General features: G+C 45.0%; 1 protein-coding gene across 1 annotated transcript; it reads left to right on the top strand.

Annotated features, from left to right (window-relative positions):
- The first annotated feature begins 38,524 nt into the window (after positions 1-38,524).
- SCN11A (sodium voltage-gated channel alpha subunit 11) lies at positions 38,525-125,170 on the top strand. The gene is made up of 26 exons (XM_040479827.1): positions 38,525-39,076; positions 42,175-42,293; positions 44,082-44,183; positions 52,375-52,503; positions 53,803-53,906; positions 57,812-57,985; positions 58,918-58,981; positions 64,202-64,343; positions 64,910-65,107; positions 65,942-66,115; positions 69,182-69,311; positions 70,394-70,632; positions 74,502-74,684; positions 77,118-77,486; positions 79,629-80,060; positions 90,766-90,879; positions 91,611-91,725; positions 93,713-93,867; positions 96,806-96,979; positions 102,675-102,776; positions 103,230-103,499; positions 104,184-104,237; positions 106,892-107,029; positions 115,669-115,773; positions 120,718-120,988; positions 123,912-125,170. Exons 1-26 carry the CDS (start codon positions 38,804-38,806, stop codon positions 124,940-124,942), a joined length of 5,361 nt encoding a protein of 1,786 aa, XP_040335761.1. The 5' UTR covers positions 38,525-38,803; the 3' UTR covers positions 124,943-125,170.
- Positions 125,171-144,179: the final 19,009 nt, after the last annotated feature.

Genomic DNA, 144,179 nt, shown 5'->3' with positions numbered 1-144,179 from the left:
GCATTATCAGAGTGTTTGTTATCGGAGTACCCATAATTACCAGTTGGGAAGCAACCTCCCAACATGAGATGTTCACTGACAGACAAATCCCTTAAAGCCAGTCCCCCATCACATCTCCTTGTGGCTTAATGCTGACAATCTACTCCCACCCAACCTTGATGTCAGATGTTTTCATGGTGATTACTACTGTGTCAAACAATTGCAAAGTGAAATTGCCAGTCTCACCAAAGATGTAGGATTTCGCTAAGATAATGGAAGTGTTGGTGGAGGACTGATTCAGTAATTATTACAAAGCCTCCAAGAAATGAGGGTCTGGCAGAGTTTATCTGGTTACAACTGAAAAAAAGAAACTCAACAATGATGATGACATAATGGAGGTTTCAGAGGGGATGAAGAGAAATTCAAACATTAGGAGCAGCCCTGGGGGAAAGTCATGAAGCCCTCGACTATTTGCAAAATTTACTTTCTTTAAAACCTCACTGTGAAGTTCCAGTGAGAAATGATGAATGTTGTATTTTGCTATGTTACAATTTCTTTTTTTCAGAAAAAAAGCATGCCCCAAACAAGTCTGGATTCATTTTTCTGTTCCACGAATTAGTCCATTGCAGTTATAATCAAAATGTGGTTAAATATAAAATAAATTTACTTTCATCATTTTTAGTTCTTTTTGAGATAAATCTCTAATCCGCATTCCCATTTACCCCCTCTATTTGCTATAAAATGTTGCTTTCCATTTAAGTGGATTCACTTAAAGTGACCTTTTGCCAGGACCAATTATCCTCAAAAACCTTTTTTTTTTTTTTTTTTTCTTAAGGAACTCCTTAATTCTACCCTGTGAGAGCCTATAGGGCCCACTAGGCGTGAGAGCATTTTAGATGTGCTCTGTGTTTGGTTAGTGGAAATTGCAGACTCTCTGGGCTTTGTGAGGAATCCAGCTGCTGATATAACTGGCTGTCCATCCTTCCTTTAATGGTGCAGCCACATTTCTTTTCTGTTCTTTTCTTTTCTTTTCTTTTCTTTTCTTTTTTACTTTTCTTTTTTTTTACATTTATTTATTTTTGAGAGGCAGAGACAGAGCAAAATTGGGGGAGGGGCAGAGAGAGAAGGAGACACAGAATCAGAATCAGGCTCCAAGCTCTGAGCTGTCCGCACAGGGCCTGACGTGGGGCTCGAACTCACAAGCCGTGATATCATGACCTGAGCTGAAGTCGGACGCTCAACCAACTGAGCCACCCGGGCACCCCTGGTGCAGCCACATTTCTTAAAAAGTGATACATGTAAATAAAATATTTATCAAGTGAATCAATTCTAAGGGAGGGGGGAAGTCCATACTTAAAAAACAGAGAATCCCCATGTTATACTAGGAGCAAAGAATTCCTCCTTTTTTGGAAGAGAAATGTTTTGAAAATTCTTCCCCTCCCTATCCCTAATTTATAGATATTTAATGTATTTATTTTTTAAACTGTGGGACCAGGGTGAAAGCGGGGAGGTCAGTTATCTGCAATAACCAAAGCAGGAAATGATGGTCACTTAAACCGAGGTAGAGGCAAAGAAAGTGTTCAGAACTGATTCGCTTTGAAGGTAGATCCAACATGTGTTTTGGTACGTTGGATGTGTGATGCAAGAGAAGCAAAGAATGAGTCTAAGTTTCTTGGCTCCTGGAAGGACGGAGTTTCCATCAGCTGATGAGGGAAGACTGTTTCAAGCGTAAGAAAATCTTAGCCGTTTAGCTTTGGATATGCGAAATTTGAGATGTCTGCTAGTCATCCCCGTGGAGATAGTAAATAAGCAGTTGAAAATAGAGTTTAGAGATTAGGAGAGTGGTATAGGCTGGAGATATAAACTGACTGTCACCAGCAGATAGATGATAATTAAAGCCACGTTGATTGAGGAGGTTGCCAGGGGTAGTAAAGAAGACAAGGGGCCCAGGATGGAGTCCCTGGGCACTAACATGTAAAGGTGTTGGGAAAAATAGGAGGACCCGAACTGAAGACTGAGAAGGAGCTGCCAGAGGAGAACCAAGGGAGTATGGTGACCTGGAAACAAAGGGAAGAAAGTATATATAAAAGGAGAGAATGGCCAACTTTATCACGTGTCACTAAATGGCTGAAAGCTAGTCATTGAGTTTAACAACTTGGGATGCAGCGGTGACTTTGGCATGAGAGGTTTTGTCATGGGGATCGAGGCAAAAGCCTGACTGGAATGGGATTCAGAAAAGGCAGGAGGAAAAGAACAGGAGACTGAAAGAAGAGACAACACTTTGGGGAGGTTTAGAGCAAAAGGAAGTAGAGAATTGGGGCAGAAACTGGCAGGGGAAGTGGAGTCAAGAGAAGGTTTTGATTTATTTTTTGGTGTGGGGGAAATATCAGCATGTTTGCAAGCCGGTAGGGATGATTCCTTAAAGTGGGAAACATTTGGGGTACAGAAAAGAGAGGGGAGAAATGATGAAATTGTGGCTCTAAAGTTATAAGAGGGGATAAGACAGGTGTGCAAGTGGAGGGGCTGGCTTTAGATGGGTCGCAGAGAGTCCATCCAAAGTAATAGGGAGTGTGTTGGTTAGCTTTTGTGGCCTAACAAACCACCCCGAAGCTTAATGGATTAGTGGATCAGTGGGGGTGGTTCTTCCTGTCTGGGCTGGCTTGAATGGTCTTTCCTGGGCTTGCTGTGGGTCAGCTGGCGGGTTGGCTAGAAGTTGGGTGATCCAGATCATCATTTGGAACTCAAGCATCGCTCATCTATCTGGCAGTTGGCTGTCAACCGGAGTGTGTCGGTGGTTTTCCACGTGGCCACCACTCTGCTGGGAGGCTCACTTGAACTTGTTGACATGGTAGTCTCAGATTTCCAGGGGAAGGCAGACCCCAGTGTGCAAATATTTCTCAAGCCTCTATTTGCATCGCACTGACGAATGTCCTCCTGGCTAAAGTGATTCAAACGTTAGAGAAATACATTCTATCTCCTGATAGAAGAAGCTGCATAAGTACATTCCAACGGGACATGGATTCAGGGAGGGGAAGAGTTTGTGGCCATTTTTGCAATTGGCGACAGGACAGAAGGCAGTGAATATGAATGCAGATCCCAGTAGGTAAACGGATATAATTGTGGGATTCTGGGGAATTCTCTTCTGAGTGCTTCAGTTTCCTTAAGTTAAGGTCTCAAGTTCGAAGCTCACACCAGGCTGATGTTGATTTATTCATTTACAATGAACAACAAAACTGCTTAGAGAACTAGGTCTTTATGGCACCTTTCTAGAGTCCTTCTTTAGGGGACTGTTTCATGGAAGCCACCCAACCATGAAGCCTGGGATTCCTACAAAAGGGACTAACTGGGTAATTGATGACTGATGTCATGGAACTTAACAGCGAGATGCACCCATCCTTGAAAAGGACAGATTGAAATATCCTGTCTACTAGGCACCCCCCACTCTGGATAATGCTATACGGGTGCCTCTGGACTCTGCTTTTTGAGTATATTTTCTCTGTGGACCAGCCCCTTTATCTACCTACTCTCTACTGCATATGTTATTAATGAGGCTGTGGTGGACTTCTATTCTTGCTGTTGTGGTCCTGGGGCCATTTTGACTTTTCAAATATATGTTATCCCAACCTTTACCTGAGTCTTTACCAGTTTAACTACCAGTGTTCTGAGAGGTATTTCCACTTGGATTTTTCTTTCTTTGAACGTATAGATTTTTTTCAGACCTCTGTTTCTTCTGGATTTACAGTGTCTCCCTGTAATTTTATGAAATGTCATTCAGTGACTAGAAGCTTCTATTGGCCTGGTTTTATGATCAGTGAATAATTTGATTCTTGTAGTGAACTTAATCCTTTTCTTGGTTAGTATAAAAGCATTTGATTGGGAACTAATAATTTTAGAAGGAGGAGAAGGAGCCAAGGTCAGTTTTATGGACTGAATGTTAATGTCCCTATTCCGCCCTGTACGCCCAAATTAGTATATTGAAGCCCTGACCCCCAGTATGATAGTATTAAGAGGTGGGGCCTTTGGGAAGTAATTAGGTTTAGATGAAGTCATGAGGTGAGACCCTCATGATGGGATTAGTGCCCTTATAAGAGGAGACCAGAGCTCATGCTCCATGCTCTCTCTCTTCACCGCGTGAAGACATAGCAAGAAGGTGACCATCTGTAAACCACCATCTGGTGGGCTCTCACCAGGCACTGAATCTCTCAGCACCTTGATCTTGCACTTCCCCATCTCCAGGACTGTGAGAAATATTTGTTGTTCAAGCCACCTAGTTATGGTATTTGTTGAAGCCTGAGATGACCAAGAAAAGCAGCATAACTTTGGGCCACCTAACTTGGCTGAGAAAAGGCGAGACATGATTTTGGCTCAGTGCCTCTAAGTGGCAATGGAGATTGATTTTTGGTAGGGCTCCATTTTTGTGGTTTCTCATAGACTTGATCCTGGATTCTTGAACGAGTAGGACTCCAAGGAGTACCCCCAGTCTGGGGTCTGTTGCCCCTCTCAAGACCCTTTAGAAAGCCTCCTTCTGCTCTCATGGGCACCCCCAAAGAAGTCCAGGTGGATACCCAAACACTTGGGAGTCAGTCACTCCAAACAACCAACCAGCCACAGCTGATCTGTGACAGAGAAGTGCCTTGGAAAAATCGAATTTTCCTTTCCTCCTCTCACTGCAACCCATTCTCTGGGGCTCAGTGGGCCAAGTGCAGCATTAACCACTGCTCCTAAAAATCAGCCAACTCTACCTGTCTTTGAAAATCAAGAAGATGCACTGGATTAGAGTCGGGCCCCATCTGGGCAGTATGATGCTTGGCAAGGCACTTAACCTGTCTGTGCATTGGTTTCCTAATCTCTAAAATAGTGCCATGCCACTCTAATGAGGTTGCTGTAAGAGTCAAGTGAGATTAAACGTGTGAAAGAATATTAGCTTGACAGAATAACTGTAAGGGCATTTTTACTATTTAAAATAAGTAGAAGGTCAGGGTATGAGTCATTTATATAATATGCGCGAGCAGGAGAGAGGTGATGGGGAGTTGACTGTCCATGGCGAAATGAGATCAGCCGAAGGGATGCAGGTTGTCTGTAAACACATAACAGAAGTCAGCAGTTATATTTAGCAAAACTATAGGCCTCGGGGTGAGCGGTGTGTTGTCTATTAACGTTTTGAGGCATAAAAGCACAGCATTCATGAGGGGGAGCTGTATGGATGATTTGGCCGTGACCCATCCTGGATAGATTGAAATCTGGGTCTTTACCCTGAAATTAACTTTGACAGATCAGTTCGTCAGGCCCTCAATGAAACGTCTCACTGATAGAGGACGCACAGAATGGAAAGGATGTGTTGGACTTTGTTCCTGTGCTCCAGGATCGTGGGGAGAATAGAGTTGTGAGACAACTGGGAATTATTTGCAATCTAAACCACAAACTGAAAATTAGACTGCTTTTCAGGGCCCAGCAGGTGACGTAGCTGAGGAAGGACACCAGTTATAAGAGAAAGAAATGCATAGATGCCATATCGATGGCATTTAGACTTAATAAGAAAATATAGGGGGTGGTAAAGACAGAGGCAAACAGCATGGGTCCTGTTGAACGGGCCAGGAACCTCAGCTCAGCTCCCAAGTTGCCCAGCGAGAATGAAGGCCTATGGTTGGCAGGTCTTCTGGTTTGGTCAAAAGAGATAAGAAATCCAAATGTTTATATGGAATTTCTGAATTTTTGTAGGTTCTCAATTAATTAAAAAATTATAAAACATGGGTCTATAGCTCTCTTTGGGATCTTTGCAAACATGTACTGGTGAGTGGAAAGCTGGGGGGGGCTCCTAGAGAAAGGAGTGGTGGGGGTAAGCTTGGCATCCTGGGACCGAAGGATGGGCCCTCTGCATGGCAGGAAGGCGGGTCCCCAGCTCACTCTGGGGAGGACAGGATACAGAGGCTCATGGTCCCTGGCTACTCCCGTAGCCCAAGGACTGGCTCTGGCTTAATCTGTTTTCCCCCTCTTGACATTCCCTTAAAGGAATGGTGGGGGCAGGTGGAGGAGAGTCTTTCCTTTGTTCATTTTTAACCAAACAATATAGAATTGTAAAAGTGACACAAGACAAAAATTTCTCACATTTGGAAAGTACAAAGTAAAAAGTAAGAGCTCCTCTTCCTTCCCCCCTACTCGCTTCCATTTCCACTCTTAAGAGGTAATCACTGATAACATGTTTTTGTGTGTATCGTTCCAGAAATTTGCTAAGCATATAAAGCCATACGCACGCTTCCTTTTTTTCCCAGGAGTCAGAGGAAAGATGTGATTGGCCACTGAATGAAGAGCGCAGCCCCACCTCTGTGCCTTTCACCTGTAGGGTCTCCTCCTTTCCCTGTCCCCTCACCTCTTTGTATTAATGCCTTGAATGGCGGCACCATGTAGTGGTAAAGGACAGATTCCCGAGTCAGACTTTCTGGCTGCACATCCGTGCTACCATTTGCTAACTCTGATTCTAGCTGAGTTACTCAACATTTTCGTGCCATGATTTTCTCATCTGTAAAAGGGGATTAAAAGCAGAATCCACCTCAAAGGGTTGTTACGAGGAGTAAAATATGCTAAAGTGTGTAAAGGGCTTGGGGCAGGATTTGGCACAAAGCAAGTGGTGTGTAAGTGGGCTCCTGGGTGGTTCAGTCGGTTGAGCGTCCCACTTGGGCTCAGGTCATGACCTTACAGTTCACGTGTTCGAGCCCCGCGTCGGGCTCTGTGCTGACGGCTCGGAGCCTGGAGCCTGTTTCCCATTCTGTGTCTCCCTCTCTCTCTGCCCCTCCCCCACCCATACCCTGTCTCTCTCGCTCTCTCAAAAATAAATAAAACATTAAAATGGGTGCATTAAAAAAATAAATACATGTTTACTCTTCTTCTTCTTCTTCTCAAAAGCCTAGCACTTGTTTCCTCCTTACTAGGAAACCTTCTTCAATTAGCCCTAATCCCTGCTCCCCTCCAGTTTACCTCTTTTAGTGCTAATCATGCCATTTAATTTGGCACCCAATTATACTGCCTCGTATTGTCCCACCGTCTGTCATATGTGCATGTGTCCTGCTGACTGTCAAGGCAGGGGCCACGCCTCTTCTTTGTGTCTCTGTAAAGGCACCGCTTGAACAGAGTTGGGGCAGGAACACAGGTGCCTCCATATCTCTGTCCTGCTCTGTCCCCTGTCACAGAGATCAGTGAGCTGCAGCAGGGACCTGGGACCCAGCTGCCCCTCTTGTCCAGGGCTTGGGGTGAGAGGAAAATGGAGGGCTTCTCTTGTTTTGAGCTGCTCTTTATATGCCCCAGAAGGTGCCCTGCCAAAATTTAGAGCAAACAGTTTTAGAAACTCTTCCCTCGCACCAGGGCCCTCAGGGCGGCACTGCTCGGCACTTCTCCTGTCCCCAGGGAGCTTCTGAGATCATCTCAGTAAAACTTTAATGCCTGGAAGTCAATTAGAGCGGAGAATTCTCTTGTAATCAAAAGAGGCAATGCTTTTATTGGAAAGGTGCAAACTAGAGGGGAAGGATGGCAGCTGTGAGAGGCTCTCGAGTTAATGGCTTGGGCTGGGAACGTTGTTTGGACCAAGTCAAGCTGTATCTCCCAGGCCTCAAGGCGAGGGGGGCTGTGGAGTAGGCAGGACGGGGAACAGATGGTAGGTGGCCTCTGTGATCCCCTTAGAGTGAATAGGTTTATGCCTTCACTTTCCGGGACCCTCCCTCACCCCCCACCAGATCCACAAAGTGAAAAATCACACCCCATCTGTCATTTATAGAAGAGGAACTGAAGTGCAGAGACCTTAATACAGCACTGGATGTGAAACTCCAGCTTGTCCACTTCTTTCCAGAAAGCAAACCTGGCTGGAGCGAGGAGTGTGAATGAGGAGCGGGGAAGAAGCCTTGCTTCTCCCAAGCACATCTTCCAAGAGCACCTCCTTGTTGTCTATTAAGAGAACACTGTTAGAAGAAGTCATGTGAAATTTATGACTTAAACCTCAGCGGACAGATGTACGGCCTGTCTACGTCTGTTCTGGTTACCGCGGCATTACAGGTCACCCCAGAACTAATGGTCTCGCAACGACCATTTCATTATATTCACAGGTTGTGTGGCTCAGGGATTCAGACAGGGCAACAGTGAGGATGGTGTCTTCTTTCTGGGGCGTCTGCTGGGAAGACTTACCCACGAGGGTCACTTGACAGCTGGGGCTAGAATCTTCTAAGGGTCCACCTGGGTGGATGTCCAGGGTTGCTTATCAATGGCTGGCAGTTGATGTTGGCTATCATGGGGCTCAGCTGGTGCTATTGAGTAGAGCCCCACGTGTGGCCCCTGTAGCATGGCAGTCTCAAGGTACTTGGTACCCTTACACGGGGGCTGGCTTTCCCCAAAGTGAGCCTCCCAGGAGCACTTGACAGACCTTTTTTGACCTAGCATCACTTCTGACCCATTCTATTGATTGAGGCAGTCATAAGCGTGCTCAGACTCAAAGGAAGGAACACAGATACCCCACCACTCAATAATGCCAAAGAACACACAGCCATCGTTTTTGAAAACCACCATTGTCTTATTCCTTTATGTCGTTGTTGCTTTATTTATTTTTTTTTATGACCCCTCTAATTCCTAATTACTTTAGAAACTGTGGCCGGAGTCAGCAGGTGCTGAAATCCTGCCTTAGCTTTGCCACTTCCTAGTTGTGTGACCTTGGACAATTTACCTAACCCATCCAAATTCCATTTTCTCATTGACAAAATCATTTACCATAAAACAAACAAACTTTTGGATATCGTTTGCCACTTATAAAATATCTTTAAAAGGTAGCTGTCCTAAAAAAGATCTGAAAAGGGTTTTTGGAAAGGATTGGAATGTCCCCAAATTTGTGTATGGTCCTTGTCAGGCAAAAGCTTGGTAACAATGGAGAAATGGGTAGAGGGCCTTGAGAGCAACGGTGGGGAAAATGGAGCGGAGCTGGACAGAGGTGAGAGGCACGTGTGGGATCACCGGAGACAGAAAGAGACTGGAAGGTGATCCGAGAGGGTGAGTGTGGGCTATTGGGCTGCCACTGCTGCCCCAAAGTAGGAAGAACATTGTAAGGAGGAGGGATGGGATGGTCCGGAAACTTTGATGATGGAGACCACAGGATACGTGGAGGCCAGGGAGGGGGGCAGATGCAATTGCTTAGGCTCAGAGAGTACAAGATGGATAATAAGTAGAGGAAGGAAGAATATTTCTCCTTCAGGGTCCTGTGTGGCCCAGCCCAGGGCTGGAGGGGGCACACAGGGAGACTGGCAGGATGAATGTCAATGGCAGGCATCAAAGCTATGGACTCAGGGGAAGGGACAGGTGGGCAGGGCCGGCTTGGTGTGTGTGCAGCCTTGTGCAGCCACACAGAGCCCTGCACTTCGAAGGGCCTTGCACTTGGTTTAATGCTCTGCTGTCACCATTTTGAAATTCTTAATAATGTAGGAACAAGGAACCTCACGGTTCCATTTGCACGGGGCGCTGCAAATGATAAACTTGGTCCTGTAGGCAGGGCAGCTTGACTGTCGCCTTCAGGCTTAATCAGAGGCTCAGCTGCAGAATTTGTGCCTAGATCCCTCATGGGATAGCAAAGCGAACGCATGTGCTTCTGTGGATGGAGGCTGGGGATGGCACAGGGTGGGAAAATGCCCTGCCACTGGCGAGGACGGATGGGTATGAGGCACGGTCCTTTGTTAAGAGAACTCTTCCTTAAGGCCAGTCCTGGGGCAAGACAGGACCTGGGCTCGCCGAGGGAGCCGACCTGGGCGTTCACAGAGCCCGGTCTTTGCATTTTTAAGGGAAGACTCAGTAAATCCGATCAGTTAGCATTTATGGACGTGTCAGTGCCCAGGCTGAGTTTGATAGTGTTCACAAGGTGACCATCTCGGAGCTGAGGTTACAACCCTTCAGATCACAGGGGTGGAGAGCTTCCTCCTTCGTGTGCTGCCTGCTCTTAGGAGCCAACTCTTGGTCTCAGAGTGTCTCAGGGAGATTAATACCTTCCTCAGTATTTGACCCACATTCCTTGGTGAAGTCTTTGAGAAGTTTCGGACACTGGGAGAGATCCTGTCACCTGGATCACCTGTGGCAGAAGGCATAAACTAGGGATATGGGTCCCAGGCATACCTGTGCCGTTAGCCAGACCTGTAAGGTAACAGTGACTCCTGTAAAAGAAGAGAGGGGTGTGTGTTTGTAGGGTGGGGATGCTTGTATCTCAACACTGACCACTAGCCTTAGTCGATTTCTTTTATATCTTCAGCTCCAGGTTTCCTCTTCCTTCAGCAGATACGGTCACCTCCCTGTATGATGATTCATTAACTCTTGTGGGCCCCTCCGTGTGTTCTGAACCCCAAGCAGGAATCCACAAGCCCTATCCACAAATAGGGCTTTGTGTCTCTCTAGCCCAGCTCGCCTCTTAACGGGGAACATCGCGCCCCACTCAAGTCCACTTTTACACGTCTGGAATCACTCCCGTTTTCTCATTTGTACCTCTAAAATCTGCTCTAATCCTATTCTCCAGGTCCCTTTTGCCAGGTGGGCCCCTCAACACCCTGATTGCTCTGTCTGCATTGTGTTCTAGCATCAGTGTGGACGGTGTGGGAGCCAGTCACCAAGATGGCTCCTAGTCATTTTTGTCCCCTGGGATCATGCCCCTCTCACACTGAATAGGGCCAACCTTTGTAACCAACAGGATACTATGGGAATAACAGAGTATGACTGCTGAGGCTAAGTCATAAGGGGTTTTACATCACTTGCCTGGAGTAAGGCAGCTGTCGTGTTGTAAGGACACTAAGGAGATTGGAGAGAGGTCTAGCTAGGTAGTGAGTAACGGAAGTTGCCTACCAATGGCAAGCACAGCCCGCCGGCCAGTGAGTGAGCCACTTGCAAAGCACATCCTCTGACCCCAAAGAGGACTTACAGGGGCTGCAGCCCCAGTCAACAGCTTCCTTGCAGCCTCATGAAAGAGCCTGAGTCAGAAGCACCCAGCTGGCCCCTCCTGAATTCTGTGGCCACTCACAGAAACAGTGAGATAGTGACAGTTTATTGTTACTGTAAGCCACTAAATTTTGTGGTCATTGTTATGGAGCTAGATGACGAATACAATGACAGGCCTCTCTCTCCCATGGTTTCCACCATCCCAGCAGATGGCAACTCCATCTACTCTGTGGTTCAGTCCAAAATCCAAGAGTAAAACTGGATTCTTTTCTTCCCCTCCCACCCCACATCAACACGTTTTTTAAGGCCCCTTTTCCTTAAAACCTTATCACAAGTATGTCCACTCTTCCCCACCTCCACTACCCTGACTTGCACCCAAGCCACAGTCACTTCCTAAAATAGTGTGTGTTTGTGGACTCCTGAAATAGTGTCCTCACTGGCCTTTCTGTTCCTACACTTGTCTTCCATGGGAAGTTCTCAAGACAACCAGCCAGAAATACGTTTGGTTTTTAAATCAGAATAGGTCACTCTGTTCAAGCCCTTTAGGGGCTCTTACCATATCATAAAACCACAACCCCTCACTGCAGCCTAGAGACGCTTCAGGATCCAGCTCCTGCCTAGCTCTCTGCCCTCGACTCCTTCCACTCGCTTGTTCACTTGGCTCTAGCCACACTGACCTCCTTGCTACTCCTTGATGATGTTCCCACCTCAAGGTCTTTGCATTTACTGTTGCCTTCCTAGAATGCTCCTTCCCAACCCCTTGCCTGCCTTGTTCACACACTTTGTTGAAGGATCATCAGAAATTTTGCCTCCTTAGAAAGGCCTTTCTTGACAACTCTATATAAACAGCTCCCTTTCCCCATCTAGTCTCTTTCCCTCACAGGTGAGGTATCGTATTAAAGCCAAGGTTCTTGAGTTGCAAGCAACAGAAACCAACTCTTTCCTATTTAAGCTAAAATAGCAATTATGAGAAGCCAGGGGGAGCAGAATTTGATGGAAGGCAGTGTTGAAGGGCCAGGAAGGAGCAGGCGTTGGGCAGCTCTGAAGTTTCTGAATAGAGCACCTGCCCCAGGGCAGGGGCCGCAGATGAAGAATGAGTAAACCCAACTGGAGAAATGTGGTTAGAGAGAGCTCCTAGTGAAAAGGACCATATGACCAAGGTCATAGAGCAAGACTGCTCCAGGATTCCTCCTTTGGTCTGGTGGTTGAGGTTGGGGAATGGTGACTGCTCTGGAAACCTTCCCAAAGCGATTGGACTAAAAGGAATTAGAAATGTGATGAGCAGGATTTCATTTTACCCCATTCTAGTCCTGGAAACAAACCAGTGAACTGACCTTGACCTGCACCAGAGGACCATTTAGAAAGAGAGTAATGGAAGAACCACACAGACTTGAAGGATTTATAATGTGTAAGCTCATCTCTAAGTAGGTTCGGTTTCTAACTTCCTGGTGGGTGAAACCCAAAACAAGCTAGCTTAAGCAGAAAAAGGTTTTTGCTTTTGTTTTTGTTTTTTTAATAGAGATAGATCATTGTTTTATGAACCCGCAGTTCTCTTATGATGGCCAAAGGACTGGGACCAGAGTTTTTGGCAACCTATAGGGGTTCTTACTGTGCTTCTCGCAGCCTCCTTATGAGGTAGGGACTATTATTAATTTATAGTTGAGGAAAGCCAACGCATAGAGAGGTTGAATAACTTGACTTAGTGTCACATCTTGTCTTGCCTCTAGGATAGGAGGGTCCTCATTCATCCTGGCACAGTGCCTGGGGGTTTCAGAATGTCCTTGTTCTTTACTACTTTCTTTCCCCATTCAAATGAGACTCAAGCTTCTGGCTCAGGGGTAGGCAGGCTGCAGAGGACCCAGTGTCCATTGAAACACCACTTTACAGGGCAGCGTAGTGCCCGCCCTCTGTCCCCAGTGCCTGCTACCTTGGAGTCCTTGAATGGGGGGCCCAACACCCAGCACCCTCTGTCTGAGGCCTGAGTGTTGAGAAATGAGCGGCCTGATCACTCTGGGCGGGGTGATGCAGAGCAAAGAACACCAACTCTCAGGAGTAGAGGGCGGGATCATGGAGACCTTGAACCCAGGAGCCACAAGCCCACCTGCTGCAAGAGCCATCCAGGCACCATAAAGAAAATAAACAGTATGATAGGAGTGTGATGGTGTGGCCGATGGTCTCACTTAAAAAAGCCCAGCTTCTTCTCAGCTCTGGCTTTTTTCTGCTATGTTGGACTGGCGCCCAACATTGTCAGGCTTCCTGATTTGTTTTTCAGAGAAATCAGAAATTTTCTTCTCCTACCTCATGAGATCGTTGTGACAATTAAACGAAATAACTGCATACAAGGTGCTTGGAACGTGCATCTGCCATCTGGAGGGAACCAAGTGTTGGTTGCTATTATTATTACAGCACTTCACAGATGTAGAAGCCAAGGCCCAGAATGAGGCCCCCCAAGCTTACAATGAACAGGTAGATGTTACATGACAGCCCAGGCTCCCGACCCTGGGCCAGGGCCCTCCTTCCTGGCTTCCCCCTCCTGCCGTCACCCCTTTCCTAAGCCATCAACCATCTTTATGATGTAGCACGACACATTTCAGGTAACCGCATAATGCTTTGCTGTTGTAGCTCTCATGCAGTATTTCTGCTGATTGCCTACTCTCACAGGAATCTCCTTCCCTTAGTAAACGAAACCGTTCTTTCGGCTTATTCCAGTAGAACAGTCCATAGGGTTCTTTTATGTCCCTTTAGGTTCACGCAGGAGTAGCAACTTTAAGTAGCTCCCCACCCTGCTTTATTAGCTCTGTGGGGCTGTATTCTATAAACTCAGACTTTTCCATTTAAGTCAGGGGCTCACCTACTGTTTCACCAGGGCCTATTAAACCATTAGGAACAGCGATGCTTAGCGGACCAGGGCGATCTGTGCACTTTGCTGGGAGTAAAGCTCATTTCCTCTTGCTCTGTGGAAAATGCCCTTTATACTCATTAAAAGTTCCAGGAATTCTGCATCCTGGGCCGCTCCAGGTGTGATCCCAACAGACCAGGTATCAGGGCTACTGTTTCCTCCTCAGTTTTTTGGTCCTTCATCACAGCTCTAAATAGGGCCTGGTGTTGACCCCAGTCCCTACGTTTGTCTTATACTCGTTTGCATAGTTCTGAGTCAGTCGTGTCTCACTTTGCACTCTGTGTCAGATTCATCCCACTCATTGGAAAGTCTGAGGTTGAGTGAGGTCACTCCCCATCCCTCGCGTGTTTTGAACTGGAATGTTCCTGTTGTTTGACCTGTAGCTAGCCTCGTCTTTGCCCTAGGATGGCCACTATGGCACTTGAACCTCAAAAGCCTGCCTTAAGTTGGATGGCCTGCTGCCCTTTCCCAAGACCGTGGATAAGGGTGCAGAAAGAGAGACTCGAGACTGATCCCTGAAGACAGCCCCATAGGGCTGGGGCTGGGGTGGGGGGGGAGGCACTGGCTGCCCTTGGTTTTCAGTTCTCCTCAGCAGACAGCTCTGATTCATACTGGAGCCAACTTGACGCCATTTTCCAGGTCTCTTTTTTTCTGAACCACTTCTTGGAAATATAATTAAGGTGCAAGGCGAGACAGTTGCACCCTTGCATTTGTCCCTCAGGTCAGGAAGCGACATCCCTGGGTGCTAAGAATTTGGCTAATAGATGGGAAGCCCAATGCCAGAGAAGGCTTGTAAACCCATGGGTGATTTGAGATTCCGGTTTTTCCGAATGAGGAAGATAAGGAGCCACATCAAATAAACTGTAGCCTTAGAAACGGTGACATGGTAATGACAGACATGTACCCACAGAGAGGGTAGACGAAGGTAGATGGGAGAAAACCAATGTCAAGGTTTATTCAGCTGCAGCCTAGGGAGGGAGGCACGGCGTCTGGCATTCTTGAGTACCTCACTCTGGGTTTTAGGCAGGCCAGTTCCCCACTACATCGAACATCCCAGGCCCTGTGTAGTCTTGGTTATGAAACAAACAAACAAAAATATGTCTACAACTGTCTGGTCCCCTCCGGCTCACTTCCACCCAGTGAGTGAACTTCTGGGTACTAATTTGGCTTCCCTGGAATCCTGATGCTGGGAAGAGGCTGCCCAGGATAGCAGTCACAACTGTTTTATTAATAAATGAAATGCTCCTGATGCAGCAAAGCTCAGGACCAAAATCTGCGTCTGACCTGACTGTACCGTGAGCTCCTCCCTGCTGGACACCAGCACCTACTGGAAACTCGAAAAGCCCCCAGATCTCTCCTGGGCTCGGATGCCCTCGCAGCCCGGTTACAGTTAGAGCAGCCTCTCACGCATTTCTCCTTGTCATCCTGCCTTTCCAGTGGCATTCAGTTTACGATCTGTTGCGGATCCTGGTACGGACTTGGAGAGTCCACGGGTAGGGACGTGCCTGAGTCCCTGCAGGGAGGGCGCGTGGTAGCGGTGACCCCTGACTCCCACTGACTAAGATCGCCGTGCCACGGCTGCGTGTGGTGGTTCTGGGTCTTTTGTTGTGCTGTTCACCCATTAACTTCCCTCCCCGGAAAGATGTTTTAAAAACCACTTTGCCCCTGGAAAGGAGCCCCTTCTTTCTCCCATTCTTCACAGAGGCTGGATGTGAGGTTGGGGCCGCACTGAAGAGGGCCTTAAATGTTTGCTGGGGGGTTTTGAGGACATCTTGGGGACCGAGGGTTTTTCAGCTAAGAGACAGTCTGCTCATCTATGAATTTTTGACTGTGTGGCGAATCGGTTGAAGAAGACAGGGACCGGAGGGGTGTGTTATGATGGTCCAGGTGCCAGAGCATGAGGGCACGCATTAGAGGTCGGCAGTGGAGACGGGGAGATCCAGAAGCTTCAGAGGACCACCCTGCAGGCTTGTCAGGCAAATCCATGCCTCACCGTCCAATCAGAGACACAGAAGCTGAGCAGGGAACAGAAGACTTCCCTGCTACACCCACAAGGAATTGCAGGACTTCACTACTTGCTATCTCCAAAATCCAGGAATCGTTCATTCGTTCAGCGAGTCATTCGTTCAGCAAATACCATTAAGTGCCTGTGCTTGACTCTGGAAATGCAGTGGTGAGCAAAACCAACAGCGTGCATACCCCTGGTGGAATTTACATGAGCCGGTGGGAAAGACCGATGTTAGTGGACAAACGGAAAAGTGTGGTGGATGGGGCGCCTCGGTGGCTCAGTCAGTTTGAGTGTCCGACTTGGGCTCAGGTCGTGATCTCACGGGTAGTGAGGTCGGGCTCTGTGCTCACAGCTCAGAGCCTGGAGCCTGTTTTGGATTCCGTGTCTCCCTGTCTCTCTGCCCCTCCCCTGCTCATGCTTTGTCGGTCTCTGTCTCTCAGAAATAAACAAACATTAAAAAAAAATCTAAAAAGAGAAAAGAAAAGAAGAGTGTTGCTGGCAGAAGTGCTGAGGAGAGACCAGCAGTGCTCTGAGACCTGAGAGTAGGGGGATTCAGTTCACTCAGGGAGGTCTGTGAAGGTTTTCCCAGGGAAATATTTTACACTGGTATCTGGAAGGCCGGAAGGAATTTTTTTCATAGTTTCTTTTAAGTTTATTGAGAGACAGAGAGAGAGAGAGCTTGTGCAAAGTGGGGGAGGGGCAGAGAGAGTGGGAGAGAGAATCCCAAGCAGGTTCAGCCGTGTCAGCACAGAGCCTGAGGCAGGGCTCAATCTCACCAAGCATGAGATCATGGCCTGAGCCGAAATCAAGAGTCGGACGCTCAGCTGATTGCACCACCCAGGTGCCCCAAGGCCTGAAGGAGTTTCAGAGTAAGCTAGAAGAGTGGGGAAGAGTGTTCCGAGTGGGGGAACAGCGTGTGCAAATACCCTGTGGCTTCAGGGGGCATGGCAAGCACTGAGAACAGAAAGCAAACTGTTGTGACCAGAGTGGAAAGGGCAGGGGAAGAATGAAGGGCTTCAAGGCTGGAGGGGCAGGCGAGGCCTAATGGCACCTTCCCGGTATTGTTATTCAGGATTACTTTCTATCTATGGCAAGTGTTGTCAGTTTTTAATGGATAGTAGTAACATTCAGATTTTCTCAGAAGAACATATTTAAGACTAAAATTTGGCTTGATTTAAATAAAAATGGTAAGTTAATAGTTAGGTGGTAAACAGAAATGGCAAACGTTGCAAACGCAGCTCAGAGACCATACTTGTGGAATTGAGGAAACAGACCTGGTTCGAAATTCTGGACCCTCCACCACTAGCTCTGTGACCTTGGCTCTGAGTAGCAGCTTTCTTGTCTGTAAAATAAGCATGGTAATACCCGCTTCACGAGGGTGCTTGTGACGAGTACTGAAATATTGTAGAAGGTTCTAGCGGTGCTTGGCACATCCCAGGTAATCAGAGAATGTTCGTCTCAGGAGAAGAGAATTTTCTGGAAGCATCAAGGATGGTGACATTGGTGGAGAGAGGATGAGGGTTGTTTGACTCTGCAAATATTCCCGTTTGGAGGTGATGCAAATCTGATACAGGATGGTGGCAACAAGAGGAACGTCTGGAGAGAAAGTAATATTTGAGTTACACCTTTAAGAAAATGGCCCATCAGCCTATTAACCAATATGTAGAGAGAAAAAGCATGCATTCCAAGTGGAAATTACAGAGTGATCTAAAGTGCAGGGATAGGAACTCATGGGCATGTTTGGGGGCAATGGAGATGGTCCAGTTTGAGTCACAGCATGCAATGAGTCAAGAAGCGTCAGTGAGGGTAGGGCCACAGTGCACAGCTTTATCTGCAGGGTGGACAGTTGTGAGCAAAGCAAGACAGAGCAAAAAAGAAAATAAAATAACCAACAGTGGTAACAGCTGACATTTGTCGAGTGCTTATGATGTGTCAGGCAATGTTTGAAAGGCTTTTCAAACACTAAGTGTTCCTTCTCCTATCAGCCTCATGCCTCATGTGAGTTTTGTTTCCTATAATTCACAGAGGAGGAAACCGAGGCACAGAGGGCTTAAGTGACGTGTTCAAGGTTGTGCAACTCTTAATTCAGTAGCTAATGCGGGGGTCCTCCACGCCTTCTGAGCAGCTGTGGTCTCAGGAGTGCTTGTGTGCCGGGCGGATGGAGGGGAAGAGGAACAGAAGCCGAGAAGCGATGGCCAGGGAGGAAACTGCACTCCATCTTGGCCAAAAGGCCGAGAAGCGATGGCCAGGGAAGAAACCATAACATTTCAGACAAACTATGAGCGTTGGACTAGCCTGGTGGAAATTCGTTGTGAAGCAGAAACCTACTGTTTCGTTTCGTTTTGTTTGGAGTAATCACTGTGTACTCAGCAACAATAATTTTGTTCATGTCATTTTCTTTTTCCTTTTTTTTTTTTTTTTTAGCAGAAATGCACATGGATCCAAATTCACCATAAGACATCTGATTGAGAGGGTTTGAAGGGAGGCTTTCAGAGGATTTGCTTCTCAACCCTAGTTAGGAACCACTGCTCTCGAATGATCTACACTCTGTGAGCCGTATTGGATATTAAATTATTTCTCCGGCCACTTCTAGTTCTACAGGTAGTGATAAGTCACTACCTTCTGAGGAGGAAGGCTCCTCTGAGTTTGGACAGAGGGACGAGAGAAAACTGACTTGCTCAGAACAAAGACCAGGGAGGATTGGAGACCCTGGCTGCCAGAGGGGTGGGTGGAGGGAGCAGGACTAAGCCAGTGAGGTCACTTGAGGCATGGGACTTTGAGGGGTGACCAAAGAACTGTTCAAACTTTGGTTTGAAAAGGTTTGTATACCTGCAATGTGCAGGCCCTGTCACCATCTCCCAAGACCTTCAGTAATGTCCCCTGCACGCAGAAACGTCTAATGTGGGGTGTGAGTGGATGCTTCGAGTGTGTAAAAAGCGAGAAACAATACTCATAACTATGGAAACTTGGTTTGTCATGGTATGTGTGTTTTGTTGGTTGACTTTCAGTATTTCTGTTTCCTTGTTTTAATCATGTCTCAAAACGAGCCTACACCTGGAGTTTTAATTTTAAATCTAATATTACAACATTGTTTGAAACTGGAGAGCCCTGTTCACTTTTACAGTAATTTCTGATATACCAAGATACATTTCTACTACATTATTGTTTTCTTCTTATACTGCACTGTTTTCTAATTTGTTAAGAAAGAAAATCTCCGTTCTTTTTTCTTTTTAAAAAACTTGTGGTAAGATCCACATGACATAAAATTTACCATCAGCTGTTTTAAGGGTATAGTTCAAGCGTCAAATACATTCGCGTGGTCGTGAGACCAAATCCCGGGAACTCTTCTCACCTTGCAAAACTGAAACTCTCTATCCGTTAAACAACAATCCCCTGTTCTCCCCTCCCTCTAGCCCCTGGCAACTGCCGTTCTACTTTCTGTATGAAGTCACTACTCCAAGTACCTCATGTAGGTGCAATCTTTTTCCGACTGGCTTATTTCTCCTAGCAGAATGCCCAACAATCTCCTCCTTGTTTTCGTCTTCTTCTTTTTATTGTAATTTTTTTGTCAACTTGTTTAGAAGTTATATACTCTGTATCTATTTCTTCTTTTTTTTTTAAGTTTTATTTAAGTACTCTCTAAACCCAACACGAGGCTTGAACCCACAACCCCGAATTGCACGCTCCTCTGACTGAGCCAGCCAGGCGCCCCTCTGTGTCTATTTCTTAGCAAGTTATTTGAACATGCCTTCGCTAAAGTTAATCAACATTTTAATCCTACTGAGTTAGACAATCCAAGGGTCTGAGCATGCTTTGATCCTTCTCCCTGTGATCCAGTATTTTATTTCTAGCCTACCTTTCACCCCTCAAATTAAGCATTATTATTAATGTTACTGTTATTATTATTAATTTTTAAAGTCAGTGTTTGTTTAGCTTTACCCACATATTAACATATTTTTACTTGGGGCGCCTGGGTGGCTCAGTTGCTTGCGTGACCGACTTTGGCTCGGGTCATGGTCTCACGGTCTGTGGGTTCGAGCCCCGCGTCGGGCTCTGTGCTGACAGCTCGGAGCCCGGAGCCTGCTTCAGATTCTGTGTCTCTCTCTTTCTCTCTGCCCCTCCCCTGCTCATGTTCTGTCTCTCTCTGTCTCAGAAATACACATTAAAAAAATGTTTCAAAAACATATTTTTACTCAATATCGTTTCATGTGTCTCAGACTTTCCATCTGGGAAAATTTTTCTTTGGCTTGAGGGATTGTGGCAGAGTTTCCTCCCTAAGGAGAGGAAACGAAGAAACAAACAAACAACTCAAGGCAACCTGGCTATAGGACCTTGTAACATGAGACCACTTGATCAGACTGCATGTTTGTGTGTTACCATATAGGGGAGACAAAGAAATAGAAAATGTATTTAAAAGAGGCTACGTGGCCTGTGGGGCTCAGTTCTTCAGGTAGGAACCCAACTGAGCCTGAGCGGGGCCGGCAGGAATAAAGTTGCTTCCTGGACAGAAAAGTCTTGGTGTCACGACTGTGTGAGAATCCTACTACAGTATATTTTTAGTGAGGATCTTTTGTTGAGAAACTTTTCCTAGTTTTTGTCCAAAATTGTCTATATTTCACTGTTGTTCTCAAAAGATAGTTTTGTCAACATGGAATTTCAGGTTTACTTTTTTTTTTTCCTCTCTCCCATTCCATTGGATGTTTTATTCGGTTCCTTCCCGGATTATTTTTTTGCTGTTGAGTTGTTAACCGTCAATTACATCACCATCCGTTGGTACATGATCTGTCTTTTCTCCATGGAAGCTTTTAGAATCTAGTTACTTTGGAGGTTCTGAAATTTTTTTTTTTTTATTAAAAATTTTTTTCCCTTCTTTGGATTTATTGAGCTTCTTGGACTTAAAGATTGATGTTTTCTAACAGTTCTGGGAATTTCTGCCAACTGTACTTTGAACGTTCTTTTCTTTATTCTATTTTTTTCCTTTTGGAACTTCAATATGAACTTATGTTAGGCTTAATTTATCTTCCATATCTCCTAACCCCTCTTACTAATTTTACATCCTGTGCTCCTCTTTGTTCTAATTTCCTTATATTTATCTTCCAGTTTAAAATTTTTCTCTTTATATGTGTCTAATCTGCTGCTTTACTTGTATATTGCATTTCTAATTGCAGTTAGTAAATGTTTTGCTTTCTAGACATTTTTCGTTTCGTTTTAAAATTTGCAAAGATCATTATTTACAGTCTCTTGCTCCCTCATATTTTTAAGCTTTTTAAAATCAGTTCCTAAATTTCCTGTCAGATAATTCTACCACCTGAAATCTTTGTGTTGTCTGTTGCTTTGACTGGTTCTCGCTCTTGGTGACTTATTTCCTTCCATGTTTTGTGATTTTGATTGTGAACTGCTGAGTTTTATTAAAACATTATTGTGGGAATTGCTTGAGGCCCTGGATCACAGTGGAATTTCTCCTGAAAGGATTTGTGTTTGCTTCTGCCAGACTCCTTCTAGAGGCAGATTTTATTTCTTGTTTACTGTGCATTGTGGGTGTAAGCACTTTGAGGCTTCCACCTTATACAGTGGACTGTTCTGACACATCCCACTTTAGATAAGCCCTAGGCTTTCTGTCCTGCCCCACACACTGTGCAGCCGTCTATTGGACACATAAGGTCTCTAAGGCTTGGCAGATTTAGGTAAAAGCTGGTTCCAACACTCTTTTCCATCCAAGGGTTTCTGTTTTGTCTTTATCTATAGAGTCCTTCGAGCTTTTTAAATATTTTAATTTTTCATCTTTTAATGTTTTATCCAGCATATTAGTTGTTTCAAATACAAGAAATTTTCAAGGTATCTAACTCTCCATATATATATATATATATATATACACACACACACGTATTACATATATGTGTATTATATATATATACTGTATATATATACATGTATATATATAGTATATATATACACGTATACACATATATACATATATTTTTATATATACGTGTATTTTATATAATTTTATAATTATAAAATTTTATGTATACATGTAATTTTATCATTATAAAAAATAATTAATATATATGTATATATATATTAATTATTTTTTTTCTCCCAGTACTGACTCCTGACTGTAAGGAGAGTCTGTGAACCTCTAATTGATATTCCTGTGAAAAAACTTTTTCTCCTGAGATAACATGTATTTACACAAAAGCTTCATGAAAGGAGTACAGCAATTAAAAAGTTTTTCCTGTGATAAAACTGAAGGTTGAGAACAGTCTTTAAACATAAGATTAAATATAAATTTAAATCCACGTTTAGGAAAAGGGGCAGGGTCTTCAACCTTCTACTTGTGCTATGTCTTATATAACCCTTGTTTTTTATTTCTGTAACCATAAAAATGTCTCTTGATAGTATTTGTTAAACTATCTTGTAGATGGGTAGACTTCAACATTTGAATGTCGTCTCCCATATCAGGTAACTGTAACTCTCCAAGCCTTGCTAACTAATTGTCATGTAAACATTACTTGTGAAAATCTAGTCTGTAACAGTTCTAAATGTTTCGAAACTTCTTTCTTTGCCGATGTTGTTATCAGGCTAGCTTTGCCTGCTTCTTCTTCCTTCGGCCACAGGATTATCAATAAAATCCCAGACTCTAACAGATCCTTTGTCTTAAATTAAATGTTAGAGATTTTTTTTTTTCTATGCAGCCAGTGAGTTCCATGTCTGTTCTCTCAGCTGAGTGAAGGCAGAAGCTGCGTCTTACTTATTTCTGGGTCTCCTTAACCCTCTCTCCCACTAAGCGCTTTATAATTTGGTAGGAACTCAGGATATATATAGGAAATAGAAGAGAAACATAAGAAATAACAGTCAAAATCCAAGTTTTTGAACAGAGATTGAATCTGCTGTTGAAGCCACCTGGCTTTCTTTAGGGTGAGAGACATCTGAGTAGGGCCCCGTGGGGCAAGGTTGGTGTTCAGAGCCTGGGGGATCATAAGGTGACCTCCTGCCACTCAGCTCACCCCTCTGATTCTCTCTCCCTTAGGAGACTTGGCTGCAAACAGCTACAGCCGCTGGGGACCAGAGTGTGGGTAAGGGGACCTGGCCACCGCAGGGGGCTGGGGAGTGAGGTTGGCCCCATGCTTGTCACCCCTGCGTGATGGCTTTGCGGTCCTAGAGAAGCTGCAAGCCTGAGATTGCTGCCGTCTCCCACCCCGTTCGGCAGGCTCAGCGTTCCCTCCAATTAACTGTGCATAACAACAAGGAGTGAAACCAAGTGATTTAAGCAATAATTTATCATATTCAGTTCACCATTAACAGCCATCTAGTGTTTCCTTTGCCCTTTTAAATGAGTCTTTGTTCTGATGCTCAGCTCTTCTGTGTATTCGAGAAGCTTTTAGTGAGCCTTTCCTTCCCTCCCTCTCCCTCTCTCCCTCCCTCCTCCTGCTTTCCTCGAGCTCTGAAGCACAAGGGTCTTTCTGGAAGCAGCTGAGCCATCCCTCATCTAGCTTCCTTCATCCCATTTAATAGGGAGCTTGAATGCTAATTCATGGGCACCCAGAGAGCGGGGTGCTGAGAGGTGCAAGGGAAGAGGACGCAGCCTTTGCCCTGGACCAGCCTTCAAATAGTGTGACGAGGCTCATCCAACAGGGAATGGTCAGAGGAGGAAGGGGGGGGGCAGTCAGTGTCAGCAAAGTGCGACCTTGCTATGAGAAAAGCTCCCTAGAGGAGAGGGCGTCACCTAAGTTCTGAATGTTGGTGTGGATTCCAGGAGGAGGTAGCGGGGAGGGCAGCGTGGGCAGGGGACTGGCAGGAGCACAGGTGTGGCTTTGAATGTGAGCCTCCAGCTGGCACAAGGGAGGTAAGTAAAGGTCAGGGAGGTGAGCCTTAACCAAGCCAGGGCTGCTCAGGGCGGCCCTTTGCCTGCTTGCTAGTTTGTCTCCTCTTTGGGATCACCTGGCCTGTGAGCCTCCCTTTCTTAGCCTCCTGGTGTTTGGGGGTGTGGGGAGCACACTCTTATAGAAGAAATCAGGTCATGGCCCCAAAGAAGTTTTAGGTTTTCTTGGTGTTATTTACTGTCACGTCTCTGTTTGCTGGGTTGTGTGGATGAGTGTGTGTGTGTGTGTGTGTGTGTGCGCGCGCGCGTGCGTGTGTGTGTGCGCGCGTGTGTGTGTGTGTGTGAATGCATACCTGGGCTCTCAGGGAGCCTCATCAGACACTTGTGTTCTGGACTTGAGCCTGGGGCGATAGTAACAGACTTGGTGCAGCAGGGGCGATAGCTTTGAGTCACTGACGCTGTGAGACCCTCAGCCCCACTACGGGGACCCTGGTAGCAGCTCTGTCCTCACCTTGAGGTCTGCCAGGCTCCTTGATAGTGGAGGATGGGCCCAAGGATGGGGAGGTAGGGAATCCTGGGCCTTCAGAGGGGCTGAGGGAGCACCCAGGAAGGCCCTTCCTCTTGAGCAAGGTCCTAGGCCTCTGGGGACACACGGAAGGTCCCATGGTCAGGGCCCACCGACCCACTGAGCCGGCCCCTTCTCAGAAGGAAATTCATGCTGGGTGCTGTGGGAGAGTGGTCTCACTGGCCTCGAGGGGCTGAGGTGCTGACAGTTTGGACTGGTCAGGGCACAGATAATTCCAGAGAGTGGAGAGGAGCAGAGGGGGAGAAGCTGCACCCCAGTGGTCTGACTCCCCAGGCATCTAGGAACGTCTACACACGTACTCGCTTCATGGTGTCATTTAAGACTAAACTGTCTTAAAAACGAGGCCTCAAAAACATGAGGATTTGCGGCATCCGTTTTGATTTCTAAAGCTAAACGTAAAACCAATGGCAAACAAAATAAGACAGTATTACCTTTAATTCCCAAGTATGGCAATCCAGTGAGGTAAAGACTTGTTTCTTTACCACATTTCTTTTGCAGAGAGCATATTATTTGCTCGAAAGAAATGCTCAGATAAATCGCTTGAGATGGCAGGTGAGACCCGAGGGCATGCGGGTAAAAAAATTGAGGGGGCATCTTTGAAACCGTTATGCTCAAGGCTTGGAAAGAAATGTGCCTCATTCTTGAGGGGAAAGATGGCAGGATATTGAAGTGAATACAAAGACTTGAGGGCCCAGGGGGGCTGGGGAAGGCCGAGAGAGATTTCCCCAGAGCCAGAAGCAAGGGACAGCCGGGGTGGGTACAGGAGACGTTGGAGGGACAGACCGCTGACATCAGTGCTACAGTTAAAAGGCTACCTTCTCTAGATGGCCGCCGATGGCCACCGACGGCCACAGGCGCCCTCCTAGAGGTTTGGGTCGGGCCACGTTTTTCAGCGGTGGCCAGAGGAGCCACTGTGCTGAGGGTTTTAAAGAGACCAGAATAGCATCAAGTTTAGGCTTTGGCGTGAAGCACTTAACCCGAGGCCAGGGGAGGCAGAGGAGGAACGTCTTCGGGCTTCTCCTGGGACCCCCCTTCTGTTTCTGAACTTGAACCTCAGAAGACCTTGTTTCTCTTCTGTTGCACACGGTGAATTCATTTCCAGATGGCTTTACATTTGCTCCAGAAATACCAACATCCACTTTCTGCTCAGTCAGGGAAAAGCAGAGAAGACGCTGAAATGACAAAACAACGGGGGGGGGGGGGGGGGGGGACATCCTGAGGCAAACAAGCTGTAGTGCAGTCCTGAGACCCCCTTCAACCCCTAGGGGATTAAGGGCTGCTGGGGAGGAGGTGGGGGAGGGGGGCCGGGAGCGGGGTGGGGAGGCAGTTGGGGCAAGACAGCTTCATAGGTAGATGTGTTTCTTCCTGTCACTACAGCTCAACCCCCCCTCCTCTGTCTATTCTCTGAAGGAGAGCTGTGCAGAGGTCTGATGTCAGGCAGGCCGCTGCGTGTTTGTTCAAAGCCTAGACGGGTCCCTCTCCTTTACACGCTTGGGGGGTGCTGTCCCTTTAAGACTTTTCCTTGCCTGTATTCCTTTCCTTCCCTTCCTCCTCCACAAGGGCAAACCACCGAGAAGAATGAAGCCAGGGTAAATTGAGAAAATATTTGAAACCTATTAAGTGTGGCTACAAGTTTATTGTGATTCTTAAGTTAATTATATCCTTTTTGACTTCCAGCCAGTCCCTTCCCTGGGCTTCCTTATAGACTTGGCCACCTATCCCAGCCTCGGGCTGGCGGCATGCCTGTCTGCCTGCCTTGTTTCCCCCCTCCCTCCGTCCTTCACTCCCTCTCTCTACCTCTTCCCCTCTCCCTCCTACACAAATAAGTTAGCAATACACTGCAGCTACTACTTGCTGGGGATTAAAAAGGGTAGGGGCTGCGGTGGGCAGAAAGACGTTGGAGCTTGTGTGTATTTGTATCTATGGGGGTGGGGGGTAAAGACGCGGTAGCCAGTGGGCGACCACACATGGGAAGGCTGACTCTCACCGCAACGAGCCTGCGTTCATTTCAGCTTGTACTTTACAGTTCACAAATGCGGTAGCCCCTGATCAGTTAAGTCTCACAAATGCTGCATACAGCAGGCGTTATCAGTGCCGCTTCTGGACGAAGAAACCAAGATTTAGAGAACGTTGAAAAAGAGATCACATGGCTTTTAGGTGGCACAACAAGGCAGGATTCCAGGCCGGGTCTTGTGGTTCCCCAAGAACGATAAAGTTGTTTCTTTGTATACCGTGTAGGACTGTACACAGAGAAGTTCACACATGTTGCCTCATTTGATCCTTAAAACATGGTGATGTTGGTGCTGTCCGCATTTGGGGTTCTCCAGGAGCTGCTCCCCCTGGATCCGTTCGGGTTGGCAGTGGGAGTGGCCAACCTCCAGCGCCCTGACCTCTGTTGACCGGTTCAGAGTCAGGCCTCGGAGCCAAGTGGGGTCATGTAGATCCTTCCCCAGGGATTTTGCATCCCAGAATGGAAAGGCTCCACATTTCAACGCAGAGGTTGAGATGCCATTTTCTGCCGGGTCAACTAGGATCACAGAAAACTCATGTACAGCAGAAAAGGGAGCACAGGGGCTGGGGAACAGCAACAGGAACAGGAGATGAGGAGAGACAGAGCTTCCTGAGTTTCCTGCTGGACTTCGGCTTTTCCGTCAGGGGCCACAGCCATTCGTCCCTTGGATTCTGTGCGACACCCCTGATCCCTGCCAATAAAAATCTCTTTTCTGCTTATACTAAACGCTAGGGTTAGGATTTTGTTAGCTGCAACCCAAAGAGTCCTCACGGTTACATATCAGAAATACGCATCATGTCAGCACGCATATCAGACAGTGGAAGCTCTGTGGACTAAATGCTAAATGCAGGCTCCAGCAATGAACGGTAGGGGTTAGGTGATGGGGCTGTCTTCACTCCTGTGTTGCACGAGACCTCACGAGCTGGACGTTGAAGCCTTTGCTCAGTCCCTACATGCTTGTACGAGCCTTTGGCTGACCGTGTGTCATCGGGGAAGGGAAGAATATATAGGAACCAGCTTTCAGGAGGTCTCTGACTAGAGCGGCTGCTTTTGGTACCCACTGCTACATTTCCTCGGACTACCTCCGATTTCAGCTAAATAGGTCACAGCCAGTTCCCCCGGGTTGGTTTGCTCCCTCCCAAGTTTTCCCGCACACGTTCCGCTCACTTCGGCTGCCCACACCTGCTGTGGCATACGTCGAACCCTCGGCATTATCCGTGAACATTGTTTATTTGCACGGATGTCTTACCGTCGGCGAGATATCGGTGGTGGTGCACATTAGGGAAACAGAAGACTTGGTGGGTATACATCATCAGAAGCTTAAGGCTGTGCCGGCGCCATGCCTGTGACTCCATACAAGTTCAAGTTCAAACTCCCGAGTGGTTGTCAAGTGGTGTTCAAGGCCACGCAAAGCCTCCTCCTCTTCTGTATCCTCTTCTTTGTCACCACTTCATCCTCATGGAACAACCTGAGGTTCTCTACACATGTCCTGTCCTTGCCGGCCTGTGTGTCCTTGCTCAGGCTTTTCCTGGAAGGTCCATCCCTACCTGCTCTGCATACTGAGTTCTCATTCATCTTCTCAGCCTCAGCTCAAATTCCCACCTCCTCTTGGAAGCCTTCCCAAGGCTCTCTGCTCCCTTCTGTGAAGGCCTCTGTTTGCATCTTGCTTGCAGCTTCTTGAAGCCCTCTGTCTTGTTTTTAGTTCTTCGTACATCTTTCTTTCCCATGCAGGAGGCTGCACGCTCCTCAAGGACTCAGGTCCTGTTTTGGTATTTCCAGGCATTCTGCAGTAATTGAGGTTCAATGTCATCTTTGCTAAATAAACAGATGGGTGTGTGGCTGCTGCTAAAGCTGATGATCCCTACTTGGCCACTGATGTCAAAGCTGGTCAGCCTATCAGATGGAAAGACTGAGACTGCCAGGATCTTGCTCCCTGCTAGCACCCAAGGGAGGTGACAGTGCTCCAGGGATACAGCAGATGTGGGGGCATCCTGCCCACGTGCTGATGTTAGCATCCCCTTATAATGCAGACTCAACACAGGGGCTCTGCTCCAGCCTTCAGGTGCACATTCGCTTTCCCCAAGTGCTCCGCAGGAGAGGCGAGTCTGGGGAACGTCCTGCATGCAAACCCCATGCTGCTCCTGTGGCCTGCGTTGGGGTATTACTGTTTGGAAGTTCTTACATTTGGAATCATTTGCATTTACCTTGAAGACAGAAGCTAGGATGTTCTCTGAGACTTCAGAGTGGGAAGTCAGAAAATGACTTAATAGCTTAGGAAAATAATATTTGCCAAGAGTTTATATTTAAAAAAAAGCCAGGGCCTTTTAAGATAATGGATTTAGAGGCCTCCTTTAACCTCTTCAGAGACACACATTTTTAACCATGTAAAAAAAAAATGCTTATTTATTAGCTCTACGTCCTTTTCCTATTCACTGGTCTTCTCTTATTCTGAGAATCTCCCTGAAATCAGACAGAGGTTTAGAATTTCTGATCACTGCTTTAAAAAGTCAGGGCATATACACTGTGCCAAGCCCAGCACTAATCCCATGTCTGTGACTTCAGTGTGGCTGCGTGGGATTTAGGTGTTGAGTCAGTAGGGGGAGAAAAGCAACGAGGCCTTTTCCCTCTTAAAAATGAAGACACTCATATCCGGTGTTTGCACAGTGTTTTTGTAGCTATTATCATATTTGCTTCTTAAGGCTAAGGAGGTTTGAAAGAATGATCCCATTTTATGCGAAGAAAATTAAGGCTCAGGGAAATTGAGTGCTTCATCCAATATCATGCAGCTTTAGCGGTAGAGCTGGGATTTATGCCCAGTTCTTCTGACGAGTGTTCAGTGCCACTTCTGACAGGACCGAAATCTGCCTGTAATTGCAATCCAACACTCCTTTAAACACCTACTTCCTGCCTCCTGCCCCCGTATAAGCATCTTGTATCGTTTATCTCAGCTGGTTGTCAGCTAGCCTCTGGAAGGGGACAGCGGCTAAAAATAGCTTATGGTGCAACACTTCCCAAAGAGATCTAAGTTTTCCCCAAGAATTAATAAAACAAAAGCTAAGTTGGGGGAGTTTGGGGTTTGGTGACAGATCATTGTCGCATGGCTTTGGTGGCCAAGGGATGTGCTTGGCGTCCCTTGTGACAACCACCTAGGGAAGCGTGTCTTTTCACAGGTCTGAACCCTCGGTGTTGATGGCCCGTAGAGAAAAGAAGGGAGGAGCAGCCGACCGGGCGCCTTATGAACCATTTCACATCGTGGGCCTTGGCAGGTTCCGGGGGGCAAGAAGCCAGAGCGCCTGGGTCAGGTGGCCTCCAGGCTGAGCGGCGTGGCTTTTCAGCTAGACTCTTCGCTGTTCTCTCACCCACTTGGACGAGGCCAAAGAAAAAAAAACAACCTGTTTCTTTATTAATGATGCTCTCTGCAGGGTTAGATTAAGCGCTGATTAAAGGCAGATGCTTCCAAAGTATAAATGTAAGTACCATCTCAGTCACTTCTCCGGTTACAGGGTTTCCTACACGATTCTTTAAAATCACTTTGGCTGTGTTCCCATTTGCCTTCCTCAACACTCTCCACCCAGCTTCCGAGCTGCCCCTCCCAGAAGGCCTCCAACTGCCAGGAGCAGAGAGGCTCAGGCTCTGTGAGACTTGCTCCGTGGAGAGCTTCGAGAGGGGCTGCTGTCCGGAGCCGCCTTCCCAAGGCAGGTAAGTCCTCTGGGCCGGTGGCATCCCTGTTCTTCTGGGCTTTCGAGGCTAGACCTGTCACTACGGAACTTGCTCTGTGTTTTCCATCAGGATGGAGTACAGGCCTCTTGTAACCACGTCCTACTCAGCTCAGAGTCAGGGACCAGGTACAAGATACATGGCTCGGGTGATGGGGTCCATCGGGTGCTTCTCCTCCATTCAAGTGCTCTGAGAAGACATGGGGCCAGGGGGACGGGAGATGGCTGCCTGGCCTGATAGGTGCTCGCAACACCGGACTTCATGTCAGGAATTGGGTTTTTCTAGAAAAGATGTGCTCAAGTCTTCTATCCCGAGACTGCAGTGCAGACCCTCCAAATAGTTTCTGAGTTCCCTGTGGCCAATTAACTTAATCAGAAATTAATGTGTACTTAAAAAAAAAATTTTTTTTTTCTGAAGAGGTAGTAAGCTCATCAACCTGGGATTGATTTTGGATTGAGATCAATGAAAGTCTATTCATGTTCATTTGTTTTCTGATCTTCTTGTGGGATCTAGGAAGAACGAAGGGGCCATTATTTATTTGTAACCTGTGTTAATGGACTTGGTTTGTGTGTCACCAGAGTTAAGATCTTGTTGTTCAGACCACCATCCAAAATGGACAAAGGGGTGTCTTATAGGGTACGTTGCCATCGGGCTGTCTGGCTTGGGTGGATGAGACAGTGTCACGGTGGGGGTGGTGGGATGCCCGAGGGAGTGACGTGTGAGGCTGTGGCAGTAAGGCTGATGTCCTGGGAAGCACGTCACACAGTGAGGATGTCATAGACCCCACCCAGCCCGGCTGGAAGCTGTGTGGCTTTCTCCTCCTGACTCCCTTCTCTCACCTTCTTGGGTTGTCTTAGCTTGGACTATGAAGAACTAGGCAGGTAGGTGGATTGCACAGTGGTCATTACTTGGGATTGAGATTCTCTGGCACTTCCGTATGTGATCTTAGGCAAGCCTCCCAATTCCTTTACGTCCTTGTGCTTTCTTCTGTAGAATGGGGGCGATATAACAATATCTACCTTGTAGATTTCCTGGGAAGTTAGGAGAGATTATGAGAGATGATCCATCTAAAGCATTTGACCTAGTGCTTGGCCCATAGTGTATAGCTTTTATTAACCTCAGTGTTGCGTCTCAGGTTGTGTGGACCAGATCCACATCGAAAGGCTTTGGGTTGCAAACCTTTGGTGACTTGCCCAATGGCCTCCCCTACTGGTTAGGGTCAAGTGTGAGGGTCGGTTTGTCCTTTCTCCTACTAACAGAGAGCTGGAGAGAAACTCTAGCCAAGGAAGGTATAAGGTTAAAACCCCTGCCTCTTAAGAGAAGGCCGCAAATAATTCACCTTCATTCCAGATGAACATTTCCTTTCAGAAACCCCTCAAGGTTAATATTTATCTCATGAGATCGTTCTGAGGCTTAAAGGAGATAATGTGTGTTAGCACACTTAAAATTTTACCTGGAACAGGGTAGATGCCATTAAGTGATACCTATCTTTGCAAAAATGTTTGCAATATCACATTAATTGAAAAGTTCACGAGATAAAATTGCCTATGCATGACAATGCCAGCAGTGTAAATATATGGAAAAAAGACCGCGGAACAGAAATATACCAAAATGTTAAAACTTGCATGTGCTAGGTGGCTTTGGTTTGTGGGCGATCATTTCCTTTTCTTGTTTTCTAAATTTTATTTAATGGATGATTCCATCAGCCAGAGCCCTGGCAGGAAGCAGATGGCACATTCAAACTGGGCATTTCGAGGATATTTTATTAAAGGGACATTTTTTTTTTTTTTAAAAGGTACAGGCAGAGCTCAGTGACCGCAACCGGTGACGGTGCAGTTCTCAGGTGTGGTGAGAATGGGGTGCCTTACACCCACATCTGAAGGGGCCGGGGGAGGGAGGTGTTACAGAACCAGAGAGAGCCGTGTGGACGGGCCACCGGGCAGGAGCCGTGGCGCATGGCCGCCACTGGGGAGAGAGCTGGGAAGGAAAACCCTGGCCTCACTCTCCACCATTCTCTGGGTCTCTTGCTGGTGCCTCCCACTGGCCAAACGGAACCAGAAGCCAGAATCCCGGGGCTCCCACTGAGGGGTCCACGTGGATCAGCTGCACAGGCACTGAGCAAGGAGGAGAAGCACAGGGAGAGGCTTGGAGCGCAAACTGCAGATGTGCAGCACAATGAGGTTACTCAACTTTTACAATGACTGGTAGAGTCATAAATAGGGGAAAAAAGCCATTTGCTACCCTCGGTGTTTTCACACATGCTCACACCTCCCTCCATCCTCCCAGCTCAGTGATTTCCGATTCTTCATAACCACGTTGTCCTCTGGGCTCCCCCAGCACCTCGGGTTCCCCGCTAGTGCAGCCGTATTCACTGTGTGGTTTCAGCCTCGGTCCCTGACTCACCCAGGTGCCCACCCCACTGTTAAGACCCTTGAGGCCTGGGATGGTGTTTTAAATCATTTTGCATTGCCCGTGCCCAGAGCATGAATGAGCGCGCAATCGGAGTTCAGATCTAATGCCTCTGTAAAGGCTTGTAGATTGGACACAAAGCCCGGAGCGACCTGATCTTAACTGCAAGTGAATTCCCTGAGTAATTTAAGCTCTCTGCTTAGGGAATGAAGCTTCAGCCCTGTTTGCCTGGATGGGAGCTTGTTTTTTATTTGGCAAGCGTGGGCCTGTGGGCCTGTGAGCCTGCAGAGGGCCAGTCCTTAGAGGAGCAGGGACAGAGCCCCCTCTGACGGGGAGCCCTCCAGCCAGTCTAGGGCATCCCCTCAGGGAGGTCTGGCAGAGCCTTCTGGGGGGGGGGTGGGGGCTCCTGGTCTCTATGGTTTCCCTATCACATCATAATTCACACGGCGCTGGCCTCCTGCTTTGGACTTCAACTTGAGATTCTGCTTGCTTCCTTTAGGACTCGAGTTAGTTTAGAGCCTGTCATTGTACCTGATATTTTGACTCTCTGTTTTAAATCCGAGAATGTTTGGAGGCCTGGAAGGATTTTTAGTCTTTTAGCAAATCTGTAAAAGTGACACTTAGGTGTACGTAATTCCAATAACTCAGAAGGAAGAAATGCTGGGAAAGGTATCACATGAAAAATAAAATGCCCCCCCCCGCCCCGCTCCCCCTTGCCTATCGCCTCCGTCCCACTTTGAATCCCTTCAGTGTTTCAGTGTTCTGGTTGTTGTCTAGCTAACTCGAACTGATCCTGTTAATGCTTTTATTTCTTGAGTTATCAAGTTTAAGTAACAGTTATTGAATTGCCCCTGTGCAAGATGAGGAATTTAGTGTACTGACCGTAATCCTTCTTCCGTACCCAGGATTCCTTCAGTTTCTGCTACTTAGCATATTTTTAATTTGGTCTTGCGCTGGATTACCTGCATAATTTTCAGGGATAGACTTATACTTGTATTGCTTGATCCAAGACCTTCTATAGAATGTCTTGATTCTTCAGGTGCTTAGGATGAGGAAACTGTAGCTCTGAGCATCCCTTCATCTTTGCTCTCCAACTCCAGCTTGCAATACAATTTTATAACATTTATGTCATTTGAATTCTATTCTGTAATTGTAATCCATTCTGCTTTATCTATAGGATGATTGTTAAAATAAAAAACTGGTGTATAACTTTTAGATATAATGAATTTGTAGCTTCTAGTCTCTAAAGCCAATATTTGGTATCTTATTTGGACCCATAGAGATGCGAATGGACTCTGATGTCACTGACCTTCTGTTTCATGAAGGAGAATGTCCTAAGTGTCAAGGTCAAATGGACTTTTTCCCCTCTTCTGTCAGCTGCTCAAGCCATTTAGTCAGCTTCATACGTAAAATCTGACTTTCTGAAGAGCTGTTGTTTTGATGGAATTTCTAGTTACCTTTCTTTTTTACCTATTAAGAAACCACTTGCTTAATCATTTTCCTTGTGACAGAGAACTTAACTTATACTTGAAAGGTTTTTCTTAGGGCTCTCTGACTTCTAGTTCTTCTTAGATCAATTGCTTTTTAAGCTGATCGTAGTGCAGTTATCCCGGAATTTTTTTTTTTTACTGCACTCTTGGGTTTGGTACATATGTTTTGGAATTCATGTGCCCACCATTTTTGAGATTCTGTTTTCATTATTTGGAAGCACATACCCAAATAATTTTTTTTTTTTTGTAAAGAATCACTCAGTGTCTGCAAACCTTGCCATCATATTTGATTATTAGTAAAGCTTGAGAAAGATTGCACTGTAGCCAATTTTTCAACCAATTTTTCCATGCAACGCAGTCTACTTGCTATATAGAAAAATTCTCAGCGTCAAGTATCTGGGGTATAAATTTCACAATGAATATTTGAATTGTTCCAAATGTTACCAATTATGCATACTGACTTTATTAATTTATTAATTGAGTTAATTTTGCATGCACAGGCTTTATTTCCACAGTCCAATTTTCCTGAGTCTACTTTTATAAAAATATTTGATTCATCAATGTTTTTCAATATAAGACAATTTTACTGTGTGTGATTTATTTTTTCAGATTTATTTGAGTTGATAATGTTTATAAAGTCCTCTTTTTTATTTTTTATTTGAGAGAGAGAGAGAGAGAGCATGAGCGGGGAAGGGGGGCAGAGGGAGAGGGAAAGAGAATCTTAAGCGGTATCTGCCCTCAACACAGAACCCAATGTTGGGCTTCATCTAATGACCGTGAGAACATGACCTGAGCTGAAATCAAGAGTCAGACACTTAACCGACTGAGCCACCCTGGGTCTCCTAAAGTCCTCTTGTTCCTAGGTCAATTTTTGTAGTTTTCAATGTTACCTTTAACATGTGGTTCTTTAGTTATTTCCACGTCTATAACAAATTTTATTTATTTATTCATTTTTAATTCAAATTCAAGTTAGTTAGCATACAGTGTAGTCTTGGCGTCAGGAGTAGAACCCAGTGATTCATCTCTTATGTGTGACACCCAGTGCTCATCCCAAAAAGTGCCCTCCTTAATGCCCATCACCCATTTAACCCATCCCCCCACCCGCCTCCCCTACAAAAACCCTCAGTTTGTTCTCTGTATTTAAGAGTCTCTTATGGTTGCCACCCCTCCCTGTTTTCATCTTATTTTTTTCCCTTTATGTTCATCTGTTGTTTTCTCAAATTCCACATATGAATGAAATCATATGATATCTGTCTTTCTCTGACTGGCTTATTTTGGTTAGCATAATACACTCTAGTTCCGTCCATGTTGCTGCAAATGTCAAGAATTCATTCTTTTTTATCGCCAAGTGGTATTCCATTGTATATTATATATATATACCACATCTTCTTTATCCATTCATCAGTCAATGAATGGACTGTTTCCATATTTTGGCTATTGTCAATAGTGCTGCTATAAACATTGGGGTGCATGTGCCCCTTTGAATCAGCATTTTTGTATCCTTTGGGTAAATTCCTAGTATTGCAATTGCTGGTTCGTAGGGTAGCTCTATTTTTAATTTTTTGAGGAACCTCCATACTGTTTTCCAGAGTGGCTGCACCAGCTTGCATTCCCAACAGCAGTGCAAAAGGTTTCCCCTTTCTCAGCATCCTCGCCAACATCTGTTGTTTCCGGAGTTGTTCATTTTAGCCATTCTGACAAGTGTGAGGTGCTATCTCATTGTGGTTTTGATTTGCATTTCCCTGATGATGAGTGATGTTGGGCATCTTTTCATGCATATATCTATAAACAATTTTAATGTGTGCAGTTTTTATTTTGTGTTACTTATTTCCATTAAGTCTCTTTTCTGCTAGAACCTGGGTGAAATATGCTTAGGGTCAGAACAACAGGGTCAGAGTATACAGTTTCTTCTTTTTTTTTTTTTTAATTTTTTTTTTCAACGTTTATTTATTTATTTGGGACAGAGAGAGACAGAGCATGAATGGGGGAGGGGCAGAGAGAGAGGGAGACACAGAATCGGAAACAGGCTCCAGGCTCTGAGCCATCAGCCCAGAGCCTGACGCGGGGCTCGAACTCACGGACCGCGAGATCGTGACCTGGCTAAAGTCGGACGCTTAACCGACTGAGCCACCCAGGCGCCCCTACAGTTTCTTCTTTAATAGTCTCCTTATTATGGTAGCAGTCCTGTATTGGATTCCTTGCGGTAACTTAGCGTAAGCTTTTGCCATCCAGGGTCTTTCTAGGCTCATCTATTTTCCAGGATCAAGTAGCATCCATAGGCTGTTGACTGCAGAGGACTTCATCCCTGTCTCAAATGTCTTTCATGAGCTCCAGAGCCAAATACAGTAGAGTCTCACATAGTCCCACTTTATTTATACAAATTCAATAATATATGTTTGTGAGAGAGAAGGAAGTGGAATGGAAGAGAAGAGGATTGGAGGGGTGGGAAGGGAGAGAGAGTAATTTAAACTGTGTGGCCAATTCCATCATCCAGGCATATCCATAAAGCGCTTAATGCTGAATGGATGGGACAGAATGCAGTGAATCTAGGCTCCATATGTCATTTCAGTTGACATATGACTCACACTATGGGCATTGCATTACCCTTAGTGTGTTTAAAGACACATATGTTGCCTTTATCGTGGCCCTTAAACACAACCTGACCACTCTGTTTGTGGATAACTGAAGGGTGGTGACTGGTTCCGGCACTAGAAGAAAAACTGGCCGTGTTGACCTCGTTGGCCAGTGAGTTGGGATGTCTCTTCAGTCTGGTGCCTTCCTGAGGGATTTCCAAGAGAAACTTGACTATGCTTTTTTTTTCTCATATGCTATATTCAGAGGCTAACGTGTAAGCTATGATTGCCCTGTATTCAAATGCCTCCTGGCTCTCTCTACTTGCAGGTTCATAAACAGCTTCAGCTTTATCTGTTTTAAGCTCAATTTATTCCCCCAAAGCTTCTTCCTTCCCTAGTGCTCTCTGTCTGAGTGAGTGGCACCTCTGACCGAGCCATTGGTGCCCAAGCCGGGAACCTCAGCTCCTTCCTGTCCCTCGAATCTTTCCCTCACCATGGCTATTTCGAAAGTGACTCTCCAATCTACCCATTCCATTAGGTCATCCTCAGTGGTTGCGATCATTGCAACAATTTCTTCAGTTCTACCTCCTCACCTCTTTCAGCCCCTGTCCCAAGTCCTATCTATTCTCATGAGTAAGAGGGATTTTTTTTTTGAAACCCTGATAGTGTTACTCCTCTGTAACAACAACAACAACAACAACAACAACAACAGTAGCAACTCACTCTTTAGCAACCCCCCATTACCGTCAGAGTGAGGTCCATGGTTTTCACTAGGATTCTAGGGTCCCACATGCTCTCTCAGTGCTGACTGGGGCCTTATCTGGCCATTTTACAATGGCAGATAGAACTTGTTGATGGACATCATGTTCTTTTTCACCCACGGGTCACTGCACATGCTGCTTGTTTCCCCTACCATACTCTAATGTCCTCCTTTTTGCTTATCTATGTCTTATATCTCCTTCAGGTTTCAGCTGAGACATTAAAGCTTTGGGAGACCATCCCTGATTCCCCAAGACTGGTTAGACGCCTATCCCATGCACAGACATAGTACCCTCTCTTTCTCCCTATAACAGCATCTGTCTTACTTTTATAATTTCCTGCCTTTTATCTGTCTTCTCCACTTACAACAGGAGAGCATAACTTATAGGACCAGGAGGAGGGACTGTTGTGTTTTTCCATTAGTGCCTACCTCTGTTCTTAGAGCAGACACCACGCATGTGGTTGCTGAATGAACAAACCAGTGCATGTTGGATTACTCGTAATTCTCTGGAGTGCCTTGGAAGTCAATCGTAGATTGGTATTCAGGTAAATAAGAAAGGAAGACGATGCATGGCATGGGAAGTAAAGGCATTTAACATGAGCCCTACTGCCTTTTCTCATAGCCTACTTTTTTGTTTCTTTAAATGTTTACTTATTTTTGAGAGAGAGTGAGAGAGCAAGAGCACAAGTGATCAGGGGAGGGGCAGAGAGAGAGGGAGACACAGAATCCCAAGCAGGCTCCAGGCTCTGAGCTGTCAGCACAGAGCCCGATGCGGGGCTCAAACTCACCAACTGTGAGATCATGACCTGAGCTGAAGTTGGACGCTTAACCAACTGAGCCGCCCAGGTGTCCCTTTCAGAGCCTACTTTTAAACTTGAAGCTATAGAGAAAGTCCTTGTAGAAGGGTTGTCAGGGATAGGGGCCAGTACAGCTATTATCCCGTGGTAGAGCGACCCCGTTAGTGTTGGCAAATCATTTCTGCTTTCTTGGATCCTTACTTCTGCCAGGTCTGGGTTTCAGAAGTAAGAGAGTTGGCATGGAATCAGAGGTGTTAGTGTAAATGTTCTTGCCTGTGCTTATGGCCTTTTTGTTTCCATTTCATCATATTTTAAGAACTTTGCTGACCAAATGTGAGAAGATGTGTGCACTTAATAGTTTTGATTTTGCAGCTCATACTTATGTCCCACTTGATTCCCTATTTTTTCCTCTCCTGTTCACACTGTGGCCACTTAGTCACCATCTGCAGGCCCCATTTCAGTAGTTTAGCTGGTTCAGTCTTACTGTGTTGCTCAATGCTTGGGTCTCAATTTTAGAGACTGGGCCTCTTCTGCCCACTGTTCCTGAACTTAACTTTCCACTTATATCTAGGTCCTCCGGGAATGATGCCCTGCTTTGGTCTTCCCTGCGCCCAGAATTCCTGCTCTATCCACAATGGTGGTCACCTCTGCTGGCCTGCCCCACAATCAGTGAGCTCCCAAGCCCCCTCACCTCACCCAGTCTTCTAGCTCCCCGTGACATCACCCCTAAGGAGCAAAATTCCAGGGCAGGCTGTGTGATTTCTATCTTCCAGAGCTCTCTGAGGATCTGCTGCTTATCTCCGTCCCTAGGATGAAAATGGATGACAGGTGCTACCCGGTGATCTTTCCAGATGAACGAAATTTCCGTCCCTTCACTTCGGACACCCTGGCTACAATTGAGAAGCGGATTGCCATCCAAAAGGAGAAAAAGAAGTGCAAAGACCAGACACCAGCAGAAGCCCAGCCTCGGCCTCAGCTTGACCTAAAGGTCTCCAGGAAGTTGCCCAGACTCTATGGCAACATTCCCCATGAGCTGATAGCAAGGCCCCTGGAAGACTTGGACCCGTTCTACAGAAATCATAAGGTAGTTGGATGGGGTTCTGGGGTGTTTTAGCCATGCAGTTATAACCGGTGTCACAAGAACCTCTAAACATTGATCTTGGGGTTTGCAGGGGTGTCTGTCCTCCTTTGCTATCACCACTTGTCATTGCCTCTGTAGTCCTGAGACCCTCTTTCAGTCTTCATTTTCTCTCTGTAATGCATGTCTTGGCAAAGAAGAGAAGGTCCAGGGGGCAGTAGGAAGGTTAAAAGGAAAACAGAGAAAACATAAATGGTGTCAGGAAAGCGGACTGGACTAGCAGTCAGAAGAATTAGGTGTAGGCCACTTAAGTGACTGGCTTTTTGACTTTGGATAAATCCCTAATCCTCATTCTTCTAATCTGTAAAATGGGAATAAAGCATGCTTCCTACAACATGGACAGGCCATGGAAGCACTTATAAACTGTAAAGCATTATACTCATATGAGAGATGAATATCACTGTCCAGGAACGTCCAATTCAGTAATAAGTTTTCCTTGAAAAACTCCCCAGCTATAGGCTTTTTAGGCTATTAAATGAGAATTCTGGAGGTTGGAACCATACACCAACATGATGCATAATAGAAGTTCAATAAGTGATGTTCAAGAATATGGTAATCAAGTGGGCAGGTGGAGATTTTGCATAAATCCCATGCCGATGTGTGATAGGCTTGCTATTTAACCTACCTGAATATAGTTGTTGCAGGGAAATTCTAGCAAAAGTTCTTTAAAGGGGCTCCTAAGTGAGGAAATGTGAGCTCTGGGCTCCTCTGATGGCTGCTTGGAAGCCTGGGACAGTGAGGACGGTCCTCTGCAGACCATCCGGAAAAGCTCAGAAGACCTTGCCATAATAATCCCATTGTGTGATCCAGCAGCGAATGGAAAACCCACCTCACCAGACTGAGGGCAGAGAGGAAGGAAGTTTGGGTAGAAGTCCTAGAAATATGAGATGCTGAGACCATTCTCTGCTGGCAACCATGGGAAATCGATCTCTCCAGAGAAATACTGCCTGGTATGTTACCTTGCATTGGGACAGACTTAGGGTTACCAGACCAAGTGGGAACTGTGTGTATAGAGGAGAGTGGGGTGTGAGTGGGAAAGGCAAGAAAGAAGAAGAGAGATGAAGGAACGAAAACACCCCAATATTTCTCCTTCTTCCTATGCCCCAGAATCCCAGGGGCTTCTTGGAGGCAGAGTTGTTAAATGCGAATTAATTTCTGGAGGTCTTCTGCTTCAAGGCTGGAGCAGGTGGCAGCTTGGTATGCTGCAGACAGTCCTGGGAGGACAGGTTCTGTTCCAGCCTGGCTGAATGTTCTAGGACTATCTATCTCTTCTCAGCTTGGGCTCTCCCTTTAAATTAGAAGACACGATACTTTTTTAGAGCTCTGCACACCCATGACCCCGCATGGCTGGTATTCTCAGCAGTCATGTGAGGTATATGTGATAGTTAGCCCTCCACCTCATAAATGAGAATCCAAAGACTGGATGGGGAAGTGGATTATGACAGGCCAAGCAACCAGTAAGGGATGAAGCTGGGCCCTAAACCCAAGGGCTCTTTCGATAGTCTAAGGCCACTTCCTGTCTTTTGAAACTTCCATTTTGAAGAGCTACAGAGAAAGGGGTGGAGATATGTCAGCAAGAAGACAGAAGGAGTGGGTACCTATCATTTTAATGATTTAAACCCTGGTGAGTATAGTTAAATACACCATTAGCTGAAATATTTAAAGCAGTGAGAGATGGCATTAATAAAATATCAAGGGGCACAGAGACAGAGCCGTATCATGCCACCTATTAATCTGGGGTGACCTGCCTCAAGGAGGGGTTTGCTCTGTGCCCTAAAATTGTCTTTCTAGCTGAAGGAAGGGCCCAGAATCCCTAAAGTGGGTCTTGGGCTCCTGAGCTCATAGCTTTCAAAGAAGCCTGTGGCCCATTTCCTTTTGTTATGGAGGCAACAGAAAATATCCTGCCCCATTTTTTCCTGCCGCCAGATGGCCAGCAGACAAGTAAGTTCCAGCAACTCAGCAAAGGGAGGTTGATGGTTGGCAGTGGCTGAAGTTCTGGTACCTCAGCCAAGGCAGCACCCACCCTGCTATATTGGGCCTTGGCGACAAGGCCTGTCTTTCCTGTATAAGAACATACTGGATTACATGCCAAGTAGTACTTTTGCAGATCTGAAAGGAGCAGAGACATGGGGAAACAGGAATGACCCTCATTCTGTGAAGGCTTTTGTAACCAACAGCCTTGGGGACATGTAAGGGGACAGCCAGATTATAGCTAAATGGAAAGAAGGAGGTTTCGGGGCGTTGATGTGAGACCCTGTGAGTGATGGGTTCTTCTGCAGGCACTGCCTCATTCCTAGGTCCCAGGAAGAATCGGACACACGTCTGGTGCTGTCTTCAGTGGAGCCCAGTGGGCATTTTGGATGGGACAGTGTACCACTTAGCAGATCTGTCCGGGGCTCGGCATCCCTAGACCTACCCACTGAAGACCAGTAGAGCCTCCAGCCGTTGTGACAGACAGCCAAAAACACCCACATGTATTTCCAGACGCCTCCTGTAAGGCCTCCCCCACCAGTTGGGAACCGGAGGCAGATTTGCTCATGCATCAGTGGGGAGAGTGGGAGAGCAAGTCTGGGAAGCTTGATGCCTTTTTCTGTTGAAGAGCCTCAAGGTTGGAATTGATCGGCAGACTGTCTCGCTTAGAACTGCTCAGGCACAGCAACCCAGACTCGCCGGGTCCCTGACTGTTCTAACCTTTGTTACGAAGCTCTTATTCGTAATCAGAATAATTTAAAATGATCTGCTGAACGTGAATGTTCAATACTACTCCCCGTCTCTTCAAGTTCCCTCCTAGTTCTTATCTCTCTAGACGGAGATGCAAGACGAAGGGTTTTGCTGGTGTCCAGAGTCACAGCGTGGGCCGGTGGGAAAGGGCCTCAGGCTACAGAGTGACAGTAGCCCAATCAGAAACTGTCACGATCATGATAAGCCAAGCCACGCCTCAGTCCGCGGTCCCACCGAATTTCCTCTGAATGAACTAACTCGCGATAAACATTGTTCCGTCACTGCATGTAATTCTTGCGGCATTTGTTGGCTTGTCTTCGCAGACGTTTATGGTGTTGAACAAAAAGAGGACCATCTATCGCTTCAGTGCCAATCGTGCCTTGTTCATATTTGGGCCTTTCAGTCCAATCCGAAGTTTGGCCATTAGGATCTCAGTCCATTCATATCCTTTCGTTGCATCTTCCGCCAAGTCCAGGCCATGTGAAAAGTGCCAGAGCCCCAGACTGAGGGGAAGTAGCTGATTCTTGGAACCAATAATGGCAGAGTGCCTGCGGCTGCATGGCGGGGGCTGTGCTTTTACTGCGTGTGAACAAGGCTTGGCCCTGCCCTGGGATCCTGTGGCCTCAGAAGGAGAGGGGCCAAAAGGCAGGCAATTTCTTCAGTGGGGTGGGCAGTTTGGGAGCGGTAGTGTGGAGAGGCACCGCTGTGCTTTGGAGGCATCCAGGGGGACTTCCCGGAGAAAGGAACATCTAAGTTGGGGCCCAGACAAAGGTGGCAAACCATCTACCTGTCTCTGTATTTACCTGCTAACGGTGTTGTGTTGGACCTAGACAGAATTTTTTTTTTTAATTTTTTTAACGTTTTATTTATTTTTGAGACAGAGAGAGAGCATGAACGGGGGAGGGGCAGAGAGAGAGGGAGACACAGAATCGGAAGCAGGCTCCAGGCTCTGAGCCATCAGCCCGGAGCCCGACGCGGGGCTCGAACTCACGGACCACGAGATCGTGACCTGAGCTGAAGTCGGACGCTTAACCGACTGAACCACCCAGGCGCCCCGGACCTAGACAGAATTTAAAGCTTTATGGAAACACTGTGTAATGTGGAAAGTCCGGATTTCTGGCTTCTTTTGAAAAACGGAACCTCTCTCAAGGCTCAGCCTATAGTCCTAGCTGGCAAAAATCGGTGTAGTGAGGAACCACTGACTGTTTTAGAGGGGCCATGCAAGCTCTGCTTCACCACCTCTCCACCCCTATTTGTGGCCCATTTTACCCATTTAAAGGACTCCCGAGACTCTTAAGGCTTTGAGTTTGCAACCTCAGTCTTAAGGATAAAGATAGGAGGGGGATTATTGAGCATTCCTGCTGTGTGCAGGGGGTCGTGGAAGATGCCAGGCAGTTTTAGACTGGGGGAGGTCAGAAAGACATGGACTGGTACATGTATTGAAGTACTGGGGGGATGGGAAGGAATAACTGTTCAGGTTGGCTTCCCTAGAAGCAGAATCTGAGATGGGGATTCTTATTTAATCCCCATCTTTAATATTATTATTATTTTAAAATTTTTTTAACGTTTATTTATTATTGAGAGACAGAGAGAGACAGAGCATGAGCAGGGGAGGGGCAGAGAGAAGGGGAGACCCAGAATCCGAAGCAGGCTCCAGGCCCCGAGCTGTCAGCACAGAGCCCGACGTGGGGCTCGAACCCACGAGCCGCGAGATCATGACCGGAGCCGAAGTCGGACGCCGAACCGACTGAGCCACCCAGGCGCCCCCCGCCCCCATCTTTATTATTTAATTATTTAATACTAAATGATGACTTAGTAGAGGAGTTGCCCTCTGGAGAAGGAAAGAGGGAAGCAGGATGGAGAGAAAGAGGAGCAAACAAGGATGGGGTCTCAGCTGAGCCCACATCAGCTGGAGTCCACCAGGAGCTCTAGAGCACCGATTACGTCACAGAGGAAGCCCACCTGGAAACGAGGGCCAGCTTTTCTCTACGTCTCAGTCAGTCAGACATGAGGGAGGGAGTTGTAGCCCTCCAGGTGAAGGGGCTGCCTTTTGGCTGAGGACAGTTCTTCAGGGGAGGGGACAGGTGTGGGCGGTCGCCCGCCAACACGCACCGTCCGCAGACAGGTTGCACCTGCAGCCAATGGGGCCTGGAGGTATGCCCGCAGCCTCCACTGTGACGGATGACCCGGGCCACCCTGAAGTGTACCTGCCTTAACAGACAGCGGTTACATTGTTCAGCATGTTCATCATCTGCACCGTCATCATCAACTGCGTGTTCATGGCCACCGCCTGTGGGAAGGACAACAGCAACATATATACCGACAATGCCGAGTAAGTGTTTGTCCTGCGCTCATCCAACCTAAGGTTTGGAACAAATACGCCTAAACGACCTGTGATTAGGTCAGAGTTGAGCTATACAGAGAAAGACAAAGTCACCCTTAATCCCAACTTCCCAGTGCAAATGTCGGAAGGGTCCATTTTAGTTTGGTACACATATTTTTAACAATTATTTTTCATTTTTTTTCAACGTTTTTAAATTTATTTTTGGGACACAGAGAGACAGAGCATGAACGGGGGAGGGGCAGAGAGAGAGGGAGACACAGAATCGGAAACAGGCTCCAGGCTCCGAGCCATCAGCCCAGAGCCTGACGCGGGGCTCGAACTCCCGGACCGCGAGATCGTGACCTGGCTGAAGTCGGACGCTTAACCGACTGCGCCACCCAGGCGCCCCAACAATTATTTTTAAAGACCTCAAAAATAATAAGCAGCACACTTACAACTTTTATGTCTAGCTTTTAAGAGGTTTTCTTTGTGTTTATAGAGGCTTTATAGGAATCTGCTTTTATGGTAATATAACATTCTATCAGGTGAATAAACCATAATTTACTTAACCGTTCTAGTATCTTACTCCTATAAATATCACTGCAACAAGCATCTTTTTTGCATAAAGCTACTTTTCAAAAATGATTACTTTTCTTAGGGTAGAGTCTTAGAAATGGGTTTACTAGATCAAAAGTACATTTCAATGCTTGAAAAACATATGGGGACAAAATGTTTTCCAAAAGGTTTGGGATAGTTGTTAATTTATAGAGTTAACAATATTTCCATTTCCCATGTATCATTTTTGCTTTTTCCCTGGTGAGTTTGAGTGAGTTCTTCCTATAATTAAAATATTAACTTTTCGTAATTTTTAGTTGGCTACTCAGTAATGCAAGTTAATTTTTCAACTTAGAAAGTTCTATATTTTGATAAGTATTCTCTTATCAAAGAGAATGTTGTCCTAGTTTTTCTAATTTAACATATTTGCTGCTTTAGTCTTTCAGGAATATATTGAATAATTGAGAGAATAATAAGAAATCACTTATTTTATTCACATATTTTTATCCCATATTTAACTGTGTGATAGAAACCATCACAGTCAACATACAGAACGTACAGAACATTCCAGACACTCTAAAATTTCCACTTGGCAGTCAATCCCTTGACCCCCACTCGCAACCCCAGACAAATACTGATCTGCCTTCTGTCGCTCTAGACCAGTATTGCCTTTTCTAGAATTTAATATAAATGGGCTCATATAATGTATATGATACCATACTTTCCTATCTGGCTTCTTCCACTTAGCATGTTTTGAGATGCACCCGTGCTGTTGTTTGTATCACTAGCTTTTCCCCTCCTTGGTGTTGAGTTGTATTCCTTTGTATGAGCATATCACAATTTGTTTTCCCATTCACCTGTTCATGGACATGTGGGTTGTTTCTAGTTTTTGGCCATTATGAATAAAGCTGCTAAGATCATTTCTGTATAAAAGTCTGTTTATGGGGATCACCTGGGTGACTCAGTCGGTTGAGCATCTGACTCTTGATTTGGGGTCAGGTCATGATCCCAGGGTCGTGAGACAGAGCCCCATGTTGGGCTCTGTGATGGGTGAGGAACCTGCTTAAGATGCTGTCTCTTCCTCTGCCCTCTACCCTGCTCATGCTCTTTCTTTTTCTCTCTCTAAAAATTGAATTAATTAAGTAGGTAAGTAAAAGTCTTTTTGTAGATATATGTTTGCATTTCCCTTGGATAAATACGTAGGAGTGGAATTGCTGTGACATATGTGAAGTATATGAGTGAGTAACTTTGTAAGAAATGGCCAAACTTCTCCAAAGTGGCTGGACTGTTTTACATTCCTGCAATATATGAAGGCTTCAAAGTCTTTATTAATTTCATCCTTAATTTGCTCTTCTATTTCTAGCTTCTTAAGGTAGAAACTTAAATAGTTGGTTTTAGACCATTCTTCTTTTCTTGTACAATTGTATAAAGCTATAAATTTCCACTACGCACTGCTAAAGAAAGCTTCATCCCACATATTTTGATATGTTGTGTTTTTATTACCTTTTGGGTAAACATTCCCTACTTCTTATGATTACTTCTTTGTCCCATGTGTTATTTAGAAGTGTGTTTTTTTCCAAATATTTTATATTTTTCTAGTTGCCTTATTGTTAATGATTTCCAGTTTAATTCTGTGGAAAGAATATACTCTGTAAGTTTTCAATCTTTTGAAATTAGGAGAAACTTATTTTATGGCTCTATGGGGAATGTTTCATGTGTACATGAAAAAATGTGGATTCTGCAGTTTGATATGATTGTCTGTAAATAGTCCTATTAGGTTAAGGTGGTTGATAGTGGCATTTATATATTTTATCCTTTTGCCATTTCAATTAGTACTTCTATGAATTACTGAGGAGAGGCTTGAAATCTCCATCTATGATTGTGAGTTTGTCTATTATCCCTTCATTTTTGGCAAATTTTGCTTTATATATTTTTGCAGCACTATTATTAGGCACATACAAATTTATGGTTATTATATCTTTCTGATGTATGCATTCTTTTATCAGCATGAAATGCCCTTCTTTATCTTTAGTAATATTCCTTTTAGTATTTGTTTTGTCTGAGGTTAATACAGCTACTCCAGTTTTCTTAGGCTCATTGTTTGCATGGTATATCTTTTTCCATCCTTTTACTCTCAACCCTTTCGTGTTTTTGTATTTATAGTGTATCTCTTGTAAAGAGCACATAGTTGGTTTTTGTTTTTTATGCAGTCTATTTTCTAATCTCTGCCTTTTGATGGTATATTTATTTCATTTGCATTTAATGTAATTATGAATATGCTTAAATTCAGGTCTGCTGTTTTTCTATTGGTTTTCTGTTGCTCTCATCTGTTTTTTATTCCTTTCCTCTTCTATTGTTCTTCCATTCCTACCTTCTTTTTTGTTAATCAGGTATATTTAGTATTTCATTTTATTTTTATTTTTTTTTTTATTTTAAAAATTTTTTTTTTCAACGTTTATTTATTTTTGGGACAGAGAGAGATAGAGCATGAACGGGGGAGGGGCAGAGAGAGAGGGAGACACAGAATCAGAAACAGGCTCCAGGCTCTGAGCCATCAGCCCAGAGCCCGACGCGGGGCTCGAACTCACGGACCGCGAGATCATGACCTGGCTGAAGTCGGACGCTTAACCGACTGCGCCACCCAGGCGCCCCTAGTATTTCATTTTAAATCTCTACTGTTTTTCTTTTAGATTTACTTCTTTGCATTACTTTTTAGTGATTGCTCCTTCTCTGTCGTTAAGTGGGACTTGGGTCTAGTTAAGGACAGTGAGTGTGGGGCTATGCCTTGAAGCAAGGGGCATGGATACTGCTGAGAATAGAAGTGACCCTGGGCAATATCACTGGGGAAAATGGTCTCCCCTTTAGATAGTTGGCTATTCCATGTGAGGAGCTAATTGAGAGTGGAGGAGTTGCTCATTATTTACTGCAGTGTCTCTGGAAGCCTTTGTAGTCAAAGTGTAGCTGAGCCTGCTCGGCTCTTCTAGTGAGATGCAATGAGTCTTCTTTTTCCTATTAATGGAAAGCAGTGGCCCAATTGGATGCTAATCTGCTCAAAGGTCATTGTCACTACTAAAAGACCCATAAGGCAAAGATATGAAAAAACCCTTGTCTAGGCTGTAGGGAAGCTGCTGCTGTCTCCTGGTGGCATTTGTACTGACAATGGATGCATAAAAGTGAGGGTGGGAGGAGGAGGTTGAAAATGTTTTTACAAAAGAAGGCATGTGACTGAGTTATTAGGCCCATGGGGGGAGAGTTTCTCTAATTATGTCAGTGTCCTTTGGTTAGAAAACTTTTAAATGGGAAATTGATTCCAGGTCTATAGCTCTCAGAGAATGAATGCCAAAGTGCCCTAGGATCAGGCGATGGTGTTCTCTTAACCTACCTGGACACCACCCATGGCCCTGATTGGATACCCTAACCATGCTTGAACTGACAGTGACACGCTCCAGAGGGCCTCATTTGCCTGGTGGGTTGGGATCTCTCTGTCACGGAGCTCCCAAGCCCTGTTCCTTGTGGTGGGCATGGCTGTACTCCATATAAGATGTCATGGTTGGTCTGCCTGTCCCTCTATTGGCCAGGCTTCGGCTGGGAGTGGGAGGTGGGAGACCAGGTGGTTAGGTAGAAATGGCAGTCAAGGGCTGCTGTCTCATTTGCCTGAGACCTAGATGGAGATTTGCAAAATCCCACAAATCTGCAATTACAGCTTTTCCCAAAATACCCTTAACTTTGTAAATTATGCCTGGTTTTTTAAAACAGTATTTCAGGGCAGACATGAATTAATCTGCTGTGTTCTTTTGTCACCTAAAAGGTGATCAGCTTAGAAAAAAAAAAAAGGCTGAAGCAGAGAGCAGCTCATAACCATTTCAGCCCTTGGATTTGGCTACTTTGGATTTTTCAAGTTTCCAAGATCTTAGCTCTTTAGCTTTGTGGGCTGACAGTGGTTGGATGTTCTACCAGAAAAGGTCCATTTCTTTTACTGTGAACCAACAGATTGTTTGAATTGATTGTTTCTGTCCCCAAAGTGGAACCCGTTTGTGTGCGTGTGCCCACCTGCACACGGACAGACCCAGCATTTTTGACAGACTGTTTTAATTGTGGTAAAATACACATTACATAAAATGTACCATGTTAACCACTTTTGAGTGGTATTAAGTACAGTCACATAGTTGTGCAACCAATTATCACCATCCGGCTCCAGAACTCTTTTCATTTTGCAAAACTGAAACTCTGTGCCTGTTAAACACTAACTCCCCTCCAGTCCCTGGCAACCACCATTCTACCTTTGGTTGCTATGTATTTGACTGCTCTAGGCGCCTCACTTACGTGGAATAATACAGTATTTATCTTTTTGCACCTGGTTTATTTCCCTCAGCAGAATGACTTCAAGGTTCATCCACGTTGTAGCCTGGGTCAGGGTTTCCTTCCTTTTTAAGGCTGAATAATATTTTTTGGTATGTACCCCATTGATCTGTTTATCCATCAGTGGACATTAAGGGTTGTTTCCAACTCTCGGCTATCGTGAATAATGCTGCTGTGAACGTGCATGTACAATTATTTCTTTGAAATCTTGCTTCAGTTCTTCTGTGTGCATGCCCACAAGTGGGATTGCTGGATCACATGGTAATTCTATTTTTAATTCTTTTGAAGAGGCTTCGTAGTGTTCTCCATGGCTGTTTGCCTCATTTTACAGTACTGCACGAGAGTTTCTGTTTTTCTGCATCCTTACCAACACTTGTTATGTTCTGAGGCTTTTTTTTTTTTAAAGCAAAGCAGCCATCCTAATGGGTATGAGGTGATATTTCACTGTGGTTTTGGTGTGCATTTCCCTGATGATTAGTGGTATTGAGCATCTTGTCGTGTGCTTGGTTGGCCATCTGGATGTCATCTTTGGAGAAACGTCTAATTCAAGTCATTTAGCCATTTTTAAATTAGGTTACTTGATTTGTGCTGTTTCTTTTTAAATTTAGTTTTTTAATTAAAATCTTCTTATGGAAATGTAATGACATCAATACTGTATTAGTTTCAGGTGTATAGTGAGTCAAAGTTTATATACATTATGGAATGATCACCATAAGTCTAGTCACCATACAAAGTTTTACAGTGTTATTGACTGTAGTCCCCACGGTGTACATTACATCCTCATGTCTTATTTATTTTATAACTGAAAGATTGTACTTCTTAATCCCCTTCACCTATTTCATCCATCTCCCAACCCCCTCCCCTCTGGCAACCATCAGTTTGCTCTCTGTGTCTAGAAGTCTGTTTTGTTTTGTTTCGCTCTCTAGTTTCTACATAGAAGTGAAATCATACAGTATCTGTCTTTCTGTGTCTAATTTTACTTAGCATGATACCCTCTAGTCTATCTTTGTTTTCATGAAGGGCAAGATTTCATTCTTTTTTAGGGTGGAATAATATTCCATTGTGTACATACACCACATTTTCTTTACCCATTTATCCATTGATGGATACTTAGATTCCTTCCATATGTTGGCTATTGTAAGTAATGTTACAATGAACATGGCAGTATGTGTACCTTTTCAAATTCGTGTTTTCACTTTCCTTGGATAAACACTCAGAAGTGGAATTGCTGGATCATATGGTACTTCCATTTTTAATTTTTGAAGGAACCTCCATATTGTTTTCCACAGAGGCTGCACCAATTTCCATTCCCATTAACAGTGCACAAGGGTTCCCTTTGCTGCATCCCTGCCAGCACTTGTTTCTTGGCTTTTTTGATAATATTCACTGCGACAGGTGTGAGGTAATATCTCACTGTGGTCCTGATTTGCATTTTCTTCATGATTAGTGATGTTGAATGTCTTTTCATATTCCTGTTGGCAATCTGTGTGTCTATTCAGGTCTTCTGCCCATTTTTAATCAGATTATTTGTTCACTTGACATTGAGTTGTAGGAGTTTTTTTTTTTTTTTAATATATTTTGGATGTTAACCCCCATGTGATATATCATTTGCAAATCTTCTCCCATTTAGTAGGTTGCCTTTTCAATTTTTTTTAATGTTTATTTCTGAGAGAAAGAGAGAGAGAGAGAGACACAGACACAGATAGAGCACAAGTGGGGTGGAGCAGAGAAAGGGAGATGCAGAATCCCAAGCAGGCTCCAGGCTCTGAGCTGTCAGCACAGAGCCAAACACGGGCGTGAGGGGCTCAAACTCGTGAACTGCGAGATCATGACCTGAGCCGAAGTTGTCATTGAGTCGAAGAATGTCATTGGGATTTTGATAGAGATTGTACTGAATCTGTAGATCACTTTGAGTGGTACAAACATCTTAACCGTATTAAGTCTTCTGATCCACAAACATGGGCTATGGAAAGATCCAGCTTGGAACCTTTTCGTTTACTCTGAGCCACCCAGGCACCCCTAGTAGGTTACCTTTTCATTTTGTTGATGTTTCCTTGGCTGTGCAAAAGCTTTTTACTTTGATGTAGCTCCGTTTGTTTATTTTTGCTTTTGTTATCCTTGTCTGGGGAGACAGAACCAAAAAAATATTCCTGAGACCAGTGTCAGAAAGCTTACCGCCCAAGTTTTTATCTAGGAATTTTATGGTTTGGTTCTTGCCTTTAAATCTTTAAGACATTTTAAGTTTGTTTTTGTGTATGGTGTGATTTTTTTGGTTGTTAAGTTGTGGGAGTTCTTTGTATCTTCTAGATATTAACCTCTCATCAGTAATACGATTTACAAATATTTTCTTCTTGAAGTTTTATAGTTTCTGCCCTTGCACTTAGATATTTAGATATTTTGAGTTAATTTTTATACATGGCGTAAGGTAGGGGTCCAACTTCATTTTTTTGCATGTGGGTACTGAGCTTTCCCAGCGTTATTTGCTGAAAGGCTGTCTTTTTTCCATGGAATAGTCTTGGCATCTTTGTGGAAAATCATATGACCATATATATTAAGGCTTATTTCTGGGCTCTCTGTTCTATTCCAGTGTTCTATATGTCTGTGTTTATACAGGCACCACACTGTTTTGATTAGTTTAGCTTTGTGATAGGTTTTGATATAAGAAAATCTGAGACCTCCAAGTTTTTCAAGATCATTTTGGCTTTTCAAGGTCCCTTGAAATTTGGGGTCCCAAAATATGAATTCGAGGATGGATGTTTTTATGTTTGCAAAGAATGTCATTGGGATTTTGATAGAGATTGTACTGAATCTGTAGATCACTTTGAGTGGTACAAACATCTTAACCGTATTAAGTCTTCTGATCCATGAACATGGGCTATGGAAAGATCCAGCTTTTAATCTTTTCGTTTATTCTCCTTGTTTCTTTGCCATCATCCCCTTCTGTACATCAAAGTGCCAATTCTAGAATAGTGATGACAAAATAGCAGTGACAACCCCCGTCCCAAGGCCCCAGGTTGCTAAAACAACTCTCAAGAATGTGGCCATGGAACTAAGCACTGAACAGCAGCTTACAACTTTATCTGTGGGCCTGTTGCTTAGAAATTCTGACTACTAGAACTTGCTTACGATGCTTGCCACTCTGAACTCGGGTTTACTGAAACTCAGGATGCTAAACGTCACACTGAAATGTAAAAAAACCACATAAAGGCCAGATAAGACAGATGGCCTCTCTGCTTTTCACATCACTTACCATATTCCTTCTTGTTCTGAATGATTTACTTTGCAGGTATGTCTTCACTGGGATTTATATTTTTGAAGCTTTGATAAAAATATTGGCAAGAGGTTTTGTTCTGGATGAGTTTTCTTTTCTTCGAGATCCATGGAACTGGCTGGACTCCATTGTCATTGCAACAGCGTAAGAATGTCAAAGATGTTTATTGAGGAGACTTGGGGTGGGAAAGAAGCTCCTTGGCTTCCACCAGGGGTCTCTGTGGGTCCATGTGAGCAGCTAAGCATGTCCTAATAATGCCTAGAGCTCTGAGTGCAGCGTGGGTTGGCCCTGAACAGCATCATGCAGCCAATTGGCCAGAGGCCTCCACACGTGAATCCATTTCTAGGCCACATTCATGCTCTCCTTCCTCCAGCCATTCACTCCCCAAACAGTGGCCTATGATGGGCCAAGTTCTGTGCAAGATACAAGGGTTGTGATAATGAAAACAAAACAAAACAAACAGACATGGTTCTCACCCTCTTGAAGCTCACAGTCCAGATGGGAAGAGGGAAAATTAACAACCATTGCAATCTGGTAGGGTGAGTGCTGGGACAGGAGCTGGGCATGTATCAGGCTGTCAGAATGTGTAGGAGGAACCACGGAATCTGGAAAATCTTTGGCTACTGCAAGCTCTCAAGGAGTTTTCCTCATTTCCCTCTAGAAGTTTTCTAGATTTGGCCTTTATGTTTAAGTCCATGGCCCCTTTTGAGTTAATTATTGTGTGTATATTGTATATGACATGAGGCGAGGATTGAAGTTCTTCCTGGAGGAAAGGGCATCAGTTTGGCATCTGAATGATGACACAGGGTCGCCAAAATGAAGAACAAGAAAAGCAATGGCCCATCACTGGCACAATAATAGTAACCTAACATTACTTAATTTGTGCCAGCCATCGTCGTAAGCACTTTGCTTATGCTTTCCTGTTTAGTATCTGCAAAAGCCCTTTGAGGTAGATGCTATTAATTCCCAAGTTTTACATTTGAAATTCCACGGTTGGGTGATCTTGGCTATTGAAAGGTGGCATAGTGCAGTGGTGAGAGCTCAAGAGTCAGATTGCCTGGGTTCCTTCTGGGCTTGGCCACGTAGTGAGACCTTACGTAAATGCACTGGGCCTGGAACCCGGTAGTCAGTCAATACATGTTTTGATTGATTTCTCTTATCGATAGCTGTAGCCACAACTGCATGGGCTATTCCAAGGGATCTTACTCTATGGCCAAATATAAAAATTAGCTGAGAACAGCCTCCCGTGCAATCTGTGGCCCACAGCTATGGAGAATGATACTACAGACCCCGAGATGAAGGTGGGGCCAAGAAGGTGAGGCCCCAGATTTCACCTTGGTGGACAGAGAGCTGAGGCCACGTTTATTTGTGGCCTGCGTGGAGATACACAGTGCAGCTACAGGACTGAGTAGGCCCAGGCTTTCCCTGTGCTTTGTCTTCTAGGTTTGTATCATACTCACCAAGTATCAGGGCCAGTGGCATCAGTCTGTCGTCCCTACGTACCTTCCGGGTGTTCAGAGCTTTGAAAGCAATTTCGGTGGTTTCAGGTAAGTCAGTCTGACTTTCAGCATTGCCTTTTAGTGGGAGGAATGTTCTTGTATGTTAAACGTTTCTCAAGATGACGTATAAACCAAAACCAAACAAATTCTGCTTTCTTCATTTATTTGATCATTCAACAAATGTGTCTTTGAGCACCTCATATGTCTAGACACTGTGCTAACTACTTGGGGTATATCAGTGAGTGAACACACAGAGGTCCCTGCCCTCAGGGAGTCTACATTCTGAGTGGGAATAGGGAGACAGACACTGAGCAATAACTATAATAAATAGGTAATTACCTGCCCTGTTATAAAGTGCTATGTGCCATGGAAAAATAAAAAGGAAAAGTAAGCAACAGGAGGGCTCCTGGAAGCCGTGGGTTCAGGGAAACAGGATGCGATTTTCAATAAAGTGATCAGGATAGGTGTCATTGGGGAGGGCGTACGGGAGTGGATTTGAAGGCAGCGAGAGAGAGTCCCACAAGCGGGTGTATGGGAAGGAGTGTCCTGAGCACAGGCAAGAGCTAGGAGTGCTGAGACTGAGGAATAGAAAGGATACAGATGCGCCGAGCAGACAGAGTGAGGGGCCAGGTGGTAGAGGTGGACCACCCTAGTGAAGGCGGGGAGGTATGTAAGCACTAGGAGGACTTGGGCTTTGCTGTGAGATAAATGGGAGACTTTGGGCAGAGGAGTCACCTGACCTGACAAGGCTTTTGTTTTGTTTTGTTTTTATGGAAGTTGGCCAACACACCATGATACGTTCGTTTCAGGTGCACAATATAGTGATTCAACAGCTCTATAAACTATGCTGTGCTCACCGCAAGCGTAGCTACGGTCTGTCGCCATACAACACTCTTACAATACCATTGACTATATTCCTTATTCTTTTCTTTAAATGTCTATTTATTTTGAGAGGGAGAGAGAGTGCAAGCAGGGGAGGGGCAGAGAGAGAGAGAGAGAGAGAGAGAGAGAGAGAGAGAGAATCCCAAGCAGACTCCCCACTGTCAGGGCAGAGCCTAACGCGGGGCTCGATCTTACGAACCGTGAGACCATGACCTGAGCGAAAATCAAAAGCTGGATGCTCAACCAACTCAGCCACCCGGGGGCTCCTCTATTCCCTATTTTGTGCCTTTCTTCTGCACGGATCACTCATTACAAAACTGGAAGCCTGTACCTCCCACTCGCTTTCTTCTGCCCACCCTCCTTCTTCCCCCTCTCTGGCAACCACCAGTCGATTCTCTGTATCTATGAGTTTCTATTTTGTTTTGTTTGTTCATTTATTTTGTTTTTGAGATTCCACGTGTCAGTGAAATCATGTGGTCTTTGCCTCTCTCCATCTGACTTATTTCACTGAGCGTAGTACCCTCTAGGTCTATCCGTGTTGTTGCAAATGGAACACTCTTGTTCTTTTTTATGGCTGAGTAATATTCCACTGTATATGGGTGTGTGTGTGTGTGTGTGTGTGTGTGTGTGTGTGTGTGTGTGTGTGTATTTACATTTACCACGTCTTATTTATCCATTCATCTAATCTGACAGGTTTTAAATGGACTGCTCTGGCTGTTGCATGGAGAATAGAGCGAAGGGAAGGAAAGGCAGAAGCAGGGAAATCAGATAGGAGACATGGTGGTCGCCATGGAAATGTGTCACTGAGATCTGCTGCGGGCAGCATAGCTGAATAATGATCCCAGCTGCCACGTCTCTGGATTCACCACTGCATCCGTGTCCACGCCAAGATCATGCTTTCCCTGCGTGTCAGGGGGCCTAGTGCAGACCCATTGCTGAAGGACATGGGCCCCCTCTAGTGGGAGACGTTAGTTCAGGGGCTCCTCAGCAGCCAGGTTGCGACTCTCTCACAGTGGCTCTCTTCTTGTCCACTCCTGCTTCCTTCCCACTCTGCTTTCCCAGCTGTCAGCGCTGTGTCACAGCCCGAGGCTCTCCCTGCCAGCTGTGCTCTCTTCCCCTTTTTCTTCACGGGCATGTCACCCAACATATCCCATGCAGTTCTCATTCCAGAGTGTCTGCTTCTCAGAGAACTCAAACAGAGGCACAAGAGGCCACTGTCATAATCCAAGAGGAGAGACGGTTGTGCTCTAGGATCAGGTGGTGTGGAGGAGTGAGTCAAGGTTCTTGGCCCGAGTGACTGGCCAGATGGAGTCATCATTAACTGTAAACCCTCTTCACTAAAAAATTTTCCCTCTCTGCAGTCCTTCCCTTGCCCCTTCTTCTTCCCTTCCCTTCTAGTCTCTTCTATCAATGCTTAGCTCCCCCACCAAAACGCTAGGCAATTTGGATCCTTTCAAAAAGAGGCAGTGGGTTGGTTATTTTTTGAAGCCTCAGAAAAACAACCGCGTAGTGGTAAACTGGCAGTCAAGGACACTTTATGTAGGATTTGCCTCCCTCCTTCTTTTCTTCCTCTTTTGCAAGGTCGGCCTTGGTTTCCCAAGTTAAGTGAGGGGCTCAGTGCCTTGTGTTTCCTATGGGTAAAATATACATCAGGCAGTCACTTAGCAGCTGTAGAGTTTCCTTCTTCCTCTCTAAACGGGTGACCATAGTCTCTGTTTTGACCCATGAAACACATGAGATCCCTGGATACTTTCTGGAAGTAAGGGCGTGAGGTATGATCCTTTAAGGAACTTTGTAAAAATTATTCAGGCGTCCCAGCCGTCTTCCAGCCAAATCTTCTTGCTTTGGAGAAGACTCAAACATGTTGTTATAGATGCGAGTCGGGCTTAGGTGAGGTTGAAGCGTCCACTTGCTTGGTGCCGCTGGGGACACGGTGAATGTCCCAGCTTGGCCGGAAGCCTCCTCCTTATGCGGCACTGCACTTTGTGGGAAAGTCATTTGCTGCCGCTTTGGCCTCCTGTCAGGTGGCACTTTCTGTTCTCAAGTCTACCCGTCGTGGTTTACACTGATCACTGAAAACTTTGTCACTTGGTGCCATCCCACACACTGCAAGTCCTGTCTGGTTGTTTATCTCTCCACCTGTGTGGACAGCGGGGCCCCTGGCTCAGTCATGTGCTGGGGCTGCCTTGTTCTGGCTCCGCAGCAGGAGAACGTGCACCTCCTTTTCCAGCTCTGCATCCAGGAACGTCGTGCTGTGTAGCCTGAAACCAGCTGGATGGGAGGGCTGTACGGAGGGAGAAGAGGGATCTGCTACACAATTCCGCAAACAAGGAAGGCTGTAAATGCTACAGATGGGAGTTTCCCTGCACATACACCCCCTCTCCCCTCCCCAGAAAGCTGATTTTAAACATTTGCCGTCGTACCAAACATGGTGTCCTTATTTTGTAACTTGGCAGCCTATAGAGTGCCGTGGACACAGTAGGTGTTTAGTAAATATTTCTTGAATTCAAAAAACCCCTATTAGAAGTAGTAATCTGAGTTCCCCCCTCCCTAGAATATTCTCATTATCTGAGTCCAGAAAGAGCTCCTCCTTCTAGCTCCCTGCCCCCTGATTTAGCAAGGTCTCATGGCACCTTGCGGAGCTTGTGGTTGGTAGTGACCACTGCATGTGAAATACAGCTCTGTGTCCTCCTCTAGGGTGGCCTCACTGTGGCCTTAATGCTGCACGCGAGCCCCAGCTGTGCGTTGTCTGCACAACTGTAATCAAGTTGCCCAAATGGGATGTTTCTGTTCGGTCTTCTAACTTGCCCTGCGGAGCAACCCCGTCACAGACACAGGGCGGGAGGAAGAGGCTGAGCCCTAGACCGGCGTCCACCCAACGGCACATAACTGCTCTGGCAGAGTTAGAACCAGAACCCGTGGCAGCAGAATCCCGGGCCAGGCTAGTTTACAGTCCCAGCCGGCAGTCAGGTGACACCCGAGGCCTTGGACATTCGCTCCATGCCCTTTGCCTGTGTCTGCTGTAGACGTGAGTGGGGGCTTCTTCCCACCCTGGTCCTTTTCCTCCTCAGGTCTGAAGGTCATCGTTGGGGCCTTGCTGCGCTCTGTGAAGAAGCTTGTTGACGTGATGATCCTGACTCTCTTTTGCCTCAGCATCTTCGCCCTGGTAGGTCAGCAGCTCTTTAAGGAAAATCTGAACCAGAGATGTGTCAGGAAGGACTGTAAGGATATGGATAACCTTGACGGTAAATATTCTACCTTCCACACCTTGGTCCGTGCATGGTTAACTTTTATTCTCACCATTCATGCTATCTACAGATCTACGTTCCAGAGTCTTAGCACGAAGGATGATTTCATCCTTCCAGGGGTCTCATATGGGCAGATGCGCTTCTTAGAGAACTGCCTCATTCTTTGGGTTTCCATGGAGAAGGCAAAGCCTGAAGCCATATCCATACAAGTGGTGTCAGCTCCCATCCCTTCCCCTGTGAATCTGTCCACTCTGTGTCATGTTTTGCTTTATTTTTTTTTAATTTAAGAAAGAGAGAGAGAGAGAGAGAGGGAGAAGAAGAGGGAGAGGGAGGGAGGGAGGGAGAGAGAGAGAGAGAGAGAGAGAGAGACTGAGCATGAGCAGGGGAGAGGCTCCAGGCTCTGAGCTGTCTGCACAGAGACCACTGTGGGGCTTCAACTCACAAACCATGAGACCAAGAGCTGAGCCAAAGTCAGACACTCAACCAACTAAGGCACCCAGGAGCCCCGATATCACTTCTTTTTCTGCTGCACCCTCTCCACACTGAGGTCGACCGTCCAGCAATTCCACATGTCCTGGATCTCACATGGCTACCCCGTTTCCATGTCTGTCTTGGTTTATTTAATTTCTCGTGGGTTGAGTCTGTGTCCAGCTTCCCCCAGGGCCTGGTCTCTGGTTCAGTTTTATGCACTGAGAGGCCAGGGGGTCATGGTGGTCCCTGCTTCCTCCTCGTCCTTCTTCCTTCTTCCTTTCCCTCCTTTTCTCTTGCTCCTTCCTGAGGGCTTACTGTCTGCTTCTTCTCTGGCTGCCCACTCCGATCATTTTAGAGGATTCCAAACCATTGGTTTCAAGCAAGCCTGGCACATTGGCTGTTGTCTTTCCTTTCAGGTTTTGCTTTTAAATCTGAATTTATGATTCTTTCCTTTTCAGACCATTGCTTTGAAAAGAAAGATTCCACTGAATTCAGAATATGTGGCAGCTGGATGGGTGAAAGGTAAGAGGTTCACACTCTCCTGTTTTCTCCCAAGCAGATCACTTGTGGACCTTTTGGGGTGATGTTGCAAACGGTCTTCATCTAATGACTCGTGGAGGCAGTGATGGCAGTTGACAAACAGTCCCGATTACTGCACGCATCTACGCAAGTTTCGACATGCATTATTAAGTTATTAACAACTCACCACTGTAATTAATAAAAATAAAATCAATTATTTTTAAAATTAATAATAAAACAATAAACTTACTGTAATTGATATATTCATTTAAACATGAATTTAATATAATTCAATTAATTTCATATAGCTTAAAAATAATAAAAAAATAATGTAACATAATTTAAAAAAATAATATAATAATTGTTTCCAAGTGTTTACAGCAGCTTCCCTTCCTCCCCAAAGTTAGGTTGAATTAGTAGCTGAAGAAACCTACTGAGAACGTAGTATTTTGACTTTATGGAGTGAGTATTCAGGACTTCCAAAGGTTAGGAAGAATGTTATGACTGAGAGCCTCATGGAATCCTTATTTTCTGTTCAATGGCGTGGTCCTGATGCAAGGCTATCTGAACGTCTTTCTCAGGTGCTCACGTGTTGATCACCAAAGCCTCTAATTTCATACACGGTTTTATGTGTGTTCACAGGCCGCTCGTAGCCCTCTGGCCCTTTCGGGATACCCTTCTTTCTTCCAGGGCCTCAGTGCTCTCTTGTGGTGACAAATTCAATTCAGGGTGATTTAATGAGCATATTTCAGCGTTTATTTATTTTTGAGACAGAGAGAGACAGAGCATGAACAGGGGAGGGGCAGAGAGAGAGGGAGACACAGAATCTGAAACAGGCTGCAGGCTCTGAGCGGTCAGCACAGAGCCCGATGCGGGGCTCGAACTCACAGGCCTTGAGATCATGACCTGAGCCGAAGTCGGACGCCCAACCGACCAAGCCACCCAGGCGCCCCTAATGAGCATATTTCAAATTAAGATAATACGCAAATCCTTCTCACAAAATAGGCTAAATTTGCGCCCCAGTAATAGATAAGTATCAAAGGCAGCAGCATGCCAAGCTCTGTGCTAAGCCCAAAGAGTCCAAGTGCGAACCAGGGAGCATATTCCTCTTGAAGCTGGCCTCTCGCAGGAACGAGAGAAAATGTGTTTGACTCTTTGAAAGTATGATGAGTGTTTTAAGAGAGATGTGTAGATACTGAGAGAAATAACAGGGGATATAACCCTGTCTATAACATGAGAGAAGCATCCTGCAATACCACGTGGGACGGTCACAGGTTCAGACTCAGCCAAACTCACAAGACGCCATAGGCTTTAATCTAATACAAAGTTTCTTGAGCTTTCTGAAAGGATCCCCGGCAGGACACTGCATCCACAGTGCTTTCGTTTAATGAGGAGACAAACACTGTAACGTACAGTGCTTCCTTGACCCCGCACAGGGCAGGTACAGTTACTATGGGCAAAATCCAAGGGGGGTTGGGCCACCTGGACACACAGACACCGCAGCCTTGGCTTCTAAATGGTCTTCATTGTGTCTTCGTCTCTCTAAGCTTGTATGCCGGACTTAGTTCTCTAGTCTAGGTGTAGTCTCAAAGCTCAGGCGTTGTTTTTAAAAAAAAAAATTTTTTTTTTAAGGTTTATTCATTTCTCAGAGACAGAGAGACAGAGCGTGGGCAGGGAAGGGGCAGAGGGAGAGGGAGACACAGAATCTGAAACAGGCTCCAGGCTCTGAGCTGTCAGCACAGAGCCCAATCGGGGCTTGAACTCATGGACCACGAGATCGTGACCTGAGCCGAAGTCGGATGCCCAACGACTGAGCCACCCAGGTGCCCCAGGTGTTTGGTAGACCAACTCTTAGCACATGATCTTCTGCATTGATCATAGCACAGTAGTTTCCAAGGAGATGGCAGGTCTCAGGTCACCTTCCTAGGCAGGTCTCCATCTGCCCAGGGCCCAGGCCTTCTTCAGCCTTTCCTCACTGCCTCGTGCCCTGAAGACCATCCGGCTGGTTCTGAAGCATGAGTAGGAGGTTCTGGCAGGTGAGGAGATAGTGTGACCAAGTCCATTCAGTAGAAAAGTAACGGGGAAGGCTTTGCGCCTGAGGGTAAGTGGTCAGGGGGAGTAAGAAGAAACCCAGCAGCTTGTTGGGCAGAGGGGCAGGAGACGGGAACTAACTCTGCAGGGTCTGGTAGCCCGTCAGTGCCTAGGAGTTTTACTTTGATCACAAAGGAAACAAGACCTGACCAGGTTAGGGGTTTATAAAGGTCCCTGTGGCTGCTACATGGAGAATGGATGCATGGAGTAGATGAGGCAGCCACTGAGGAGACTACGTTGATACAGGTGAGAGTCACGAAGCAGTGCGGTGGAGAGGATGAGAAATGGATGGACGAGTTCCAAAGGCATATAGGAGACAGAAAGAGCAAGATTTGTGAATTGAATAGTAGGGTTTCACTGAGGTCTGAGAAAGGGGCACAATGGATGTCTTCCTTCTGAGTCACCCTAACGCCAAGTCTACCCCTCACCGAGTCCTATTCTGCCCACCAAGCAAACTCCCAATCAATTTGTCAGGACCTTTGATTAAATGCGACTGAACAGCCCAGGCTTACCAGGTATCTGAAGAAAGCCTTTGGCATAAAGGGGCCGACATAAAGAAATGGGAAAAATGATCATTGTCATAGTTCAGGCAGCTATAATAAAATACAGTAGACGGAGTGACTTATCGACAACAGGAATTTATTTCTCACAGCTCTGGAGGCTGGTAGTTCAAGATGAGGGCACCAGCTTGGTTGGGTTCTAGTGGGGGTCTCTTCCAGATTGTAGGTGGCAGTCTTCTCTGCTGTGTCCTCGCATGGCAGAAAGGGGGTGAGAGAGCTCTCTGGGGTCTCTTTTATGAGGGTACAAATCCCATCATGAGGGTTCCACTCTCCTGCTCTAGTCACCACCCACAGGCCCCACCTCCAAACAGTATCCCGCTGAAGATAACAACTGCAAGGTACAAATTTCAGGAGGACCCAAACATTCAGGCCATAAGAGCTGTGTACAAAACAACAGTTTAGAGAGAACCAACAAGGACTTTTAAAACCTTAAATAGGGTCCTCAGTGAAATTAAAAGAGCTATTGTATACATAAAAACAAAAATAGCTCATTATGAAAAAGGAACAGGGGTGTCTGGGTGGCTCAGTCGGTTGAGCGTCCGACTTCGGCTCAGGTCATGATTTCCAGTTTGTGAGTTCAGCCCCGTGTCGGGCTCTGTGCTGACAGCTCGGAGCCTGGAGCCTGCTTCAGATTCTGTGTCTCCCTCTCTCTCTCTGCCCTTCCCCCAGTCAATGCTCTGTCTCTCTCTGTCTCAAAAATAAATATAACATTAAAAATTTTAAATATTATTTAATTATTAAATTATTATTTACTTAATTATTATATTAAAATTTTTAATATAAATATAAAAAAAGGAACAGTGAACACAAGTTTTTTTTGTAACATGATTACAAAAACTCAATAATAGAATTAAAAGATTAAGTTGAGGAGGGGCACCTGGGTGGCTTAGTCGGTTAAGCATCCAACTTTGGCTCAGGTCATGATTCCATGGTTTATGAGTTCGAGCCCTACACTGGGTTCTCTGCTGTCAGCACAGAGCCCGATTCAGATCCTCTGTATCTTTGTGCCCCTCCCCCATTTGTGCGCACGTGTGTGCGTGCTCTCTCTCTCTCTCTCTAAAATAAATACATTAAAAACAATTTTTTTTAAAGATTAAGTTGAGGAAATACTCCCCAGAAAGTAACAACAACAGAGACAGAAAATTTGAGAATAAGTATCAATCCAGAAATTCCAACTTTCAACTAAACAGAAATTTCTGAAACAGAGTACAGAAAAAACAAAAGGGAGAAAATTAGCAATGCAACAATACAAAGAATTTTCCTGAGCTTGAGGATGCACGTCTCTCTGTCCCTCCGTGTCCCATAAAGTGCCCAACACCGTGAATGAAGAAAGGCCATGCCAAGGGCATCATTGTGGCATTTCAGAACCTTTAGGAGTCAAGATCTTAAAATAAAGAGAAAAAGGTTACCCACAAAGGAACAAAAATCAAAATGACATCAGAATTCTCAACAGCGACACAGGATAACCACTGCACAATGCCTTCATATTTCTAAGGAAAAATTATTTTCAAACCAGAATTCTACTTCTGACCAAACTATCAACTGTGAAGGCAGGATAAAAGTATACTCACATAGGCAAAGATCACCCAGTCTTCTTAAGAAGCCACTTGAGATTTGTTCCAGAAAAATGAGGAAATGCAACTTGGAAAAAGCAACACACAAGAGCCAACAAAAAATGGATCTGACGGGAGAGCCATCAACCAAGGCCGCGGTACTTTTCTGGAAAGAGGGATGTAAGTGGTGATGGAGTGGGATAGGATATTGGGGAGCTAACCCTCATCTACCAGAGCAGCAACTTAATCAAGGACTAAAATTGAGAGATATCGGCATAAACATTATCTTTAGAGGTACGGACATAAACGAGTTGAAAGTTGTTGACTTTGGGGTATGTAAATGGTGGTTAAAGAGTGGTGATAAAAGTCTTAATTACAAGTCTTTGGGTACCACATGGCTTTTAAACTGTATGCATGTATTCCTTCGATCAAAATGCTGTACTTATCAAAAATGAAGAAAGTATGTACCCTTAGTATTATCTGATAGATGCACTTAGTGATGTGTGCTCTGATGACGTGGGCAAAGACCCATGTACACGATATCCACTGTTTGTAAAGTAGAACCCAAATGTTTGTGAGACCAAAAAGACTTAACAACTGAAGCATAAATCTTCACCATTAGCACAGCAGTTAAATAAATCATCGGGCTGTAAGGCATGAAAAGAAATGAGATATTTCCCTATATGGTCGTGTGGAAAGGCCTCCATGCTATCTTGTTCCATGAAAAAAAACAAGGCGCAAGAGAGCGGTCAAAGAACGCTCCCATTTAATGAAAAGAAAAAACCTGCTAATATGAACTTACTAATCAATCCAGTTGAAAAGAGCCAGTGAGTGCCCACAGTAAGGTGCAGGCTGGGAAGCTTGGCAGCTGGGGCACAGTCCCGCGACAAAAGCTCTAGGGCTTTCCAATGGGAGCCGTGGTCCCCAGAAGAGCAGGTGCGTTGGCCAGGATGGGCGGGAGGCAGGAGCGAAGCTGGCCTGGAATGTAATTCCTCCTCTGTTCCTTTGTTTCCATCTAGTGCCTGTTCTGAACAATTTCAGTGCAACCACACCAAAAGGAATCCTGACTATAATTATACCAATTTTGACAACTTTGGCTGGTCTTTTCTGTCCATGTTTCGGCTGATAACCCAAGATTCCTGGGAGAAGCTTTATCAACAGGTTATCAATTACCCTCCCTCCCCCTTCCCCTCCTCTCCCTCTCCTCCCTCCCTCCCTCCCCCTCCATCACTCATTGACATTTCTGTTGTTTATTCATAACTTGCCATCCACTCCCCGCCATTGTCCTCTGCTCTCTGTCCTCAGCAGTTGTACTGTTAGGTTCTACTTCAGATATTCCGTTAGAAATGCCAAAAAAAGTGCCTCCTTTTCCTAGAAATGCCGCCCCTCTCCAGATTCCCTGCAGCCTGCGGTTCTGCTACCCATGCTGGGGTTTTCAGGAAGCATTCCTTTCTCTCCTGCCTTTTCAATTCTAAAATGCAAAATACCCTTGAGAAAGTCATCATCAAGTTCCGAGACTCACATGGGAGTTCAGGGCCGGCCTCTCCTCACTGATGGGCAGCAGGAGCCCCCCAGGAACGGGAGGCTATCCATGATGCTGCTGTGGGCGGCTCAGCCAACCGGTGCTGGGGGCGGGCCGCTTGCCACTGTGCTGTGTCTCCTTGAGGTGACGGTCACCTCCTGCAGAACAAGGCTTCAGACGCAAGCGTGTGCTGTGTCCTTTGCAGACCTTGCGTACCTCAGGGCTTTTCTCAGTCTTCTTCTTCGTGGTGGTCATCTTCCTGGGCTCCTTCTACCTGATTAACTTAACCCTGGCTGTTGTCACCATGGCTTACGAGGAGCAGAACAGAAACGTAGCTGCCGAGACCGAGGCCAAGGAGAAGATGTTCCAGGAAGCCCAGCGGCTGCTGAAGGAGGAAAAGGAGGTAGGGACACGCAGCATCAGACAGTGGGGTCTGCTTAGGGGGTGGACTGCAGAGGTCACGAAGCCTTGAGCCTTAGGCCGGGGCTCAGAGCCTTCTCTACTATGCTTTTTGGAGAATTTAAGCCCCTTGAAGACTGGCTCTGCTGCTGTTCTTCCTCAGCTGTCCAGGCACAGAGCTCTTGAGAGCAGGAAATCCTCGGTCTTCTGAGACCTGGGCCTTGTAGGACAGACCCCAAACCGGGGCTAGAGGATAAAATATACATATATGTAAATTAAGGCTGTGCTCCAGGCTTGTTTATGGGAACCCGGAGATGCTTGTATTCAGGGCCTTTGCTTGCCGAGGCTTTGGGAAAGTACAATGGTGCTCTAGACACAATAGCCGTGATTACCTCTCCCTTCTTGAAATTCCCGTCATATTTACAGGCCATTCTCATTGTTTCTTGGCGTCTTTACATTTTTCCAATTCGAAGACTTCAGGAACATGTTTTGTTCTCTTTCTCAGCCTCCACGGAGATTTGTCAGAGGGAGGCCCCACCATGTTTAATACCGGCATCATCAGGCACAGACACGTATAGAGTGCCGTGCTACGGTTTAGCGATAGAGACATGAAAGCATTAACCTTGCCTTTGAGGCTGCAGTCTCTGTGGATAAATAAACAGGATATGTCCCTCTGGTAAATAATAACAAAGCTAGCCTATTCCAAGTCGGCGATGAGCAATCTAAGTGGGTGGACGCCTCCAGAAGGGAGGAGAGAACGCTCACGGAGGTCAGGTCATTTGCAGTGTTTTATGGGAGGTATAATCTGTTTATTAATTGCTTTTGTTCACTTTCTAAGGCTCTGGTTGCCATGGGAATTGACAGAAGTTCACTTAATTCCCTTGAGGCATCATCTTTTTCCCCAAAGAAGAGAAAGCTATTTGGTAATAGGAAACGAAAGTCCTTTTTTTTGAGGGACTCTGGGAAAGACCAGCCTCCAGAATCAGATTCTGATGAAGATTCCACGAAAAAGGCAAGTCTCGGCCCAGGGATTAATGATCCTATAGCACCGTTAGGGGGACAGGTCAAGTTGTCAGCCTAATTGAAGGGATTCATTCATTCATTTAGTCATTCATCCATTTGCACGTACTTTCCCACATCCGTGCATCTGTTCAACTACCCATGTCTTTACAAACATCTATTTGAAGTGTTGACAGGGTTTACTAGCCACGTGGCACTGGGGTAGGTACGAGGGCTCTGTGAGATGTCTGAAACAGGTGACTAACGATGAAGACACACGAACAAGGAGGCAGTTATTGTTTAGTATGACAGCTGACATGATGATCCCATATGGGAGAACAGAGGAGAAGCCATGTCTTAGTGGGGGTTCCTTGCGAAGCAAACCCTGAGACGTTAAAGTGCGGGTAGATGATTTGGGAAGTGATCCCAAGAAGCACCAACAGCAGTGAGAAGAAGGGTGACACGGAAGATAAAGTGGCCAACTAAGGTTCATCATTCAGCTGGTTACCACTGAAGGTACTTGGAGTTTAATCTCCGTGGAGTGAGGGCACTAGAGTATTCATACACCGACTTTGGTCCATCATTGGTTCCAGACTGCTGGATTCAGGTGACAGTCATTTTCCTGCATTTCTGACTTTGTGTTCCTTAGGGCAGAGGGTGGTCAGGTCACCAGAGAAAGCCCTCAGGGAGGACCCGGGGACATACAGATCCAGCCAACGGCAGCATCTATGACTTGGGGGTGGGGGGTGGGGGGCGGAAGAAGAGCCATGGATCAGAAGAGTTCCCAGAGGAAAAAAGCATCCGTGACCAAAGGATGAATTAATGTTTCATCCCTGGGTAAAAAGTGAATGGAGCACCACAGGTAGAGGGAGCAGCACACGCAAAGGCCTGGAGGCAAAGGAGAGCGGAAGAATGTGACCTCGTAGAACACTTGTGAGTGTGTGTGTGCACGTGCATGTGTGTATGAGGCTGGAAACGGCCTGGCAAGAGGCTATAGCGGTAGGATGGGGTCATCACAAAAGACCTTGAAGCCGAGCTGAGGGGCTCACCCTCTACTCAGGGACCAAGGGCTAAGCAGTATTGAAAGTTGTTTGTTTTTTTAAATATTTATTTATTTTTGAGATAGAGAAAGAGACAGAGTGCGAGCAGGGGAGGGGCAGAGAGAGAGGAAGACACAGAATCCAAAGCAGCTCCAGGCTCTGAGCCGGACAGCAGAGAGCCTGGTACGATACGGGGCTTGAACTCATGAACCATGAGATCATGACCTGAGCCAAAGTTGGACACTCAACCAACTGAGCCCCCCGGGCGCCCGTGAAAGGTTTTAAGCAAAAGAGTGACTTGACCAGGTTGACAGTTTTGAAATCCTAGATGCACTGAAGAGACCGGACCAGAGCAGGACGAGACTGGAGGGAACCAGTTGAGAAGCTGTGGTGGCAATCCAAGTAAGAGGCGACAGGGGCTTAAACTGTGGTGAGGGCAGGAGGATGAAGAGACAATAGTGGTACAGTGATTTCCAGAAGAAACAATTTGGCACTTGACTAGATAGATGCAGAGAGGGTAGCCAACTTGATGGACGGTAGTTTACCGAGACCGGAAAGGAGTTTGTCCTGGGGGAGGGAAGGATGGCGAGCTCAGTTTTGGGTGTGGCAAGTTTGAAATGCCTGTGGGGCATCCTAGCAGGGATGTTTTGTAGGCCAAGTGGATATGAAGCTATGAGGGGTAGAGAAAAACCCTATCTTTATCAGTGTGGTGGGGGATGTTTGAACATGTTTTAATTGTGGAGAGGGAAATCGGAGGAGAGGAAAATGTTGAAGATACAGGCCAGGGCATCATGGCGAGAGCCACTTTTCTGAGATGGGAGGAAGAGGTGAAGTGGTCGGAAGGGAGGGTGCATGCCTGAGGGGAGGTGGGGAAAGGGGGTCGGGGGCCTTTACAGAAGTAGGTGGGCAGACCTCGTCCATTGCTGTATTGCTGTGTGCAGTTCTCTGGTGGAGTGACAGGGACCCATCTTTTAGTTTAGAGGCTTCTCTAATGTCAGACCACAGCATATTGAAGAGCCTGCAAATACTTTTTAGTATTTTGAAGGGTTTTTTTTTTTCTCATTTCACAAAACAATAGACCAAGAGCAGACAGCTAATAAAAAGTGTCTTTTCCCGAAGCCAAAATAGGAAATAGCTATAGAAAGACTACAGGTTGCCTTTAAAATAGCTTATCACTGGGGCACCTGGGTGGCTCAGACAGTTAAGCATCTGACTTCAACTCAGGTCATGATCTCACGGTTTGAACCCCGCATGGGGCTCCGTGCTGACAGCGTGAAGCCTGCTTGGGATTCTCTCTCTCTCCACTCTCTGCCCCTCCCCAACTCATGCTTTCTCTCTCACAATAAATGAATAAACTTAACTAAAATAAAATAGTTCCCTCTGGGGCCACGGTTGGTCAGAACTTCGGGGAAATAAGTCATCTAGGTAGCTGAAGATTTATGTACTGTCGTGTCCAGAGACTTTAGAGTTGTAGGCAAGGCGAGAGTCGAGCCCCCAAGCACAGCCTGAGAGAGTGCTTGAGGTTTAGTATATAGACTTTGTCATATTTATTTTGGCTGTTCTTTTTAGTTACTGACTGTTTCAAAATCAATTTAGGCAGCCATTCTAACCTGGCCCCGACCCACCCTTCTAAATGTATCTATCCCCCCACTCCTGCCACTCCAAGACATTATTTCTAATTTTGACTTTTTATTGCTTTTGTGTCCTGAACTGTTTATTGCTCCTTCGTTTTTTGTAAAATTTCGTTTGCTCTTTGTTGACAATGAATAAATCACAGAGAAAGAAACATTTCCATGGTTAGGATCCTGGAAATGTGCATACATTAAAAAGTGTGAACGCCACCCTGCATTTTAGTTATTTATGAAATCTGAAACAGGAAAGCTGAACCTTCGTCCTGCCATGAGATGGAAGGGAGAGGAGCTATATAAGATACTAAGCGTTTTCCAGGCACGTGGCATTCAAACAGAGTAGCCTGTGACCTTTTGAGGAGGGGCAGTCCCTTCCCTTTGAAGGTCTACCATGCCTTCCTTCTCTTACAGCCACACATCCTAGAGCAAACCAAACGGCTGTCCCAGAATCTGTCAGTGGATTTCTGTGATGAGCACGGGGACCCCTTCCAAAGGCAGAGGGCCCTGAGTGCCGTCAGCATCCTCACCATCACCATGCAGGGTAAGCTCTGCCCTCCTGGCCCCAGGGACAGCCCAACTGCAGTGACGTCCCTCCCTTTTCCTTCTTTCCATCTCCCCCAGAAGCCCTCTGTAGCCCCTTCTGCTTCCTGCAGAGTGACTTCTTGTGCCTCTTTGGAGCATGGGAGCCAAGTGGCTTGAGGAAGCAGGCCCACCCTGAGTTGGCCCTTGGGTATTGGTGGGAACTGGCTAGCTTTCGCATTTAGGACCAAGAGTACAGACAAGACCCCCACCCTTACCCACCCTGATCAGGCCAGGCAGTCACAGGGGGTCGCAGTGGCAATGACAGTGACCAAAGAAGAGACGACACAGAAGTTTCCAGAAGGTGACGGTTGTCATGGAAGTTAGAGTTAGGAATCTGGCATGCAAAGTGGAAGACCTGTGTAGATAGGCTGGAATCATCTGATGGACCTCATCAACAGCAGGTAACCAGGACCCCCAACTGAGGGGTTGGTGTTCAAAGGCAGGACCCAAGTCCTTACAGGGACGGGGTCAGATTCGTCCTTAGCACTTTGAGCCCTATTGCATCACTTCATTTGGCTTGTATGAGTCCCTTGAAATGGTGCCGGGGAAATCGGAAATCAGGGGTACAGTGGCCTTGTGGCCTGAATTCAACCTGCTGATAGAGTACCTTTTGCTTCAAAACAAAAGATGCCCCTGCCTGAATACCTGGCCTTCCTCTGAGCCCTGGTAGCTCTGTGTGCCTCTGGTACAGCTGTCACCGTGGTCTGCCTTGAATGAACATAATTTGAGCTTATACCTTTCTCTCTCATGGGTTCACAGCCTGTGAGTGTTGACTTCCCCATCTGTATCTCTAGCGGTGCGGCTCAGCTCCCAGATGCTCAACACAAGTATAAAGACTGGAGGTACACGGCTGTACCGCAGGGAGGTTGTATATGGCAAACCTTTCTGGCTGCACCCGTCAGCGCCCTTCTTGGCTGATCACGTTGTTCACAAGAGACCGTAGGGAAGAGGGGGGGAAGAGAGTGGAATGCACTCAGGCAAACAGCGGCCAGATGGATTCATAGCTAACTACTCAACTGCCCTCCCATTCTCCTTCTCCAGAGCAAGAAAAATCACAGGAGCCTTGCCTCCCGTGTGGGGGAAACGTGGCGTCCAGATACCTCGTGTGGAACTGCAGCCCCCAGTGGCTGTGCGTTAAGAAGGCCCTGCGAGTCGTGATGACCGACCCCTTTACTGAGCTGGTCATCACCATCTGCATCGTAATCAACACTGTCTTCTTGGCCTTGGAGCATTACAAAATGGACCAGAGTTTTGAGTATATGTTGTATACAGGGAATTTGGTAACTTTAGGCTTTTTAAAATATACAAATATTCCAAACTGTGACTTCTAACTCTTTCAAACTCTTTCAAACACTACTAAACATTTTGTAAGTGGCCTAACCTAGCCTAGGTCCCTGGTCCCCTTAAGTAGAGTCAAGGGCAAATACAACTGTTAGAATTTTGTTTTTACTCATTTGGTAATTTTCCATGGCCCCCGTGTTGGCCCTCTGGTATGCCAAGGCATCTCTTTAGCCATCCAGTGGTAAGCCAGAAGGCAGCAGACATCTTAAAAGGTCAGCTATTTGGCACGATCTTGGGGGCAAGAAAACGTTAATGATGTCCAGAGACCCTTGGTAACGTGTCTCATGGTCCCCAGTGATGCTGATGGCATCATTTGTCACAAAATAATGTGACTGCCATTACTAGTTATTATTCCCCCTGGAAAGGTGGGCCAGGGCGTGGCAGCTGTGGGAGGCTTGCTTTCCCAGGAGGGAAAGCTTATGCTTATGTGCAAAGCTTATGAAGTACAATGCTCATGAAGGTGGGGTGGGGCTCCCGACATGAGCCTGCTTCAGTATGTTTCTCGTTAGATGTATCTAATCCAAGTTAAATTGGGAAAATTAAGGTAGGAGAGCAGACGTTTCATGAACTGCTCAATGTATTGTTCCCGGAGAAGGCATTTTTCCCGAGGATTAATTAGTCTCCTAAATATCAGAAATAGCAAATTACCCGCTGAATGTTCTATCCTAATTAGCTAATGAGTGAATAGGCTAAAAATCTTACCAGAGTATGTAGCCATTTTTTCTTCTTTTTTTTTTTTTAATTTATTTATTGTTGAATTTACATCCAAGTTAGTTAGCATATGGTGCAACAATGATTTCAGGAGTAGATTCCTTAGTGCCCCTAACCCATTGAGCCCATCCCCCCTCCCACAACCCCTCCAGCAACCCTCTGTTTGTTCTCTATATTAAAGCGTCTCTTTTCTCCCCCTCCTTGTTTTTATATTATTTTTGCTTCCCTTCCCTTATGCTCATCTTTTTTGTATCTTAAATTCCTCATATGAGTGAAGTCAGATGATATTTGTCTTTCTCTGACTAATTTCGCCTAGCATAATACCCGCTAGTTCCATCTACATAGTTGCAAATTGTAGCCATTTATTCTTAAAGTTTTATTTTATTTTTCCAGCTTAAAAAAGTAATACATGTTTTTTTTTTAATTTTAAAACTAAGGAAAATTTTAAAGATGAGGGGAATACAAAGCAGAAACTTATTTCCTATGGTCCCGTTGGCAAAGATGATCATTTTTTAGCATTGCAGAGGATTTCTAGGCAATATGTACGTATGTGTTTTTTAATTAATTATTTTCCGCTGATCGGAACCCGCTATGCCTATTGAATCAGAAGCTGGTTCACAGAGCTGCTTCCATGCATCAGGTTTAGGTAACTGTCACCCTCAGTTCCAGGGCCCCTCAGGAGGAGCAGGGATCCAGTGGGACCACAGTGCAGGACCAAGGTGGCTCTCCATACAGTCCGCATTTAAGTTTCTTTCCCCAAACTGCCCTTGGGAGGAAATGCCCTTGTGGGTGTGTGTGGGTCAGATCAGATTTCATGCTGCTCGATGAAACTAACACACATGGTCCCTTCTAATAGGCTGGTGTCTTCTGGGCTCTAGGCCAGCGTATTCAGCTATCTCCTGCTGACGTATCCCAGACATGGGCTGACAGTGTTATTTCCCTTGGAGACAGAAAGCTGTGCCCACGAGACCATGGTTCCCGGCTCAACAGAGTCAGCAGAGCCATCCTTCATCACCTCCTGGTGGATGGAGTTATTAGATTAGTTCCAGAGAATAACCCAAGGAACCCAAAGTCATGCCCCTAGACAGGGCTTTCCAGTTGCAAAGGTGGCCTGTCTGTCCATCCCTTCATTTTCTGATCCAAGTGTGGGAAATGACACAAGCCACCCTCAGAGATTTCCCACTGATTAGACGTTCTGGGTGTTGAGGTGAAGCTGCATTTTGCAGTCAGAAGTTGGATAATTAAGTGACATTCTTCTTCACTCTCCCCAGAAGTGGTATAGAGGGAGGCCCAGGGACATTGTTGGCGTCTGAGTTCACAGGCAGCGGCTGCACCCCGGCCCCTGAAAATTGACACGAAACCTGCATTGCTGGCCTTGTAGCCTGGGCTTCCATCCCCTGCGCCCCGTTCCCTAGGCACACGATACGAGGGTGTAGCCACCTCATCTGTGCCCCCGTAGCAGCGGTGGAAGGAGGCTTTGGAGCCCTGAGTTCCCAAGAACACATCCAAGCCTCCCTCCTCTGATGGGTGGACGAGGCTTTAACTGGCCTGTGGAGGTTCTGTGGGACTGGACTTGAAAATGGACTCTCTAGGCTTTGGGACAGCTTAAATCAGGGGAGTACGTTGAGCTCCCAAAAAGCCATGAGTAGCAGTTGAGTCGGCTTGCAAAACCCATGGTCCCAAGGCATGTAGGGTTGCTGTAGGGCTAGACAGTTTAAGCCTGAAGGGGACAGGAGGGGGAGGAGGAGCTCAAAAGGGGACAGGGATCAGTCCAGCACAATTAACTAGAACAGGTAACACTGCGTGCTTTTAGACTCTGGTTGCAGCTTTGGGCAGAAGCAGATAGAAATATTTAAAGGGAAAAGACTGATACGAGCTTTGGGTTTTTTGGTTTTTGGTTTTTGGTTTTGCCCCCTTGATTTCTATTTGCCTATCTTGGATTTATCTTTGCCTATTCCCCCCCCCCTTTTTTTTTTAACTTGTGTCACTTTATTTTAGGGATTTTTAAAGATAAATAGTACGTCATCAAATTATTTATAAAAATGGATCATCTGTTACTTTTAATAAGGACATTTAAAAATCATTTCTGGGGTGTTTCTTTTTCTTTTCCAAAGCTGTAGAGTCCTATAGCTGACAACCTTTTTATATTACCCTATTTCATACTATTGTTTCATACTATTATTACTTATTTCATGCTGTTGTTTTCATATTTCATATTATTTCATACTATTGTTTTCTCATATCTATTTATTTGTGTATGTGTGAGAGAGAATGTGCTATTGGCTATGAAGAAATGCTTTGTTTTATCGTCTGCAAAGATGTAGATGATGTAGAATTTGGCTGCCGCTTATTCAACACTGCAGTGGTTTTCAGCCTGTATTTATCTAATTTTCAAAGACAAAACCAAAACCATATATTTGTGCCCGTGGAAATCACATCGTTTAGCGCTTTCTGTCCCTCTTGCCCCTCTTTTTGATTCTCCGGTATTTTGTTCTGGAATAAGGAACCCTGCATTCTGCGAGTGAATGTTTAGGATTATACGCCAACTCACCTCTCCTCCTTTCAACCATGACCAATGTGGGGTTTAGCCCAGGGTATTCATCATAGAGGCTGAGCCTACATATTGAGTTGCTCAACGATGTGTCCTGTTCCCGGCAGTGTTTTTTCAAGTCTCTGCTCTGGGCCCCTTTTAAATCTTTTTCTGATCAAAGCGGTTGGGTGAACTCCTCCTGGGTTCTGCTTTATGGAGGATATTTATCTTCAGTTTTCAGAGCTGCCGTGTACTCCCCGCCTCCCCCATTTTGGAACTTTCGTTGACATTTTAAAGGAACTTAGAGGAGGGATCGCTTGACATTTTCTATCACTCTGCCTTATTTTCAGCTAAATGGGAAATGATATTTATTCTCCACGCCGATGTCTGCGAGTTTGGGAACACTGGAATGGGCACTATGGGAAGAGGAATGGGGGGAGAGGAGCCAAGTAAATCAAAATGCGCTGTATTTCTTCGTGACTTCTGCAATTCCCTTGGACCATTCTTAGAATTGTATCTTCAAGGAGCAGTAGCTCCCTTTTCTCATTCTTCCCTGTCTCACTGCAGGTTTTCACTGGCATTTTCATGGCAGAGATGTGCCTAAAAATCATCGCGCTCGATCCCTACAACTACTTCCGCCGAGGCTGGAACATTTTTGACAGCATCGTCGCTCTTCTGAGTTTTGCAGATGTGATGAACAGTGTAGTTGTAGGAAAACAAAGTCCTCTGTTTTTCCATTCCTTAAGAGTGGTAAGGCGCTTACTGTTGTATTTGACTGAAATGCCTTAGCTGCCAGGGTTGACGAGAGTCTTGAGTGAGTTCAGTGGCTATTTTGCACTCAACTTGAACTCCTCTTGCCTTAACCAGAGACTCAAAACTGCGCTCCTCCTGCCACCCAGGTTTTGGATATTCTTGGGAGTCCGCGGGGGTCTCCTCCCAGCTGAACCCCTCCCTCCCCACTCCCAAGATGATGGTTTAGGCAAGCAGGTGCAGTGTTGTGTCTTCTGGTGTCAGGATTCTGCTCCTTGATTAGCGTACCACCCCTCCCTCCATCTCTTCCCCACCACCCACCCCTGAGCTCTGAGCCAGGCACCCTCACATCTGGGCTCACCAAGGGGGGGGTGAAGACCGACAGGCACAGGGTTCCACCTCACGGCTTCCAGTGCCATATTCCCATCCTATCATCTCGGCCCTCCGTCTACTGCCCACGGAGGCATGCTGGTGACCTTTGCAGAGGCACCTGATAGGAGCTGACCCGAAGGAGGGCTGAAAGGTGAGGAAAAGAACTGTCTTCAAGGAGTCTGGCATCTAGAGACGAGACAAGGCAGGGCCAGAAATGACCATGAGGCAAAGTAGAGAACGTGACAGACCCCATGAGAAGTATGGATAGAAAGCTACAGAGAGACCACATCTAACAGGGGAAGCAGGAAGCCAGAAAAGGTGGCCTTTTGTCCCCTTCCAGAGATTTGCTTTTGATTTTGGCAGGGATGAGATTTCCAGGAGTAAGACAGTTGCCCCAGTTACAGAAGGTGTACATTTTATACTTGGGATATGTTAGGCGATCACACTGCCCAAAGTCATGCATCGTTTTAGGCTGCTCTCCTGAAGTTTTATTGGTGCTCAGGTGGGCAAAGTTACCTTTGCTTTACGATTGTTTAGGCTTATTACAGCCATGCTCAGAGGGGAGGGACTCTGTGGAGTTGTCTATATGAGAACAGAACCGTGATTTCCCCCATCTACCCTCTGGGGACACAGCGCTGATCCTTCTCTTGGGCCATAAGTCTTACTGACATGAAATGTTTCTCCCAAATAGTTGATAGGATTGTACTTTGGAATGAAACCCATTGGTTTACATTGGAAGTTAATGTAGGAAATGACCTATGAACGTAGTTGCCGCGTTGTCTCCTACAGGGTCTATAAGGTTCCAGGGAAAAAATGTTCTTTTTGGAAAAAGTGTGTGTGTTTTGAGTAGCTGATTGCTTTTTCTCTCCTGGGTACAAAATGTCATATTACTCTCATCACTGTTAGACAGTTTAGATTCAGACTTGTGACCTGAATTATGTAAAGCAGGAGTTAGCATTTTTTTTCTGTAAAAGGCCAGATGGTAAATATTTTCAGCATTATAGGCTATATGGTCTCTGTCGAAATCATTCAACTCTGCTGTTATAGCACAGAAGTAGCCATAGACATTCGAGAAGAAATGGACGTGACTGTGTTCCGATAGAATTTTATTTACAGGCGTGGAAATTTGAACTTCATACAGTTCTCATGTGTGATGAAATACCCTTCTTTTGATTATTGTCTAACCATTTAAAAATGTAAAATATTCTAAGCCCTTAGGCCATACCAAAACAGGCATTGGCTGGATTTGGTCCTTGGGCCAGACATTTTTGACTCTGGGTATAGTATTCTATAGTATTCTATAGTATAGAATTCCAAAACATTTCATTTTATGCAACAGACACGTATGCTTAATTCCACCATCTCATGACTCCAAAGTATCATTTAACAAAAATCAGAACAAAATATTTCTTTTTTTAAATTTATTTAAATTCTAGTTAGTTAACATATAGTGTATATTGGTTTCAGGAGTAGAATTTAGTGATTCATCACTTACATATATCCCAGTGCCCATCCCAACAAGTGCCCTCCTTAATACCCATCACCCATCTAGCCTATCCCCCTACCCACTTCCCCTCCAGCAACCCTTAGTTTGTTCTCTGTAGAATATTTCCATTTTTATTTTTTTTAACTTTTTTAATGTTTATTTATTTTTGAGAGAGAGAGAGCGAGAGAGAGACAGCATGAGCAGGGGAGGGCAGAGGGAGAGGGAGACACAGAATTCGAAGCAGGCTCCAGGCTCTGAGCTGTCAGCACAGAGCCTGAAGCGGGGCTCCGACCAACGAACCGTGAGATCATGACCTGAGCTGAAGTCAGACACTTAACTGACTGAGCCACCCAGGCGCCCCAAATATTTCCATTTTTAAAACAAAAAGTAAATATGGGTGTTAGCGTAGGACAAGGAGTTGATGACTATGTTTAGGATGGATCTGGCTTTGAAAAGATTTTTGATCATCATAAATGCTGTGCTTTGGGAACGTGTCATTTACTACATAGCTGAGCAGATGGAATTTGTCTTTAACAGGCTTTTCTTCCACTTTTGTTTATCGTCTGTTTCTACAGCTAAGGGTTTTCAAGTTAGCCAAATCCTGGCCGACTTTAAACACACTGATAAAGATAATTGGTCACTCCGTCGGAGCCCTGGGAAACCTGACCGTGGTCCTGGCCATTGTGGTCTTCATTTTCTCAGTAGTTGGCATGCAGCTTTTTGGCTCTAAATTCAATTCTGTAAGGAATAACACCAAATCCTGTGGCCCTACAGTCCCATGTTTACGACGCTGGCACATGGGGGACTTCTACCGTTCCTTTCTGGTGGTATTCCGCATCCTCTGTGGGGAATGGATCGAAAACATGTGGGAATGTATGCAAGAAACTAGTAAACCACTGTGCGTCGTCGTCTTTCTGTTGATCATGGTGATAGGAAAACTCGTGGTGAGTGTCTTATATCTTTTTTTTTAATATACGGACTAAACGGATGCATTACCTTCTTTTGCAATGCTTCGCTAGTGATCATTACTCTAAATATAAAATTATGCATGTAATGTTATATGATATTAAAATATGCATTTGAATTTGACTTGAGGAAATTATTATAAGCGTGAAACAAAACCTCCTCGTCACACAGCGCTCATGTTGACTGATGCCTCAATATCTATTCTACTACAGGTGATTATTCTAAGATAATTGTATTCTCTTTGTCCATGAATGGCTGAGGTAGGGATGTGTGACTTAATTTGGGCAATAAGATGTAAAGGGATATCTAGTAAGGAAGATTTCTTGGTCTTAAAAAAAAAAAAAAGGGATGAGCTAAAAAAAAAAAAAATGGTCTGTTTACTTTCCCTGGGCCTTTTTATTAAAGACTGATTCATCTCAGAGCTGCAAACATTATCCAAGCAGGAGAAGAGCCAGCCTAACACAAAGTTGTTAGGAAGGTAGAGGGAAAAGGTGGAACGAACCTATCTTCGTGTTCCCCATATTTTATTTTTTTATTTTATTTTATTTTTTGAGAGAGAGGGAGAGAGAGAGAGAGAACACGCACATGTGTGCAAGCAGGGGGGGACAGAGTGGGAGAAAGAGAGAATCCCAAGCTTGGGACGGGGCTTGATCTCACAACTGTGACATCATGACCTGAGCTGAAATCAAGAGTCAGACGCTTAACCAACTGAGCCACCCAGACACCCCATCCCCCTGTTTTATTTTCAAGCATCTTGTTATGTTACATTTTCTTGTTGTGTAAGTTACCTTGAGTCTATTACCTGCAGCCGGAAACATAGACACTATTAGCTAATTGGGTACCCAGTAAAGATATGAAGAGACAAGAGACACACAGGACATCTGACCACAAGGTCTTGAGAATCAAGTTGGGGCTATCGTGCAAATATAATGAACCATCCGCATGAACACCATTGCTTCATTCTATGTACGAGATCAGTGTTGTTAGAAAGACAGAAAGGGATCCAAAAGTTTCAGAACAGGGTACCACCAGTGGGAGTGGGAACGGAGTGTTAACAAAGGATGTGTGGAAGATACAGTACTTGAGAAGGGTACTCAAGAGGCAAGGAGGTGGCGCCTGGGTGGCTCAGTCGGTTGAGTGTCCAACTTCAGCTCAGGTCATGATCTCATGGTTTGTGATTTCAGGCCCCACATCACTCTTGCTGCTGTCAGCCCAGAGAGTGCTTCGGATCCTCTGTCCCCCTCTCTCTCTGCCCCTCCCCTGCTTACACTCTCTCTCTCTCTCAAAAAAAAAAAAAAATTATATAAAAAAAAAAAAGAGGCAAGGTGGACTTAGCAAAGAGAAGAAAGCTTGAGCAAAGATCTACAGTTGGGAATTCTTATGGTGAAGCTGAGGGAGAGTGACGAGACCCATTCGAGCTCATGAGATACGCCTCCCCAAAGGCAGTCTATTTTTGAGTGGATGACAGCCACAAAGGCGCTTGAGGAGGTAAAGATGATGAATGGGAGGGTGTGTAAGTGTCAGCAAAAAAACCCCAAGTAGGAAGCTGATGAGATGATCTGAAATCTGAATTTAAATTGATCCAAGCTTCAACAGAAGAGTCGCAGATTCGATTCCAACCCCTCCGGCTCAGTCCCAATACTTTGTTGTGGCTCAGGCAACAGGACCTAAAAAGCCTGCCCAAAGCACATCCTCTCTCAAACTGTACCAACAGGAGAGGACTCCACAGCAGTCTGAGACATCAGGCCCATATCCCTGTGGGCAATTCCAGGAAAACCAAGGTCAGGATTCGACGGATCCCCAAGGAACATACATGGCCACACAGCTCTGCTTTACCGTGGCCAGGGTTTACAACATCTGTTGCTTGTATGTAGACAAGCCAGACTTGGGCTGTTTGCACCATTTCCCTTCCGTTTTTCTTTTACCTTGCTCTGTTCCTCAATTTTTCTCCTCTTATTCATTTTATAGGTAAACTTTCTTAGAAGCCAGAAGGACGTAGAACTCTCATTTGAGTTAGTTTTGGGTCTTGGGGGAGAAGTTGCTCCGGAAACCTACTGTATTTTCCCATCTGCTAAGCTTCCTATTCCCCTTGTGTCTCCCCTCCCCCTGCCCCACCCCAGGTACTCAACCTCTTCATTGCCTTGCTGCTCAATTCCTTCAGTAATGAGGAGAGGGATGGAAGCTTGGATGGAGAGGCCAAAAAAACCAAAGTCCAGTTAGCCCTGGATCGGTTCCACCGGGCTTTTTGCTTTGTAATCCATACTCTTGCGCGTTTTTGTCACACGTGGTGCAGGAGGCAAACGTTACCGCAGCAAAAAGAGGTGTCGGGAGGCCCTCCTGCCAAAAGCAAAGACATCATTCCGCTGGTCGCAGGGGTGAAAAGGGGCTCGGAGACCTGGGAGGAGTTCGGTGTAGTCACGTCTGCACCAAAGACCTTGAGTGTAGAGCATGACCGGACTTGGTTGGCCCCACTTGCAGAGGAAGAGGATGATTTTGAATCTTCTGGCAAAATCAATGCACAGTGCGTTGCACCCCCTGAGGCTGGCAAACAGGTATGAAGCTTCATACGTAGACGTAGAGGTCACATGAAGGGAGAGCTGCCATGGGGCACTGGTGACCCGCCCTGTTCTGAGCGCCATGCAGTCTTTGCGTGCACATCCTAGTGCCGGTTCGAATCGTGCTCCCGCACGTACGGAGGTGGAGAGATGGCAGAGGAGTCCAGGGGGGAGCGAGATCAGAGTGGGCCAGGGTGACAGGGGAATCAAGTGACTGCGGTTGAGCCCTGAAAGAAGCGTAACGTTTGGATTAGCTGAAAGGTGGGAAGTGAACTGAACAGCACAGAGAAGGAGATGGTGGTGAGAACAAAGTCTCTGAAGGGACCGGGAGGCGAGGAGTGGTGGGAGATGAGGCGGTCAGGGAGCGGCAGGGAGCTGAGCGCCCTAAATAAACAACTACAGGCTTCATTCTGGATGCAGCTGGGCTGTCTCAATATTCCCGAGTTTTCCACAGTGGTTGTAGCATATTGCATTCCCATTAGCAATCGTTGTAATCATTCTAACGGGTTTGTGGCGGTATCTCATTGTGGTTTCCAGTTTCATGTCACTGATAAATAATGATACTGCATAATATATCTTCGTTGGTAAAGTATCTGTTGTCCATCTTTATTTCTTATTGAGTTGTAAGAGTCGATTACATATTTGGATACAAGTCCTTTGATAGGTATAACACTGCACATATTTCTAACTGCCTGTGGTTCATCTTTTATTTTCTTCCCGGTATCTTTCAGTGAGCAGAAATTTTTAATTTTGGTGAAGTATCACTCATCAATATTATTCCTATGGTCCGTGGGTTTTCATTCCATTCTAAGGAATCTTTGTATAACCCAAAACTGGACATATTTTCCCGTATGTTTTCTTTGAGAATTTTACAGGTTTAACTCTCAGGTTCAGGTCTATGATCCATTTCAACTTAATTCTTGTGTATGATATGAGTTGAGTCATTTTTTCCTGTATATATGAGTGATTATAGTACCGTATTTTGAAAAGACTGTTCTTATCCCACTGAATCAACTTGGTATCTTTGTCAAAAATCAAATTGGCTCTATCTGTTAATATTTTTACGTTATTGTAAATGTAATTTTCAAAATTTTAGTTTCTGAATGTTCGGTATTAGTACATGGATATAAATAGGCTTTTGTGTTTTGACTTTGTATCTATCCTGCAGTGTTGGTAAACTGACTTATTAATTCCAATAGCTTTTTTGTAGTTTCCTTAGGATTTTCTAGGCATATAAGTATTTCATCTGTAAATAAAAACTTCTTTTTTTTTTTTTTATGTGGGCTTTTTTTTTCTTGCCTTATTCCATGGGTTAGAACCTTTGGTATAATGTTGAATAGGAATCATGGGAATGTATTCCTTGCCTTGCTCCTGGTCTTAGTTAGAAACATAAAGTCTTTTCCCATTAAGTAAGATCTTAGGGGAGGAAGTTCCCTTCATTCCATTTGCCAGGAGGTTTTATTTTTCTTTTAAATTATGAATGTGTACCGATTTTTCTGAAATACTTTTCCTATATTTATTGGGATAATCATTTTTAACATTTATTTTGGATGCTAAATCACTTAGGCATTCCTTGGATTATCCCTATTCAGGCATGGTATATTATTATCCTCTTATGTATATATGCATCCAACTGGCTAGTATTTTGTTAAAGATTTTGCATCCCTAGGTTTTCCCCTTATAATGTGTCTGCCTGGTTTTGGTATCAGGTTAACATGGGCCTCCTTATAATATGATTACCACCATAGTATTAGCTAACACCTCTGTCATGTCACATAATTATTTCTTTATTGTGGTAAGAATATTTAAGGTTTACTCTCTTAGCAACTTTCAAGTATATACCATAGTATTATTAATTATAATCACAACACTGTACATTATATCCTTATTCATCTTCTAACTGAAAGTTTGTATTTTGGGACCAACAGCTACCCACTCCCCCCACCCCCCAGCCCCTGTTAACTACCATTCTGTTCCCTGTCTCTGCAAATTTGGCTTTTTTAGATTTCACACATAAGTGATACCGTGCTGTATTTGTCTTTTTCTGACTTGTTTCACTTGAGCGTGATGTCCTGGGGTCCATCCAAATATTATCAGTTATAATTGAGGCTAGAACATTGTGTGTATTGTTTCAAATATTCTGTTCTTTTCTCTCTTCTCCTTCTGGTATTCCCATTACATGTATGTTTCACCTATGTAGGTGCCCCACAGGTCTTAAGGATTCTGTTCCTTTTTTTCCCCGTATTTGTTCTCTTTGTCTTTCAGGTTTGGAGATGTTTACTGAGATAGCCTCAAGCTCAGAGATTCTTTCCTCAGCTGTATCCAGTCTACTAATAGGCCCATCAGTGACATTCTTTATTTCTATTACAATGTGTTAGATCTCTAGCATTTTTTAAATCCTTTCTTAGAATTTTCATCTCTCTTGCTCAATTTGCCTGTGTGTTCTTGCATGCTGTCTACTCTGTCCATTAGAGCCCCGAGTATTTTAATCATAGCTGTTTTAAATTCCTGGTCTGACAATTCCAACAACACTGCCATATTGAGACTGGTTCTGATGCTTGCCTGTCTCTTCAACCTATATTTTTTGCCTTCTAGTATGCCTTCTATTTTTTCTTCAGAATCAGACATGATGTGCTGGGTAGATGGAAATGCTCTAAATGGGCCTTTATCAATGTGTTGGTGAGGTTTGACGGGAATGAAGAAGCTCTGTGGTCCTATGATTAGATCTCAGTCTTTTAGTGAGCCTGTGCTTCTGGACCGTGAACAGTGCTTCTCAGTGTGGCTAGCGTGAGCTAGAGTCGGGTATTTCCCACCCCGGGGTAAGTTAGGTCCTGATAAAACCCCAGCAGGTTAGGCTCTGGTTAGTTTCTCTTGAGGGAAGGGCTTGTTATGAATAGAATTCTCTAGCATGTTTCAAAATGGTTCCTTTTACTCTCCCCCTGCTGGAAGCAAGTGTGGATTTTTCTCCTACATTTACTGTGAGAACCTGGTAGAGCTCTAAGAGTTAAAACTCACAAATGTGTGGGGGCCTCTGTTGACTGGGTCCTCTAGGACTTTTATCTCTTAGACTTGTCCACACTGAGCCTCCAGCAGTTTGTCAATTACAGGTTAGGTTTCCCTCCTTGGGGACTGATTCCCACGGAGGATTTTGCTCCTGGGCTTCCTCTTTGGTAAATTGTGATACTCTGTATTATCCTGTCTTTCTCTCCAATTTGGGGGACAATAATTTGCCCTGGACTTATTTCTCTTATGGCTCTAAGAAGAGTTATTGGTTTTCCAGTTCATTTAGCTTTTCACATGTTAGGATGGAGTGGAGACTTCCATACCTTCTTACATGTCAGACCAGAAACTGGAAGAGAGAGAGAGAGACAGAGCATGAACAGGGGAGGAGCAGAGAGAGAGGGAGACAGAGAATCTGAAGCAGGCTCCAGGCTCTGAGCTGTCAGCACAGAGCCTGATGTGGGGCTCAAACTCACAAACCCTGAGATCATGACCTGAGCGGAAGTCACTTAACCGACTGAGCCACCCTCCGTGAGAAGTTTTTAAATTACAAATTAAATCTGTTTACTTTGTTATAGGAGTTACAGGGCTGTTCTGATTTTCTGTTTCTTCTTGTGGCTGTTTTGGTAGTTTTTGTATTTCTAGGAATATGTCCTTTTTTTGAAGTTATCTGATTTGTTAACATATAGTTAATCATAATATTTCCTTGGAATCCTTTTGGTTTCTGTAAGGTTGGTAGCAATGTCCCCCCTTGTTCCTGATTTTAGCAATTTGATCTTTCATTTTCTCTTGGTCAGTCTTATTAAAGTTTTGTCAATTTTGTTGATCTTTTAAAATAATCAACTTTTGATTTTGTTGATTATATCTATTATTTTCTGAATCTCTGCTCAAATACTTACTGTATGCTTATTTATGCTTGTTTTGAGTTAGTTTTCTCTTCCTCTCCCAGTGCCTTAAGGTGGAAGGTTAGGTTATTGATTTGAGATGTTTTTTAATTGTAGGTATCTATAGCTATAAATTTCCCTCTAAGTGCTACTTTAGCTGTACGTATCCAACAATGTATTTTGGCATATAATATTTTTATTTCCATTTATCTTAAAGTCTTTTATACTTCAAGCCTTAAAGTCTAATACCTTTTGTGATTTTTTATTTGACTACAAGTCAAATTGGTTGTTTAGGAATGTTTTGTTTAATTTCCACATAGCTGTGATTTTTCAAGTGTCTTTTTGTTCTTCCAATTTTATTTCATTATGATCAGAGAACACAGTCTGTACAATTTCAATACATTTAAATTTATTGAGGCTTGTTTTATGGCCTAGCATATTGTCTATCCTGGAAGTGTTCCGTGTGCATGGGAGAAGAATGTATATTCTGCTGTTTGGAGTTGAGGGTTCCACAGGTGTCTTTTCAGTATAATTGATAGATCAGGTTGTTCGAGTCTTCTATTTCTATCTTCTACTTAGTTGTTATATTCATTTTTGAAAATGGGTTATTGAAGTCTCCAACTATTATCATTGAAGTGTCTATTTCTCCCTTCAATTCTGTCAGTTTTTGCCTCATATATTTTGTGGCTCTTCTGTTAGGTGCATACATGTTTATAAATGTTATATCTTTCTGATATAGTGATTTGTCGTCATTATAAAATGTCCCTCTTGGGGCGCCTGGGTGGCGCAGTCGGTTAAGCGTCCGACTTCAGCCAGGTCACGATCTCGTGGTCCGTGGGTTCGAGCCCCGCGTCGGGCTCTGGGCTGATGGCTCAGAGCCTGGAGCCTGTTTCCGATTCTGTGTCTCCCTCTCTCTCTGCCCCTCGCCCGTTCATGCTCTGTCTCTCTCTGTCCCAAAAATAAATAAACGTTGAAAAAAAAATTAAAAAAAAAAATAAAATGTCCCTCTTTATCTCTAGTAAATTTTTTTGTTTCAAAGTCTGTTTTGTATGATATTAATATAGTTATTACAGCTTTAGTCTGGCTTCTGCTTGTATGATAGCTTTTTCCATTCTTTTACTTTCAAACTGTTTGTATCTTTGAATCTAAAATGTCTCTTCTGTAGACAGTACATAATTGGATCTTGTTTTCTTATCCAGTCTAACATTTTCTACCTTTTTTTATTATATTTTTGACCCATTCACATTTAATATTATTATTGATCTAGTTTATCTACTAATATTTTACTTTTTGTTTTTCTAAGTTCCATGTGTTTTTATTCCTCTTTTCCTCCTTTATTGCCTTATTTTTCATTATTTGAGTATTTTCTAATATAACATCTTAATTCCTTTAACGACTTTCACATCATTTTTTGAGTTACTTCCTTATTGATTGCTCTAGGAGCTGCCACATACATCTAACTTCTTCAGAATTGATGTCTGATAAGTTAACTTAGTTCTAATGAGATACAGAAACATTACTCATGTGTAGCTCTGTTCCCTCTCCCACATTTTTGTACTATTTTTATTATACATATTGCATTCATATATGTTAAAAACACAACAATACATTTTTATCATTGCTTTATATAATTATATGTTTACTAGTGAAGCTGAGAAAAGAAAGAAAACAAGTATCTATTTATAAAGTTTATTAATTTTCTCATTTATCATTTCTAGCTCTCTTCATTTGTTTCTGTGAATGTGAGTTACCTTCAGGTGTCATATCCTTACTACAATAAAACTTTGCTCCTGGTTGCCTCTTTGGTATTATTATTCTCACATATATTTTATTGGTATATGTTACATGTCCAAAAATATGTTAATTTTAAACTGTTTCAGACGATTTCTTTTGAAATCAGAAGGGAAGAAAAGAAATACGCATTTTTCTCATCTTTTATAATTACAGACTTACCTTTACCTCCGCTCTTTGCTCTCTTGTGTGCACTTTTACTATCATTTAGGATCACTTCCTTTCAGCCTGAAAGATCTTTTTCAGTGTTTTTTTGTAAGGTGGGTCAGCTAGCCAAGAATTTCCTTTTTGTTAATCTGGGAATGTCTTTATTTCACCTTCTTTTTTTGAAAGATAGTTTTGCTGGATAATAAAATCTTGGTTCACATTTGCTTTTTAATTTCAGCACTCATGGCATATCATTCCACTGCTTTCTAGTCTCCGTTGTTTCTAATAAGAAGTCAGCTGTTAATTTTGTTGGAATCCCACGGTACATGATGAATGGCTTCTTTCTTGCTATTTTCAATATTTCCTCTGTCCTTGGCTTTCAGCATTTTTACTATGGTATATCTATGTTTGGATCCCTTTGTGTTTATCCTGTTTTGAGTTTTCTGAGCTTCTTAAAGGTGTCGATTAATATTTTTGGTCAAAATTGGGAAGTCTTCAGCCATTATTCTGCTCCTTTTACTCTCTCCTTTCTTTGTGGTTGGTGTGCTTAATAGTGTCCTACATTCCTCTGAGTTTCCTTTAGGTTTTCTCTCTTCTTTCTTTCCTGTGCTCTTTGGATTGTACAATCTGTACTGATCCCTCTTCAAGTCCACTGATTCTTCTGCCAGTTCAGATGTACTGTTGCTCAACTTAGTGAGTTTTTCATTTCCGTTATTACACATTTCAACTCTAGAATTCTTATTGTTTTTTAAAAAATATTTTTTTTAAGGTTTATTCATTTTTGAGAGACAGAGAGAGACAGAGCATGAGCAGGGAAGGGGCAGAGAGAGAGGGAGACCCAGAATCTGAAGCAGATCTGTGAGATCATGACCTGAGCCGAAGTCGGACGCTCAACCGACTGAGCCACCCAGGCGCCCCGAATTTTTATTGTTTTTTAAATAACTTTTCTCACTTCATTGATAATCTGTATTTGATTATACATTGTTATCATAGCATCCCTTATTTATTAAATATTGTTAAAAATTCTTTGAACATATTTATACTCACTGTTTTGTATTCTTTGTTTATTAACTCTGGCATCCAGGCCCTCTCACAGGCAGTATATGTTGTCCTCTTTCTTCCTATGTATGGGTCATACTTTCCTGGGCTTTTTCCCATGTTTTATAATTTCTGTTTAAAACTGGACATTTTAGGGGCGCCTGGGTGGCGCAGTCGGTTAAGCGTCCGACTTCAGCCAGGTCACGATCTCGCGGTCCGTGAGTTCGAGCCCCGCGTCGGGCTCTGGGCTGATGGCTCGGAGCCTGGAGCCTGTTTCCGATTCTGTGTCTCCCTCTCTCTCTGCCCCTCCCCCATTCATGCTCTGTCTCTCTCTGTCCCAAAAATAAATAAACGTTGAAAAAAATAAATAAAACTGGACATTTTAATATATTGTAGCGGACCTGGAACTTATTCCCTTTTCTCCTCTCTGGGGATTCTTTGGTGACTTGGCTAGACTATTCTAGTGAAATCTATTCCCTCCTTTTCCTACCTCCCCTCACCGCACACACACACACAAATGTGAAGTCTTTGGTGCCACTTTGGAGGGCACATCCTTGGGTTTGCTGGCCGTCACTGCAGGATGACAGTTATTTTAGTAGGTCTCTCTTTGACTGTCTCTTTCCAAGATCTCTCTGTTACTCTGTCGGCCATATATGGCGTCACACCCAGATTTTAGGCTCAACTAATTGCTGGCTTAATTGCTCTATTGTTTTTGACGATACCACAGGGCATTGATTGCTCCGCAGTCTGACCTAATTAAATTCAGGTAGGGTTTACTTATTAGGCCAGTCTTGGAGATTTGTTCTGACCCCAGGGAGATTCTTCTCCTCCTCTTCCTCCTCCTCTTCCTCCTCCTTCTTCTTCTTTAAAAAAATATTTATTTATTTATTTATTTATTTATTTATTTATTTATTGGAGGCACGCAAGCCGGGGAGGGGCAGAGAGAAGGGGACAGAGGATCCAAAGTGGGATCTGAGCTGACAGACTGACAGCAGTGAGCCCAGTGTGGGGCTCAAACTCACAAACTGCGAGATCATGACCTGAGCCGAGGTCAGATGTTCAACTGACTGAGCCACTCAGGTCCCTCCCCTCCGCCCCCAACCCAGGGAGATTCTTCTCAGTTGTCTCTTTCCTCGGTTCTCTGTGGTGAACTTGCTGACCTGTGGTTTAGTCTGTTGCTTTTTTTAAATTTATTTCTTTATTTTTTAAGATTTACATCCAAATTAGAGTTTGTTGCTTTTAATGAAGAGCCACCAGTCTCTTCTTACTTGCTTACCATCAAAATCTCCGTTGTTTTCAAGAATACCCTGGGGCGCCTGGGTGGCGCAGTCGGTTAAGCGTCCGACTTCAGCCAGGTCACGATCTCGCGGTCCGTGAGTTCGAGCCCCGCATCAGGCTCTGGGCTGATGGCTCAGAGCCTGGAGCCTGTTTCCGATTCTGTGTCTCCCTCTCTCTCTGCCCCTCCCCCCTTCATGCTCTGTCTCTCTCTGTCCCAAAAATAAATAAAAACGTTGAAAAAAAAAATTAAAAAAAAAAAAAAAAAAAAAAAAAAGAATACCCTTAGGCTTGGACTCCCTCACATTGTGTCAGATAAAGTCGATTCTTTTGTGGAGAGCTTCAAAGTTCTTGTTTCTTATGGAATGCCTCCTTCCATAGACAAAAGCCCTTAGCTACTAATGCAAGTGCTTGGAGGGGCAGTGGTCTCACATCTTCTCAGCTTCCGTCTTTGTAAAAAGAGGGAACCTCTTCCCTACAAACTAGCTGGCATGAGGCTTATCAGGATTCCAGTATTCTCAAGCTGGGGAGCCTGGAATAGTCTCTGTCCTAGGAGACTGGTTTGAAAAAGAGAGCCCAAATTCTTGGCCACATTCACCAGGAACGTGGCCTTGTCAACTCCGCATTGGAGAGGATAAGAAAAGCTAGTGATCTCCACCTCCTGATAAGATACATATCCCTTCCTTGGGGGCTGAGGGTAGAGGGAACCTCATCTTTGTCACAGCTGCCTCGAGTAAGGCTTCCATCAAACTGAGCTGGAAGGTGAGAGGGAGAGGGGAACTCATGGCTCGATTGCCATGGACTCCTGCTGCTGTCCCTGAATTCTGAAGATTTTTTTGAATAAATGTTTCTTCCTTTGCTGTATGCCCTTAGGACAATTTCCAGAGACTCTAAGTGATTTCTTTTAAAAATATTTTTCCCCACTTAGGTTCATTTTTCTGGAGAACATGTCCACAGAGCTCCTTACATTGCCATTCAGGAAGTGAAACTCTGTATACTTTTGATTAAATCCTAAACTTACTCATTTTGATGACACTTCCAGATTATTATATGATTTCGTTTTTTTCTCAAGTAAATCCACCTCCTAGTAGTTAATTTACAGGGCTACTGATTTGTTTGTCTCCTCCTGTATTTCAGAGTCTTCGTTTAAAATTTCATCTTTAGTGAGAGGATCTGTCACTCCCTCTGCAGTCTAAGTTCTGTGATGTCTTTAATAGATACTTCTGGGGCAACCAGCGCAGAACCAAGTCTTAAATTGCCAACCGGAGATTCTTGTCTAATAGTGACACTAGGCGTATTTCAGATCCAGTGGGTACCTTTACTCAGGTCTTATTGCTGAGGCCTTCCTTCCTTCTGCCTCCCTAGATAGGCAGCTGTGTATAATTGTAATTCCAAGCATTGACAACTTGTTTTGGCCTTCTCTCTTAAGTGCAAGAACTTCAACCCAGTCCACAGTTTCAAGCTTTGGACATAGCTGTGGTTCCCTTCCTCCTATGGGGCACTTTTAGTTATCATTCTCTGCTACACACTTTAATTTTTTTTTTTTTATGTTTATTTATTACTGAGAGACAGAGAGAGACAGAGCATGAGCGTTGGAGTGGAAGAGAGAGGAGGAGACGCAGAATCTGAAGCAGGTTCCAGGCTCCGAGCTGTCAGCACAGAGCCCGACGTGGGGCTTGAACTCACAAACCATGAGATCATGTCCTGAGCCGAAGTCAGACACCCAACCAACTGAACCCCCCCAGGCGCCCCTCTCTGCTACACACTTTAAATTGTTACTACTTCATATTCCTGTTCTGTGTCTGGTCCATAGATACATTTACCTGTGTTTCGTGTGTGTGTGTGTGTGTGTGTGTGTGTGTGTGTGTGTGTAATGTGTCCATGCATGTGTTCAAAAGGGACAAGTGTTCTTAAATTATGACCTTAGAGTGTCAGAGTCACAGGAATATTTACATACACCGTGACATCCTTCTTGATTATACCTGCAGGTGTAATCACATATACCTGCATGACTTTGTACATCTTTCTTGAATATACCCACAGGTTGTCACACAAAATTTACTTTGTATTTTTCTGTAGTAATACATCTTGATTTGTCTCTTTATGCCCTTTTCTATTTCACTAAACCAACCCTCTGTACCCCAAAGAATAAAAAAAATTATTTTCCAAATTATTCTTCTAACATTTTCTACTCATCTATTTTTATATTAGTACATCAAATCATTATGGATTTTATTTTTACTGCATTCTGTATTATATTATTTTTTTCAGGGATAATTATACCAGCACCACTTTTTAAATAATTTATTATTTAGCCATTCCCTTCTGAATTATTTGGTGAATTTTGTACCAAAACCATGTAGTTTTGCTTAAATGACTTTTGGGTAAGTTTCATTACCTGTTTCCTATGGTAGCTTTCCCAGAATTATTTTGTGTGAAGTTTCTCCAGGAGAGTTTTAAAAAGTGAAAAGAAAAGGAGTAAAATGTCATAATTCAAAGTTGTTTTATCTCAAGTGAGCTGTCCAGGAGGAATATTAACTGTACTTAATTGGCCTCCTCTGTGTCAGGCCTATGAACTCCCTCAGGAGACCAAGACGTCTACCAGCCCAGGAGCTCAAAGTGTGGAAATTGATGTGTTCTCTGAAGGTGACATTCATCTGTCAGCACAGAACCCCCGAAAGGTAATTTTCCCAGGGTGCTCCCAAGAGGAACCTGTGGCTTATCCATACACATTCTCCAAGACAGTCACTATGGCTATCAAGACTAACGCGGAACCAATTGCCAGAGTCCGATCTTAAGCAAAGGTGTAGGCCAGGGTTTCTTAACCTCTCCACTGAGACATTTGGGGCATGATAATTCCTCATGGTGGTAGGTTCTTCTGTCTACTGTAGAATGTTTGGCAACATTCGTGGCATCTACCCACTAGATGCAAACAGTATCCCCCAGTTGTGAAATCAAAAGTGCCTCTAGACATTGTCAAAATGTATCCTGGAAGACAAAAATCAATGAGAGCCACTAACATAGGCCTACTCTTCTAGGGATTGAGAGAGCTGAAAATTAGTCTCAGTAAAGTAGCCTTCACCTCATCACCCAGCTTCCCTATTTGGAGTTAGGTAGTGTATCAGAGATATGGTTTGTAGCGGGGGGAAGGTTGAGACACTGTATCTTCATATACCTTGTCTTTTTTCAGCCAGGGGAGAGCAGTTAGGAAATTCTCTCCTAATGTCAGGGCTACTCAGAGCACTTTTTAGAAACACCCAATGAGAGGGACACTTTCTAGAAACCCCTATACCTGGAATCTTTGTCTAGCTAGCTTTATTCCTAAAATGTCGCACACTAAGGTATCAGGTGCTACCATGGTGAGAGACAGTCTTGGTAAATGATTCCCTTTTTCCTTTGTTCTCATGTGCAGAAGTCTGATACTACCAGTGTTTTCTCAGAATGTAGCACCATTGATCCACAGGATCCTTTTGCAAGGGCACCGGAAATGGTTCCCAAAAAAGAACCAGAGAGATGTTTTCCCAAAGGTAAGTGGCAGTATTCCTGCATCCAGTTCACAGAACATTTGGAGGAAATTCTGTTATTCTTGGAAGCTCTGTAGATGCGTTCTTTCTACTTCTACTGGAGACAAAAGTGAAGAGAGGGCATCTATCAATTCTTGGGGCCATTATCAGATCCAGGCAAAGGAGATTTCAGGAAATTCTTGATTTAGGTGGGCTCAACTTATATAACCTAACAACTGGGGTAGAAACTCCAGAAAACTTTCCGAGAGAGCCCCCTGGGCCAATATGTCTTCCACTTTCTCTAACCCCCAGTACATCCATTGTCAGGACGTAGACGAGGTGGTAGAAAAGGGAACCTGACCAGGGTTGAATGGAGCCCTGCCATCCCTCAAGATTTTTCTCTGGAAGAAAGATAGCATTGTAGTTAGGACCTTTGGCTCTGGACCCAGACTGCCTGAGCTTAATTTTGGCCTCTCCACTTACTAGGTGTGTGACTTAATTTACTTAGCCACTCTGTGCCTCATTTATAAGATGGCTATAATACTAGTATCTACTGCAAAGGGTTATTGTTAGTATTAAATGAGTGAATGTAAATCACCTAGAAGAGTATCTGGCACATAATAAGCAATCAATAAATGCAGTCTCTCCTGATTCCTTGAGTAGTTCTAGTAGTTCATTCCTATGTGCCTTTATTATTTCCTATATTCATGTGGGGAATTCATTTGTGTCTGTCTCTCTTGTGAGGTCCTTAAAAACATAGGCAGTGACTTAATATTGTATCTCTAGGGTGAGAATGGAATCTTTCCTAGATTGTGGGCTCAACATAGATAGATAGATAGATAGATAGATAGATAGATAGATAGGGACTTAAGTGAATGAATGAATCTAAAAATTAAAAATTTCTCCATAAGTTTGACACTAGACCGGTCTCAGACAAGACACCAAGAATGGTTTCAAACATATTCCAGGTTGTTTGACGGCCCCCCAACTTCCCACGGGGTCAGAAGTCAGGCTAGGAATAGATCACCGTTCTCCTGACTTACATTTGGACTGGTCTTTGAGGTATGCACAGGTTGTCAACAGTGGAGTTGGAGAAGAAAGGTTGGTTTCAAGAAGGGAGGGGTGGCATACAAGAAGAAATAACCTTTCAAGGAGATTGACCTATTGATGTTCTAAACAATGGAGGATGGCAGGGGCAGACTGAGGAGACCTCACGGTTGCTTAGGAAGATGATGAGGAAGGGAGTGGAATGTTGTGATCACTGTGAAATTAGCATCCACAGGACTTGGAGGATGGGCGGAAGAGACAAGGAGAGAAGGGTGATGTGATTCATGCCGAGGGCTCATGTGCGTTGAAGGCAAATGTTCAGCTATGTGTAAGCACCTCGACAGTGGATCAGATTCTCCGCTGTGTGCTTTGGGTGGTTCACAGAGCCTGTGCCCCTCCTTACCTCATTCCCCTCAGTCCTTAGGACACAGCTTACTCTTGCCAAAAGAAATTGCAGTATAACAAACAGCCATGCAGCCCCAGTGGCACACAAGAGTGAACATGCATCTACATGATTCCGCTCATCTAGGCTGGTATCTCTGCTGACTTTGGCTGGCTTTATTCGTATGAGTGGTAATGACTGGGAGCCGGCCAACCTAGCCTGGGCTTGCCTGGGCCACTTGGTTCTGTACCACATGTCCATCCTCCTTCTCCTGAAATCAGTGGGCTGGCCCAAATATTCCTTTCTTATGGAAATGGTCCTGGAGAGCAAGTGGAAACATGCACGGCCTGTAAAGGCTGAAGCTCGTGCCTGGCATGTGTGACTTTCACTCTGCTCTATTGGCCAAATCAAGTCATATGGCCAAGCCCGGAACTGAGGGGTTGGAAAATGACTTCACCTCTTTCTTCAGTGGGAAAAACTGCAAAGGTAAGGGATAAACATAAAGGCAGGGATGAAGAGTTAGGATTATTAATACAGTTCAAGGCAGGCACTAATGATAATGCTACTGCTTATTTCTTGCAGGCCTGGGTCACTGCTTCCCATGCTGTGCCACGGACAAGAGAAAGTCCCACTGGATCATTTGGTGGAACCTGCGGAAAACCTGCTACCAAATAGTGAAACACAGTTGGTTTGAGAGCTTTGTTATCTTTGTGATTCTGCTGAGCAGTGGGGCACTGGTAAATTATCACGGTCTTGTGGGGACATTGGGGATCAAGGCAGCTGGGCTACATTCTGACATGGGACTGTGAATGTGGGGAGACAAGGCAGAAGCGGGATCTCTGCTGCTGGGTCCCCTCAAGGGCAAGATTTTACCCAACTTCTAGAGTCATGCTCCAACTGGCAAGTCCCCAAGCCAAAGACACTTTACCTGTGGGGAAGCGTGACTCAAATCAGCACTTTAAAGTGGCTACTGGAGCCTGCTCTTGACCCCAGGCCTGTCCCTCATTCTTGGAGAATTTCTAGACATTTCCACTGTATCCTACATATTTCTTCCTCTGGACAGCAATGTTTCTACCTCTCTTTTCCAGAAGAACATAGAGCTGCTCTCCAAAAGGTAAAACATTAAGAGGGAAAGGCTACAGGGACCAGATGAGGATATAATACATTGCCTTGGTATTTTCCACCACTCATGTTCCCTTGGGAGGAGAAACAAAGAGATACTGCTTTATGTACATGGCAGATCCTTCTAGATTGAGGTGTCAGGTGTGTCCCAGTGAGGTTTGGAAATAACTCCAAATCCATTGGCCTCCATAGCATATATCCTTCCTGCTCTCTCTCCTCACCTTTTGGTCCTTGCCTTCTCTTTGCCTCCCACCCTTGAGTGATAGTATCTTCTTCCTTACTACCTACATGTTTCTCTCTCTCTTTCCCTTCGTCCCTTTCTATCTTGTGTTTTCCCTTAAAATGGACAGAATATATAACTAAACTCTCTTACTATTTGGTATGTAAGTGAATGGAACCTTAGGTTCCCCCTTATTGATTTGGGGTCACAGAACATTAAGTCACTAGCCATTGGAAGGGACAAGGAAATGTCTTGCTTCGTCACCATTGCTTTCCTGGCTAGTGCTTCACGTTTGTGTGATCTCCAGGTGAAAGCAGATGAGTGCACGCTGGGGCCCCCCAGACCCTATGATCAGCACCCGTCTCCATTTATCTACTTGCAGCACAAATTATTTCTCAAGAAAAAAAAAGTAAATTTTTGTAAGCCGTATCAGAGAACTCTCTTACTTTTTGTTGCGAACCCTTGGTCTAGGATCCCCTGAAGTCTTCTGGGCTTACATTTTCACTGGCTATTTACCTTACTCCAGTAATAGGGCTCTTCATTTATTCCACAATGGTAATTGGTGTCTCCCAAACCCTGTGTTACTCAGTGGGAAAGCACGGTGTTGTCAGAAGGCCAGGGAGACATGGTACCCTCCTTCTAGTTCTCATCTTTGTTATGTTAAGAGGAGTGTAGGTTGGACAAAGCAAGACTGAACACACAATGTTGAGAGTTATAGGAGAGGGACTCGGGTCTAGTTCCACTTAATGTATCTGCAGAGAAAGGAAGACAGGAAACATCTGGTCTCTTGCCACTGTCTGTGCTGTGTGGACCAGCAGCCTTAGTATCACTTGGAAACTTGTTAGAAATGCAGTCTTGGGCCCACCCCAGGCCTGCTGAAATCAGAACCTAGATGCTTCGGGACTCATTAGAGTTTGGGAAGCTCTGGTCTGGACAACTGTGTAATAATGGGAGCTTCCTGGACAAGGAAATGTCCTCATTATAATGTGGGAGCCTCCAAAGCTCAGTTGCTAATATTGGCCTACTCTTCTGCGGAGCAAACAGATCTGCTGAGCCAGCTTGCTGCTCAGCTTCCAAAATGACAGAGGAACTGAGCTTCCACACCATTCCCATTTGTCTGTCTTTAAGAGGCAAATACACAGATAAGTCCCTGACTTCCAGGAGCAGGGAGTCTAGTAGGGAAGACAGACGGGGTCCAAGCAATTATAGACCAGGACCATAGTGGTACACTCAGAGAAGCAGCGGATGACATGGGGCCATGTAGAATGGGCATCTAATTCATTCTTGGTGGAAGAAGGACAGTTTCCTATGGAAAATATCAGCCAAACTGAGACTTCAAAAATGATGAGGAGATGACAGGGGACAGGAGGAAGTGGAGGGTCTTCTCCAGTCAAAGCCCACCTAGGAGTTGAAAGTCAGACTGTTTTGTTCTTTTGCATTATTGTTCCCTAGGGCCATGGGGCCGTGGGCTTACCTTCGTACCCAACAGCAGGGCCGATTTCTTTCTTGCCTTCAGTGTTTGCCCAGATGTCTTGACAGGTTCAGTACTGGGTCCCCTTATCTTCTTTTTTTTCATTCTCAGTTTTTACCCTAGTTATATAGACCCCGAAGAATCACATATGCACTTTGAATGAGGGAGATGCTTGCATGTAGCATGAAAAAGGGTCTCTTCAGAAGCTAAGGCGTCTCATTTTCATGATCACATTGAATGAATGTTTCACATTCAAAGTAATTTACACTAGCCCAGAGCTTCCTCAACTTTGCATGTGTTGGTACACATAAAAATGAGCACATCCATCGTGAGCACAGGGGTAAGTGGTAAGGCTGTTTGCGGTAGGTCGTTGTCATCAGGGTTGGCAGGATTTAGAGTGGGAGCTAAGGTGTTTGGACCTAAGGTGTTACAGGCAATGGAGAGCCACTGAATAGGGCTACTAAAGTAACTAGGAGGATGAGAGAGATGGAATATTTCACTGAGTGGTTCTGGAAACGTTGGCAAGATATTGTTGACAAGAGTTGGAAGGATCAGGAAGATCGGGAAATTGTGTGGTGATCTGTTAGGAAGATGTTTTCACATTTCAGGGGTCAGTGATGAGAACCTAGGGAGCTCTTGTGGCAATGGAAGTCTAGAAATAGGATCTACCTTCTTGTGGTTTTATTTACTCAAGGAATTGATTCCACTGAGACATTTCATCCTTAATACCTTTTGAGCAAAACCTTGTCACCAAAAGAGATACTAGTTTATTCAAATAAGGAAGAAAAATTAAAAAGTAGAGTCCTCAAGCAGTTCTGTGCAAATATTCAACCTGGCCTATGGCTATGCTTTATCATTTCAGGTATTTGAAGATATTCACCTTGAGAAACGACCCAATATCCAAGCATTACTTAATTGTACTGACCATATTTTCACATACATTTTTATCCTGGAGATGGGTCTAAAATGGGTAGCCTTTGGATTTGGGAAGTATTTCACCAGTGTCTGGTGCTGGCTTGACTTCATCATTGTAATTGTAAGTTTAACATCTCTGTGTCCCATGCGGGCAAGGGTTGGGGGGAGGGGAGGGGTGGGCATCATACGGGAGCTGCCTTTCCTGTGTGCCTTATATGGATGCCTCTCCAAAATATTTTTCTCCACAGTACTTGCAAATAGTCGTCATCTACCCATCAGCAGTCCCGTCTGTTCTGGGTCACATTCTTCGCACTGCACTTCATATTCTCACCACCCCAGCCCTTTCCATGATGACTCATCCAGTTCTCTCCATAAGCGCTGCTTATGTCTGATGTATGCCTAGAATAATATTGAGTGTCCTACCCTTCTCCTTCCAACTTTCTCTTTTCTCTGAAGACTTCTCCAAGCAGGTCAGAAGCCAGTAGACTAAGCTGGTCTCCCTTTTGATTGTCAAGCAACATAAGAACATTCTTTCATTTAATCTGCACATCAGTGCTCTGGCTTAAGCAGAGTTATACATCACCTACCAGATTACGGACAAAGAACTTTGAAGCTCAGGTGGTTAGCAACTTGCTTCAGATGAAACTGGGACTCACACCTTGGTCTGTGTGATGCTAAAGCTAATAATAGTATATCACACTTATCAAAAGCTTTGTCTGTACCAGGTACTCTGCTATATGCTTCACATGCATTCTCTCTTTTAGCTATCACAACCACTCAGTACGGTAGGCACTATTACTTTTCTCATATACGCAGGAAGAAACTAAGTCATAGAGAAGTTAAGAAACGTGTCAAAGATTGGCTAGAAATGGCGGAGGTGAAACTCAAAAACCCAGGAAGCCTCACTCTAAAGCCCTTGATTTTAACATTGATATCCTTTCTACCATGAGCTAACTAGTTAGACTTTGTCCCTGCTATTTAAAGAAGTAGACATGATACGTGCATAAACCATGTGGTCAGCATACCTATTTGGAGAACCATAATGTTGCTAATGTTGGTGGACACACCCAAGCGTCCATCGACTCATGAATGGATAAAGAAGATGTGGTATATATGTACATAGTGGACTATTACTCAGCCATCAAAAGAATGAAATCTTGCCATTTGAAACAATGTAGATAGAACCAGAGTGTATTATGCTAAGCGAAATAAGTCACACTGAGAAAGACAAAAACCATATGGTTTTACTCATGTGTGGGATTTAAGAAACAGATAAACATATGGGAAGGGGGAGAAAGGGAAAGAGGGAAACAAACCATAAGAGACTCTTAACAATAAAGAACAGACTGAGTGTTGCTGGAGGGGAGGTGGGTAGGGAGATGGGCTAGATGGGTGGTGGGCATTAAGGAGGGCACTTGTTGGGATGAGCACTGGGTGTTGTATGTAAGTGATGAATCACTGAATTCTACTCCTGAAACCAGTATTGCACTGTATGTTAACTAACTAGAGTTTAAATAAAAATTAAAAAAACTATTGGTGGACACAAGTAGCCATATGTTTCAGGCATTTTAGAAAGGCAGCAGTGCTATGGGAGCTCCAACAGGAGTGATAAAAGGAAATAAATATATCCACGTCTGTCAACCCTGTCAGTTTCCAGGGTGCAAATCATTCTGAATCCATTATCTTCTTATATTATAGTGAAGAACCCATAAGACAGTGGACAAATGATTGGCATCTCCATTCTAGGGACCTGTGGTCCACTGACCTCAACTCAGGAAACTGATCCTAAAGCTCTCTTGTCTGTGCTTTTTCTGTGCAACCTTAAGCAAAGTGCTTCCTTCTTTTGACATAAATCTTCACATTAATAAAAATGAGAGTATAGACTTTTTACCGAGTGCCAAAATTTGACCAGATACAAAATGGAAAACACAAATCTAACAATAACCATTTAAAATACCAAAACAGTAGTTCAAAACCACACTGTCAAAAAAGGCACCAAGCCGAGATGGTTTTACAGGCAAGTTGTATCAAACTTTCAAGGAGTAGTGCTATAGACTGAATGTTTGCATCCCCTAAAATTCATATGTTGAAACGTAATCCTCAATGTGTTCCTATTTAGAGGTGTTTATTAGGTTACGAGCAGAGGTTATGAGGGAAGAGCCCTCATGAATGGAACTACAGCTGCTATAAAAGAGAACCCCACAGAGCTTCCTCACCCCTTCTGTCACGGGAAGACACAGGGAGAAGAAAGCAATAGGTGAGCCAGGATGTGGCCTCTCACCAGACAGTGATTCTGCTGACACCTTGATCTTGGACTTCCCAGCTCCAGACTGTGAGAAATAAATTTCCATTATTTATAAGCAACCCAGGCTACGATATTCTGTTACAGCAGTCTGAACTAAGATAGGCAGTTACCCCCAACCTTATTCAAATTGTTACAAAGAATAAGAAAAGAGAGGAAGCTTACAAACTTTACTTAATGAGACAAGTATAACCTTGATAACAAAATGAACGGAACAAAAATGAGTAGAACAAGGAAAGAAATAATCTTATAATTATATGCTTTATAAATCCCAGACAAGGCACTGGATAAGTGTGGTCCACTATTGCTATTATTAGCTGTAGCATCACATGGGCCAGGGTGTGAACGCCAATTCCACTTGAAGTAAGTTGTTAATCCTCTGGGCTTTGGGTTTCCTTGTCTGTAACATGGTAGGTGATATAAAATGTACTTAATTCAGAAAATTATTGTGCAGATTAAATAAGAGAATGTCTGTGAATAATCCTTTTACACTGCTTGTTAATCAGCATTGTGTAAAATGATCTTTATAATTTTGAAGTAGAAAAATAGGGGGGCGCCTGGGTGGCTCAGTCAGTTAAACATCCAACTCTGGATTTCGACTCAGGTAATGATCTCACAGTTTGTGAGTTGGAGACCTGCACTGGGTTCTGCACTGACAGCAAGAAGCCTGCGTGGGATCTTCTCTCCCTCTCTCTCTTCCCCTCCCCTGCTTGCATGCACTCTGTCTCTCAAAATAAATGGTCGGACTTAAAAAAAAAAAATGTATGGGGGCGCCTGGGTGGCGCAGTCGGTTAAGCGTCCGACTTCAGCCAGGTCACGATCTCGCGGTCCGTGAGTTCGAGCCCCGCGTCGGGCTCTGGGCTGACAGCTCAGAGCCTGGAGCCTGTTTCGGATTCTGTGTCTCCCTCTCTCTCTGCCCCTCCCCCGTTCATGCTCTGTCTCTCTCTGTCCCAAAAATAAATAAACGTTGAAAAAAAAAATTAAAAAAAAATGTATGTAAAAAGAAAAATACAAACACAACCACAAGAACATATTTGAATTCAACTATCCCAAAATGTAAAACTTCTGGGTTTTTTATTCAGTAGAATTGTAATTATAAAGACAGGCTAGGGCCTGGAGACAGTATTTGACACATACATAACAGAAAATTATTATCCATAGTATAAAAAACTCCCTACAGCTCTTAAGAGAAAGACAACCCAATGTAAGAATGGGAGAAGGATGCAAACAGGTAATTCACATAAGGAACTCAAGTTGTAATAAATATATGAAGAAATACATACTAGCTGCATCACCAATTAGCACAGAAGTACATGTTAAAATGAGAAACTGTGTTACTCATCAGACTGACAAAAATTTTAAAGTTGGATAATCTCTAATACTTAGAAAGATATAAGAAAATGGAATCTCTAATCACTGCTACTAATGTAATAAAATTTCAGGGACTTTTTTTTAAAAAAGGTTTATTTGTTTATTTTGAGAGAGAGAGAGAGAGAAAGAGAGAGCAGGACAGAGGGACAGAAGGAGAGAGAGAATCCCAAGCAGGCTCCACACTCAGCACCGAGCCTGATGTGGGGCTCGATCCTGTAACCCTGGGATCATGACCTGAGCTGAAATCAAAAGTCAGACACTTAACCAACTAAGCCACCCAGGTGCCCCAGAAAAATTTTGCACTATTAAGTAAAATTGCAAACGAGCCCAATTTGTAATTTACTATCCAGAAATACCACTTCTAGTTAGACATGTAAGGAAAATTCTTGAGTACGTAGGCAGGAGAAATGCATACAGCTGTCCAGTTTGTTGTTCATAGCAGCAAAGAAATGGAAATAACCTAGATACTCACCAAGGGGGAATGGATCCATAAAATCTGGATATTTATATACTGTAATATTTCACCACAGTTAAAAGGAATAAGCCACAAGGAAAAAAAGATATGTATCAAAATGGTGACCGTTCACACGGTGCGGACGGATAAATGCAAGTTAGAGAGGAAAAAAAAGATAAGATAAAAAGCAGCAGAAGACTGGAGAGTGGGAAAGAGTGGGGGTGTTTTTATGTCTGCGCGCCTCCTCAGTGCTTCTGAATCTAGTGGAACGGAGACTGGGGATCGGATTCCAGGTGAAGAGGTGTACAATGTCCCTCTAGGGACCCTTCTTCCCCACCCATACGGTGGGTTCTACGGGTAAACCCAGAAGAACCCGTAAGCTGTGCCGTTCTTTTCACTCTTGCCAGGAACCAGGTAGAAAGAGTATTTGTGGAAAAGCTGCTGAAATAACTCTCCCGACAGGCAGCGCCGTTACAAACAAACAGCCTATTTTAGGAAACCTTTATAAATAAGAGCATTTTGAATCGATAATTTTTTAAAAGCTGAATTACCCATTTAGAAATCTTGTCATTCTGCCATACCAACTCACTCAGTCTCTCTGAATTTGCCAGTATTTTACTACTACGATGAGATTGGCAGGATTAGTGGGGAACGGTTTTAGAGAATAGCGAACTCTAATATCGGCATAGTCAGTTGTAGGATAACTCCCTTCCTGTCCCGCTGAGCAACCCGTCTTGCAAGCTGAGCCTCTGCATAATCGATGAGAGTGACTGGAATCCGCAGATGGTGGTGTGCAACTTAAGCTCATTATATTTAAGTTTCAATTTAGTGTGTTTATAGAGCTTTCCAGTCCTTAGTCCTGACTCATTGGGAAGAAGTATGTGGGGAGAGAAAATTGGATTTAATTCCCCCCCAAATTTAACTGAGTGAGGGGAAATACTAGCAAACAATTTATTATTTCATTGTAACTTTTAATTTTGATGTTGAAACGGATAGTTGAGGATGTTACGGAAAAGTTGCAAGAAACAGCCTAAAGAACCCCTTATACTCTTTCCCCAGATTCACCAGTTGTTAACATTTCACCCCATCTGCTTTGTCCTTTTCTCTTCATTTTTCTTGCTAAACTGCTTGAGATTAGGTTGCAGGCACCACACCTCTTTACCCCTAAACATTCCAGTGTGTATTTCCTGAGAACAATGACATTGTTTCACACGGTCACAGCACAATTATCAAAGTTAGCAAATTTAACGTGACTCAATAGTAAGATCCATACACATTTTCTAATTTTGTCAATCGTTTCAATAAGGTCCTTTATGGTTAATTCTTTCTATCCACCTGTGTCACCTTCCCTCACCTCCCCCTAGTCCAGGATCCAGTTCAGGACCCTAAGTGACACATCATTGTGTCATGTCCTTTGGTTTCTTTTAACAATTTCTCACTTTTCTTTGTCTTTCATTAAATCATGTAAGTGCATTGCCCTCACCTGCATGGGTTGTAGCTTTGGCAGACTGGAGCAAAAACAGCCTCTTAACTTGCCTTCCGACTTCTAGAAGGCTGGCTGGCTTCTGTTTCTGGATAATCCACTGAGGATACCCTGTGTCTGCCTCTCGGAATGAGGGCTACCAGCCCCCCACTGGCTTCCCTGGGAGCCAAGTCAGGTACACTACCTATCGCTTCTCTTCCTACCAGGTCTCTGTGACCAGTCTCATCGACCTAAAGAGCTTGAAGTCCTTCAGGACTCTACGAGCACTGAGGCCCCTGCGCGCACTGTCCCAGTTTGAAGGAATGAAGGTACGTTCTTCAGCAAAGGGGAGGAAGGTCAGCTGTCAGGGAGAGGTGGAAATACCAATCGTTCTTCTTGGGCTGGGCTTCCCTTAAATCGTCAAGCTGTTTCTGGACTCCTTCCTACCTAACGCGCTGTTTAGAATTTGAGAGATGAAAAATTCAGGACGTAGCGTGCATTCTGTGGTAGGCAAGATGGGTTCCGGCTTTCCTTCAATCCTAGGGCAGGTGTCCCATAGGTCTGTGACACTGTCATCAGAAGACACTTCTCAAGTGATCCTCAGTGACAAGAGAAATGGGTCCATATGGAGCCGAGAGCAGGGCTTGTCCTAGGATGCGGGGTTGGGAGTTTGAGGGTAGAAAGTAAAGACAGACCCTAAGAGGTCCAGTCCTGCACATCAGGCCCATCCTGAGATCCGGAGCTTGGTGAATCCTACTTTTTCTTCCGTTTTCTTTTTTAAGGTGGTCGTCAATGCTCTCATAGGTGCCATACCTGCCATTCTGAATGTTTTGCTTGTCTGCCTCATTTTCTGGCTCATATTTTGTATCCTGGGAGTAAACTTCTTCTCTGGAAAATTTGGAAGATGCATTAATGTATCAGATACAAACTCAGTTATAAATTACAGCGTTGTTGCAAACCAAAGTCAATGCGAAAGTGGAAATTTCTCTTGGGTCACCCCGCCGGTCAACTTTGACAATGTGGGAATGGCTTACCTTGCCCTCTTGCAAGTGGTAAGTGCCGTTGGTATATTTTTCACTCTGAGGAGAGAAACCTTAAAAGAAGCATAAATCGTTTCTCGGGTTAATGAAAAACACAGTGACTGCATTGAGCTGGTAGAATCGAATCCCGGTTCCTCATGTGGAAGCCAGTGCCCTCTGGAACTGCCCCCCACTGAGTGTCTCCAACTTTCTTGTTTACTGAGCCTCAACCTCCACGCAAGGCCCTGTACATCTCTCACCCTGTCCCGTATGGCGCCTTACTCTCCAGAGCCAAACAGGAGCGGAGACTCAGTTGCTAAGCAGCGCTTCTTTGTTGGAAGTCAGTCCTCTGGTCAAACCACGGTTGCCGGGGCTTGAACAGCACAAACATGAGGCATGAGGGAAGCCTCGGCCAGGCTCTTTCCAGCAGCTTTAACACAGCTTCTCCAGAAATTTTTAAGGCAGGAATTTCTTTAAAAAAAAAAAACAAAAAACTCTTTATTTTGTATAAATGAAGAAGAAAAAAAAACCCACAAGACACCCATAGTCTGAATTCCTTTGTAAAGGAAAGGAATTCTCTTTCACCTGGCCATTCCGTCCTGGAAGGGTGGGGCATCGTCTCGGACGCATCTGCCCACTGGGCCTCGCTGGCTGTTTTACGGCACACATCTGTAGATCGCAAGTCTCTGTGTTCATGTTTCTCTGCTTTTGTTACAGGCAACATTTAAGGGCTGGATGGATATCATGTATGCAGCTGTCGACTCCAGAGGGGTGAGCTCGTGTTCTGCCATGTTACAGAGAGTGCCAGGGTCACATCAGGGATGTCATCACTACACGGTCTAGAACTTCCCACGTCGTAGTTCCACTGGCTAGCGTTCTTGCCCTGTTTTCCTTGGGACAAACACTATGAAATAGGGATCAAAAAAAAAAAGTTTCCATTCATCTTCTGATGAGTGTTCCATTCCATTCTGCTCCAAAGCCCAGTCCTGTTTCTCCATGGTGACCAAGGAACAACCTCTCACGGAGGAGAACTTGGACAAGAGGGATTCGGGATGCTTTGGAGTCAGAAGCAACAGAGTCACAGAATGCCTTGATTTTCCTCTCTCGCTTCTTTTCCAAATGGGTATACAGGCAGAAGCCAGATTTCAAAGGGTGCCAGCCAAGGGCTGTGGGAAGACCTTACAGGTGGACTGCATCCGATAAGAGAGGCTTCCCATGGCTACAGTCTCTCCAGAGACTAAACGGGCTTCTGGCGATTGCCACCTGTTAAATTCTAGTTAAGTAAGAAGTAAAATCATGGATTCCCAGAGTCGGAAGGGTACTCAGCCATCTAGGCCATTTCTATTTCCCAGTAGGGAGAACTGAGGAGTAGAAGGGAAGAATGCTGCCCAAAGCCATGGAGTAAGCAGACGGTTGAGTCAAGAATGGAGCCAGCATTATTTTTGCCTTGTCGTCACACACATGTTGTTCTGTTTGAGAGTCTGCAGAATTGATGCCTGGCACATAGTAGATGTTCAATACATGTGAGCTGGTAGAGGCAGCACTGGGGGTGTGAGAAGTGGTACAGTAGTAAATTATAACAAACGCAGTATTTTAAAGTATTAATGTGCTTAATTTTTGTCTTTTGAGTATATGACCTTCACCCTAGTTTACCTTAGGCATCCATTTGCCTTGAGGTGGAGGTGGGGGATGGGGAGGGAATCTTATGCAGAAGTCTGCAGGAAGCGTGGCTTACGTATGTTCCCTGAGCGAATGATAGGTGGGTGGCGGTGGGTGGAGGGATGCCCATCCTGATGCTGGTCCTGGGACATTATAGCTGGTATGTGCTGGCACCTAGCATGATGATACCCTTGTCTGTGTAGTCACAGAGAATCTTGCGGGTCTCAAATATTGTTGAAAACATGGGCCTTTCTCCCCCTTAACTCTTCCTGGCCTTAAACACTGACTCTCTGTCATGTCCTCTACTTGGCTCCCTGGCCCAGCAGACTACTCCCATCACTTACCAAAAGCCCATCAGGGCGGGCCCATGGCTAGCAACTCCATTTCCCAGCCTCATGAAAACTGAAAAGTTTGAGAGACTCTTTCTGTCCAAGTATGCTACTCTAACCTCTTAAGTCATCCTGCCTGCACAATGTATCCCAGGCCTTCCCGGCAGCAGCTTCCTTTTAGAAAAATACAGAAGTTGAGCAAAACTATCCTCTTTCCCCCCTTCATGTTCCTTTCAATTTACTGAATCCCAAGTCCCCTCTCCAAACCCATGGAGGGAGAATCAGGATACACATCTCATGACTCTGATATTCTCTGTCTCTCTACTGCTTTTTCTGGGTACAAGAGAGGTGAGCTTTTATCATTTACTTTCCCTAGTTGAACCTCCCTTTGCAGGATGGTTAGCCTGCATTATAACCTTATTTTAAATGTCAGATGCTGAGTGGTGATTCTTTCCATTATATAGTTTTTGTACTAATGGCTACCCTTAGTTCAAACAAATGGACATCTCAAGCCAATTGGGACCAAGGCCAGGTACTCTTCAAGGCAAAAGACAAAAATATTTTCAAATATTACCTTCATTACATTAGTCTTTGTGGTGGGTATTAAATAGCAAACATCATAAAAACATTCAACAAGTGACAGAGCTATCAACACTCATAGATATATCTTCGCATGTCATCTGGAGAAAGAAAAGAGAAATCTTCCTGCCACCTGTCCCCAAACTGCATAAAGCCAATGACAATGTGAAGAACTTGGACAAAGGGGATTTTGGATGCTTTTGGTCACACCTTGAGTTGGGGGAAGTTAGTTGTGGTCCATTTTTGCGTCTGCTCTAGCGCTTGATTACTAATTCACTCATCCATCCATCCATCCATCCATCCATCCATCCATCCATCCATCCAAGGTGTATTGAGAATCTACATGTCACAAAGTATGCCAGGCACTGGGAATTCAAGAGTGACCGGGCACAAGCACAGACTAGATACAACAGTGGGCTCTATCTGAAGGATGTAGCTGTTCATCAAGAGTTGGTAGTCACCTCTGCCTGAAGGGACTGTGCCCCTTCTCCAGTGGCCTCATCTCCAGTCTGGCTCCTTCCAGTTATGTGTCCATATAGACATTCTAGAGACCTTCTCAAAGGACACATGGGGTCATGCCATTCCCCAATCTTACAACCCTTTCATGATTCTCTATTGCTTAGGAGAAAAAGCCTACGCCTCTTTTCACATGCCCTCCCCATTGCATGGTACCACTTAAGCCCCTCAAGGGGAAGCTTAAAGAGGGTCTCCCTGCCCGAGCCATGGCTGGTTGGAGGAGGCTGGGGAGCTAAAGCTCCTGCCGAGAGACACTGTGGTCTTTTAGATAAAGTAGTTAAGATGGCTTCTAATTTTCTCCAGTAATTGTTTTCATTTCTTGTTTAAAAAACTCCCTAACAGAAAGAACTACAGCCAGGGTTTGAGGAGAACCCACAAAACTACCTTTTCTTCGTGGCTTTTATCATCTTTGGCTCATTCTTTACTCTGAATCTCTTCATCGGTGTTATTATTGACAACTTCAACCAACAGCAGAAAAAGATAAGTATGGGGGTTGTTCTGATTTGGTGCTTTTACGTCTTCCCCAAAGGGCTTGGAAGGAACACAATGCTGATCTAGATTGTGGTGCAAAGCATCATCTGCATGGGAACAAAGCTACCTGGAGAAGATTCTTGGAGATATGGCTGAAAAGAGATTGAGGATAGCTGGTTTCTATTAAATCGCTGCTTTTTATTCTCCATTCTACCCCCTTACACAGAGGACACTGTTGAACCCCAACAGAAAAACACGTACTAGGATTAGTATTTATGACTCTACAGTCATATTTAAGTAACCTTTCAAGTGTACCTTGTAATCCAAGACAAAAAGAAGAACTCTCCTTTTCCAGCAAACTTGCGTCCTGGCTCCCAGCACGCGAGTCTCGGCAGATTTTGTGAACTTACTTGGAAACAAGTTGGTTGGGAAAGAGGCAGGGTTTTTTTAGGGAGATTTTTTTCGTCATGCATTGTAATAAACAGATGTGTATTTTTTTTCTGATTCTGTAGTCTATAAGGGGATGTTTAGTGAATGTGGAAAATAAAAGAAGACTAAAAAAATTTAATCGCCACTAAGGTGGTCACTAGACGATAACAGGTTTAGAGTAAGCCTCATCAGTTACTTTCTCACTAAATATGTATTCCTTGTACATGGTTGAGATGACAGAATATTTTTAATTTTGTAGCACCCCCCTTCCCCATTAGTACTGAGCCCATGTGATGAAATCATCTCTATTGTGAGAATTTTCAGGGCTGAATTGCATCTCATATTATAGATAGATAGTAATTTATCTTAATCATTCCCTTCTTTTTTGGACATTTAGGTCATTTCTAAATTTCTTGCTCTTCTAAAACAATCGTGAACATTCTTGAAATTCTCTCTGTATCTGTGATTATTTTCTCAGGATAAGTTTCTAGAATTTAAGGCATTAAACATATATTGTCAAATAACCTTTCAGAAATGCTGTGCTCGGCGCTCCTTGCAACAGGATTGCAAGATATAAAAATGCCTGTTTTCTCTGTTCTCATCATTTGTATTTTTATAATTTTTCATTTCCAGCTTGATGGGTAAAGGTGTTATCTCATTGTTCATTTATTTAATCATTTGTGAGCTTATATATTTTTTCAGATTGATGGCTATATTTCTCCCTTTGTCTCTTTTCCAAATGGAAATTGTCATTTTTTCTTATGTTTTTATATATTAAGTCCAATTTGTGACTTGCTTCTTATATTTCTGTAATGACATTTTTGATTTGTAGGCATTTAGTATTTTTATGGGACCGAACTCCCAATCTTGTCCTTTTTTGGCCTCTTCTCTTACATGTAGAAACTGAATCCCCAAATCCTAAAATCAGGTAACTAAATATTCACCTTTGGTTTTCTAACTTTTTTATGGCTCTTTTCAATTTTTCTTGAACTCTTGTAATCTATCCAAAATGTAGACTGATACTGATTAGCTTTGTTACTTATTAAAAATATTTTTTAATGTTTATTTTTGAGAGAGAGTGAGAGAGAGAGAGAGAGAGCAGGGGAGGGGCAGAGAGAGAGGGAGACACAGAATCCGAAGCAGGCTCCAGGCTCTGAGCTGTCGGCACAGAGCCTGACACGGGGCTCGAACCCACAAACCGTGGGTGAGATCATGACCTGAGCCGAAGTCAGACGTTTAACTGACTGAGCCTCCCAGGCGCCCCTGATTAGCCTTTAGTGACTTCTGGGAAAGTCACTCATTGTCCTTCTGTAAGTTTACTGCTGCTATTACTTGGAGGTGTGTGGTGTGGCGTCACCTCTGTTATATGCGGCTTGACTTCAGTCAATACTTATAATTTGGATGTCAAGGCCTTGTGATTTTAGATTTCAGCTTACATTTGAAATCACTGTTTTGATCAGGCCATGGCATTTCGTTTTGTCTTTACCTTTTATTATAGAAGATTTCCAACATGCACAAGAGTCTACTAAAATGAACCTACACTACCCATCACCCAACATGTTTATTGATTTAAGAGCTTCTTTATGGGGGCGCTTGGGTGGCTCATTTGGTTAGGCGTTCGACTTCGGCTCAGGTCATGATCTCACTGTTCGTGAGTTCGAGCCCCGCGTTGGGCTCTGTGCGGACAGCTCAGAGCCTGGAACCTGGTTCAGATTCTATTTTTCCCTCTCTCTCTGCCCCTCCCCCTGCTCATGCTCTGTCTCTTTCTCACTCAAAAGTGAATAAAGCATTTTTAAAAACTAAAAAAAAAAAAAAACCCCATCTTTATGGCATCTCTCCCTTTATCCAATCCTGCCACCAGATTTTTCAACAGAGCAAATGACAGCACATCATTTCATCCACCGATATTTCAAGACATATCTCTTTTTTTTTTTTTTCAACGTTTATTTATTTTTGGGACAGAGAGAGACAGAGCATGAACAGGGGAGGGGCAGAGAGAGAGGGAGACACGGAATCGGAAACAGGCTCCAGGCTCCGAGCCATCAGCCCAGAGCCCGACGCGGGGCTCGAACTCACGGGCCGCGAGATCGTGACCTGGCTGAAGTCGGATGCCCAACTGACTGCGCCACCCAGGCGCCCCAAGACATATCTCTTTTTAAACATAAACACAGTGCATGATCACACCTAAAAAGTTTAACATGAAATCTTTAAGCTTGTCAAGTACCCAGTCAACATTCAGATTTCTTTGAGTCTTTCATTTTCTTAAAATATTTATCTTTCATCCTTTGACCAAGTGATCTTAAAGTTTGTTTCTTTTCGGGGCACCTGGGTGGCGCAGTCGGTTAAGCGTCCGACTTCAGCCAGGTCACGATCTCGCGGTCCGTGAGTTCGAGCCCCGCGTCGGGCTCTGGGCTGATGGCTCAGAGCCTGGACCCTGTTTCTGATTCTGTGTCTCCCTCCCTCTCTGCCCCTCCCCCGTTCATGCTCTGTCTCTCTCTCTGTCCCAAAAAAAATAAATAAACGTTAAAAAAAAAAAAATTTTTTTAAAAAAAGTTTGTTTCTTTTCAAATCAGGATTAAAATCAGGTCCTCCCGTTTGACAGCTTCCTTGCCATCTGGAATGACAAGATATTCCAGGGCTAAGTGGTATCACTCCTGTGCCAGATCAAGAATCAGCCATTTCTCTAAGGAGTTCTGGTTTTTTTTTTTTTTTTTTTTTTTTTTTTTTTGCGGGGGGTGGCGTGGGGAGGTGGTATCCCAAGATCACAACCTGGAATGCTCATTGCCATTGCTTCTAGGATTTTTCAGTGGCCAGAGCTATTCACATTTAGGACTTCAAGGAAATGTATGTAGAAATATGAATACTGGTCATTCAAGTTGAGAACTGTAAGGTTTTCACTTAACCTCTTCTCTGATAATAACTTGAATTGAATCTCTTCTTTCCCATGCTGAGAAAACCGATTCTCACGGGCACAGGAAATGATAGAATTAACATTTTCCATGATTACTCATTTTTGCCTTATACCCCAACACACACACAGGACAGTCTCAGAATAACAGCACTAATACATACTGTCATGATGCATATGATTACTGAAGACGCATATCTGCCAGGCATCCTGAGACAATCTGGTTAACTTCTAGGGCTGCGTTTTTTTTTTTTTTTACAAAAAAAATGTATTTATTTATTTATTTTTTTTACGGTGGTACAATATACATAACATAAAATTTACCACCTTAACCATTTTCCATGTACAGTTCAGGGGTATTAAGTACATTCATAATGTTGTGCAATCATCACCCCTACCCATCCCCACAACTCTTTTCATCTTGTAAAACCGAAACTCTGTACCTGTTCAACCCTGCCTCCCCATTTTCCTTCCCCCTCCCCCAGCCCTTGGCAACTCCCATTCTACTTTCTTTTGCTATGAATTTGGCTGCTCTGAGTACCTCGTGTAAGTGGAATTCTATGGCATTTGTCCGTTTGTGATGGACTTATTTCCCTCAGCATCGTGTCCTCAAGGTTCGTCCGTGCTGTAGCATATGTCAGAATCTCCTTTTTTAAGGCTGAAGAATATTCCACTGCGTATATATGCCGCATTTTGCCCAGCCGCTCAGCTCTTGATGGACGGTGAAGCAACCTGGGTTGCTTCCACATTTTAGCTTTCGTGACTAGAGCTGCCGTGAACATTGGTGTGCAGATATCTCTGACTCCCGGTGGTGAGCAATTTTTGTTTTTTTTCATAGGCCTGTTGCCTATTTATATGTCTTCTTTAGACACATGGCTAGTCGAGTCCTTTGCCAGTTTCTGAATTGGATTGTTTTATTTATTTATTTATTTATTTATTTATTTAGAGTATAGTGGACGCATGATATCACATTACTTTCAGGTGTAGCACATAGTGATTTGCCAAGGTTATACATTACCGTGTGCTCACCACGGTGTGGCTGCCATCTGTCACTCTTCAACATTATTACAGTATCACTGCCTCTATTCCATATGCCGTGCCTTTTGTTCCCATGACTTATTCCCTCCATAACTGGAAGCCTGTGTCTCCCACTCCCCTCCCCCATTTTGCTCCCCTCCCCCCTCTGGCAATCATCGCTTTGTTCTCTGTATTCTAGGTCTGATTCTGCTTTCTGTTTGTTTATCCGTTTGGTTTTTAGATTCCGCGTCGGCGTGAAATCATGTGGAATTTGTCTTTCTCAGTTTGACTTATTTTACTTAGCATAATACGCTCTAGGCCCACCCAGGTGGTCACAAATGGCACAAACTCCTCCTTTTTTAATGGTCACATAATATTGCACACATGTGTGCCACATCTTCCTTTTTTTTTAATGTCTATTTATTTTTGAGGGAGAGAGGAAGAGAGAGAGAGCGCGCGCTCTGCATGGGCAGAGAGGGAGAGAGGGAGACAGAGGATCCAAAGCGGGTTCCGCACTGACAGCAGACAGCCCGATGTGGGGCTCGGATTCATGAACCGTGAAATCATGACCTGAGCCAGATTCAGATGCTTAACCGACTGAGCCACCCAGGCACCCGCCCCTGAAGTACATCTTCCTTATCCATTCGTCTATCAATAGATGCTTAGGTTTCTTCCATGTCTTGGCTATTATAAATAATGCTACAATAAACATAGAGGTGTGTGCATCTTTTTAAGTTAGCGTTTTCATTTTCTCTTGGTAAGTACCCAGGAGTAGAATTATTGGATCATATGCTATTTCTATTTTTAATGTTTCGGGGAACCTCCGTACTGTTTTCCACAGTGGCTGCACCATTTTGCATTCCTACCAATGTGCGTGAGGGCTCCTTTTTCTCCACATTCTTGTCAACACTCGTTCTTTCTTATCCTTTTTATTTTAGTCATTCTGACAGGTGTGAGGTGATATCTCACTGTGATTTTGATTTGCATCAAGATCCCAACAGTGATGTGGAGCCCTTTTTCATGTGTCTGTTGGCCATTTGTATGTCCTCTTTGGAAAAGTGTCTATTCAGGTCCCCTGTCCATTTTTTAATTGGGTTGTTGAGTTGTATAAGTTCTTTATATATTTTAGATATTTACCCTTAGTGGATAAATCATTTGTAAAGGTCTTCTCCCATTTAGTAGGTTGCCTTTTTGTTTTGTTGATGGTTTTCTTCACCGTGCAAAAGTTTTTATTTTGATGTACTCCTGATAATTTATCATTGCTTTTTTTCCCCCTTGCCTCAGGAGACATCTAGAAAAATATTGACAAAAATACTACACTCATTCATGATAAAAAACTCTTAACAAAGGGGATTTAGAAGGAAATACCTCAACGTATTAAAGGCCATATACGAAAAGCCCACAGCTAACATCATACTCAGTGGAGGGGAAACTGAGAGCTTTTCCTCTAAGATCAGGAAGAAGACAAAGATATTCACTCTTGGCACCTTTATTCAACATAGTACTGGAAGTTCCAGCCATGGCTGGAGACAAGAGAAAAGGAATGAGTCATCCATATTGTTAAAGAAGTTAAATTGCCACTATTTGCAGATGACATGAAACGATACAAACAAAATCCTAAAGACTCTACCAAAAAAACTACCAGAAGTAATAGATAAGTTCAGTAAATGTGCAGGACACAAAATTAATACCCACCAATTGGTAGCATTTTAATACACTAATAATGAAGTAGCAGAAAGAGAAACTAAGAAAACAACTCCATTTACAATTACACTTAAAAGAATAAAATGCCTAGGAATAAATTTAATCACAGAGGTGAAAGACCTATACTCTGAAAACTACAAACATTGATGAAAGAAATCGAAGATGATACAAATGGAAAGATATTCCATGCTCATGGACTGGAAGAATTAATATTGTTAAAATGTCCATACTACCCAAAGCAATCTATGGATTCAATGCAATCCCCATCAAAATACCAACAGCATTTTTCACAGAACAAGAACAAATAACACGAAACTTTGTGTGGAACCACAAAAGACCCTGAAGAGTAAAAGCAATCTTGAGAAAGAAGAGCAAAGCTGGAAGTATCGCAATTTCAGATTTTAAGATATGCTACAAACCTGTAGTAATCAAAGCAGCATGGCACTGGGGCACAAATAGACACACAGACCAATGGAACAGGATAGAGAGCCCAGAAATAAATACATGCTTATCTGGTGAATTAATCTGTGACAAAGGAGGCAAGAATATACAATGGGTGAAAAACAGTCTCTTCAATAAGCGGCGTTGGGAAAACAGGACAGCTACGCGTAAAAGAATGAAACTGGACCACTTTCTAACACCATACCCCAAAATAAACTCAAAATGGATCAAAAACCTAAATGTGAGACTTAAAACCATAAAATTCTAGAAGAGAACACAGATAGTAATTTCTCTGACATTGGCTGTTTGGTTTTTTTGTTTTTAAGTTTTGGGAGTTTTCCATATATTCTGATTAATCCCTTATCAGATACATGATTTCTGATATATAAGGGGCACCTGGCTGGCTGAGTCAGTGAAGCGTACGACTCTTGGTCTCGGGTTTGAGTTTGAGCCCCATGTTGGGTATAAATATTACTTAAAAATAAAATCATAGAAAAATATGTATATGATATATACATATATAAAATAAATACATATACATATATACATATATATGTACATATATGCAAATATTTCCCCCCATTCTGTGAGTTGCCTTTTGGCTCCACTGATAATGTCTTTTAATGTACAAAATTTAGAAATTTTCATGAAGTCCAATTTGTCTATTTTTAATTTTGTTCTCTGTGCCTTCCACATCACATGCAAGAAATCATTGCCAAATCTAACGTTGTGAAGTTTTTGTCCTATGTTTTCTTCTAAGAGTTTTATTGTTTTAGATCTTACCTTTATGTCTTTGATCTTTTTTGAGCTATTTTTTTGTGTGTGTGGTGTTAAGTAAGGATTTACCTTTATTCTTAGTGCTGGGAAATTTGGGGATATCCAGTTTCCCCAGCACCATTGTTGAAAACACTGCCATAAGGCTGTATATTTTTGGTCTACACTGGTAGTGGTGAAAATTCAAATCCCACACTGTCATCAAGGCAGGCCTGGATTCACAAATTATCAGGGAAGACTGGATTTTTACCCCGAGTCCAAACTAAGTTTCCTACTTATCTTCCTCCACCAACAGATTCTTTTTTCTTCTTCACCCGTTCATTGGTAGCACTTGGGGAGTCCCAGATTCATGGAGGCATCTTGGCATAAGCCCACTGCCTTTTTCCCTCATGACTCCCTTATACTTATTAAGGCCCAAGATTCTAGTTTTTACAGAGATTAGCACATGCTCTTGGCCCACAATGGCTTCAAGCTAGTTTCCTACTCTCTGTCCTTTTTGATCACTATTGATTTTCAGACCCTGGAGATTTTCCTGTCTTTTGTGCCAGTTTAGCTGTACGTTTTAAAAGAATTTGTTCTGATTTACTCAGCATTTCTAGATATTTTACTCCCTCCCAAATTTTCCAGAAACAGAAATTCTTGTTCATATTTCTATTCTTTCTCGCTCAATAGTGACATTTAAAGCTCTCTAGTTGTTACTGTTTTCTGAGAATTGGTCGGAACAAATCTTATGAAATCCTATTGATGGTGGTATGTGCATTTATACACTTATTCGGGAGAATTTTAATTGCCACTTCGTGAGAGTTTTTTTTTTAATGTTTGTTACTAGATTTTTGTTGCACTGTGGTTTGATTTATGAAACCTGAAATATATTCAGTTCTTGTAAAGATTCCATGGCTGTTTGCAAAGAGTAAGTAATCTTTGTTGACATTCTAAAAAGTAAAATATAGCTGATAAAAGTAACCTTATTTCCTCATTCCTTAATTTAAACCCTGTTACCTTGGGGCGCCTGGGTGGCGCAGTCGGTTAAGCGTCCGACTTCAGCCAGGTCACGATCTCGCGGTCCGTGAGTTCGAGCCCCGCGTCGGGCTCTGAGCTGGTGGCTCGGAGCCTGGAGCCTGTTTCCGATTCTGTGTCTCCCTCTCTCTCTGCCCCTCCCCCGTTCATGCTCTGTCTCTCTCTGTCCCAAAAATAAATAAAAAAAAGTAAACCCTGTTACCTTTCAGCCTTCCCCTAGAGTCCCGCCTCTTTTGCTTCCCACTGGAATTTTAGGATAGAATGTAGTAGAACTTTGAAACTGTTTCTGAAAATTTAGAACTTGTTCCCCCAAAATAAATACTGTTAATGATAATTAGCTCTCATCTTCTCCATATACTTAGGTGGTGAAGATATTTTTATGACAGAAGAACAGAAGAAATACTATAATGCAATGAAAAAATTAGGATCCAAAAAACCTCAAAAGCCCATTCCGAGGCCTCTGGTGAGAGCAATTGATTTGTTCTAAACACATAGATCTATTAAGTGGTCTTGAGCTCAGATGTCTACTGTGCCATTCGCCTTTATTTTCTAAGTTTACACACATTATCTAAGAACTCCATAAAAACCCAGATTCACTAGTGTCTTTAAGGAAATGAGACATTCAAATTCAATAATAAGAACTTGGGCAAAAAACCTTTCATTTGCTTTTTGGTAAGCGCACAATAGGTGTTTAGTATATGCTTATTGCAATGATGTGAACTTAACAGTTTAAATCTTTTTTTTCTTTTTTAATTTTAAATTCCAGTGTGGTTAACGCACAGTGTTATATTAGTTTCAGGTGTAGAGTATAGTGATTCAACACTTCCGTACATCACTTGGTGATGATCGCAACAAGTGCACTCCCCCCTTTTTTTTTTGTACGTTTATTTCTTGAGAGAGAGAGAGAGAGAGAGAGAGAGAACACAAGTGGGGGAGGGGCAGAGAGACAGAGGGGGAGAGAGAGAATCCCAAGCAGGCGCCACACTATCATTGCAGAACCCAACGCGGGGCTCAAACTCACGAACCGTGAGATCGTGACCTGAGCCGAAATCAAGAGGTGGACGCTTAACTGACTGAGCCACCCAGGCGCCCCACGACAAGTGCACTCCTTAATCTTCATCACTTATTTCACCCCTCCCCCGACACACTCCCCCTGGTAATCCTCAGTGTGTTCTCTGCAGTTAAGAGTCTGTTTCTTGGTTTGTCTCTCTCTCTCTCTTTCTTTTTCCTCTCTTTGCTCGTTGGTTTTGTTTCTTAAATTCCCCATGCAAGTGTGATCCTATGGTGTTTGTCTTTCTCTGACTGACTTATTTCACTTGGCTCTAGCTCCCTCCATGTTGTTGCAAGTAGCAAAATTTCATTCTTTTTATGGCTGAGTGATACTCCATTGTGTATATCCACCTTTGCCCATTCATTAGTCGATGGACACTTGGGACTGTTCCCATAATTTGGCTATTGTAGATAGGCTGTTATAAATATCGGGGTGGATGTATCCCCCCAAATTAGTATTTTTGTGTTCTTTGGGCAAATATCTAGGAGTGCGATTGTGGGACCTTAAGGTAGTTCTACTTTTAAGTGTTTGAGGAAACTCCATACTGTTTTCCACAATGGCTGCCCCGGTTTGCATTCACACCAACAGGGCAAGAGGGTTCCTTTTTCTCCATGTCCTTACCAACACCTGTTGTTTCTTACGTTGTTAATTCCGCCCACCGTGACAGGTGTGAGGTGATTTCTCCCTGTAGTTTTGACTAAATCTTGACCAGTTTAAAGTGTATTTACACTATCCTTGACCGGTCTTTTCTGGTGTGAAGTCTAGGCCATGCCTACTGGCTTCCGCCTCACCAGCATTTGCGACGAAGTTTCCGTATCGGGAGTTGACACACCTTTTTCCGCAAAGGGTCAGATAGTAAATATTTCAGGCTTTGCGGGCCGCGTGGTCTCCACTCTGGCATTAGCACAAAGGCAGCCGTAGACAGTATTGAACCAATGGTCATAAAGCATGGCTGTGTTCTAGGGCAACTTGATTTATAGACACTGAAACTTGGATTTCTTTAATTTTCACATGCTGACATTTTATTTTTTCTCGTGAGTTTTCCCCCAAACATTAAAAAAAATGTGACACCCATGCTGAGCTCCCAGGCGACACAAAAGCCAACTGTGGGCCAGATCTGACCCCTGCTCTCTGTGAATCGTGCTTTCTCAGGTAGTCTGGGGCTGTCTCAGGCTTGCAGCTTAATTGAGGCTCTGGAATTGGGGCACACCAGATTAAAAAGGGATGGCTACCCATAGTTAGCAGCTCTTACAAGTGAGTTTCAAGGTAGGGAGGGGGCTGAAAAGTTCAGGAAGGCAACATGGAAGAGGGGCTTGATGTCTGCAGCGTGTAGAGGACATAGAGACTTCCACTCGAACACGAGACCCCAAATGATCCAAGGTATGTTTCGTTTACTGCTATTCCCGTGACGCAGAATAGAGCGTGGCACAGCGTGTATTGTCCGTGACCATTAGCTGAGTGAGAGGTTATGTTCGAGGGTCCACACAGAGTCCACGCCACTAGGATTAAATATTTGCGTTGCGCTAAAAATACCTGTGAGTGTTCGGGCAAAGGGTTTAGAATTTATACCAGGAAGAATTTTTCACTGGGAGGTTAATGATATAACTATATTTGAGGAGGTTGTCATTTGACCTCGAGCCAACAAAACAGACAGAGAGAATTTTTATTTGCCCGTGGGTGTTGTGCAACCGCTGATTCGGGACTGGTTGGTCCTAGGTTTGAAATTAACTGGAAGACTCAAGAGACACAGTATGTTCCCACGTATTTACCCGTCGACCTCATAAAGGGTATGAAGCAAGCACACAGCCAGACAGATGTGGCAAGGGCACAGATGCAGCCTCTAGGCCTTTCCGCTGCACTTTGCATGCTAGGCTGCAAGCGCCGAGCTTCCAGTGGGCACGAGCTACTTTACCCCAGGGAAGCTGCCACCTCCGTGCTTGAACCATGTCTTACGGCGTTTGTGGCCCATGGATTGTCTGCGGGTAGGTGTCACCCCATAATCCCCTGTGTAGCTGCAGCTTACCAGTCATAGCTTCACACCGAGCGATTCCAACAACCGAGTATCATCTCCCCAGTTAACGCATCAGGTTTACGTTAACTTCCGTGTTCCAGACAGCAGTCTTGCAAGAGGTAAATACATACTCCCCGATGTCCCTGAATTTAAGACTTTACATCAGCTGTTAGCACTTAATTTGCAACTTGATCTCCCTACTGACATGAAAAAATTTTTTTCTTAAATGCTTATTTATTTTTGAGAGCGAGAGAGACAGAGTGCAAGTGGGGGAGGGGCAGAGAGCGAGGGAGACACAGAATCCGAAGCGGGCTCCAGGCTCCGAGCTGTCAGCACAGAGCCTGACGCGGGGTTCGAACCCACAAACTGTAAAATCATGGCCTGTGCTGAAGTCTGGCCCTCAACCGACTGAGCCACCCAGGTGCCCCTCCTACTGACTTTTTTCAATCTCTAAAATCTAAATATTATCTTTGGGACAGGTGAATAACAATTGCATGGGGGGGGAAATCTAACTGTTTTTACCTGAGCAGTGATGCATTTTCTTTTTAACAGTAGAGGAAGGGATCTGGAGTCATTTCTGATTCTTCCTGAACCATCCACACAGTGGCGGGGGGGAGGGGGGCTCCATTACCGGTTTAAAAATGGTACTGAGGTGCAGGATTCACTGTACATTCTAACGCTTTTTTGTACATGCAAATGCTTTTTTATCTCTGCCAACTTAGCTACCTTGTATTCTTGATCTCCTCTGTTTGTCAGAGTTGAACTCTTAGGCCTAGGCATACCCTCCCTCACTCTTAATTCTTGCCACTCACTGGGCTTCCCCGGACAGCGCCCTTAAAAGTACCTTTTCTCCAGTTCCTTTCTGACTTCCCAGATGCATTCTCACATAGCAAATGCAATTGACTTTCAAGTTTCTCCTCCAGACTCCTTTAACGATTCTGGGACGAAATTTGGAAGACACCAACTTACGTGTAGTATCCCTCCAGTGCTGTCCCTAACCCCTCTTCTCATTGCTCTCGCCCTTCCTGACTGATACCGTTCACTCTCATGGTTTTAAGTCATGTCGGCACTGGTGCCCTTGAACTCCACATCTGCGTTCCAGCTCTGCACCTGAGCTCCGTACCCATACCGTTACCTGCCCAGGGCCCTCGGATGCCTCACTGGTGCCTCAAACTCAGTGTTCTCAGGACAGATCTTAACATCTCCCTCTGAAATTCCTCATTGTCTGCTCTGTGGCCGGCTGACCGGTTCTACCAGCCTGAGATGATAGCCTCAGCTTACTTCCCTCTTAGCTCTTCGACCTAAACGCTCATATCTCTCTCCACTGTCACCACCACAAGCCACCATCATCTTTTGCCTGATTACCGTAACAGATGCTAGGGTTCCAATGATGATTCTTAGGGGTTTAGGAGTTTTCCAAGTAGACTGGCGTGTGTCTATTTTTGATTGGGTGATAATACAAAATACCTTAACATGTACATATATTATAAAACAATCAATTTATAGTCAAGCACGCTATGCACTATTAGTGTATGAGTTTGTGTTGAAGAATAGCTTTCCACTAAGAGCAAAGTAGTGCTTCACAGCCGTTAGATTACGGAAAATATAGTGGAATCGTTGAGTCATATCACTGCGTGTGGTGGGTTAGGTGTGCAAACTTGAGATAGAACCTGTACCAGAGCAACTGTGCATCGGATGGCCATCTGTGTACCAGCCAACTGTGCCAGTTCACCACCAGTAATAAAATGAAATCATCTTTCCATTTCTGTCTTTAGTAATCGTTGCCTCACAATCCCATTTACCTAGCCTTATTTTCAAGTGAGCCACATGTGGAACGTTGGCATTCAAGAACTGCTCGCATACAGAGTTTGGGTTAAGTACAAGGTCTGACTATTCTGAATTAATGAACGGAGCCTTGGGGATGTGAATTCCATTTTGTCCAGCATACTTATGTAAGCAGGTATTATTGAAGTCAAAGTAAAGAAACAGATGCAGTATAGAGACCAAAGGTCATCTTTTTGTCATTAAATCCAACATGAGCTGTTCTATCTTAGCAAAACATCATCCATCATATCAGAGTTATGCTGTTACTAAGAATTTTTAATTTTTTGTGTTTTAAAATGGAATTAAAGCTGTAAGCCTACAGCTTAAAAGCAGTCATGTAATTAAATTTAAATGAACATGTATATGCAAGAATTTCTTGTTTAAAAAGGGTGTTCATTTTTCAAGAAACTGCTTTAATTGTAAGGGAGGACAAATTCTGTCGTGTGTGTCTTCCTTATGTACATGACTTCGTTCTTACAGTGCAAAATGATCTAAGATTTCTTTTTTTTCCCCCCTCTCAGAATAAATGCCAGGGTCTCGCGTTCGACCTGGTCACAAACCAGGTCTTTGACGTCATCATCATCATCCTCATCTTCCTCAACATGGTTATCATGATGGCTGAATCAAATAACCATCCCGAAGACACAAAAGCCATCCTTGAGGATCTCAACCTGGCCTTTGTGGTCATCTTTACAATTGAGTGTCTCATCAAAATCTTTGCTTTGAGGCAATACTACTTCACCAATGGCTGGAACTTATTCGACTGTGTGATCGTGGTTCTCTCTATTGTTAGTAAGTAAAATCAGAAGCCAGAGGGGCCTTCATCTGAGAGCTAGAAGTAAATCTTATCATTTGGTAGCGTGTCCAGACTATCCGCAACGCAACAAATTAGGCTTAACGTGGATTCTGAAAAAATAGGTGTACTGATGCCATTCTCTCCTGGGAAGTTGCTAGGAGATACGGAGCAATTTTCATTCTCTTGACTGTTTACATGAGTGAAATAGAGAGTCCAATAAATGTGCGGATCCATTTATTCAGTGGAGAGAGACAAAGTTAAGATGACCTTAAAGTGTTTGTGGGGGTACCTGGTACAGTCACATAGTTGAGCTAAAGCTCTACCTTTCCTGTGCAACTATAAGCTCTCGTCAGCATCTTTTAGTTTGAAGGATTTGGCACTTAGTTCCCACGGTTTTCCTTAGTTCAAAATCCATGTGGATATCAGATCACAATTACTGTATCCCTGGGACATTCCTAGGCCCTCTCTCACCTCCCATACAGGGCCTCCATGGCTTCCAAATTGGGCTTCCAAGAGTGTGTGCTAAAGATAAGCAGAGCTTTCTCTTTATTCTGAATCCCACGTTAACCTAAACCACAGCATGAACGATGCTTGTCTCTACTGCTTGGACCCCATTCACCAACCAGCCTTACTCTATAATCAGTATATTTTTCTTAACATAAGCAGGATTACCTAGAAGATTTATGGAAGAAGAATACAGAAAAAAAAAGAGCTGTTGCTGTATACCTTTTATAACACACATACATACACACACACATCAACTTTGAAATTAAATTCTTCATGGCTAAACCATGAGAGTTAACACTCTGGGTTTTTGCAGTTTGCTTTTAACTAAACCGATAATTTGACTTTTTATAATTGTGTGCAACCACCCAGAGGCCATTCTCGTAGTTCAAAAAGCAATGAAGATAATGAAAACTGATTTCACAAGTGGGAGCTTTTGTGCTCCTTCAGAAAGGATGCGTTCAACAGATACGCGAGATCAAAATATTTTGGTTCCTATCGCTACGGCAGCAATGCCGATGTTTCCAAGAACGAGAAAATGGTACAGATGATAGTCTGTTCTGGCTTCTAAGCCATGAAACTTATGTAGATAAAGTTTAGCAATAGATCCTTCCACACGCCTACAGTGAAATGGATCGCTTATCTTCGTCAATCAATTCCAATCCCAAGTCCTGGTGAAACTGACAGCAACAGCAAAACCAGAAGACTATGGTAAGGATGAGTCTGGCACAGCCCTCGGAGAACTTGAAGAGCCCTTCCTCCAATATGTAGAGAGCAGCTCACTTATCCCACCACTTACTGAGCTCCTTCCAGGCAGTGCCAGCCATTGTGCAGTTTGTGGGAGTATCTCTTACTTCTGTCCTTTGAACAACTGCTAGGCAATTTGAACAGACCCCAGCAGAGCACTGTATCGCATTTTGCTCCAGTGGATGAGAAAATGCATGCGCTGAGCCAAATCCTACTCACCGATGTGGGCAGCATTTTATCTGCCTTTGCCAGTAGATAGATATGCCACCCAACACTAAGCTTCTACGCTTTCTCAAGCTCTTTCCTAAGCTTTTAGATAAATACAAAATGAGTGCGAGTCAAAGTGAATCTCTCTAGGAGTTAACGAGGCAGGTGACGTATTGAGACTTACTCACCTTAAAGAGTCAGAAACCGAGAAATTAGCTGCACACCAAATCTCATGGTACACAGAAGAATTGAGCTCAGATAAAGGACGGATTACTGTTGGCTCAATTAGTCAGAGAAATATTCGTGGAGGAGGTGGCCTTAAAGGGTGGACCTCCTCCAGTTGTTGCTAAATTGGAACTTAATAAATTCCACATCTACCAGCGTTGGCTGCAAAATTAACATGTGAATTTAACTTCATTGGCACAACAGGGCAGTTGGTGAAGTATATTATCCACCACTTCTCTTTAGTCATTAGGTGATAGCAGACAATTCTGGCTGCCCACCACCCCTAATGACCTCAGAGGACCCCCCAGAGCAAGACCAAGGCCATATCTACAGAGGGTAAGCAGGTCCCAGCCGTTCTATAATATTTAGGCCAAAATGTGAGCTGTTTCAAATCCTGTATCATTTCCTTGCAGAGCAGGCGATGAGAGAACAGGATGACATTTTAGGGCAAATATTCAGCTGTTTGCGGAAACCTCTGCTCGAGATGCTCTTTTGGGGGGTGTCTACAGCAATACGGAAAGTATCTCCAGTCCCTCAAGCTTTTTGAGCAGACCCCAGGAGTCCTTCCTTGGGATGAGCATATTGACAAATATGAAACGCCCATGGCAGCTTCCGCCCAGATTTGAGCCTCCTAACACCTTCTCCCTCCAGCCCTGTCATCACCTGTAGCAGGCTGTGCTCACATTCCCCTACACAAATAGGAACTGGCCTTTTTAAGGAATTTGGGGGTTAGAGTTTCCACAGTTTCTGATGACAGCTCAGGTTCAAGCCAACCTTCGGTAACAGACATTCCTCCCTGCGCTCTAATCTGAAGGACTCCATCCTTAGTTTATCTGTTTTCCATCTGTTTTCCACTTCCAACAAATATGGAAAACTATTTATCCCGTGAATGACTTTCAATACCCGGCACAGAAAATGTACTTCGAGTGTATGAGATAACTCACAAAATAGTCTTTTATAAACTGCATTCTCTTTCCATTCCTTGGGTGCCTTCAATATTTTAGATCATCTCCTATTCCATCCAAAGTCCCATCTTAAAGTTGTACGGTGCTTGGAAATTATTTTCCAAGTTAAGGCACAGATAGATATTGCCCTGATATTGGTAAGTGTGCGGTGCGTAAATTGCAAAGTACGGAGAAAAGTCGGTCACGCTAAGATTCCAAGGCAGGAGCGACAAGCTGGATCTGAAAGCAGTGTGCCTGCTGGAAATTAATCGACCTATCTCCTTCTCCTAAGGTGCCATGGTTTCTGCCTTGGAGAACCAGCAGCACATTCCCTTCCCTCCAACGCTCTTCAGAGTTGTGCGCTTGGCTCGGATTGGTCGGATCCTGAGACTTGTTCGGGCAGCACGAGGAATTAGAACCCTCCTTTTTGCTCTGATGATGTCCCTTCCCTCTCTGTTCAACATCGGTCTTCTGCTTTTTCTGGTTATGTTTATCTATGCCATTTTTGGTATGAACTGCTTTTGCAAAGTGAAGGAAGGGTTTGGAATTGATGACATATTCAACTTCAAGACTTTTGTTGGCAGCATACTCTGTCTCTTCCAGATCACCACCTCGGCAGGCTGGGATGCCCTCCTCAGGCCCATGCTGCAATCAAATGATTCATGCAACCCCAACTTAGACAGCCGTCACCTCCCTGCCATAGCCATAGCCTACTTTGTTAGTTACATCATCATTTCCTTCCTCATTGTTGTCAACATGTACATTGCTGTGATCTTAGAGAACTTCAATACTGCCACTGAAGAAAGTGAGGACCCTTTGGGTGAAGATGACTTTGAAATATTCTATGAAGTCTGGGAAAAGTTTGACCCAGAAGCAACACAGTTTATCAAGTATCCTGCCCTTTCTGACTTTGCCGATGCCCTTCCTGAGCCTTTACGGGTGGCAAAGCCAAATAGATTTCAGTTCCTAATGATGGACTTGCCCATGGTGAGTGGAGATCGCCTCCACTGCCTGGATATTCTCTTCGCGTTCACCACTAGGGTACTTGGTGACTCCAGCGGCCTGGACAGCATGAAAGCAATGATGGAGGAGAAGTTCATGGAGGCCAACCCTTCCAAGAAGTTGTATGAACCCATAGTCACCACCACCAAGAGGAAGGAAGAGGAAAGATGTGCTGCTGTTATTCAAAAGGCCTTTCGAAAATACAAGCTGAAGATGTCCATGTGTGCCTTAGAAGACGGGCCTCGTTCACCACTCCAGACACTCTGCAATGGAGACCTCTCCAGCTCCGGGGTGGCCGAGGGCAAGGTCCACTACGACTGAGCCCCTACCTACACCCTTACCTCACAGCCTCACAACCTTGCCTCCGGCCTCTCAGCTCCAGGGGTCCACAGCTCGGTGTGTGAACAAGCAACTGACTCCCCAAAATAGCCATCCCATTTCTTTTTCTGCCTAAAAGAAGTGATATGTCAATGTGTATTTCAAATGGTTCTTACAGAGATAGACGAGAAGGCTGCCTGACTATGAACCACTGGCAATATCTTAGCAGAGGACACACCAATGTTAGGATTGAAACACACTTCAAATCATGGAGAAAAAAAAGAACAAAACAAAAACCACATTAAAACTGTAGATGGTGTTTTTCCATATTGTTTCTAAGCACATTGTTCAATACCTTCGTTCAGTGTTTTCCCCGATGCAAGTATGTGGCTTATCCCATATAACTCCTTTGCATGATGAGTAAAAATTCAAAACCTGCCAATAAATAAATAACCTATTGCAGATATTTTTTTTACCAGCCATTAGTATTTTGGTTTTGTTTTGAACCTAAGGCATGATCTTGACTTCTCAGTTACCACCCTATCTTTCACCAGCTGCAATCTCCGTTATATACATTTCGAAAAAATAAATAAATAAATGAGACTTTTAGTTGGCCTTTCATTCAGATGGCACACTAAAAAAACATCTTGTTTGGCGGTTGTCTAAGTAGTCATTTAAAAGTGGTGCTTTGCTTCGAATTTCGATGGAAGCCAGTCATATGCTGATAAATGTATAGCAACTGGCTCTTCAGGAAAAAAAAAAAGGGCCACGATTTGTAACATGTACTGATTTCTGTGGTGAACTCTCCCATCAGGCCTGATTTCAGGCTACCGACATGATATTACTGAATGTGGAGCGGGGAAGAGATGCCCGACCAGTTCTCATGAGCTGGCCCCAGCACACCACTGGCTGGAACCAGTAAGAAAGCCTCCCTTAATGGGGCGCCTGGGGGGTTTAGTCCTTTGGGCGTCCGACTTCGGCTCAGGTCATGATCTCACGGTTTGTGAGTTCGAGCCCCGCATCAGGCTCTCTGCTGACAGCTCAGAGTCTGGAACCTGCTTCGGATTCTGTGTCTCCCTCTCTCTGTGCCCCACCCCAGCTTGCACTCTGTCTCTCTCTCTCAAAAGTAAATAAACATTAGGGGAAAAGGAAAGAAAGCCTCACTTAAAATATCTGCAGTGGCCACCTTGGGCAGGGAGAGCACCTTCTTAGCCACACACGGACCCCTGGGTGGAGGAGCCGTAGCGGGTGAGCTGATGAGCCCTACGTTCAGTTCTGGCTGAATGTCTGCGTGAAATGCAGTCCAGAGAACCAACCAGGCCTCTCAAAAGGCCCAGGACCTCCCTAAAAACTGGAGGTGTCTACAGACCGAGACAGGCTTGGCAAGAGGCTGCCCTGGGGGTGGAGAACCTACCTCGTGACAGTGGAGGCGTGGAGGAAAACCCTGTGCAAACCGGGGCTGCAGGCAGGCTGGAGGGGCCGGTGCCTGCCAGCGGCCCCGGGTCTCAGGTCTGAGCCTCTGACCTGCTGCTCCTTGTCGCGGGGAGGGCACAGGCTCTGCTTCGCTTTAGCCACAGACTGAGCCACGCTTCCTTCACTAGATGGCAGCAAATGCCCGACGTGCTCTTTTCCGAGCGCTGCCCGGCATCTGTGTGTGAGCCTGGCACTGGGAGACCCAAAGGGCTAAGGGAGGAAAGCCAAGGCGGGAGAATTATCCAAATCCTGGGCGGGTGCTAGAAGTCTCTCTCCTCTGAGAGAGCTCGCACTGTGCGGGGCTCCAGGATACCCCCAGGACACAGAGACGATACTCTGTCCTCCTGGGGCTAAGCTGCATGTCCAGGGCAAACAGTCCTACAGGCACAAGAAGCCAGGCGTCTTGTCTTCTGAGTTGTATTTCCAGGCAAATCAGCCCCTGCTGAATTCAATCGACAGCCATGTCCCTGAGGGCCAGTGCAGGAGCACCCTGGGTAAACTGCTCACAGCCAATAGCCCTTAACGTCACGAGCACATACGCTGGTGGGGAGGGGAGTTAGACAAGGACTCATGGGATAATAATACAATGCAACGTAACAGGTGCAGTAAACCAGGGACATCCCTCCGTTCTCGAGAGTGTGACTGTAGTAGGCAAGCTCCCGGGAAGGCTTCACAAGAGAAAGTGGGGTACCCGACGTGACACTGATAGATGTGCAGGATTGTGGCAAGAGAAGCTGGCTCGGGAGGGTGTTGAAGTGGAGACGGCAGAGGTGGCGCCGTGGAGGGGAAGGAGAAGGTGTAGAAGGTGTTAAGGAAGGACCAGCCATCCAACTGACCCATTGGGACGTAAGAGCACCTTGGTGGAGCAGCCCCAACAGAATCTTGGAAACGGGCTGTTCTCTGAAGAGCCTTAAATGCCAGGGTGAGGCGTTATAACATAATTAGGTAATAGGGAGGCACTGAAGGTATTTGAAACGGGGAGAAAAACTAATCAGAGGATGCAGGGTGGAATACAGTGGAAAGAGAGCAGAATACTGGTCTTGGAGGGGAAGAGGCACTGAGGAGGCAGGCAGGGACAATGCAGTGTGACCCTAGGATGCTTGTGCCCACTGACCGGCCGTGGTGGAGGGATCCAGGGGGAACCTTAGGATTTGAGGGTCAAGGTGACAGGGTAGACAGCAGTACAAGTTGCCAAGTTCATGACTATAGGAGGGCAAGAGGTCGTTTGATTTCACGGCTACGGCGGAGGAAATTTTTTAGATAAATTTTTTTTAATGTTCATTTATTTTTGACAGAGAGAGAGAGACAGAGCATGAGAGGGGGAGGGGCAGAGAGAGGGGGAGACCCAGAATCCAAAGTGGGCTCCAGGCTCCGAGCTGTCAGCACAGAGCCCGACGCGGGGCTTGAACCCACAGACCATGAGATCACGACCCGAGCCGAAGTCGGACGTCCAACCGACGGAGCCACCCGGGCACCCCTGGCAGAGGAAATTTTTTATTTTATTTTTTATTTTTTACCAGTTCGGAACATTTTTAACAGTTGGGAACATTTTGAAGGTTTAAGATGCCGTCCAAGTGACGGTGTCCAGCCAAGACCGCGAGCATAAGGCATGAGCAGGGATGGCGTTTGAAGCCCCAGGAACAGAACTCATGGAGGAGAGGAGCATACCCAGATCTAGAAGGAGGCAGAGGCCTCGCCCCGGGGGACATGCTTTCAGAGGGTAAAGACGAGGAGGAGAGACAGTTCGGCCAAGGGCGTGGGGAGGCAGGGGAAGGGAAACACGATGCCAGGCCGTTTGGGCGTGGAGCGGGCTTCACGAGAAATTCCCAGCCAACAGGATGAGTTACGTGGTCCCACCTTCCCACCCCTTCCACCAAGAAGCAAGCCAGGAACCAGGACGTGGGGTCGTTGGGTTCCAGGAAAGGACCCCACTGCCCGCTCTTCTCCCTGTCTGTGGAGCAAGCATGAGACCTTGCCGTATACACAGTCCGGGCTCGGGAGCCGGCTGCTCTGGGGAGCCGTCTTGGAATGTCGGCCACTCGTGCTCGGTGCCCTTGGGAAAGTTGAAATCCTGCGCGAGCTCCTCCCGCTCAAGGAGGGGGAGCCGCCGGTCCCGGAGAGCTTGTTGCCTGGCAACACAGAGAGAAGCGCCAGGGTCATTCACTGGGCAGTCCTGTCCCCGTGGCTGCACAAGGAGTAATCAGAGAGGCGGTAAGGAAACAAGAGCTAACATTTATTGAGCGCTTATTCTGGACCCGGTGCCACTTTACCGGGACGACCCCGTTTCATCGGCACAACGGCTCTATTAGACAGAGACTGGTTTTAATCCTCACCGTTCTAATGAGAAAACTGAGGCATGTAGGGCGTATAAGAGGCCTGTTCAAGGCCACCTAGCCAACGTGGGGCCCTGGCAGGATTCAAACCCAAGCGGTCGGGCCACAGAGCGCAAGCTATCAGCCGCTGCCCTCCACTGGCCAGACACAAAGGGGTAGTGTGACTGGAGTCGAGGGGGGGGCGGGACAGAGTCTCCCCGGTTACGTCCGTGAACCTTTTGCCACCCCCCTCTTCTCCTCTGGAGATAACGCATGTTTTCCAAGTTCTTGCATTGTGGAAACATCCCCTACAGACGGGGGGACACAGATGCTGCCCCCCCACCCCCTCCCACCCCGCACATGTCACACATCCTCAGTTCTGTCCATGTACTCGGTTCCCTAACATTTTGATGTAGTTTCCATCCTTTTCCCGCTCTCCCCCTCCTTCTCCAGACTCTGGTTAGTCTATCTCCTTTTGGACAATATATGTATGTGTGGCTATTAATATCAGCTTCAAGCGTGCTAACGTGACCGCGATGGTACAAGAGGTATCGTGGGGGTGCTGATTTAGTCCACCTTAATCTCCATCCCCGGCCCAAGCCACCGGGGACAAGCACACAATCCCCCGAAAACCACTGTGTCTGTTGAGCCGTTGGAAGTTCGAATACCCTTACCTCCTCTAAGCTCTTTTCGTATTTTAAAATCACTTCCGGATCCAAATGTTAAAATCACTTCCGGATCCAAATGTTAAAATCACTTCCGGATCCAAATCACACTGATGCACTCTATTTTTTTCCCAGCTTTATTGAGGTATAAAAATTGTGTATATTTAAGGTACACAGCATGATGGTTTGAGACACGGATACATTGTGAAATGATTACCGCAATCAAGCTAATTCCCACGTCCAACGCCTCACTTAGTTTCTTAGCAAATGTCTGGTGTATGACACAGTGTTATTAACTATAGTCACCTTTCTGTACGTTCAATTCCCAGAACTTAATTCATCTCGCAACTGAAAGCTTACACCCTTTAACCTGGATATGTTTCCCTTTCTTCACCCCACCCGCAGCTCCTGCTGACCCCCTTTCTACTTTCGGGTTCTATGAGTTTGATGTTTTCTAGATTCCATAGATAAGTGAAATCATGCAGCATTTGTCTTGCTGGGTCTGGCTTACTTCAGTTAGCATAATGCCCTCCGGGTTCTTCTATGTTGTCACAAATGACAGGATTTCCTTCTCTTTTCACGGCTACGTGATATTCCATTCCCATTCCAAATGATATTTCGTTCACATTTTTAAAATCTGTTTATCTGTTGATGGACTGTTAGGTCATTTTTACATCTTGGTGGTTATGAATAATGCTGCAATTGATAATTGGAGTGCAGATACTTCTTCGAGAAAGTGATTTCATTTCCTTTAGATATATATCCAGTAATGGGCCTGCTGCATTGTACGGTTAGTTCTATTTTTTATTTTTTGAGGAACTTGCATAGTGTTTTCCACAATAGCTGTACCAATTTACATTCCCACCAACAATATACAAGGGTTCCTTTTACTCCACACCTTTATCGACACTTGTTACATCTTATCTTTTTGGTAATAGCCATTATTATTATTTTTTTTTTTTTTTTTTGAGAAAGAGTGAGTGAGTGAGGGGCAGAGAGGGAGAGCGAGAGACAAACGGAGTGAGAGTGCAGAGCCTGGAATGGGGCTCGAGCCACCTGATGTGGGGCTCGAACTCACAAACTGTGAGATCATGACCTGAGCCAAAGTCGGTTGCTTCACCGGCGAGCCCCCCAGGTGCCCCTGATAATAGCCATTCTAACAGGGGTGAGGTGATATCTCATTAGTTTTGACTTGCATTTCCCTGATAATTAGTGATATTGAGTACCTGTTGGCCATTTTTTATATCTTTTTCAGAAAAGTGTCTACTCAGATCCCTTGTGCATTTTTTTTTTAATTTTTTTTCAACGTTTATTTATTTTTGCGACAGAGAGAGACAGAGCATGAACAGGGGAGGGGCAGAGAGAGAGGGAGACACAGAATCGGAAACAGGCTCCAGGCTCTGAGCCATCAGCCCAGAGCCTGACGCGGGGCTTGAACTCACGGACCGCGAGATCGTGACCTGGCTGAAGTCGGACGCTTAACCGACTGCGCCACCCAGGCGCCCCCTTGTGCATTTTTAAATTGCGTTATTTGGTTTTTTGCTATTGAGTTCTTTATATGCTTTGGATATTAATCCTTAATCTGATATATGCTTTGCAAATATTTTCTTCCATTTCATAGGTTGCCTTTTCTTTTGTCGATGGTTTCCTTTGCTGTGCGGAAGATTTTTAGTTCGATGTAGTCCCACCTATTCATTTTGGCTTTGTTGCCTGTGCTTTTGGTGTCATATCCAAAAAATTATCGCCAAGACCAATGGCAAAGAGCTTTTCCCCTATGTTGGCCTCCAAGAGTTTATGGTGTCAGGTCTCAGGACTTTGGATTGGAGAATTTAATCCATGTGCACGTAATTACTGAGAAGCAAAGACTTACTATTACCATTTTGTTAATTGTTTCTCTCTGTTTGTAGTTCCTTTCTTCCTCTGTCATTTTCTTCCTTTGTTATTTATTTTTCATAGTGGTGTGAAAGGCTTTAATTCCTTTCTCTTCATCTTTTGCGTATCTCTTGGCAGTATTTTGCGTTTGTGTGGTTATTACCACGAGGCTTACATAAAACATCTTATGGCTATAACAATCCCTTTAAAACTAATAAAAACTTACATTCAATCACATACAAAACCCTATACCTTTACTTCTCCTGTCTCCACATTTAATGATATTGACATCACGCCTTGTATCTCTTTATATTGTGTATCCATTAACATATATTGTAGCTACAGTTATTTTTAATACTACTGACTTTTAACTTTTATACTAGAGATAAAAGTGATTTATACACCACCGTGATAGTGTTAGAGTATTTTGAGTTTGACTATATATTTACCTTCACCAGTGAGTTTTTGTTTTGTTTTGTTTTTGTTTTTTAAGTAGGCTCCATGCAACCCGGGGCTTACGCTCACTACCCTGAGATCGAGACCTGAGCTGAGATCACGAGTCAGATGCTTAACCAACTGAGCCCCCCAGGCACCCCTTTCCTTATAGCAGTGAATTTTATACTTTCATGTGTTTTTATGTTGGCGCTTAGCGCCCTTTCATTTCAAACCGCAAACAAGTCAAATGTCCATTAACAGGTGAATGGATAAATGAATTGTGGTATATCCATCCAATGCTGTACTACTTGGTACAATGGAGCAAACTATTTGTACAAGTCATAACATGAATGATGCTCAAAAGAATTATTCTAGGTGAAATAAACTGGATACAAATGAATACGGGCTGCATGTTTCCATTTCTATAAAACTCCGGGAAACATAAACTGAACGGTAGTGACAGAAAGTCAATCAGCGGGGATCAGGGGCTGGGGGAAGGAAGGGTTGGTAAGAGGGAGGACAAAGGTGAATGAGGAAACTTTGGGGAATGATGGATATGTTGACTATCTTGATACTGGTGATGGTTTTATAAGTGAATAATAAATATCAAAATTTATCCAATTGTACACTTTAAAAATGTGCAGTTCATGGTATGTCAATTATATGTCAATAAGCCTATATATAAAAAAAAAAGGGCCAGCTCTTGAGTTTTTTGGATCTAAGTGGAAGTCTCCGTAAGCCTCTGGATCTTTATTTCAGCGCTCAAGTCCACAGGGGCAGGCTGCTACTGTTCCGGGGAGGGCTGCTAAGCCTTGCCACCTGCACATCAAAGGTGATACCTGCCTGGGGTTGGGGGGAGGGGGGAGGAGCTCTTGGGATAAGACCTGGGGTAACTCCCTCATTGAGGAATGACAAAGCTCAAAAAACTTCAAGACATCATCTTGACCAACTCCTCATTGCCGTGTGTAGAAAAGAAAACCGATGCCCTGAGATTGGTAGTGATCCAACCCAAGGTCCATGACTGATGGTGGGACAGGTTCAGGGACGGAATGGTGAGTGAGCATGGTCAGGGGAGGGAGGGATGCTCCCTATGAGCAGGGACTGCGTTACATGTCTCTTCTCCCCTCCCCTGCAGTGGGCACTCATCCAACAGGCTTGACTGCCTGAGGGCTGTTGGGTAGGTGCTCTTGGCTCCCATCCCCCCCCCTTCTTCCCCTAGATTTAATGAGAATCAGGCGGCCACTGAACCCTGCATCCTGATCTGCATTCTCTCCCAGGGCCTCACCCCTCTTCTCTCTCCCAGGAGAGGACTCCACACTGCAGCCCCGAGGATGAGCTTTCTGCACCCCAGACGCAGCCCCAAGAGGCAGGAAATGCCAGGCACTTTCCTTCTCCCTACAGACCTTGTGAGCTCATTCTGGTAAAAATTTAATGCCTAAAAGTCAATTACACTTAAGAATGCTCTGATGAGCCCCACAGCAGCCTTTTCTCAGAGCCACCGGGGCCTGCAGCTGCTTTCCGGATCCTTCTACACGATGCTGAGAAAACCTCCCCGCCCTTCCTCACAGCACAGCAGGGGCCTGACCTCCTGCTTTGCCCCCAACTTGCTAAGTGACCTGGAGCAAGTCCCATCCCCTCTGTGGGCCTAACTTTGATGTGCATAAAAAAAGGAAAGGCTACTTGGGATCCTCTCTGAGACGCGCGTGCTTGGCTCTTTCATGCTCACAGCTCGCAAAAATGCCAAAACACAGAAGTGCGGGGTGGGGGGGGGGGGGGAAGGGGAGAGATTCTGGATGCGTTTCTGTTCTCTTAGAGGGTGACTACTTTACAACGAACGCACAGAGAATTCTGCAAAACACAGTGCAGGTTACAGTGACCTGGCCACCTTTCCTGTGTGGCATCCAGCTCCCGGTGCCATTGTAGCTGTTTCATCAGCCGGCCCCACGTGTGCACAGCTGGCTTCAGGCAGGGGCTACATGGCTCAGACAGGCCCAGGGAGAGAATGAACGATGGCGCCTGGGTCTTCCATAATGGGCACTTTACCTCTGATCTAGCCATTCGTTGCTTCCCATTCAGGCCCTGCCATCCCTCAGTGGGTCTCTGCATAATCCTGGAAATGTCCTCGCCTTCCTGTTCCCTGCCAAAGCAGCTCTGGGCTCGACCTCAGGAACCTTCTCTGCCTAACTGCACTCTGAGATGCCTTGGAAGATTTCTATCCTTAAACTCTACACATGCCAGCACTATGCAGGGAACAGCTCAGACACAATGTGGAGGCTCTGGAACCATGGGCTTTGTCTGCTCCCCCATCCCACCACGGGGGCCCCCCACTGCATAAAAAATCCTGGATAAGACGCTGGTGGCCCCGAGAGGTTCGTTCCATAGCCTAAAAGGCAGCTCTTTTGAGCCAGGGGAGACCTTCCCTATGGGGCACAAGAGCGTGATTCTGTTCTGCGTTGAGGCTGCTTCAGAAATGTGGGGCAGTGTGTGAACTGGGAAGTCTGGGGAAGAACCACTGTCCTCAGTGAGGGCCTTGGACAGCACAAGCCTGGGGACTGAGGAAGGAATAGAAGAAGAGGGAGATGGGATGGAAAGGGGGCAGGTGGGAGGGGTAGATGGCAGAATAGAAGATTCAGGTCTGAGTTAGTCCACAAAACACCAGGAGAGGCATCTTCCCGCCTCCACCTGCTCATCAAATGGGATCAAGGTGAGAGCCAAAGCAAGTGCAGTACAGGTAAGAGTCTCTAGGCTGGCAGCTCGGGGTGGTTCATTTAGCCTTATTTCTAGGCAAGTTTTCTTGAAGCGGCAAATGCTGCCTGTGTTGGCTCTCAGCCTCCCATGCTGCTCTGTCTCTGGGGACCAGCATGCCAGCTGCCCCCGGGCCCCACAGACAGTCCCAGCTTAGAGAAGACTGCGCCTGCTGGTGTGTGTGTGTGTGTGTGTGTGCGCGTGTGTGCGCGCACACACACACACACACACACCCATGGGTAGGCGGGGCACCTTCCTCCTGCAGTTACCAGCAGCCTCGCATTACTGCGCAGGGGGCCCCTTTGTCGAGTGGAACTGCCTCGGGGTGCCCTCTGTGAGTCACTTCCTGTTATTCTCCTTGGAGAAGTCCTGCCATTCTTTAAAGCGAGATTTGACATTTTTACAAGACGAACTTCGGGGGCCTTCTGGTCAAGAAAGAAAGAAGCAGGGATCCTTTCTTTTATATTTACAAAGCCATTAATCGGCTCCTTTATAAAATTAGACTCTATTATAAGCTCAATTGGAGTGGGAGCACAGCTTTATTTAGTCCCAAACATCAAGCAGTCTTTTAAAGGATTCTTGTTAATAACCAAATGTTTCGTAGCACGAAACTGGCACGAAGACTGGCGAGGTAGGCTCCCCTCCCTTCTGCTGCTGAAAGCGGGTCCAAGACCACGTTCATGGAGTGAGGCTCTGGTGCGAGCCACTGTTGTAACAGGTGGGAAGGTAGAGCCCAGCTGGGGAGAGTGATTTTCCCAAGATACTTGATCAGGCTTGAGGAAGCGTCTGGGGCGAGCTTACCGGTCTCCTGTCACCTGGCCTTCCCTAGGAGACAAGCTCACAACTCTTCACAGAAATGCTTGTTAGGCCTAAATGTGCTCCTGCATCACCTGGGACCCCGTTAAAATGCAAATTCTGGCTCAGTAGGGCTGGAGGGGCGGCTGAGAATGTTCATTTCTGGCAAGCTCCCAGGTGGTGCCGATGCTCCGGGTTCTTGGACCCCATTTAGTAGTGCGGTCCTGGACCCCATATTTTATGAGGTGCTATTACATGCATTAGCTCCCCTGAGGCTCATAGGAGCCACCGGACAAAGTCAAGTTCATGTATAGGTGCTTTTCTACCTGAGGCCAGCCCAGAGACGGGATGCTGCTGGGAAGGGTTTAGAGCTGGCCAGGCTCACCTCAAAGTTTCTTACGGTTGAGCCGCTTACACTTTCGTCTCTATAAAAATGCTTCTCATGGCTGACCTTGACCATCATAACTCACCCGAGTCAGGTCAAGCAAAGTTATGACAGAGGTGGGAAAGGGCTCACCAGTAGCCACTCTCCTCTTTTCTTAGTAAAAGAAATCAGACTTTGTTAGAAATACCAAAGTGGCCACCTTAAAAAAAAAAAAATAGTTCCAATCCTCCCTTAAGCTAAGCACTAAGACTTGTACTAAGTTCTGGCCAATGAGGTATGAGTGACCATTATTACTGGATGAGGCTTCTAGAAAAGCTCCTTAAAAGAGGGGCTGACTCCATCAAAAAGAATGAAATCCTGCCATTTGCAACGACGTGGATGGAACTAGAGTGTATTATGCTAAGCGAAATAAGTCAGTCAGAGAAAGACAAATATCATATGATTTCACTCACATGTGGAATTTTAAGAAACAAAACAGATGAACCTAGGGGAAGGGAAGGAAAAATAAAATAAGATAAAAACAGAGGGGGAGGCAAACCATGAGAGACTCTTAATAATAGAGAACAAACTGAGGGTTGTTGGAGAGAAGGTGGGTGGGTGATGGGCATGAAGGAGGGCGCTTGTTGGGATGAGCACTGGGTGCCATATGTAACTGATGAATCATTAAATTCTCCTCCTGAAACCCATACTGTACTATATGTTAACCAACTTGAATTTAAATAAAATCTTGGAAGAAAACGAAATAATAAAGAGGGGCTAACTGGGTTCATATATGCTTTTTTTTTTTTAATCTTTTTTCACCTCCTCCTTCTTCCTGCCTGGAATATAGATGCGATGGTGTGGCTCTCATAGCCACCTCATGACCTTAAGGCACACTAAAGAATGGAAGCTACACCCTAAGGATGGCAGAACAGAAAGATGGAAAGACTGTGAGACTCCGTGGACTCTTCCACCTGCTGTACCGGCTCAATACCACCTACTTCTGCGCATCACCTTAGGTTAGAGAAAAAGACCCACATATTTTTTAAGCCATTCTTTTGTGAATCTCTGTTTCAAACAATTGTGGAGGTTGTCTAACTGATACCATGATTCTGTCATCAACCTTGAAGGGTGATACAACATTTCCTATGTATTCCGTTCCCAGAACAAAATAATGGAACTCAAATTGGGTTTAAAATGACCAGACCCTGGGGCGCCTGGGTGGCGCAGTCGGTTAAGCGTCCGACTTCAGCCAGGTCACGATCTCGCGGTCCGTGAGTTCGAGCCCCGCGTCAGGCTCTGGGCTAATGGCTTGGAGCCTGGAGCCTGTTTCCGATTCTGTGTCTCCCTCTCTCTCTGCCCCTCCCCCGTTCATGCTCTGTCTCTCTCTGTCCCAAAAATAAATTAAAAGCGTTGAAAAAAAATTAAAAAAAAAAATGACCAGATCCTGAGGCAAGGGAAACAAAAGCAAAAATAAATTGTTGGGATTACATTAAAATAAAAAGCTTCTGCATGGTGAAGGAAAACTAAAAGGCAACTTAAGGAATGGGAGAAGATATTTGCAAGTGACCTATCTGATAAAGAGTTAGTGGCATCCAAAATATATAAAGAACTTATAAAACTCAATAGCCAAAAAACAAATAATCCAATTAAAAAATGGGCCGAAGACCTGAACAGACATTTCTCCAAAGAAGACATCCAGATGGCCAACAGACACACAAGATGCTCATCGTCATTTATTAGGGAAATACAAATCAAAACCACACTGAGATATCACCTCACACCTGTCAGAATGGCTAACATCAACAACACAAGGTGGGTGCCTGGGTGGCTCAGTCGGTTCAGTGTCCGACTTCGTCTCAGGTCATGATTTCCTGGTTTGTGAGTTCGAGCCCTGCCTCGGGCTCTGTGCTGACAGCTCAGAGCCTGAAGCCTGTTTGGGATTCTGTGTCTCCCTCTCTCTGCCCCTCCCCCACTCGGGCTCTTATGACCCAGCAATCGCACCTTTGGGTATCTACCCGAAGAATACAAGAACACTAATTCAACGGGATGCACACATCCCTATGTTTATAGCAGCATTATTTACAATAGCCAAGATATGGAAGCGGCCCAAGTGTCCACGGCCTGATGAATGGAGAAAGAAGATATGGTATATACATACACAGTGGAATATTACTCGGCCATAAAAAAGAATGAAATCTTGCCATTTGCAATGACATGGATGGAGCTAGAAAGGAAAATACTAAGTGAGATAAGACAGTCAGAGAAAGACAAATACCATATGATTTCACTCATATGTGGAGTTTAAGAAGCCAAACAAACAAGCAAAGAAAAAAATAAGAGAGAGAGAGAAACACAAAGCAACAGACTCTGAACTCTAGAGAACAAACTTATGGTTACCAGAGCGGGGGTGGGGGGGTGGGGGTGGGGATGGGCAGAATAAGTGATGGGGATTAAGGAGGGCACTTGTCCTGAGGAGCGCTGGGTGATGTATGGAAGTGATGAATCACTGTATTGCACACTAATAGAACACTGAAACTACTAGAACACTGTATGTTCACTAACTGGAATTTACATAAAAACTGAAAGAAAAATTAAATAAAATAAAATAACCAGAAACAGATACATCTGGGTGGAGTGAGCTAGAGAGGGTCTGGGAGAGCAGTCTGCCCCCAGCCCCCCACCATCCTCACTGCAAGGACTCTGTTATTCTCTCTGGGCCCCAAACATGGCAGGCAATGGAGGCTGTTTGGGCCTCACGTCCATACCTACCTCATGAGGTAATTGCGATCCTTAGATGAGATAGGGCTCAATGCATGTTATTATTGTACGTATTAAATCTTTATTGTATGTATATTTGCTATATTTGGAAGAGTCAGGATGGGATGAGTGTTCCAGACCTTGTAAGGAGGCCTGGAGGGCTTCCCTCACCCCCGGGAGGGCATAGAGAGAGGAAGAGCCCCGGGGACGACTGAGATGAGGTTCTCATTTCCCGGATGGACGGGGGTCCCACAGACACACATCATGAGACCTTAGAAAACTAAAGGAATGTAGCATTACGTGTCCCCGAGCATCAAAGTGCAGGAAAACCCCTGCTCGCTACACACAGACCCTCCGTGGTCGGAACATCTAACAGCCTTGACGTCAGCCCATCTGCTTGCACAAGATCCTTAGCTGGGGTGTTGGCCCCGTCACTGAGTGTCCTCCCCATCCTCCTCCAGGCAGTCAGGCCCCGAGTGGGCCTGTGGAATGTACCTGCTACGGGCTGAACTGTGCCCCACCCCCACCCCTGATTCATAGCCTCAAATCCTGACTCCCAATGTGACTGCGGTTAGAGACAGAAGGTGATTAAGAAGCTAATTAAAGTCAGGGACACCTGGGTGGCTCAGGTCATGCTCTCACGGTTTCTGAGTTCAAGCCCCGAATCAGGCTCCCTGCTCTCAGCACGGAGCCCGCTTTGGATCCTCTGTCCTCCTCTCTCTCCGCCCCTCCTCCACTCATTCTCCCTCTCTCGATCTCTGTCTCTGTCTCTCTCTTTTTCAAAATAAATAAATAAATTTAAAAATAAATATTAAGAAGATAATTAAAGTCAAATGAGGTCACAAGGATGGGGTCCTCGTAGGGCGTCACAGTCCTCATAGGACTGTGTCCTTATAAGAAGAGCAAGGAAGGGGCACCTGGGTGGCTCAGTCAGTTAAGCATCCAGGTCTTGATTTCAGCTCAGGTCATGATCTCACGATCTCACTGGGTAGTGCAGAGCCTGCTTGGGATTCTCTCTCTCTCTCTCTCTCTCTCTCTCTCTCTCTCTCTCTCTCCCCTGCCCCCTTCCACTTGCACTGTCTCTCTTTCCAAATAAGTAAATAAGCTTAAAATAGAAAAAGAAGAAGAAGAGGGGATGCCAGAGATTGTACGCGGAGCAGAAAGGCTGTTTGAGGACCCTGTGAGAAGGTGGATGTCGACAATCCAGGAAGAGAGCTCTCGCCAGAAGCCCAACCCTGCCAGACTTAATCTGGGACTTTCCAACCTCCAGAACTACAAGAAAATAAATTTCTGTTGTTTAAGCCCCCCAGCCTGTGGTATTTTATGACAGCCCACACTAATACATTACCTGAAATATAGGGCTTGATGTCCTGCACCAGAATCATCTGAGTACTTGTGAAACAATGAAGATTCTTGGAACCTACTCCAAACACATGGAAGGAGGAAGGAAGGAAGGAAGAGGGGGGAGGGAGGAAGAGAAAATAAGGGAAGAGGAGAGGAAAAGAGGAAGGGAGAGGGGAGGGGAGGGGAGGAAAGGGAAGGGAAGGGAAGGGTACAGAAGGGAAGGGAAGGGAAGGAAAAAGAAAAAATCTCTAGGGATTGGAACTCTAGGCTATGCATTTAGGACCACCCAAGGTAATTAATTCCTAAGGTTGGAGGTGCTTCTGGACAGCATACTCCTGCCAGTGACATTTGGCTACCCTCTGCTCGTCCATTGCTGGGTGTCCCCCTCCCCCCATCCCACCTCTCCACTCAGATGCCCCTTCCAGGAAGTCTCCAGCCCACCCTGACCCACCTCCAGTGAAATCCTCAGATGAATTTTCTGCTCTGAGTGCCAGGAATCGTACCCTTCAGAGATCCGAGACCGTTTGCCATGTTATAGTTCTTTCTGACTAGAGGAAGAAATCGTGGGCCAGGATGCATACTTCTCCTCTGCATTAATAGCAGCTTTTCAGGACACCCAGTCTCCACCCACCTGCTAGCAGTCCTTCTTCAGCTTCAGACGGTCCTGCCGTCTTTATCGGCTCCAGGCCCAGATTGTTCTAGAATATCGTGTGGCCAGTGCATGAACCTTCACAGCCCATACTGTGGGCTTACTGAGGGAGAGACCATCTGGGTGTTCCCCGCCCTGCGATGCCAACTCTGTGCACAACTCCTGACAGAGAGACTCGGCCCAGATGTTTCCCACCCTAACCTGCTATCAGCATCTACCGCCGTCTTTCACTCGGTGGTTGGTTCATGGGCCAGGGGAGGGCCAACTCCCTGGGAGGGCCCAGGGGAGTGGGCATCTTAGCCACCCCCTGAGGAAACTCTCCCCCAAGAAAATAGACTCCTAACCAGCCCCCCACCCGGTTTTAATCTTATTCCAGTTATCAAAGTAATATCTTTCCACCGTAGAAAACTTGGAAAGCACGGGAAATCAGCTGCCTCATTAAAGTCCATTTTCACAAACCTCCTCTGACAACTTCCACTTCTTTCATTCACTTAGTCAGTTGGTCATTCAGCAAATTCTTGAGCTAACAGTCCTCTCCAAAAATAAGCATCAGAGAGAGAGAAAATAAAGGTCACAGAACAGTGCCTACCCGGCCTGGAATTGCTAACCTCATTTTGATTTGAGATATGTGGTTCCTTTCAATTAAATATATATTATATTGAAATGCTCCTTGGATTCACATTTCATCTGGGATTGAGATATCCATTAACAGCCATTCTATACTTCCTTTGTCCATTTGGATTAAGTTGTATTCCGAGCTCCCGATTCTCCTGGGCACAGCATAGCTCTTAGAGTGCACCCCGCTCCTTCCAGCCCATCTCTGAATTTTTCCTGAAGTCAAAGGCTAAGGGATTTGAGATCCCAAATGTTTTCTCTTCTTCTAAAACTCTCTTTGGCCAACTTCTACTGAACCCACAGCAGGCGATGCATTTTCCTTTGATTTAGGCATTTTTTTCTTCCATCTATTTTCTCCTTTCACTTTGAAGTTATGAAAACAGGTATCAATTATGACTCTGAAACAATTGTCATTTAAACGAGCGTGACTCTATTTCAAAGATAATGTGAGTAATAGTGCAACTCTCCTGCACCACCCCCATCCAATCCTATTGTAACAAGGAGCTTGAGGCGGAAAATGAAATCGCGTCTCTTTTGGTATTCAAATTCATATAACTCCAAGCCCCATTCTGTTCCCTGTGAGAGTGTCTTTCTTCTTTAGTGCTGCCTGCTCGCGCACAGTTCCAGAATTCGAAGGAGGTTCACCGCACTTGGTCCATCGTATCCTGGTAAGTTGGAGCCACGAGGGGAATAGTCATGGTATCATACCATTTCCTTCCAGATAACTCCTTGACCACTGTGCACAGTGCCCCTGTTTCATTCCAGTGACCTTCCTGGCTTGGGAGTTTGGGGTGGGATGTGGTTCGATGAATCCCATGCCTACAGAGCCCCGGGCCTCTCAAACAAATGTCCTTTTATACCTACCCTCAGAGCAAAGGGCATTCCAAGTCCTGGCAGGTGTTGGATGAGTCCTCGTGGTGCCCTCCGGTTTCAGCTAAGCTCCAGGATTTAATCTTGGCTCTGGCACTTGTTGGCTGTGCAAACTCTGGGATCACCTCCCTGAGCTCCAGGCTTACTATCTGCAAAGTTGGGATCAAAAAGCATACACCCAATGGCCACTCTCAGTCGTGGCTCCTGGAGCAACAGGGGCCCCGTCTCCCCTTGCCTGAGGCAGCAGTGGCCATCCTTAGGGAGAGGGCCCCTGCAGGGAATCCCACTGCAGAGTCCCAGGGAGCTGGGATGCCAGGAGTAGTAGGAGCCCGCAGAGGCCATCACACCTGCGATGCCCATGGCGGAGTCGGGGTCTGAAACATCAGCACCCACTGCTGACCCTGTCTCCCCAGCACCTGGAGACAGGATCCCCGGGTGGACCCAGGAATCTGTTCTAACAAGCTCTCCGGGTGATGCCAAGGCACACTGAAACCTGAAGACCGTTTCTCTTATCTTTCCCCGCCGTCCCCATGCCACCTCTGGGCATTTTGCACCAAGGAGCCCCGAGACCCAGACACAAGAGGCCAGGTCCCCTGCATCCCTAGTCGACTGTCACTCAGCACTGCCTTTTAAAGGCCTCCAAGGCTCCCCACCACACTCACCAAGCCAGCCCAGCTACATTGCCTTTTCCCATGGCTCCGAATCCCCTCCTTGGGTGCCGCTTCAGGAGCCCCCTCCCCCCTTGTCACGGCTCCGGGAACAACAGGCCCTCCCCTCCCTCTGGCTCTGCGTGACATCCCCCTTCCTGCTGCAGCCCACAGACCGTGCCGTTCTGTTCCTCCACGGCGCTGGTCCCTTCGTCCAGACCCTCTCGATCCCCTGCACCGTGGTTGTGCAAACAGACTAGTCCGGAGTCCAGGCCCGCCCCACGATGGCTGCGTGATCCAGACGAGCGACCTAACCCACCTGGGCCTCCATTTCTTCCCCTGCAAAGTGGGGAGGACAACGCTCACCTGCCAGGGCTGTCGTGAGGTTAGGAGGAGGTTCTGGCACACTCCTGGCAGGTCGGCTGCTCACGGAACGAGAGTGACCGTCTTATGCCATCAGGAGGTGGGGAGGGAGAAACACAGCCCACCTCAGGAGCCGTACTTAGGAGGGAGGAGGAGGGGTGCAGACCCGGGAGGAGGACTAGCCACGTGAGTCCTCAGGGCTCAGCTCCCCGTCTCCCCCACTTTTGCTGAACAGATTTCTGCTTCGTAACAAGACGCATACATTTCTCAAGACCGAGGGCAGTGTCTTTGTTTCTTGGGTCACTTCTCCCCCCACTGAGGCCCCGAGGACAGCCCAGGTCTCTCGACACGGATGCTTCAGTAGGCAGTGGGTGAGCGGAGGAAGGGGACGCTGCCGGCCTCATCCTCAGTGCATGGGGATCCTGGCAGGTGGGGATACCTTGTTGACTGACCCACGCTTGCGTGAAAGTCACGTGTTCCCGGCGCACAGCTTCCCGCAACTCTGGAGCCCCGTGTGCGGCAGCTTCCGGCACAGTGACCGTGGCAGTGAGGAGAGAGGCCATCCCACCTGGGCTAACACACTTGCTGCTGGGGCCAGGCTCTGCCACCTGGGTGCTGTGGGCCCCGGGCACTTACTTCCCCCAAATGACCACTGCACCCTCCTCTGTAAAATGGGATAACACATGTACCTCTCTCCCAGGAGGGCACAAGATGATAGAAACAAAGGGTGAAGGGCCAGAGTCCGTGGTAGCTATTTTTGCCATTATTACTACGTCCCTGACATTAGAGGCATGCAAGATTAGAATCAAGCCTGGGAGGACTTTCTAGACTAACGGATCCAGACCCAACAAGTTTCCAGCGGGGAGAGCTGCCCAGGACCCCACGCAAGCAGGGCAAAGTCGTAGATATGGTGGATGCGGTGGGAACCATGCCACCTTCCCTTCAGCGAGGGCTCACTGCCCAGCTCTGGGCGCGCTCGGGGCAGACTTCACCGGCCAGCCTTTAAGGGATGCCTCGGCTGCTAGTGGCTGCCTCCCCAAGGTGATGCCCTTCTGGGGATGGCCCACATCCAGTGACCAACTGAGGACATGAGGCCCTGGCCATCCCGCCCCGTGCAGGACAGCTCTCGCAGTCACCTCAGCACCAGAACTGCCCGTGGGATCGGCCAAGGCTCCATAAAACCTGCATCACGGTTGACTTCTCCCCTGCCCTGTCCTGGCGCTGCCCCCTCCTTTTACAGGTGTTGGCCCCAGGGCTCCCCTTAATAAACCTCTGCAAGTTGACCTCCCTCTCTGAGGCTTCCTGAGAATCTGACAGCAGCTGGGCGGGGC

The sequence above is a fragment of the Herpailurus yagouaroundi genome, unplaced genomic scaffold, assembly GCF_014898765.1.
Source record: "Herpailurus yagouaroundi ecotype Mexico unplaced genomic scaffold, PumYag 159, whole genome shotgun sequence".
NCBI classification, from domain to species: Eukaryota; Metazoa; Chordata; class Mammalia; order Carnivora; family Felidae; genus Herpailurus; species Herpailurus yagouaroundi.
This window is presented reverse-complemented; position numbering and strand designations above follow the sequence as displayed.

Excerpts from the sequence above, each read along its gene's own strand:
- SCN11A (XM_040479827.1), top strand. The coding sequence starts at position 38,804 with ATGAAAATGGATGACAGGTGCTACCCGGTGATCTTTCCAGATGAACGA. Across the intron at positions 90,880-91,610 it reads CAGCACAGAACCCCCGAAAG|AAGTCTGATACTACCAGTGT; the intron begins GTAATTTTCCCA and ends TCTCATGTGCAG. Across the intron at positions 96,980-102,674 it reads TTGACTTCATCATTGTAATT|GTCTCTGTGACCAGTCTCAT; the intron begins GTAAGTTTAACA and ends TCTTCCTACCAG.